This window comes from Patiria miniata, unplaced genomic scaffold (assembly GCF_015706575.1).
Source record: "Patiria miniata isolate m_02_andy unplaced genomic scaffold, ASM1570657v1 HiC_scaffold_7, whole genome shotgun sequence".
In the NCBI taxonomy this organism is placed as follows: domain Eukaryota; kingdom Metazoa; phylum Echinodermata; class Asteroidea; order Valvatida; family Asterinidae; genus Patiria; species Patiria miniata.
This window is the reverse complement of record NW_024037074.1, coordinates 17917635-18061813: the sequence shown is the minus strand read 5'-3', so window position 1 is coordinate 18061813 and position 144179 is coordinate 17917635. Positions and strand designations below refer to the sequence as shown.

At 39.9% G+C, this 144179-nt stretch overlaps 3 protein-coding genes across 3 annotated transcripts; 2 read left to right on the top strand and 1 right to left on the bottom strand.

Annotated features, from left to right (window-relative positions):
• Window positions 1–4764: 4764 nt before the first annotated feature.
• Window positions 4765–10571, bottom strand: LOC119745892. The gene is made up of 2 exons (XM_038222558.1): window positions 10040–10571; window positions 4765–7483 (listed from the first exon to the last, which is right to left on the bottom strand). Exons 1-2 carry the CDS (start codon window positions 10143–10145, stop codon window positions 5346–5348), a joined length of 2244 nt encoding a protein of 747 aa, XP_038078486.1. The 5' UTR covers window positions 10146–10571; the 3' UTR covers window positions 4765–5345.
• Window positions 10572–40393: 29822 nt separating this feature from the next.
• LOC119745013 (urea-proton symporter DUR3-like) lies at window positions 40394–80103 on the top strand. The gene is made up of 12 exons (XM_038221238.1): window positions 40394–40511; window positions 40719–40945; window positions 48443–48565; window positions 52243–52453; window positions 54106–54321; window positions 66172–66297; window positions 69722–69928; window positions 71390–71678; window positions 72579–72741; window positions 76384–76597; window positions 77477–77660; window positions 78716–80103. Exons 1-12 carry the CDS (start codon window positions 40394–40396, stop codon window positions 79077–79079), a joined length of 2442 nt encoding a protein of 813 aa, XP_038077166.1. The 3' UTR covers window positions 79080–80103.
• A 3550-nt stretch (window positions 80104–83653) lies between these two features.
• LOC119745570 (proline-serine-threonine phosphatase-interacting protein 1-like) lies at window positions 83654–122664 on the top strand. The gene is made up of 12 exons (XM_038222022.1): window positions 83654–84095; window positions 92668–92768; window positions 94935–95009; window positions 97853–98057; window positions 104028–104126; window positions 106817–106862; window positions 108013–108092; window positions 109909–110007; window positions 117042–117138; window positions 118394–118549; window positions 120710–120813; window positions 121844–122664. Exons 1-12 carry the CDS (start codon window positions 84069–84071, stop codon window positions 122009–122011), a joined length of 1257 nt encoding a protein of 418 aa, XP_038077950.1. The 5' UTR covers window positions 83654–84068; the 3' UTR covers window positions 122012–122664.
• The last annotated feature ends 21515 nt before the right edge of the window (window positions 122665–144179 follow it).

Here is a 144179-nt window from a genome sequence, read left to right as displayed (position 1 = left end):
GCTCATCAGCCCTTGCCAGCGCCCTGTTTGCAGGGCGGGGGTACGAGCGAAGGTCACTGTACACTCAGAGTGGTCTCAATTGATGGCAGGAGCACTGGGCCAACTTGTACAAAACATCCGCTCTGTCTTAATAATAAAGTTTGGACGATACATCCTTCATTACAAGAGGCCACCTTATGTGCAAGGTGACTTTAAGTGCTTGATTGGCCGATTGGAATTTGGTGTTTGTAGGCACTGGGCGGTGTCAACGTGTTTCAAATAGCAGTTTCTGCTCCTATCTGTCAATTCTCAGCGTGTTATGTTGAGATCTAAAAATGCCTCACCCTACTGTTGCAGATGCAATTTTTTTGTGTGTAAAACAAAAAGACGCAAAGCCGTAAGTGACAGTCACAGAAGGTGAGATTGGATGCAAAAACTAAAGAACTAAATTTTGAGCCCTCTCGTGTGCACCTTAAAATTCTTTGAATGTAATTAGAATGCATGTGCACGTACAGTGCAAAAAGTTTACTGAACACAAATGTCTAACTGTAATTTCACCTATTGTGGTCTGATGGCTGCTTCTAAGTTATAGTACTGTCGTCGGAAAACCTTACAAGGTGATGGATATTTAACTGTTTTTAGTTTGGCCTGACGGTATTCAGTATCCTCCCTGCTTCCTTTCTGGAACCATTTACCATCCAAATTTTCCTCCTCCTTTCAACCATTTTTAAGAGTCCCTGCAATTGTGAAGCACGGACCATAATGTCATTGCCTTCTCACTCAATTTTGCAAGGCGATTCCACCACATGGTTCTTGCTGCAAACCAAAGCAAACCGAACTCAAGCAATTGACTTTGTGATGCTTTAGGAGTACTGTGCTGTTTTATCATTCCCACCAGAACAAAATTCATATATGTTGTACAGGTATTTTCCCTCTGGGCAAAACTTCATGGAGTTGCTTGTGTATACTTACAGAATGAAAATGTTGCAAAGAAAATCTTGAGGTTCATGTACGTGAACATTGTATGTGCTAAGCGGCAATCGACTGAGATCCAGCCCAACAAAGCAATTTTTTTCTGTACATCGCTTGGCATTAAGTCTTGTTTGCTAAGCATATTTTATGTTTTTACTAGCACAAGCAGTTCCATGAAACGAGTCCAAGGTAAGCATTGTTAATAATCAGGCAGAAGAGAATAGTTGCCACGTTCTTTCAGTTACCATTTAAGAACAACGTGCTAAACAAGGTGTGACAAATAAAAGTCTTTCTTGAAATTGTGACCAAGCTGTATTTTTAAAATGACATTTTTAACAATGTGTTTGCTAGTTTCAAGGGTACGTGTAATTTGTTTAGTCATATGCAAGTAGACGTAACATGGTTGTTACTGTTAGGTGGATGTTAAAGCTACATGTATAGTCCATCATTTGCAGCCATCCGAACAAGTAACTGGCGTATTATTGTTGAAAAACATACTTGGTTGAAAGATAGTAAGTGGACTAAACTCTCTGTGAAATTAATCTTTCTGGCAAGACCGTAATCAACGAAAGAAGGCCTTTCCAACGGTGCGTCTTAAGACGCACTGTAGGAAAATTTAAATTAGTAGTTCGTTTTGTTATTCGGCGCAGCTCGCGCAAGCATTGGCACGACGCACAGGCGCGCGCGGTTGCTATAATTCGTCGGATCAGTGCGCGACATCGCGTATAGCTGCAATTCAAAATTCAAAACATGATTCAGCAACTTTTGATTTGAAATTGAGATCCTAGAATGCTGTTTTTGCTCGGAATTTACAGCTGAAGCTGAGCTGAAACTTCATGAGGTTAGTTGTTCAGTATCCTTCATTAGATTTTGAACACTTTTGTTGCTTCAAACGAACAAAATGCACAAAATACAAATGATGGACTATAACTTTAACTGATTGTTATTGATCTATGTAGGGGTCGAGGGAATTACATGAAACTGCCCTGTGTGATGTTGTACTACGTTTCCATGTTTTAATCCATTTCATCCGTATTCTGTTTTTTTTTCTGGGGTAAATAAGAATGCTTTATATGATTTTGTTTTTTTTCCCTCGCCTTAAATAAACATATTCTTTTATTTGAACGTAATCCTAAATTCAGTAATGGGTCTTCTTTTTTTTTAACAAGGGAAGTAATCCTCGGATCTTTTATTTTCTGATTTGGTTTACCTCGATTTCATTATTTTAAGACTATAAATTGTATGCAATGTACCGGTACGCAACTTCAGAGATTAAACCAACGCTAATTGTTTTTGTTTGTTTTTTTAAGTAGGAACATTTGCTGCAATGTTTTTAATTAAAATATAGAGCATCATATAATATATTTGTGAATTAATGTGTTAATTCTTCAGTAAAATTTTTGAAATATTTCTTGGACAATTGCCATTGTAAAATGTCAGTCAAAAAAATGAATGAAAATTGAAATAAACTGAGGCTTCATTTGATTGATTTCATGTCACCGAGTTTAGGCAATGCAATTTGTGAATAGATAATTGTAATGTTCGAAAATACAAATAAAAATACCAGCTACATGTCATACAGAAGGAAAAAACGGAGTCATATATTAAAAATAGCAACACCAACTACATTTTGTACACGTTTTTAATAAAAACAACTACACATTCCAAATAAATACCACCGCGTTCCAAAAAACAACTACATGTACATGTTCCAAAGAACACAATTAAAGAAACGAAAAAAGGTGTACATGTTGTTTTAAAACAAATCTGTTATTAGAGGCAGTGTTCTGACACGGCATAGTGTCTCCAGTATATGTAAATGCGTCTTGAGACACCACTAGAAGCTGTCTCCTCAGTTGGCATCAGTTCTTAAGGCAAATGGAGAAACGCCAAAGTAATTTACAGGGCGAGTCAAAAAAAGCGGAATCTACATTGTAAACCCCAAAAATTATATTTCATATTAAAAAAAATATGTAGCACCAAATATAATAATGACTGGAAAGCCAATTTCATAAGGTACATTTAGATGAAAAAATGACTGAAATTGGTCAGTCCGTTCAAAATTTTTTCACCATTTAAACAGAATGACCCTAAAACCTGTCTCGTCCCCCCCCCAAAAAAAATGCGATTTCAAGAATCGTCGCAATTGTCTTCAAACATCACCAGCGATACAATCTCAGTTCAAACGTTAAAAATATTCAACAGATTCCCTTTGAAGGCCTGTCCTTTAAAAAAAAAGGAGATTTTTATAAATCATATTGTTTGCCTACCCAGGATTGTTAATAAAGATATTATGTACTTCAGTTGGTGACAGTTGTTGAAACAAGTATTCTGTGGCATTTTCTTTGTTGTTCCAAACAGTCAAAACACACAATGAATTTGCTTCTTTCTTTTTTTGGACGAGATAGGTTTTAGGGTCATGGTGTTTAAATGGTGATATTCTTTGAACGGATTGAGCAATTTCAGAAATTGTTTCATTTAAAAGTATCTTATGAAATTGGCTTTCCAGTCATTATTATTTTTGGTGCTACATATCTTTTTAAATATGAAATATATTTTATGGAGCTATATTAAATTACAAGAGCGCTAACTCCTCATTCTTGCGCGCGGAGACGCTTTGAAGCCGCTCTGGGCGCAGACATTTTGAATTTATGTGCGTGTTTGTACAACCTCGTTTCCATGCATGGGCACGAGATCTTGCTGCGCCATGTTGTTTCCCATCATGCCTTGAGACTGACGATGACTAGAGCAGGCTAGTCGAAACGTTGAGACCAAAGACAAGTTCTTTTAGAACTTAAAGCAGGACTGTTCTTATCAGAACAAAAACTACTTAGCGAAAGTTGATAATAAGCAGGACAAGTTCTTTTCAGAACTATATCTTCTAAGCAGTAGTTATTACCACATTGTGTTACCGCAAACCGAAACGATACCGATACTCCACCATGTAAAGCCTCAAATCATATACATAAATCTACAAAAAACATGCTCTTCTAATATACAGCGTCAGCCGATTGCCGTTAGTATTTGATAGCTTAGGGGCCATTCAAAAATTTCATTGTTTTTAAATTTGGGTTTTTTCCCCCAAACCGTTGGGGGGGGGGGGGTCAAGGTAAACAATTGAAAATCCAAAATCACCTTTCATTAAAAAAAGGGGGAAAAACCCAAAAAGCTAGATATTTTGACATGCCTACGCACCAGGCCACCAGCGTTCCTTATGCGCGTTTGTTTTCCAACTTCGTCCCCAATACAGACGGACAGATGATACATACAGACATACAGAATGACATGTAGTACATGTACTGTGTGTACAGTACATGAGTATTTACACGAGGACAAGGGCACAAACAATGCGTCCACGATTGACCGATAGTCCACGATTGAAATTCGTGTACAAAACCAATGAGAGCTGTTGCTAAAAAGTTAGGGGTATAAACAAAGGAATGAGCTAGGGACAAATAGGGGGTCCACGATTGCCGGTGTTTACAAAATGTTGTGCATGCAAGTGCATGCATTATTGATGTACCCTAACGTGGCGCGGCCCTTAACGTGGCGAACTTTGATTTTTCGCATGTAGCGCCTAGCTAGAGCAAACGTTTTAACTGAAATTTCACAGAAAGTGAAATTTCATCAAGTTCTAAACACTCCCGTTCATAAATCACGAGTTTACCTACCTGTTTCAAAATTAGACGAACATTTTATTTCGTCGTGATTTTCCGATTTTATTTCGAAGTGCACAGTAAACCCTTTGAAAATGTCCCCCCAAAAATTGAAAATAATTTTCTGACAAACTTTTAGTTGGGTATGTACAGTAAGTAGAGATAATAATTGTTTATCAGAATTTATCAACTTTACAGAAATTCTTAAATGTTAATTTGGAATTTCCCGTCATTTATTCAAGTGCGCCACGTTTGGGAACACTCAGCCTATTTTTGCCTAATTTCTGGACGCCAAAATTGTTTAACTTCGGACTTTATTCCATGAAACCGAAATCGTTCACAGAGGTTAATAGCAAGCATTAATAAGGTAAAAAGACCATTATTTCACTGAATGAATTTGAAGTTTGTCAACAAAGAAGTTTGGCAACACTGATGTGGAAAGTCGGCGTAAATGTCGAAGTGCGCCACGTTAGAGAACACCACTATACATGTACATGACATTGTATTTGGATTTTTAATACTGCATAACAAATCAGGGTTTTTTAAAATCGAAAATAGGGGTGGGTGGGTGGGTCAAAACAATTTGGAAAAAATTCCAAATTTAAAAACATTGAACATTTTGAATGGCCCCTTTGTTTGCGCCAGCTATATTACTCCGTGACGATGATTGCGTTAGGACTCAAGAGCTTTGCTCTTATAAAAAAAAATGCAGCCAGACAATATTCGTGCGTGTACATGCTATTCGTTAACTATGACACACCATAGTCTCTCCATGAAATGGCCTTCCTCAGGGTTTGGATGAAAGTCAACATATCTCATTGCTTTCTGGTAAAAACTTTTTGGGTGCTTCCAGATATTGTCCCTAGTTCCCGAAAAACAACCCTTCAAACATCTTGGTAAGGAGGGGGGATGTGAGGCGTTAAATAGGGCAGCATACACGTCGCTCAGGGTTGTGTTGGACTTTCGTAGCACCCCTGATTTTATATCCTGCGGCATATTGCCTGTGTAGTGCAGACCGTTCCAATCCTCTGTTGCACCTCTGGCTCTGCAGAATCGTTTTTTTAAGGCGTTAGTGACGAAATCCATGGGCTGTGGAAAGCAAAAGCCTCCATCACTTTGCGGCCCGTGCCCCTGGAGAAATACGGTAATATTCTTGAGGTTGTCATAATTCTCTATGATGTGATGCAGATAGGTATGCGATTCCCGACCCAAGTTGGGCAGTGTCTCCCATTTGCTAACTGCAAAAGGCGGCTGCATGTCTGGTCCTTTGTGGTAAACGTGACTGCGGTTTGCAATCGGCTTCAACCAGTCCAGTTCCTCGTTATAATGCGCAATGACAAACTCGTATTCCAAGGGCTGGTTCAGGAAACGGCCGGTGTTTTTGCGCGAATTCACGAAATTCGGATGTGGATAGGTTTCTTCCGGTATTCCCCTCAGTATTTGGTCCACAATTTCTACGCCTTGCATGAAGGAATGGTCCTGGTTTGCGACCTCATACCGCCAACCACCAAATCGACCACGGGAGTAGATGCTATGCGCCGACAGCCACGGCTGAACAATGTTCAGAATAGATTCTCGTTTCAGGTGAGGGACTGGATAGCCGTGATCTAGACGTCGGTAGTATTTTGAGACTACCATCTCATCAGTGATGAATCCATACGTTATCAACGCTTTCACCGTGGCTGCAACAACGTTCTTCTCTGTCCAGTCTTTCGGATTCGTCGCTTCCTTGGGCTCTGCCGCCTCGCACATAAGTGACCAATAAGCACCTGCCTTGGGCACGTGATCATCCGAATAGTTGGAGAAGACTGTGACACGGTAGAACGGTGAATCGGAGTCGGGGAAATACATCCAGGACTTGTCCGACAGTGTCTTAGGTGGTTGACCCAAAAGCCCGATACCTATGACGTGAGTATGCGAGTATACCAGTCCGGAGACTAGTTCTTTCATTTGACTCAAATAATCATCCTTACAAACCAGCATGTTCACAAATATATCCAAGGGTTCGGTAGATATCAGTTTGTCGTAAGACAGTGCATGTGTCGTATATTCATCTCCTCCTTTCACCAGGAACAATTGCTGCGAATCTAGATCTACTCCTGTCACCCTTGTGCGGAACTGAAACCACTCCTGAGGGAGAAGGTTGGCTACACCTTGCCATATAGCCCCGGTACCATTATATTTGGGGAATCGGAAGAACCGATTTGGTCCCCATCCCGAGTCCTCCACCCTTCTCCCGTTATCATACGCTTGGATCTTTGCTTTCAGCTTGTTGACATCTGGAACGGCAACGCGTTCCCCAACCCATACGGCGTTCATCTGGTTAGTCTCAACGGTCCACACCTTCTTGTTGTACTTACGCATAAATACTTCACACAGACCAATTCCAAAATTGTGCAGTAGCCACTGGTCAAAATTCGCGGGTTTTTCCTTGCTGGGGTTGCTGGTGATCTCCTCGAGGCCCGCAAGGCATTTTTGCTGGTCTACCTTGTCCATCACCTCTATATTGTTTTGCACTGGGTAAGAAATGAATCTCCTTTCACCGTCTGATCCCATCATGAAGGCATATGCGGCCCGGACCCGCTGATTCCATTCAGCTACTGCGCGGTCCAGCGTTTTGTCGAAGTAATCGTAATGAGAGAATACGACATGGCCTCCCATGTCCCAAAGAAAACCCTTCTCGTCTCGTTCTGATGAGGCAAGACCACCTGGTTTGTCTTGTTGCTCTAATATAGTTACCTTGGTGTTTGAGTACTGTTGGCGAAGTTCATGGAGTCGTTGGGCGGCTCCTAGTGCGGTGGGCCCCGAGCCGATGATAACGATATGGAACGCTTTTTCATTGTGACGTTTCGGGGTCTCGATGTTGGAGATCGGGTCTTTGAAGGCGAAAAAAAGAAAAGAAAATGAAAAAAATGTCAGAAAAAAATGTCAGAAATGACTAGGCACTGGAAAATATACTCTAAAGTCACATGACAGCAAAAACAAGCGCAGGGTCACCGAGGAACAACTTGTGGCGAGGAAAGGGTCCACATCAAAAATAAACACGACAAAAATGATTCTTCGTTTCTTGCAAATATCGATACTATCTGGAACGGTGTCTAAGTATACATGTTTAGACGAGAATACACTATACAAAACTACATGTAAATTTTGTAAACTTAGACCCAATATTGCAAAATACCCCAGTAGAGTTTATTTGAATGGTTTGCTCTTTCTTTTATAATGAGTGGAGAATTTTGGCTCTCGTGGGCCTATATGTTCATGCCCCATTCAACCAACGTTCATTACCAGCACGCATGCGCACTTCGTTTTGAAGCAGACGACAGCGTTTTTGTTTACGCTAGCAGACGAATACATCTCGAAAGTAGGTAGAAGGTGAAAATGTATATTTCGGGTCTCTAATAAGCATAATAAAATAAGTAATGACAGTTTCCGATAGGAGGAGAATTACATTTTCGTTATGACTAGCGTTTTGGGCGAAATTAAAATGAAAAAATGACCATAACACGGAGTTTAATGGCTGGATCCGATAACAAAATAAACTGAAATCATCAACGACTTCTACTTAACGAATATCTCAGGCAAAATATACAACAAAAAAACCCAGAAAGGAAGAGTGAAAACAAATAAAGTCATTTTCAATTTTTTTTAATCGAATCCGCCGGAAACATTTTTGCAAATGTATTTCTTCCATCCAATCCACACGGTGTAGCCGTTTCAAATTAAGTATCGATTCTCTATTTTGAGGTAAGACGAGTAATTTATCCACATGCTTAGTTGACGGTGAATTTTTACCCAGTGAGCCACACGACGTTATTTCAACGTTGAATGTTGGATGAAATGACAACAAGACGTCGAAATACAGTAAAACAACGTTATTTGAACGTCACTTTTACGACGTTGTATTTATCCGTTACAGTTTGACGTTGTTTTAACGTCGGATAAGTTGAAATTGCGTCGCCATATTAACAACCTAAATTCAATGTCTATCCGACGTCGGTTTGGTAACGTTTTTCCAACGTACATATTTCGACATTAATCTAACGATGGATAAATATTTAAATTGCTTCGCGATTTTAACAACCTAAATTCACCAACGTCGGTTTGGTAACGTTGTTTTACGTACAGAATTAATCGAAAGTTGAATAAAAGTTGACATTCAGTGCGTCGCGATCAAACATTGCATTGTTCTAAAGCTGCGTAGTCCTCAGGGTCCACGTCAGTCGTGGAATGTTGTATCAATTAACGTATAATTTCACAACTATCAAAGTGCCACATTATGGAAGAGTTGTTTTGAGGAAATAGAAATTGGGATTGTTGTTCACTTGGACATGACAATGATGACATACATGATGGAAGATACTTAAGCCTACCTGGTTACACAGGAAAAAATGTAATTCTATTTCTGTACTGTAGATGTCTAGTTTTCGTGTTATTTTCAGGCAAAAATTGTTCGTCCAAAATGCATGATTGCAGAATTTTTTCTCGAGGTCATGGCCATGTGCAGTCATGCACATTAGACCTATAGGTAAATTATCTTCGATATATCAAAGGAATAGCTAGGCCTATCAAATGAAAAAGAAAGCAGTCCCAGTTTCGATTTCCTCTAAACTTTTCCTCATATATTGCTATTGTAAGAACGACGTGATACGCTAGCTGGGATAAAACTCATGATGACGTCATCGTGACGTCACTTTTCTAGACTTTGGCTATTTAAGTTTCGTTTGGGACATGACTTTGTTTTATGTCAAAAGTGCTGATGTCAGGTGAGATTTGGACTCATATGAAATCTGGTCCCTTTTATGCTGTTATTGGTTGAACCCCCACACTCTCCTAATTATCTTCACTCAGGCGTGCACTGCTCGTAATACTAAAGTCACTTTAAAAAAATTTGTAAAAAGCAAAACGAGATTGTTTTTGACACACGTAAAACCCTTTTTGTTTCCCACCGTAATGTCGTCTGCTGCACTCGCATGTGGTCATGAATCCTAAACATTAGCTTATATAGGCATGCAAATCGAAGCAAGTCACCTGACAAATATTGTTCGGGGACAAAATGTCCCAAATTTTAATCTCAAAAAAATGCTTGAAAAAAACACTCTTCCACTCCATAGAAACAATTAGATTTTTCACATGTTGTTTGTGTATTTATTTGAAGTTGTTTGACGCTTGAATGGTTTCTATTGCAATTTGGTCTTAACTTAAATTGACCGGACTACTACAGACCAGCAGGAATAACACATGCACAAAATCTACGAGATTTGGGATAGAACTAAAAAATATCCAGGGGAAAAAAGAACACAAAAACAAACTAGGCTTTTGAGTCCGCAACTACATGTATGCGGAAAAGCCAATTAATTTGCAAATCAAATCTTAACAAAGAGAGTTCGGCTGAATGCCGAAACAGCTATAAAACTGTGGTAAAGACTTACATTTCGTAGGAGACATGTCTGCTCCATAGCAACAAACGTACACGACAACACTCGCCAGCGTCAACGCCAGGGCTATAGTAATCGATTTCCGAGATTTTGTGGCCATCCTTCCCCTACTTCCCACAACTTATTCCGGAGCAGTGTTCATGCGACAAGAATGAAAGACAGCGCAAGACTCGACTCGATATGTTCGAAAACAGGGAAACAATCCGGGCCAGAAATCCAGTTTTAGCGCGGTCGGATTATGGGGTGTCTTGGAATGTCCCGCTCCTGCCAACAGTAGCACTCGCAGAGACAATGTGTGCAAACACCCCTATCCGCGCATGAATCATTGCGATGCCTTTGTGCTGTGGTATTGCTTTATCGATTTTGTTTCTCCACACAAATTGTGTCGCGGTGTTGTTTTATCCTAGTTTAAATACGCCGTATCGACTGTTTTTTTCTCCACAAACATATTCTTTGAGATTTGGGTACAGGTGGCATCCGATTCGACAACCCATCGTCGATGAGCGAGGCTTTTATGTCAAACTTTACAAGACAATTAAGCGTGCCAACAATAATAATAGGATGCGTTCGATTAGCTTACACGCGTAAATAAAAAATACTACACGAGAGCTTTCGATTAGCCAGCCAGTAATCCTCGTGGGTACCGCGCCACCTCGATGACATTGGGTTTCTTGAGGCTACCCGGGCGTAATGACGTAACCACGATTCAAGTGTGGATAGCAAGATTGAAGATGGCATGAACTTGATTACGAAGTGATCAAGCAAGGGGTGGGGGTGCCGCAGGGGGCACCTTGCCCCCGGGCGTATTTTGTGAAAGATATTTTTTCAGTAACTATTTTCAGAAATGCTTAGAGAGTTCTGACATGAACAAATAGAAAACCTATTGAACTCCAAAACTATAACAATGCGCCGTGAATATCGGCATATATTTTCCAGTAGGTATAATAATGGTCAGTTTTGAAGATTAAGAGCGCCCACATTTGGAATATGGATACCAGCCCCCCTCCCCCTTTTGATTTTACGGAGGCCAAGTGTCCGGAGAGAACATACATTTCGGCGTGGCTGTGCGAGTGCGGTCCCCCGGCCCCCACATCAAAAGCTGGATACGCCACTGAGAACAATGGCGAGATTTATCAAACAAATATATAATTGGATGGACATGTTTTGATAATACAGAGCATATGCTCGGATTTCAGCAATTATTGATCTGGTTACACCGATAAAACTACATGTTCGAGTGAACAGTATGCCAGGTGTGATTACATTTATCATTTAAATCATCATACACAAACAAAACACACTATAGGCCTACTCATTAATTTGGGATTGTGCGAGCTGCAGCAACCGGTACTTTAATTACCATACACTTGTTTCTTCAACTTCTCCAATACACATCATTTTTACTGATAATTTTGCACGATATACATCGAGATATATATCAACATAACAAACTGTAAATTAGACCCATTGCTTTTTGGTGATCGCCAGTTACGAAAAACCACAAACCTTTTTGGAAAAAGTGGAAACGTATGCACTGACCTATGCTGACCACCGCTCTCAGGCTAGCTAAGCAATGATAATGGGAGGTTCTTAAAACAACGTATTTTAAGGTTTACTGTAGCCATTACAATAGCATATAATTAAATAAATTACGTGTGTTGCGTTGCTGCTAGCAGGCGTGAATGACGCGTTTCTCCGCTAGCATCACATACCACTACCTATTCAAAATTCCCGCTCAGACCATCGAACCATACAATCATTAGCATATCAATGATAAATTCGATGTATTCTAATTCGTTCTGGACTCAACCGAATGCATCAAAATTATATTGAGAGTCCTGCCTCAAAACAACCGTTTTCGAGTGTAAACCCCGTGGATGCGCGGGGAAGCTAATCGAACGCGCCGTTATAATACGCAGAATGTACATGTATTACGTAACAGGCACGGGCAGTATAGTGGGCACATAACAACACAATACATTGAAGGTCGTTCGAAGCTCGGAGCCTACCTCAAGTGGTGACTTAGTAGACACCGCAAAAGTCCACACTCATTGAAGGGGTCATAATTTTGAATCTGATAACGTCATTTATATAGACCTTTTTGTTAAGGAATAGGGAATTTTGTTAGCTACATTTCGATATCCCGTTAGCTACCAACGACTGTAAATCATCCAAGATTGACAACGGTTTGTGACAAAAAATGATGCAGTTTGAAAAGTTGATTACGCGAGTACAAATATTAATTGCTAAGCGCAAACACACATGCCCGGAATTGGCCCCTATATCGACCCGGGCATACAAGCAATGTGCGATCGATATTTAGACCGTGGGCCAAACTGGATATCCTTCCATTTTTTTGAAAATCAGACTCAACTCATAGGCCTATGGTTAACTGAAAGTCACATTAAAACTCGTTAGAAAACTAAAAACAATGATTTAAAGGCATTCATGAAGAATTGGCTTAGTTATTAGCCCATAGGAACAAGAAATTTTTGCCGAAAAGATATCTTTCAAATTTCCGAACATGTCTAGGAAAGGGTCAGTCTGGTTCCCGTCCGGTCAACCAGTGTAAAGAAATAGCGGGGCTTAGGAAACACGTTTAATCTAAACTGCGACGTCCATGATGACGGACACGAGAGAGCAAGCCTGCTGGAACTTTTGCCAGGGGGTGCTGGAATTTCTAAAGGACGGACAAAATTAATGCAAACGCGGAGCGCAAAGCCCTTACGGCGTGGCTTAACCCTAAAAGGGCCGGGGGAATCCGCCCCCCCCCCCCTCGACTTTTTCCGCGATAGCCTTTAAAAAATTTTTCGCGACCCGAGCTGTTATGACCTTTTAGCCTCGAGCCTTGCGCATCTTTTGACACCAAAAATATAAAAATCGGACCAGGGGTTGTCGCGCAGCGAAAAATTTTCCGGCGCTACGCGCCGTGAAAACTGAATTTTCCCATATACGTCGTGTACACTGACCACAATTACCATTCGTACATATGAATAATTGATTAGCCATAATTCCAAAACCCTTTGACCTATAGTCATGAAATTTCCTGGGTTTGTTCATGAAGAGTTCTTCTATGCATGTACCGAGTTTCAAAATTTTTCGTCACTCGATGGCCGGGATCTTACGGGGGGCGGACCCCCCCGGCTGAGAGATGGTCAAAATAACCCGGCCCTTTTAGGGTTAAAGGGCCCCTAAAAGGTTTGGAATATGGATGCTCTGTGGTGCAATCTGAGGCGATTCCTGGCCATTTTCATATGACTTTTTAGCAAAAGTTTTTTGAGATTATAAGGACAATTTGTTTCATTTTTTTGTTTAAAATATACTGTTGCTCTTATAACGTTTGTACTGTACTGAAAAGTCGAGAACCCTGTATTTTTTTCTCAATTTTTTTCCATTTAATCCTGGAAAAAGAAAAAAAGAATTGTATCATTATGCATGACATCGCATGTAAATAATATTATTATTGTTGCAAGGCTGCTTTCTACATTTCCTTCGTGTATGCTTTGTTTTATTTTCCGAGCCCTTACGGCGTGGGGTCAGGGGCCCACTTATATTGGGCCCCGGTAAAATTTTGGATTCTGGATGCACTACGTGATGAAATAGGTAGTCGGGCAGCCAGAGGGGTGAGCCATGTTTTGGTGGATATAAAATGTTTTTGTGTATATATATTCTAACCAAGGAGGTCATACTATTAAAGAATTTGCATGATGACATCTTCAGTAAGAGTTGAGCAATTTTTGATATCGATTATTTATTGAGTGATCGGGCACGACTGGATCACTTTTTAGAATTGTTCGAATAAATCTGCTTTGTTTCTATTTTTCTGGACTGTAATTCTCCGCAAGTTTTCTCCTCAATAGTTCAACGTGTAACTTTCAACCAACGTCATCTCTGACCCCAAGTGAAGCATATAACTCTGCCGTCACGATGACGTCATCGGGTATCAAATTACAAGCGATTTTAGTTGAAAAAGTTACCAACTCCTTTCACTTATAACTCTTGAACAAAACAATCAATAATTTTTGTATTTTGTAATCAGATAGATCATTAATAAATTGATTAACTGTTTGGGTGACTGCTCTATGTTCCGACACCCCTATGTTCCGACAACTCAACCCATGTTCCGCCACCCCTATGTTCCGACTACTCAACCTGTGTTCCGACACCCCTATGTTCCGACAATTCAACCTATGTTCCGCCACCCTATGTTCCGACAACTCAACCTATGTTCCACCACCCCTATGTTCCGCCACCCCTATGTTCCGACACCCCTATGTTCCAACTATACTCAACCTGTGTTCCGACACCCCTATTTTCCGACACCCTTATGTTCCGACAACCTGCACATAAGATTGTGGTTAACCATTGGTCAAACAAATTCTTGCGCGAACTTACCCATACTCGACCGAGACCGAATCAGGTTCGCGGGTGTGAATAGTGCGCCCTCTATCGGGACAAAATGCGACATGCATAAAGGTTCGCTCGAACCCCCGGCCCTGCAAACAGGACGCTGGGATACGCAGATGAATTCACGCTCTGATTGGATAGATTTTGCGTGACTTGTGACCTGCAAGCCTCACGGCCACGACTCTGCTCAGTTTTAAACGGCCGTTGAGACTGAGTCATCACTCTTTTATTCCCATTCATAAATGCTTCTTTTTGTTGAAAAGCGTAATAATGTAGGAAAATCTGCAAAACTCATCTGTTTTGTAAATTTTCTATTCTCGTCACTAGCTCAGGCTCCGTTTCGAATTCACGAAGAGTCAAGTTGCATATTATGCGACGCTCAAAATAGGTCCACATGGTCCACCATGAAACAGAAATCACATCCGGTATGGAATGTATGCATTTCTATGAGAAAGTTTTCGGATTGCATTTGCGCGCATTGGCTAAGTGCGGTCTTAAACAACTGCAGCCAGATGTCTTTATACATAGGTCATGATAAATTAACCAGAATGCCACCCCCACTTCCTTCAAAAGATTCTGTGAAGCTCATCTGCGTGTCCCAACACACGCGGGGGGGGGGGGGGGGGGGGGGGGGGTACGAGCGAAGCACAAAGGTTGTACCCTCTGTCGTGAATTACCCTGGTGCGTCTGGCACCAAGACTAGTCACAATGAAGTCGGCGATTCCTTTCAATATGTAAACACCTTTTAATATATAAAATCAAAGATAAATTCCACATATAAAATCAAAAAGTTCTACAATTTGACAAACGATTGAAAAACGCTCTGACGCACAATATGCAACCATGACGTCATACGACCTTGACCTTTCTCACTGGTTTATGATCATTATAACAATCTAATTGAATTACACCCAAGAAGCAACGTGCATTATGGATTTCCAATCTAATTAAAAGGGTCTAATTTTCAGTAATTGGCTAATTTAATTTTGTTAATCTGCAAGATGAGCTTAATGGGATCCTTGAATAATTTGGTGTATTTTTTTAAAGCACATCAAAGCACCATGCCGACCGGACAATGTCTACGGTCCAAACTATTTAATAGACAGCCAAATTAAATTACACTTAAAATAAAAAAGAAACCATCAAAATGTTGCATGGTGTCATTAATGTGATTTCTATTGTTTGGCTTAATGCACGGATGTCCTCGGGCATAAAAAAGGAATTAAGTGAATTGGTGGAGTTAAATTTGAGCTTTGTTCAGTGGTTAAAAATTAAGTCTAAATTTTGAAGACCGACAATGTTGTTGAAATTTACTACTTATTGGTTCCCCCCCCCCCTTTTTAATAGTAATGGAAATAAAAATATTTAATTTAGCTCCATTATGAAGCCGGTGTAGACGGAGATTCTATTGCCTGGCTTGTCTAGGATATTGTGTCTCCCTAGAGAGTTTATCCCAGGATAAACTGTCTCTCTCTACGTTATTCTGTCCACCTTGCACAACGGATATAATGGTGTCCAACGGAGAATATGTCTCACCCCGGGTCGGGTGAGGTCCCCCACGCGCGACTCGCTGGAACTACTTTACTTAAACTTATATAATAGTCCCCCGCTATAGGTTCTTCCGTCCAAAGTGGAGCCAAAAATAAAGAAAAGGAAAGATTAATCACTCCTTTTGGTCACGAGTGTAATAAAAAGAGAAAAACATAAAGATTTGTTCAATATATCACTGGAGTTACGTATACACTAGGGGAAACATTTCCCGGGGGGAATATTCACCGACCCTGGGGGACACGTTTTCCTAGGGAATTCTTTCCCCCGGACCGTTGTGCGGGGGACAGAATTCCCTGCCACACTGGCTAAGAGATGTGGCCATCAAAATAAGGCCAAGTGAAAAAATAAACAGTCCCCGCTCGCATCCTTTTGTTCCCGGCCGCCTTCTTTTAATTCATTTGTGAATATAAAAAAATTATTGTATATTTCTTCGTGACTAAAAAATTGCAGCTACGCAGGAAGGTTATGGTTCTTTTGGACACAAGTTTGTATTAGTAAAAGAGTCAAGAAAATGGAAGAATCATGCAATCCGCCATCTTGGAAAATGCACCATTTTGCGAACGAAAAAAAACATGACAAAAATCATGTTTTCAAAAAGTCCGGGTGAGAAACTATCAAATTAAAGCTTATTTCATCTTTTTTTATTTCCTGTTTAATTTTTAGGGGGTAATCTGACGACCTTTGGGAGAAATGTCCATTCAATGATGATCACCCCTGAAAGTAGTCCTTTTGAAATATTATACATACGTTTCATTCCAAAATAGAGCAACTTTTAGGGCCTAATTTCACCCACAATTTACGGAAATATAAGCTCACTGTCCTGTTCACGGCTTCTATTTTACAAACCCTCAAGTTCATGGTCCACAAAATATTCTAATGGCAGAAAATTTGAGGGCATACAAATCGTGATTTGACCGGCGTCAATTTTGGTCCTAGTTACTGTCCTGCACCCACAGATAACGCTATCACCAGGCTATGACTAATGATAAAACAAAGTATTAATTGTGGTCGGTAAGTTGGCTATAGATGCATCGATGATATCGTGACAACACATTACTTTGTTTAATAAGCTACAGTTACCATCATAATGCAATCACCAAAACAGTCAGAAAACTGATTGCCAGTGTTTTTTCTATTCCATCGTTCTAATTTAATTGTAGGCTATAGCAACGCATTAAATTATTTACAAAATGAAAGTAGCCCTACGTGCCAAATCGGGCATATGAAACAGAAGGCACCAAAAAGGCCAAATATCAACACTCTTCTCCTTGGTCGCACACACATTAATTGTTTTGCACCGTGCACTCAATTCAGTAATAATTCTGATCAAAACGTGTTGCGTGCTTTAATGTGCTACTTTTTAATTACACTCACCGTATTTCAACGCTAGAGAGCGCTGTTCAAAGTTCCCGTGTCGTGTTCGGAGCATCAAGGATAAAGTATTTTAAAAATATTTAATATTTGGATTAACGGTGTCATATGACATTTTGACTCTTAGTAAATCTGAAGGTGTTTTTTTTTTTTTTTTAAACCTTCAAAAATGGACTCTAATACTCTGACGTGACCTGTCATCGTCGCCTATCTTCGCTAGGACATGCGCAGTACACCCAATGAGTCCATTTTTTTTCAAATTCGAGTCCAAATTTTACACTACAACTGCCCCCCAAAAATCTGACCCCTCTCCAAAAAGGGTTCCTGATACCAGACCTTAATTTCGATTATGAATGAAATGTAGTGGAATGTTTGAAATGTTCCTCACGTGTTGGTCCCAACATCCCATAATAAGGCTTTTCTCCCCTTTTTTTTTTAAAGTTTATTGCATGTACTTAACGAGTTTCTTTTGTTTTTCTCTGTAGCACAGGGTTCATATATAATTATGGCTGTCATAACAGTGAAGTACTTTTCTTACGTTTCTTCATTTCTCTCTGTGCACATGATTATACTAATGATACTAAATAAGTAATAGCCCAAAATAGGCAAGGCCGGATCCAGAACACACTGGGGGGGGGGGGGGGGGGGGGGGGGGGGGAGGCAAATGTGTTTTTGTTCCCCAAAAAGTGGGTCCAAATATTTTTCGGCCCAAAGCTAGTATGAAAAAGCAAGGGGAGGGGTGGAAATGTATTGCTTTTGTCGAGTTTTGTGGGTGGTGTACGCAATGGCTGCATTATTTGCGACTTTACTAAAAACAAAAACAAAAGGAATGAAAAGGTGTGTTTTTTTTGGCGTGGAGGATGACACCCGTCCTCCCCTGGATCCACCGTTGAAGATAGGTGAGGCACGAAGCAACCAATCACGACCGAGTACGATTGCACTCAGCGCGTCCCTGCGTCACTGGAAGCCAATCACCTCCGACGATGCATGGCCTATGACGCTGATCATTCCGTTAGCACGGCTCACTAAAGCTCACAGAGTGCTCGGGGATGGTGGAGGACTTGATTTGATCATTCATTCAAGATATCGACGCGTAGGAGCCGGGTCTATTACTGTAAGCTTGACTGGCCAGCACTTCGCACACCGAGAGAAACCTTCGGAGGAGTGTATATCTAAAACCGTACCAACTTGCCGTCTCACAGATTCTTGCTCTAATTCTCGAACGCACACGCGCATGAAAAAAAATCGTTTCGCCGCGAAAAGCGCTTTCTCTAAATTGAACAGATTTTTTCCCCTACACGACCCAGTGCAGCTTTTTGTTTATCTACTGATCTGGTTTCCTTCTTGGGATCTCTCTGGCTCGTGCGACGACGACTGCACTGCCCGAGTCATTATGTGTATGCAATTGGCTTTAAGTGGCAAGGGTTTGCATCTTGAGAGAGAAATCATTCAAGTGTGAGTTTCCCTCGTGGAGAGACTCGTTCTACTTAAGACTTGGCATGTCAACTGACAGCTCGTGACAGGAGTTCGTGTTTCGCTGTCTTGCGCTTAACACCTTCGAGCACCTTTCCGTGATACTGAGGGCCACGGTCGGGAAGAGAATCAATATCCTCGTCAAGTTTCAGTCACAGCGCCTGAACCAAATCCCCACGGACATAACAAAAATGGCAGTCAGTCCACCAACATGAGTGACAGCCAGTCTAGCCCCTTTGACACATAGAGTGAGGATATTACTAATAAGATACCACTACCACTGTCAAAATGTTCGGCCTTGGGGTATTCGTTCTTATTCTGACTGCTCTGCCAGCTGGATACTGCCTCACTACAACACCGGTTACCGATGACTCGATGAGCACCGTGGCGAGCCCGACGATATCGCTCGAGTGCCAGGAGATTCACGACCGCGCCGTCGCGGTCGCTAATCTCACCTCGGAGTCCGAATATTCGTTGTCCAAGCTGACCTTAACTCAAGCTCTAATCATGACCGCTGTGTTTGGAATCTTCTGTATTTCGATGGCTCACGGCTTCAACTGGATCCGGAAACACGTCTACGAAGATCAGGTAGGCCTTACTATTCTCATAAAAATCTTCACTACCAGGGCTAAAGTTTACCAGAGATGGGTAAAGCGTTTATGCGGCATTGTGTTTTGTGTCAATGTGAGGGTTTGTAAATAAAATTTAGAAGTGTAAAGTTGAGAAATTGATTTGTGGCAGTTTACTGAAACTTTTAAGCGATACTTAGATGTTCATTGTCACCTTTTCCAATTCAACTCTTAACGAATGTACTTACTATACACTGCACGGAAGTACATTGTGTTCTTACCCAAAAAGTACATTAATCTATTATCGTTGTTTATTAACTTTTCAATAGTATTTAAATCATTTCTTGTTGAATGTTGATACAAAGTTAGTTCTGCTAAAATGTGTTAAAATTAGTTCAGCATTAATTAATCCTTTTGTCTTTACTTTCTTGTAAAACACTAGAATTCCAATTTTAGTAAAGGTACTCATTTACTTTTTAAATAACGTTGGAATGATACGAACTCGTGTTTTTTGTTTGTTATCGTCCAGCCAGAATCCAAGAACGGTTTAGGGAGTTATATACCTCATGCAATATTTAATTCGAAACACCATCCCCAAGCCCCAGATGAACAAAAAAAGTCAGATTCCCAGAAAGGTTGTATAAATCTTCAATTCAATGCCAGGAAAATCGTGCTTGTCACGCATGCTAATTAAATGAAATTAAAAGCGATATTCGCTCAGCATTGAAATTGTGCACTCAGAGCAATGGAAACCGTCATAAATATTAATCAATTATCAAATTTGTTCAAAGCATTCGGCGGATGTTGATAGGACTCGCACACAAAGGTTCTTGGGTTGAGTACAATCCCTGGAGAGATGCGGTTAATTCAGAGAAGATTTATAGGTCTGATAGACTGAAAACAAAGAGTATCTACCGCTGGCATTTGCGCCATAAGCGTCATCTTGAATGCATGTTGATAGTATTATTTGCATCATGAATACCCTTCATTGTTACCTCTGTCACCGCAATGCATAACGCGTGGCAATTAAATATAGAACGTATGTCGGGAGCGCAAAACGATGTTTTATTTTTGCATCATTTTCGCGGGAAACTATTATACTTATGACCATTTTGAAAATGTTAATCTTGAAAATGTTTAATTGTGCAGATTCTCCTTATCATTGGCCCATTTCTATACGAGTTTCATTTAATTTCCCTCATGCCTCACTTCACCATGGCCAATTGACCACAACAACATCTTTGGACACTGTGACCAAGTTCCTTGCCTTCAGTGCTGTGTTATGCAAGCTGTGTAAAATCCTTCATGTTGTGAAAAGGGCTGCAGTTGGGATTGGAATCATTTGCCTGGCTATCAGTCATCATGGCAAGACCTCAGTTTATTGCTCAAGGGTAAATGATTCCAATCCCCAACCGAATCAGCCCCATTTTTCGCAGCATTCAGGATTTTACGCAGCTTACATAGCACAGCGCTGAAATTGATTAAGGCAAGGAACTTGGTCACAGTGTTCAAAAACGTTGTTGTGATCAATCGACCATTGCGCAGCGGGGCATGAGGAAAACTAAATGAGACCCATAGGAGTTTCTGCACAATTAACCATGTTCAAAATTGACTTCGTGGTTTTGTAGTTATTTCAATAATAGTCAGACAGACACTTTTTTTGAGACACACGGTACAGTATTCGTTATTGACTCGGTTGGTACCGACAAATGTTAAATCGTCAGACATCATGATAGACCTAAAGGCATTGGGCCTCTCAACCTTGACTTACTAATTCGTCTCTTAAATCTCGAGCTAGGTATGTCCTCTCTGGCAGAGGTGTAATCGATGTTTATCTAATTTAAGGCTGGAGGGAGCGGTTGATTCACGGAATAGCCGTACCTTTCCAATCAATCTGCATATAATTACTGATCTGCATTTCTATGTGCGTTGTTACTTCCCAACATGATCTTGAATCATGAATTCACGAAAACCTTCCCTGAATGAAGTTGCTTGCAAACATTTTTTTAATGTTTTGTTATACAGCCACGTGCCTCCCTTTTATTTCAAAATAGTTATTAGTTTTCCATTGATTTGCACGTAGCACAAACATTTCACAATTGAATAGTTACCATGATGTGTGGGGCCTATTATGTGAAAGGTGCATTGAACAATATGCACAACCACTCACTGAACATTTCTTTGCCCTGCAATGTTTTGAATGGATAATTGCAAATGCAATTCTTTCATAGCTGATTGGTAAATAACGTGTTTTTGTTTTCTCGATATAGCATTGAAACTCCTTAAAGAATCTTAAACAACTAAGTTTGTTCTGGTTTTATAAACCCAGACAGGTTGCATCATTATTAAGCCATTACCTAAGTAGCGTATTTATTAACACTAAATAAACGGAACTTGAAAGCGAAGAGCATTGACTTTTAGACAAAATGTTATACTTTTTTACACCAAAATTTATATCATTTTCTCCTGTCATTTTCATGAAGTTTGATCGTGCATTAAATCCAGGTCTAATACACGAAATGTTGAGAAAAGACTTTATTACAAATAGTGTGATGACAGTGGAGCTATTGTACACATTAAAGGACGCAATATAGAAAAACTCAAGGCAAATCGAATTGTACAGCTAGCTTATAGAGCTATATTAAATTACTAGAGCGCTAACTTCGTGTACAAAGTAATGCCTGCTGGGCGCATCCATGGGCATCCATGTGCACAAATCTATGGAGACCTAGAAATTTTGTACGGCCTTTGTACGGTTATTTGCATATCTGCGTTTGTATTCCAAACCGGTGCGTTATTGAAGCCAATACGCCCAAAACCGAAACGCACGATCAGCAAATGAGCGTGTCATTTTGCTCTACGCAAAATGCGCAGTGCCTGCGCGTATTCGCTGCAGATGCCTTTTGCCGTAACGTTTATTTGAACCATAGATATAGAATAAAAGACAAAATACCAATTATGTAAAAAACATTTTTTTCCATTCTTTCCATAGATGCTTCAAACAGTGAAACATTTTACTGTAAGCCAAGTAGCCCACTGTGCAATTGTCTTTCATTTTGTGCAATTTCTGTAATATTTTGACATATTTATAATGCTGAAAAGGTTTAAAATAGAACTAAAAAGGATGAGATACCTGTTCAAGTGGAAAATGCATGGTATTTCGATGAGATTCATTTGTACTCTTGTCATATTATGTGCCGTGTTGTTTGTAAGGATTAGGACATGCATTTCATGCACAATAGGAAAAATTGTAAATCCCTTAACTGTGGTAATGCCATTGGAATGGACCAAAAAGGAGTTGTGTTACATAACTGGCATTTTCTCATCAACCCAATGCGCTGTTTTCACGATTTTATCAGTATTTGAAAGAAAAAGCTCTCAGCTTTAATCTGATATCCAAAAACATAACAATTCACAGCTCACGTTTTTGAAAGAAGGAAAATGTTTTAGGGTTGCAGGGTTTTTTTTTGGTCACCCTGTATATCCATACCAATGTCTTGATCCGGACGGATTGTGCTGAAGAAAATGATGAACTTTTTTGGTTTAATGACTCCAACGAGCATCTGGGGGGGGGGTAGGATTGGGCATCACTGAGGTGTAAACTCAAGAACACTTAACAGCCATACCTCTTCATTGACCCATTATATTTCCTTCTCGCTGAAGCTTTTCCTCTCGTAAAAAAACAGTGCGAGAAATTTGTAATTTGATTAAAGTTTAGAATATTTCCGAATATAGCTGATACGAAAGTATCTCCAAACGGGTACATGGACATCAGGATTTTATTTCCGCGGGAACCGTTTTCGGCAAAGAAATCTCCAATCATTACACTTAGACATATTTTAAAATACGGGGCTTTTTATATTTTAAATCTTGCTGGCTCAAGTGGATGCCCCTGTTGCGTTCAGTCGCATAATTTGTCCACTGTGAGACTAACACAATTAGAAAAGAGAGAAGGATTTGTTTATATCTAACTTTAATTTCATTTTGATCTCATACTCCTTGACCTGTGTTTATAAATATCATGGCATTGCGAGGCCACGAAGGATAATTCCAAGCAAGTCAAGAAATTGGACGGACTTCCATTCCCCCCCCCCCCCCAAAAAAAGAAGCAAACCCGGACAAAAAGAAGATTAACATGGGCCTAATAAACAAGCTTCAGCAAGACCATCTCGTCTTGTCAGGCAACATTAGTTCAATATTTTCACGTCGCTGTAGGGTGTATTCATCCAGGAAATATTTGAACGGAAAGAACAAAACCTGTTCAATTGAAGTCCAGATTCATTTTCTTGTTAATATACCAATCTCCGGATGAGTCTTCAGTTTAGAGGCTAAATGACGTTCCCCTGGTAATGCCATGCACCGCCAAATATCATGGCCCGTACTAAACTGCCGCTTGTTCGCCAGGCGTTAGTGCGAGGGTTTTACTAAAAAAAAAAAAAGGTAGCTTAATGAGAACACAGCGACTGCAGAAAAACTGGAGAATACTGTGTTACATATAGTGCCGGAGATTTTATACACTGAATTCCACTGAATATATTGTCACAGTGAGCACTCAACAAACGCGTTATACGAAGTTCATGACTGAGTTGTGCTGCCTTACATGCATTTTGCGGATTTATTTGCAATATATTGAAGCAGACTATTTTGCCGATGTTGAACCCTGTGGGATCCGTTCCAGTCTTATTAACTTCCGCTAATGACAACAGTTCCCGTCGTGATGATTCCATTAACAATTAAATTAAATGTAATTTATCTCTCTGTGGAGAGAGAATTCTTTGGCCTGAAAGACAGTCGAGGGACTTTGTGAAAGGGTGGTGGATAATTTGTTTTTAAAAACCCAGTTGCTTTTCACAATGAGACAAACAGTGAAACATCATCTTGAATTGTGGGAAGCGATACATGACAACATTATGTCACTTTTGTATAGGCTACTGCCGTCGAAAAGAGGAATAATTTCCAATTGGCGCTGAAACAGAGGGCCCATCAAGTGCTCTCTGTTTTTTTTTAAACAAGGCATATCTGGGCCTTAACAGCTAGAAACATTATTAATTAATAGAGACTGCTGATGGCTTGTCGCCCAGATAGCGATTCACTTCCCTCTTGAAGCTGGCCAGATTCCTGTTAGTGGGTATGTGGGCAGGAGAGTGTTCCATATTCGAGCCGTAGATGGTAAAAAGGACCTTTGATGGCCGACTCGGTTTGATCTTGGTACCTCCACTGCCAGGTTGTGTGGTCGGACAGACTGCCGTAGCCTTGGATCTGGAATATTACTGTTTGGCATCGGCTGGCACAGGAGTTCTGGAGCCTCCTGATAAAAAAATACAATGGAATAGGGTTTGGAGGATTACTACAATGGCTTAGCACTGAGAGCCTCCATTTCAAGGCTAATTTGAAATTAGTCTACAGTATCTGATTTGGGAATTGCGTAATATCACATTGGCCCGCCTTCCTCAATATGATTCAGTCACAGTAATTCAAGCTATAGAGCCCTAGCTATATCTTTAAATATCTGCTTCAAAATTGAAACAAAACAAATCAATTAAAGCAAAGCTGATTCAGGCTTTACGGGCTGGAGCGACCGAATGACCTGACACGTTTAATTTGGGAAACATTTAATTCGTAAAATATACTTATAAGGCTAAATTGTGTTGATGGTGACTCGTTTCGACAGTAATACCGAATTAAATTCTATACAAAGATGGACAAGATTCTTACAGCAAAACAAAAACCAACCGAGAATAATCGAACGTTATGTCTGTTACAGTCGGAAATATATTTAACTAATGTAAGTGCAGAATCGTTTGAATCAAATTAAAGAATCAGCTACGTAAGTTAAATAAACACTATTATTTTAGGTCGAATGGAACGATTGGCCGTGTGTAGGTCTTAATGTGTTTTTTTTTTGGTCTTCTGTTCCGATTCATGCAATGTCTGCCTGATGTTGCCGCGATGTAGTTCACGGACTGGTAATTAATGTCAAAGCAAATCCAAATTGAATTTCCAGGCCGATTTAGGTTATGGCCTTTCTCTGGAAATGTGAACGGCGACTGCTTGGCTGCAGATGTGCCCATTGCGGTAAGAAATTCTATTTATAGACAATGTCGTGAAAACAACAAGTCATATCGGCCACATAACGCCTGACGAACAGTTTTGCTTTGTATTGTAAAAAACAAAAAATTAAATGATCTCGAGCGACCGAACTGACATATATCATAATTGAATATCGAAGCGAAACTGCAGGATGTTGCAGAATGCGATATTAATGATTCCGGTTACATCCCATTAAATGCTGACGAACGGAGCTGTAAAGCTTCAATTATATTAAAATGGAGCTTTTACCACTCGAAATTTCATTTCTCGGAGAACAGAAATATTGAACAGGCCTTGACGGTGCATCATCTGGAAATTACCACGAAAATAATTCAATCCTTACATTGTGTGATGAATGAAGACGCCATTAAGTTGAATGGAATAAACATTCCATTTAGTATAACTGTTTCAATATGCCTTGTCGCGGTTTCATCGATTCGAATGTCATATTTGTTTGATATCAAATTCTTTTATTTGTATTTCTCGCTAATTCCTCTTTGTAACCCGTTGCCAGCCGGGATTGAGGTACGGGTCTTTTTAAACTAAAAGTCGGCATCTTTGGTCGGTGTTTAGATTAGAAATGGTCAGCTAAATATAAACATGGGTCATAGTTTGGGTGGGACCCTCCCAACTGCCATAAGCTACGTTGTTTTAAATTGGGTGATCAGGTACGACCCGATCACCCTTATAAAATGTAAGAATTACTCTTCTTTATTGGATGATTGGGCACAACCCGATCACTGCTTTGAAATGGTACATATTATTCTTTCTTCCTTTGTTTCTCTGGACAATATAGATCTCCACGTTTTTTTTATCTGCAGCACGCATCGTCAATGGATCATGATTATTCAGCTCGTTCGATGTTTATTCATAAGAAGATAACCACGACGTCACACCATTGTTATCCCTCAGTCATGCACGTACATTAAAGCATTTCAAAGAACGGCTTTCGTGGAGCTATCAGAGTGGCCTAGTGGATAGTGGAACGAAGAACAATGGATCGTAAGATCTGTGGTTCGAACCCATGTCCATTTTCATCAAATGTTTTTGTTGGTTTGAATACTAATAAGTTTAATTGAAGGGAAAACACTACGAGAACCTAAGTGTCTTCCATCCACACAGCGTGATAAATATTCATGTTAGGGTGCGTAATGTGATTGGTCAAAATACGATGTATGCTGCAAAACAAAAATACGCTGCCTGTCCAAAGCTGACCAGATACATCATGCCTGTCAGCGCCTTTAATCCATCGGCTGCAGCGGAGTTTCTGTCTGCTACGTGAACGGCTGCCTTCAACATTTCCTTGAACAATAGTCTTCTCCAGATTATCTCCTTCTCTTCTTAAAACATGGCCAAAAATTGGCCACTGAACTTGTAACTTTCAACATATATCGACCCTCATCCCGAGTGGTGCATATTACTCTGACGTCATGATGACGCCATCTGGTATCAAATTGCAAGCGATTTTCTGTCATTTATAATTCCTGAACAAAGTCAAAGATCAAGTTCGTACTTTGTGATCTGTGATGGACCATACATTGATAAACATTTTTGATTATTGAAGTCAAATCGTCTGTCCTTTACTTCCGGGGCTACCGGAAGGTCAACGTTAGGTCTCGAACCAAATCAGCATTCACTTCCCCCTTTTTGACTGATGGCGTCATCAAAAAGTCATCAAACTGGAAATAGCCTGTACGTGTACGTGTACATAAAATGTTTACTGAAATTTATCATACCCTAATATGTGCGATTTCTTTTTCAAAACAAAACAAATGGTTGTATTGGAAAGGCTAAATTTCGTGATCCTTTTTCTGTTCTGACACAATCTTGGAAACGAAATTGCGTGCGGAGACAGCATGCTTTGTTATATGCCAGATGCTACGTGACCGTTTGCAGGTTTCGACGCTTAGCTGACGAAGAATAATAACACCAGAAGTTAAGCGCCATAAATCTCCAACGGGATCATGGTGCCAGCGGTACTCCGGATTCACGGTCGTTGCCAGAGGGCAAAAATATTTATAATTATTTGTTATGTCAAATATTTTAACTTTTACAAGTTAAGTGCTATTGAAATAATTTTAAATTAGATTTTTTATTTATTTATCATTATAATTAAATTATTGTTATTATCATCATTATTTTTTGTTTAAACCTTTGCAGAATAGAGCGGAATAGAATGGTTAGGTCATAATGATTATTTTTTTTCGACGTAGAAGACTCCATGATACCTTTTTTACCCAAATAGAATGAATAAAAATTTAATAAATATTTAATTATGTGACCTACTCCACAAAAAAGGGTATTAAGTCGCCCTGAGCATTATTGTGTAATGGCCCGCTCAACATTGAGAGGGTGAAAATTTTGTCAAAATGTGATTTTCATTTTTTTTTATCATGAATGACATCTTCAAACCTACAGTTTCAGGTTTCATTCGCAGAAATGTTGATTTTGATGAACAAAGTGGAAAAAAACAACCATTTTGTGTGCATCGTTCTGTTGTTCTACAACAAAGCCAGCTATTTCAAAGCTTGTTTTCTCAGTTGTGTAATTTGAACTCCAAGGAAGTAATTAATATGCAAATACATCATATCTCCAGAACGACAGAGACAATGAAGCTCTATTATATACCAAATAAAAGCTCACATTGTAGGCTTTCTAACAATGTATATAACTCAATTTCACTTCTTCTTTTTTTGGACATAATACCCTTTTTTGTGGAGCCGGTCACATATGATTATGGGTATAGAAGTCGATTTCATATAATGTTGTTTGCAATTTCAGAGAAGTCGTCTAAATTCAACAGCCACCAGGCTATATTCCAATTCGATCATAATATTACAGTCACAAATAGGACCTTTGGGGGACACTTTAGCGTCATACGTTATACCTTTGGGGGATATGTGGAATAGGGAAGACGTTTCAATGTCTCCCTTATGCCTCAGCCCCCATTTAGAGGCAAAAATTTAGTGTCGCTAATAGGCTAGATCGATTGCTTTTGGTCCAATTAGTAAAATAACCAAAATTCGTGGCGGTAGGATAATGTCAAATTGGGGTTAGGGGTCATTTAAGTTGGAAAAACATGTACGCAAGTCTCTGATAATGTCTCCCTTGTGCCCTCATATCAGTAAATACATGTACGAATAAAGGTAGATCGGAGGACACCGTTAATGTCATCTCGGCTCTTCACCGCATTCTGCACTTTGTTCACGTCTCCTTTGATCTTCAAGAAAACTCGCCGCCTCGGCAAGTGTTAAAACCCATTGTGAATGCAATTTAAGTGGTTTCCTGCATGTAAGGCGAGCTGACAAATAGAACGCTTCATACCAAATACGCATTAATTGTGCGCACGGTGTTTTGGTGACCTCAAACTGTTCCATTTGGAGGAGGAAAAAAGTGAGAGAAAGGAGTTCCAATTATTGGAGACTGCGGTAAAGTACCTTCAATATTGATTTTATGTGTGATGTGGAAATGTGGAATAAGAAATTGAATCATTTGCTTTTAAGACATAATAAATAAGATGTGTGAATGAATTTTTCTTTTTTATATGTAAACACTTCGGTGTGTTATTTGCTATATTTGGCTCGACGAAATCGTCATCAATGACCTTTCAAATTGATATTACCTTTAACCAATGAATTTTCAGCACACTCAACAAATACTTAAGGACAGAAGGAAAATCGGTCTATGGCAGACGCAAACATCCGGGACTTTTGTTTACCATTGGCTATTCTAGCTCCCAGACGTATTAACTTAAAACTCAATGGTTCTTGGGTCTGGAGTGCTGAATGGTAACTCATAGCAACGACCGATGAAAATGCACTTGCTAATGCAAAATGTTTTCATGTGCTCGGCTGATTATGCCGTATGAGCCACACAGGCGTATAGCTTGACGGGCACAAAATGGCGCGATAATTATCAGAAACCGACGACGTGTATATTCATTTATTCAAAGTAATTATTAATATTTCTGAAGTGAGTACCAATCACCTGTATTATCCTTAATTCCTATATCTTCTGTATCATACTTAAATTATGATGGAAATTTGATAAAATTGAGCAACACGCTTGAAGATGAGATTCTCAGCGTCCATGTCATGTGAACTGACTGGGTTTAACTTGTCATTGTGAACAGGTAACCCGTAATCCCGATAAGTCAGATTTCCTGCCTATCCGGATTACCAATCCATCTTCGGAATGACAAGTTATATCCACGCGTGCTGGGCACTCTTGTGAGTGCTGAAAACATCAGTTGGTTCGGACGACCTTTTTTTTGTACTGTGGCATGATCCTGCGAAATCAAACGGAATGGTGTATAAGGGAGTCAGGTTGGCGTAGCGGTTCTTTCCTCGCCTTCCACCGCTGTGACCCGGGTTCGAATCCCGCCCGGGCCAATACGTGGATTGGGTTTTCAGTCCCTACCTGATTCCGTGGGTTTTTCCTCAGAATATTCCTCTGGGCTTTTCCTCCCACCTCTAAAACTGTAATTTCTTCTCATTGTCTTCTTTCTACAGGTTTCTTCAGGCTTCGGGCTACAGTGCCTATAGGGCACTTTTGAGGGATCCTTGGTTTCATTACCAGAAAGAAATAAAATAAAATAAAATAAGGACAAAACGGGAATAAGGTAATAAAACAAATCATCGGTTGTGATCGCTCAAATTTAATATACTCAAATGTAATATATATTTTATATGTGTAGGGTTGGATTATTGAAGAACAAAATGTGAATCAAAATATTTCACTTTTGAAAAAACTGTTAGCGGGGTGTAACCTTGATGGAACATCCCCCGACATTATCTCAACTATGAAAAAAATCATTATGTTAGCAGTGAAAGGCCAGTTACAATGATTGATAAATTAAACATACCTATTTCAATATCCCCCTATTACTCAGTGGCGATGCTATTTTCATTCGCCCCAGCACTGACGTCAATCAAAAGGGGAGAAAGCAAGACATAACTGACGAGAACGGTCAACATCGCACCTTAGCAAGCATATAACAACACGTTCCTAAGGCAGAACTAACTCAGTTAAGGACTTGAGGAGATGCGTCAAACTGAAAAACAAGTTTGGTATTTAAACGGCCTTTTGAAGAGACTTCAATTTAATACAATGACAGGAATTAAATACAGACAGTTTAACAACCTGCTGCGCGCTGTCGTCCGTGGGCGTGCGCTCTTGCCGTAACATGCAAAAGGTCATGAAATTTGATATATACACAGGAGGAGGGTGTATTAAATAAAAATGGTAATCCGAAAAATAATGGATTAGTATGTGGAAGTAATGAACTTAGCTTTCCATCGATAGGTTGTTTGCATATGTGCAGTCATGGATGACTGAGCACCATTGACTTCAAAGCAAAAGCCAGAAAAAACCTTGTTTTCCAAGTTTGCTTTAAAATAAGTGACTGCAGAGATACAAATGAGGTATCAAGAGGAAGCTAATGAACTACCCTTTTAACTTGGCACCACTTTGACAGTGTTAAAGTTCATAACTCTCACGTACTATATCCTTTATTTTTGGATAACCTTTTTTGTATAGGTCCAGTAAAGTACTCAGCTGATCCGAGCATTCTTGTTTCACATAGAAACGTCTTTGCATTCGGTTATCATGTGCATCGATTTTCAAGCACCTGTACTTCCTCCCACATAAATCGATGATAAAGCCCACTTACGTCAAACCGTGAAACTGGTTCAATCAAATTCTAAACATGAACTGTATGTGAGGTATGTAAAAATGGGTTTCTAAGCATTTAAAGAATGGCATGTAACAAAATGTGACATTATGGACGGAGCTGGATATGGGCGTGGCTTTGCACAGGACTGTGAGGTACCGCAACAACGCGATCCAATTGGGTGACGTGTGAGGCATAATATACAGTGGTTTAATCCAGTAAAGCGATACCAAGCAGAAGAAAGCATTACCACAATCAATCAAGTAAATGCAGGTCGGATCAGTTGCTCGGAGCTGGCGTGTGTCCCCTGGACGGTCTTGAACGTGCACCTGGACCTGGGCAAACAGCTCTCCTGCCTATGAACGGACTTATTGCTGCTGTGCCGTTGCCGTGGTTACCGAGCCATGTTTGAGTCTCGTTGTCGGTGCTGCCGGTTGGACAAAAGACAGTGTGATTGATGGATAAGGGCTAACAAAAGAGATAATTAATTCAACTCGACTTTGTTTTTCCGCTCAGCTTCCGCCCTCAGCCGTGCCATACCACCTGTTCATTTGACAATACATGTATATCTATTCCTCTATCAGACCGTGGGTGCTGCCATCGATCAACAATCTTGCGCCAATTGTGGAACGGCCTGAAGCGACCGTTTCAGAACGGTTGTCAATGCATGTACAATATGAATTTCACCGAGTGTATACGCTCGCAACTAAAAGACCGATCCGAGAACGCTATTACTTCTATAGTAACTGAGGACACGGTTGAGAATCCCAAGTATAAAACAGAGATAGTTGAAGAATACTGCATTTAAAAATCACTCAAGATTAAAATATCAGGTCAACTTTTGCATGCGTTAAACAATCCCTTAAATCCATGCGATGTTCTCAGATGGAGTTCCAAAGTTTTGGATAGTTAGAAATGTATTGCAATAGTATAGTGGAGTATTTTAGTTATTATCCTCATACTGGCCTTTACTTTCACGGCAGTGCCTTATTAAACACCCCCTGTTCATGTCGTGTCCCGAATTCCAAAAATGGTTTGGTTAAATCGGGGAAATTTAATTGAATCATTTGCACACATTGCTTGCCATTTCTAAGAAAACACGCGCCTTTTTTCATTTAGGTAATGATCACTTCTACGAGACTCTTATCTCCCACCGAGAAGAAAAAGATCAATGATCTTAATTAGATTTGCGAAATTTAATCAACGATCACCAGTCCTTCAAAGAAACTAAAATCCACAAATCCAGCCTTTTCAACGGTTGACACAATTTAATTGTTGCAACTGCGCTTTGACAACCCAGAAGATGCTGTGTGAAGTGTTCATCACCATGACAACTGCGCCGGTTGCTAGGGAAGATGTTACCCTCGCGGGCATCCTGCGCTGCCTGTACGTGATCCTCAAAGACTTTGCACTTTGGTTGCAGACGGCGTGCTTGGAAGTCCCCTTGACAGCCGCTCAGAAAGATGTTCTCAGGATACGAAAGCACCCACAAGTGGCTACTTACTGGAGCGTTATTAATACGAGTCTGGTTTCCAGTTTCATGGCCCGTCGCTGCGCGCTCTATTTAATGTTTCCTTACGGACCTCTTGCCATCGGGCTGAATATAACTTACCTGTCTGACCCATTTCAGCTGAGGAATGTTTTCGAAACATTCGGCTGGGAAACACCAGACACATTTTGAGTAACATATTAACCGGCTACTACTAATCGCAAAGCCATCTGAACTTTTGTTCCGTTTTGCCGAATGAGGAACTTCAGCAATTCTACAATACACAATCTCGAACAACAGACTGCGGTAACCACTGACGCGCGTGACTTTGTGTCGCTGTCATAGTCGTTGTTCTTGTTGTCGCAGCTATTATAGACCATGTTACCTGTGTCGTCATACCAACGTGCAGCCGCCAGGTAGCCTAATTTTTTAACCATCTTTTTGCATGTTATTTTGCCCACATTAAACAGTTTATGTCACCACTTTTTACAGCAATCACATTCTATGTATTTCAGAAGAGAACATTGCTGAAAGTTGGCATTGCGTGACCACAACATCTAATTTGTAAACGAGTTAATGTAACATTGGCCTAGGCCTATACACTGCTGATGTTCTTGCTACCTATTTTTGTGCTGTTAGGTGCCGCTACTTACTATGAATACAAATGTGAACAAGGACCATAAAGTTGTTGATTCGTGACGTATGTACACGACCAGAAATTTTAAAATGCGAAGGTCCTGGCTCCCTGCTGTAAAATGGAATACGCGTGGCTATTGATAACCAGCGATGTAACCAACCTCGGTGAGCTGTTTGAGAAAAACTTTGTTTTTGAGAAAAACTTTGTCGACGGTTCGATCATCGTCGACTTGTGTGGTACCACTTAAAGGTGTTTGAATAACAGCCAAATATTTGGGGTACTGTTTTCCAGTGGTTAGGGCCTACGGTGTTCGACTCGTGTGCCGTGGTACGCGGGTTCGAATCCTGACGGGGAACATGCATGCTTGTGCTCTTGAGCAAGGCACTTTACCATTGTTGCTTCGTCCTTCGGACGGTAAAGCCGTAGGTTCCGTGTGTTGTGTAATGCACGTTAAAGAACCCAGTAACACATCGCTTAGAGAAGGTGTTTGCGCGGTGTTTCTGGCACGGTGGCTGCAATATGCGCCGCAGCACCTTGTCAACCCTTATAAACCTTTCATAAACTTTATTTACATGTCTTTAAAAATAGACATAATTACCAGCGCCTTGTTATTATGTAATTGATCGAATTAGCTGTTTCCTGTCGTTCTTTATGATACTGTTACATTCAGTTCTTTCATGATGTTGTTCAAGCCCGTTTTTTTTAATTGAAGTATGGAGTCTTGTTCCTGTTTTACGGTTGTAAATAACGGTGCTGATTCCTTTGGAAAGTTTCTTTAGCCAGCCATTCACACTTATGACGCCATGTTGCGGCTGTACGGCTATTTACAAAAGGGTGTCGATGGCAAAAAACAACGCTGCAGCTGTCTTGGTTTTGGCTGTTTTTAATTTCAGCGTTCTAATTTCGAGTGCTTTGAGCTAGCGCGCTCTGCGGGCGGTGTTAGAAGGTCAATATATTGAAACATTCAAGTTGTATGTGACTATGATACTTTTACGCAGGTGAATACTGTATGGACTGTTGTAGACTTCTTTGATATTAAATGACGCCCCCCCCCCTTCGTCTAGGAGAGAAAACCGACGGCTGAGTAAATACATGATACTGAGGATTGTGTTTCAGGATTGAATTTCGGGTCTTTATTTGACTATTGCGAGTACATCCCATGATCTTATTTCACCCCGTGCAGCAGTGTGTAGGAAAAGTCTTTATTGTTTGTTATTTGTATTGATCGCTGCGGGATTGTATTTCATGTTCAGTGTCAAATTTTTAGACCGTCAATTTACTTTCTCGAGGGGGAATTGTTAGGCATTCAGCACCTGCTTAAACAGTATTGGTACAAAGTTTTCTGCACAATAACACTAAAATAATATTTTTTTTAATCTAACAGACATTTCTTTTAGGAAATTTTGGATTAGGAAAAATCAAGGAAATGTTGGGGACGACCAAAATTATTGGCTTTGTTCCAACTTAGGGCATTATAGGCGGCTAGGCCGATATATTATTTCTTGTATTAGTTTTTTTTTTAATGTGTATCTTTGTCCAGTGATCCATTGTTAATCTACATATATTAAAATGAGAATGGCTGGCGCAGACTTTAAATGATTTTTTTAAACACTGCGGCCAAAATGATAATTTGGTTTTATTTTCTAAAAACAAAATCAATATAAACTTTTAGCCACTTTGAAACTTTCATGCCTTTTGTATAAAAGAAGAAATCACTGCAAAGCCCCTGTTTTCGTTCCTTTAAAAGTGCAGTCTTAAAGAGTGGGTCTGTGTGTACTGAATGATTCATTAATTAGCTTCATGGCGTCATATTAACGCCACTTCGTAGTTTCTGGATTAGTGTTGACACTTTGACTGATTCCACATGACGATTTCTGCCGGTAGCGCGCACAGAGTGTGTTCAGCTTGGCGTATGAAAGCCCACCCCCCGTATAGGTATCGCTTTGTTGGCAGGTGTTTAGTTCACCTGTCTTCTATGAGAGCTGTGTGTGGAGAGCAGTCGGTTCAAATCAATCGCCTGTAATAGGCCTACATCTTGTTTTGCATGGAAACGCAAAAACAGCCTTGTCAGAATTATCAAAAGGGAGGTGTCAATTACATAAGGAAATATTATTGTCAGTGTTCTCGCTCCCGTGTACGATATGGTATCATCATGTCTTCATTCTTAAAGTGTTGACATCTTTGATTCCTTTCAATATCACAGGCGATACTTCCTTTCAATAGAGTTTGGATAATCTTTCAGCTAGGAATGAAATATGTCAAATAGGTAAAGCGAACTTTACAGCATCTACATCATGGAATCTTTATTATTTTATATATCTATATATATAAGAGAGAAGTTTACTCGCCCCCGAGACGATGTTTGCTCCTGAAAGGATCCGAGACCGCGGGCTCCCGCGGCGCCAAAATCGCTCCACGTCCGTGGAAAAATGCGGAGGGTGTCTTCCGCCGGGTCGGACGCTTCGGGTCGTCCTAATTTTCCCGTACGGACCGGCGATCCGTTTCGTCGATTTTTCGTGACTGCGTTTTGCGTAGGAATTTGCCGTCGTGTGCGCTTTCACGTTGACTGCCTGTCCGCCCCCTGTGCTGGCTTTTTCTACGTTTCTAGACTGTGCGAGGTCAGCGAGGTCAACGTAGGGGTTTCGTTTACGTGTTCTACTCGGCCGTTCGGCAAAAGTGTTCACCAAACGTTAGTATGGGGTGACCTTGGTAAAATATTTTTCTCCATGGGTGCGTGGCCACCAAGTGTCCCTTTTCTTTCCTGTGCTTTGCTTGCCGCCCCTGCGCCGATTGCAACGAATACTCAGAAGGACTACACATTAGTATGTCTTGCGCCGTCTGACCATGGTCTGACCAATCGAAAGTCTACACTGCATAGTATTTCCGGGCTATGAAAAACTGTCGATGGCAACGCGTACTGCAGCCTGCTCCATACCCTGCAAACGAGGTTGGGTCTACGGGTGCTCGCTATTTGAAGCGTAAGCATGTGGCGGCGCGTGATAGAGTGCTGTTGCTTCCATTATGTGTTTACAGCTCCATGCTTCCACCACCAAGGCTGAGCGTTGTGAGTTCGCTGCCCGCCACGTATAATTCAGTGTCGTGTTATAATTTCGGGGGCCTGTTTGGGGTCAACAAAGGATCGATGCATTGCTTCAAATAGTCGCAAAAAAATCGACGACAAAGTGTCCGACCCGGCGGAAGCTAGACACCCACATTTTTCCACGGACGTGAAGCCGCGGTCTCGGATCCTTTCAGGAGCAAACATTTCTCGGAGGCCGAGTAAAACTTGCTCTTATATAGATGGTTGCACCAACTTGAATAAAAGTTGAATCGACTTTTTCCTCGCAGACAGTCTCGCAAATTGTAAGAAGTTCAAGTTTACGTTTGTTGAAGAGTCCAATACTGAAACTTAATTATGACCTTCCTCCATGATTCACACCGTTTGTAATTTTATGGTAACACTGAACATTTTCATTTCAAATGCATTATGATTTATTGTCAAAACTGTACAACCAGCCTTCGCCTGTGTACTACAGTAACCTTTTCAATTCGTTTTCCTAATGCGACTGCCTCACAAAAAGCCAATTAAACAGACCAACGGCAACATTAACAGACAGTTGCCATGGTACATAATTATCATGTGCGTAAATCGACGGGGGACAGGGGGAACACCCCCCCCCCACACACACACACACATTTTGATTGTTTGGGCCCCCCCCCCCCACACTTTTTCTTCCCCGAATACAAATATTGTAACCTACAATAATGATTCTATTGCTCAGAATACATGTAGCTGATTCAATTACTCCAAACTCAAAACTTTTCAAAGATGATCTTTTGCTCAAATTGGCTTTAGTCGTCAGAAATTGCCTCAGATCACACCACAGAAATTGCGTTTCTATAACTGCATGTCTCCCCAACTATATCCCCCATTTACATTTAACTCCCCACATTTTCATCCCCAACACTACGCCCTACCCGATCTATGATCGGGTAAATCAGCTTGTATATATATATATTAGTTTCGACAGAATGGTTGTGTCACGCACGTTTATATTTTTGCTCTCACGTTTATTTTATTTTAAGAATTCCGTTCAGACGAAGTGACTTTATATTTTCATTAATATTCTAGCATGCTGATCTTTTTCACTTGTGGGAATTCGATTGCCAGATGACAACCCTGACAAGTCTGAAATATTTGAAGTAAAAAACACAACATATCAAACTATATTTGAACCCTCACAATAATGCCAAATTAAAAAGATAGAAAATCATGATAGGCTACATTCTTTAAATCGGGGAAAGGGGAACTACCACAACATACTGCGGTGCGGAACAAAAAAGGCGAAATGTAAAACAGCACATAATCTACCAAAAAAAATTCCATGAATTATGGCTCTACTTTTGTCGATCTCGACACCGGACCCACCTTAAGGCCAAAAAAAAAGTTTCCGGTTTCTGGTATGGAGCTTTCCCAAAAAGTGGTGCGGCGACGCGGCTTTTTTTTTTTTCTTGTTTTTTTTTTTTTGCTTCAAATGTCGGCTGATGACTGCAAATCATGTGCCCGACTAAACTTAGTGCAAATATATGGGAGTCCAGAGAGGCCACATAAAGCTTATTCTCGATCATAACCCCATATTAAAACACGTTAAAATTGTGCAGCAGCAGGATTCCAGTCAAACCAGTGAGTTTGGCGGTTTTGAGACATCATCTTTCATTGAGAAAAAAAACCTTTTTCATTTTGCCGACGCGCATGGCTATGGCGACGCGCGCGCATACCAGAAACCGGAGACTTTTTTTTTTGGGCCTAACATATACAGGCGTAGAATTGCATCGCGAACATTTGGATGGACAAGTGCGGGTCTGCCGATGACGTCGACTAACAGTGTAAGACAGCGGATAGTGGATCGTGTACGTGCTCCCTCGTGTTAAGTTTGGATTAACGGCAGAGGTCATATAAAAAGGTACAAACACCATTTCTTCAGACCCTAATATGAAACTGTCCATCCCTGGTTGCTTACCACTCCATCCCTGAATTAAGCCTGACACTTAGCCACTTGTGCGTATTACTTTTGTTTGCCGTTGATATTAGATGCAGGTTCTTAAAATGGAGGGGATATTTACCGTCTTCGTTACAGTTATAGGCGTTCGTGTTGTTAAGGCCGGGGCTAGCCCAATCTCCTGAACGATGCCACGGGTGAATCAAATTGAAAACGCAAATAGGAGACTTCCAATGTTTGAACTTGTAAACTTTCCCTGAGGCGTGGGGGCAAATAAGCGTTCGGCAAAAACGTAAATCTTAAGAATCTTTTTTTTTTTGGGGGGGGGGGGGGTTGCAAATGGGGCTTGTTTGCGTTCCATCAGATTGTGGCATTTTTGTTGCTGGCATTTTTATTGCGCAGAGGTCGCGGTGCTTTTTAGTTCAAGCTGTACTTTGCAAAATATTGTGATTTGAATGTAATCATGCTTCACACGATTTTGCAATTTAATAATTTCGAACGAGTTCTATTCACTTGATTGAAAACTCGATCTATTTGATTGAATGAATATCACTCTAAGTCGACCTGTCCCTCGTGTCAGTCGAATGAATGGGATGAGTTTTTAAGCTGTGAAAATAAGAAAGCAATAATAAGAAGAAAGTCCGCGCTTAAATACACACGCCAGACTGTCGAATGTTTGGGATAATTTGAAGTCTATGCGTTAACACAATTATAAAAGTATAACCCCCTTTTCGACCAGCCAGAAATTCATAAACATGCGGAGTTGGATTCGGAGAACATTGACAGACATATCTGTGTCGCGTGGGGACGTTGCTTTCATTAGATTAATCATTTATTAAAAGGAATGTAATTACATGTACGTAAATGAAGTCATCAGGTTATTTTGACTCATTCACAATTAAAATAAATATCTGCCACATACATCATATCTGTCAATTGTTGATACTCTCCGCAGTACAAATTACCCCTTTGGATAAACGGTTTTGCTTAAATCAGATTTTTAAATTGCACCATTAATTATTTGTGGCTATATAGTTAAATGTCAATTAATACGCTGAATTTAAATCTATTTTAATTCATTGGTCACATTATTAAATTATTGAAATTGATTTATGAAGAAGACATTTTTCGTTTTATTGTACCTTCTAACTGTTGCCGAAGAAAAATAGGGATCAAGAAAAACGAGAAGTTACGGGAGTTGACCAAGCATTCAGGACTCGGACTTAATGAACCAATTGCTTCTAATATCGGACTCTTCTGGGATCTCAGGTTTCCCGGCCGGCCACACCTCCTTCCCAGTCCATCCATATAACCCAAGGGCCCAGCACCATGAAAGGGAGGAAACACTGTGACACCCTAAGCTCTAGCCTCCGAGTGACCAGTACCTGCCTTGAACCCTTTACACATATGCTAACCTTGGCCTCGCGGACTGTCTCAACACCAAAGCTAAGCAATGATGCTACTTTTAGTATTTAAGGAATGTAAATTGAATCTCTTACAGAATTCAGTGTAGTCCGGACTCGAGTCCAGATTGCAGTCCACTTTTTGACGGACTCAGACTCGGACTCGAATTGTGGAGACTCAGATTTGGACTCGGACTCGGGCGTAATGACTCGAGGACTCGGCCCGAGTCCGACACGAGTCCAACTAAAAATGACTAATTAAATTCGGCACCCGTTCAGTGTAGAATAAGAAATGAATAAATAGAAATAAAAGTAAAATACCTCCGTATCGTTTTCAAACGATGAGGAATCGTGTCATATAAAACGTTTTTACAATAAGAAATAGTCAGATGTCAGTTTAGCTATATACCTGTTCCTTGCACATTGAGTAATATGGAGTAAGATATATACCTCCCAGACTTGTATAAGGGCATTGCAATGACTCCATGTATACTATTAAATACCACAGCTAATGTGATCACGCCTGATGGTGAAACTATTGTATTCAACATCTCATTTAGGGTCATGCAAGAGGGGGGGGGGACCCACTCTGTCGCCATTCCTGTTTGTAATCGTGCTTGCCTATGCTCTTCGGAAGGCAACAAGCGGTTGAGAGGCAGAGCTTAATGGGTTTACCATCACACCCAGATGCACTGCAAGAGTTCCAGCAGTCACCTCATCGATCTAGATTTTGCTGACGACATCTGCCTGCTTTCCGATGATAGAGAGCAGGCGCAATATCTCCTTTCTAGAGTTGAGCTTATAGGTAGTAAGGCTAGAGTTCAAGTCCTGCAATGGGGAACCCTTCGAAGAAGTCACTGACTTCCGCTACCTAGGTGCATGGGTAAACAACGCAGAACAGGATATCAAAATAAGGAAAGCTCAAGTATGGAAGACACTGAATAACATGAGATGGATCTGGGCATATCTAATCTCTCCCCAATCATCAAAATTCGCTTCTTTGTATCTACAGTTGAGAAGGTACTGCTGTATGGCGGCGAGAGCTGGAGTCTTACATCATCCCTAGAAAAGTCTCTTGATGGATGCTACACGAGAATGCTTAGGGCGGCACTGAACGTGAGCTGGAAAGAGCACATTACCAACATTGTGCTCTACAGCGGGCTCTCAGAAATTACTGACAACATTGCCAACAGACGAATGAGTCTCGCCGGCCACTGCGTTAGACACAAGGAGCTAAAAGTTAGCCAGCTGGTGATCTGGGAACCAAGACATGGTCGCCGCATACGCGCAGGAGAGGACGTCCACCCGCAACACTAATCAACACGCTGTGTATAGTGACAATGCGGCATAAGGGGACCTCTGAGATAGAAGTAAGGCAACGTAAAGAGAAAGTCGGGGAAAGGGTCTTCATGTTTTGCGTGGGGCTTCCAACATTCCTTGGGCCCAGGGCCTCCCCGTCATCTTTACCCGGCCGTGCTTATCAATACACATGAGAACATCTCGACTGCCGATCGGTCGAGATACGGACTCGTGGGTAGATTTGACGACCGGGAGCGAAAAGGTCCGGCGAGTCGTGCTGTGCGCATGAATGGCGTCGTGATGCGTGAAAGAATCGTGCTATATATTAAGAACAAACGAAAACACCTCACCGCGTGACACATCTCTGGTGCACTCCATCACAGCCTAGCGATTCACATTGTGATTGATCGCATTGTTGATCATTTCGAGCGGCATAATGTGTCCTAGTAGCTCACGGCAAGGGAGAAAAACATCTTACGGATTAGCTTAAGGATACTATAACTGTATCTTTCACTTGCAAGATTTTTAATTTAAAAGAAGAAAGGAACAAAACTGCGTTACTATATAATTAACACCATAATGGCTTTAACGTCACACTACTTGTTAAAATAGATAGCAAACGATGTTAATTATTTTTTCAAGTATCCCGAAGTTGATCAAGGGTTTCTTTACTGGTTAACCTCAGACAATCTGGACAGTGGCGGGGGGGGGGGGGTACAGCTTGGGCAACTACCAGCCACAACTCGACAGGCATCCATTTTTAAGGCGTCCATTTTAAATGGACGGTCAAATTAAATACAAATTCTTTCATTCTTGGATATCGCGTCTTTTAAAAGCTTGAAAGTGTTGTTAAATTAATATTTAGAGACTTTTCTATATATAACCATGAAATATGTTCAACACGATAATTGTCACTTTTTTTCGTTGGCAAAAGAAGCTAGTTGCTTGGTAGAAGGACCAGCTACCAGCAAAATGTCCGGAAAATATTTACTTATTTTTTTCCCTTGGGCAGAAAGAAACATGTTGAACAAAATTTCTTTACAAAAGCAAAGGTCTTTGTGAATGACTTTCCGGGGGAGCATCCCAACTCCGCATTAGATGCGAATGGTTAATTCATATCTGAGAAACATTCGCACGATGCCGCGAACGCGTATACTAGGGCCAATCGACTCCGGCGCCGTAAGACGGCAAGATGATATCCTGTAGTTTGATAGAACCGCTCGCTCCATTATCTAAGCAATCAATTTTGTGATTTTCGTCCAGGGTGGAATGAAACATCACTCCTAATTATATTCGATTATGTCGAAGTTCATTTCGTTTTTCTTTTGTCTGCATGTTGCTGATTAAACAGCACCGCTATAAATTTTGGTCTCCAGTAACTACAAGATTTCTTCAAGATTTATATTTTTTTAATGAAGTAATTTTTTTTCAATCAAATGTACCCTGAAACTAGTTATTTTAAAAAAAATGCATTGCCCTTTGTCCCGTCATTGTTTCACTAACGGGAAGTACTTTGTCATTTGTATACATTGGATATTTCTCTAATTCATTTTCATTGAGGAACCTTGCTGCGCAATCACGGTCCATTCATGCGCATAGTTATATGATGTTTAGACAAGTATTTTCATCAAGATCTTGTTCGCATTACAGACATGATGTCACGAACGAGTCGTTGACCAAACCACGTTGACGACGTTCTGACCAAGCAGGTGCTTGTTGCAACATTCATCGATAATTCACGACCCTTCATTTTTTATTATGTGAAAAACCTTCCGTCGATACCCTTTCACGTTAAATCTAGCAATGCATTTTGTTGCTTCCATTGGACGCCTCCAATTATACTCCCACGAGGATGCATTTTGGAGGTATATGACAATTAAGCTTTTTCAGGATTTCACCAACTATTGATTTATTGTTGATCATATACCTTTTAGTAATGCCCTTTGGTAATGCGGCGGCGGAAGGTTTTCAAACTTGGGGGGGGGGGCATCACCAAAAAGGGACACTTGCCTTCCGTCGATGAAATGTTGACACTTTTTTTCACCGGACACTTGGCCTCCGTAAAATCAAATGGTGGGGGAGTGGCAGGGGGGGGGGGGGGGGGGGGGTACCTACTTCCAAAATAGGGAGCGCTCTTCAAAACAGGCCATTATGCAAATTACGCATTATGTGCCCATTTTCAGGGCGCATTGTAAGGGTTTTGGGGCTTGGTTTTCATATTCCTCGTTCATATCAGAAATCTCTGTGCCTTTATGGGAAGTGGTTACTGAAAACAAAGTGTCCGAAATTTTAGGGCCAGTTTTGTTTTTATCTCGAGGGGGCACATTAATGCTCGAGAGGACACATTTATGTCCGCAAAAGGGGCACTTGGGTAAATCTGGGGAGGGGGGAGTGCCCCAGCCCCCCGGTTCCGCCGCCCCTGGTAATGCCTGACCTTCTTGGTTAAAAACTACATTTACCCCTTACCAGATCAATTTTCTAAAGCATACGTCTTGTAACGTTTCTTTGGGCTAAAACATGTAATTATATCACAAACCGGTGAGGTTTCCTCACTGCAAAATGACGTGATTAAATGAAGTAATTGCGCTCTAGGGAAAATCCACGTAAGGAATTTCGCATGACTGCATTCAAGCGGAACTCAGCATTCAATTCAGAATCGTGCTGAAAACAGTTATTAACAGATTTTGTAAATTTCCTCGAAATTACGCTCCAACGTAAAAAAAAACCCAAAAGGGACTTATGTTTTCAAATAACCAAAGCATTAAGTTAAAAATGGCGCCGCCTGGTTATGGGATAACGTGTGACGCTACTATCAGCGGACTCCATCAAATATTAGCTTCACCATCGAACTCCCTAAAAACAAAATGGAATTTGAAGAAAACAGCAATAACGACAATGTTATACATGGTAGACATTCAAAAGTCTCCAGAAAATGTGAGCAATGATTGAGCTTGAATGTTAGACAAAACAATCTAAAAATACGGCGATCGAAGCGCCTTCATGAATAAATCAAGATTATCCGATTAGTTTGAAGACTCAGGCGCAAGATTTGTCTATTGCTCCGCGGCAGGGAGAAAAAAAGAAAGAATAATTCCAGACAAGTACGCACGCTTCAGTCGGGTAACAAATTTAAACGCCAACAAACTTCAATCGTGTTGACAATTCTCAGTGGATTGGGTGCAAACACAATCACTGAAGTATGAAGATATCACCCGTCGTGTAATTCATCAAAATATGTTGTACTGTTTCAACGCATGTCGTGACAGTAATGTTGCGTATGCTCTTCCACTTCACAGGTCTGTTGCTGAATCATTTTCGGTGCCTGCATTTGAGATACGATTTCCTCATCACCCAAGTAGCATGACAGAAGGCTTTTATTAAAAAAGAGAAGTCACTGACATGCCCACGGCTGATTCGTTAGATATCTTCACCCCGTGGGGACTAAAGAGAAAAATCCACAGAGAACATTTAAGCTTCTCTCTCTATACCAAAGATACCTTTACGCGCAGTTCTTGATATAGGCCTATACCGTCCATCTTGATGAGCAATTTCACCAGTCCCAATATTGGTCTTTCTCTTGCGTTCGCCCGGCCAGCTTTGATTGAACTGTCAAAGGTAATGAATTCGGCAATTGTCGACAAACTCCTCCCGTGTGGACTCTTTGAACACCTTTGAGATCTTCTATAGTGGAAAGGTAGCCTATATGTTCGCCACGGAAGATGCACGCGCCGTCGAGATAATAATAATAATAACTGTATTTATATAGCGCTTTTTGCCAGAGGATACAAAGTGCTGGGGGAGAATGCAACCAAAGCCAGGTAAATGGAGATTATGAGACCCATTATGTAGCACCTTTTTGCTAGGTGCTGCGGCGCATAATTGCTGCCACTGCCAGAAACACCGGGGCGAACCCCTTTAGCGACAAGTGTTACTGGGTTCTTTAACGTGCATTACACAACACACGGGACCTACGGCTTTACGTCCCATCCGAAGGACGAAGCAATAATGGTAAAGTGCCTTGCTCAAGAGCACAAGCACCATGTTCCCACGGTCAGGATTCGAACCCGTGTACCACGGCACACGAGACGAATATCGTAACCATTGGACCACAGCGCCCCACTAAGATATACATGATTCGACGTGGAACACTGCGTGTCTGTGTTTTGAGAATTTGACCTACTGAAATCTTAGATCCTGTTCCGTGTGTTGGCTCTTTGAATGTTCAAAATTGCGAGAGAATGGGTGTATAGCCATGAAGATTGTCTTAGTGTACAGTACTGATATGTAAACAAACATTGTAGCACCGGATGATTACAAACAAATCACCATACATTGACGACGTTTTAAGATAGATAACTGAACAAAACGATATCTGGGTTCTGGATGATGCATTTATTATATGCCACACAGTTAGTTTCCACCATTCTACTCACATTTAATTCCCAGATGTATAAGCTAGATAAATACCAGAGATGATGTAAATCCAAGTTTCACATTTCTGAGAATGATTACAAAAGAGTGTTCATAAGCATGAAAACATCGTCTTCAAAGTTCCGAGTGTATAATTCTGTCGTGTAGGCTCAGTGCATCAACAAATAGGGCGCCATTTTACCTAGCAACGACGTCCCATGGGCGGGGCCATTGATCTCCATAATTATACACAGTTTTCTCAAAAAGTATATCCATCTTCTGAGCTGAAATTTCAACGGGTTAGATTTGTTTTTAATAATACCCTGCTCCAGATTTATCGTAGTTTGAATCGGCAAAACACAGTGCCCATTGCAAAACACAGTGCCCATTGCCTGTAAAATTATAAAATAGAACGAGAGCCAATGCGGCAAGAATCTTAGAATACATCAAACCTGTATCGGCCGTGCGAAGAAACTGCTTTGGGAATTGACCCTGGAAAACTAATTACATATTAAACAGCCCTGCCGAAGACTGCATGCGTGAGGCCGACGGTATTATACTCCCACGACCATAATCAGTAAAATTGCTCGAGAGGTTCTCGCCTAATTGACACCAAAACCTTGGTCCGTAGAACTTGCCAGGAACAATTTGTGCCGGTATTGGTGGGTGGGTTGGTGGGGGAACTAATGTAATAAATTGACATCATCCTTTCATTTGGAGCTGAATTCGTAGTCGGGTTTGAATGGCGGTTGGTGAATTTGTTGAACAGGAAACATGTACAATTGATTGAAGTGCCACAGCGCCTTCTTGTAATGTAGATGTGTACGTGGGATGTGATTAAATGAGCTTTTTAGGCTAATAAATAAATAATCAAGTTTGGGGATTCTGCAGCTAGCTGGGAAATTGTTATAGCGGGAAAGGGCGGATCCTGGTTTTGCTGGGGGGATGGGTGGGTTAGTTGTCATTAGGGTTTAGCAGCAATTTTTCCCTGTAATTTTTTTTCCTGGCCCAAGGTGGGCTGTCCCCCCCCCCTTTGGATTCTTCATTGCGAGTTCACTTCGCGACATGCTTTTCCAGTCATGTATGAAAAGATGTGAATAATTTCTGACGTCACTGCCTGAACTATAGTGTGGATCAGCTTAATTCCGTTGGTTAGACCCAGATTTAAAGAAACTCCTCTTTTTGGGGGTTCAAATTACAGGGGAAAAATTTGAAAATCGGGTCCTAAAAAAGTTCAGTGATACATCAAAGACGGGAATGCATGCCATTTTCCCGATGGATCTACGTTTTAATGGCGAAATTCTAGGGCACACTACGACGTTGAATACTTTATTTTGCCATTAATGAGAAAGGCCAAATCTGAATGTGGGTCTCACATATCAAAAGTAACGCTTTGATTCAAGAAAGCTCTTACTTAATGAAGAATCACGTATTTACGCAGGACTGTATCCACATTGACGTAATGCTGACGTCACACGCACCACATTTCACACATGATTAGCACTCCTGCTTGCATTATTAGATACACGACGTTCAGACACCGTCTGCAAAACTTATGCATCTCAATTGTGTACGCCCAAGGCCTACGGCAGTTCATTGTATTAAGAGTATGCAGTTGTTTTGCGCTCTTGTGCTAATAAAATCAAGAGCCGAATCGAAGGTCATACTAAATTTCGGATTTTCATTACTTTACAGCTTGGCGGTTGCTCGTCACTGGATCAGAATACCGAACAATTCATTGACATGTTTGAAAAGCTGCACGCCGTGTTCTTGAAGTACGCCTACATTGAAAATGAGTTTCCAGGGAAACATGATCAATCAGCTGATTCGTTGCCAACGATTTTTTTTTCCTCCGGAGACGCGAAGGTTGCGGAAAAATCTCAAAATCCCATACTATTGATCGCAAATAACGTTTCGTCAGAAGTAACTCTTCTATGTGAATATGAATAAGCCTTTTCGGAGTTCCAACTGCGCGCATTCGTAACCTGTGACAACGCACATTGTTTGTCTCAAATGCCCTTTGACAGTACCCACAATGCACAAACAGCCTTTTTGTAAAGTCAGTGGCGCGATGTTGTCAAAGGCCATTTGAGACAAACAATGCGCGTTGTCACAGGTTATGAATGCGCAGTTGGAACTCCGAAAAGGCTTATTACCTTTCTTCAAAAGTGCGTATTTTTTGATACTTTTAAATGTAAAGTGAGAGTTCATGAACAACTCGGTGAGATTTGAAACCACTGGTTTCTTTTATTTTGAAACGGGATGCACATTCAGGTAAAAGGTTGATTTAAATCCTATCCCTTGTTTAGAACATGTAAGTGATTCAGTAAAAAGATAAAGACTGTAGAAAAAAGGCTCATAACTGGATCGGCAACGACATATTGACACCTGACAAATATAATTCCTTTCAAGGTTTAATTTCCAGTGTAACGTTAATGTCTGCTCTATGTTCCGACACCCCCATGTTCCGACAATCCGCGCATAACATTGTGTTGCTCCCGGTTAGGGTTAGGGTTAGGGATAGGGATAGGAATATGTGCAGTCGTAACATCGGGTTGTCGGAACATAGGTGTGTAACCGTACTGTTCAGGTATGACTATTTAAAGGCATATATGATCATGTGTTTTTCATGCAAGTTCGTTTCCAATAATAACAGCACTCAAGATATGGATCTTGTTCAAAACCTAACAGGTTGAAGTTTCAGCTCAGGGAATATTACACTTTTAGAAAAAACAGTGAAAAACCATGCACATTATTTTAATCACGAAACACAATTTTCGTCGATGTCTATACTTCCAAAGATTTGTCAATTGACTGATCGTTGAAAATCACCTACATTTCTTAATATCTTCTATAAAATGACAGCCAGCCGGACGGAATAGTTTCAGGGAGTGTTTAGTACCAGTGCGATCTTTGATCCAAATAAGCTTTTTTGATAATAATTCGGTAGGTTAATTTAGGGATAAATGCAAATTACCCTATATGATGCCATTAAACATACTGTGACCATTTTATCTGTTCCACAAGGCCAATCTGGACACGGACTTCGATGCAGGTGGTCAGGTGTCCATGGGACTGACAGCCACTACCGTAGTCTCACAGTGGACGTGGGCGGCAACCCTCCTCCAGTCATCAGCGGTAGCCACAACGGTAAGCTGCCCGCCCTTCTCAAATTTGTATCCTTGTGGAGACATTTCTTTGTTCTCGTGTAGTAAAGTGTTCAATTTTGAAAGTGAAGTTTCAAAATGCTCTTATTTAAACCAGAATGAGTTTCCTTGCCTGAAATTTGGAATTAATATCCCTTTTCTAAAACTCTTCCATTTGCGACAAATCAACCCACCTTGGAAATTCCTAGTTTTTGAGTAAAACCCATATATCTATTTCGTGAAAACCTTGTGGAGACCTATTCATCTATAGAAATTGCCCTGTGGAGACCTTTACAATGTTTTGTTCCCTATTGTGTGTGAGTCTCCACAAGGATACGAATTTGTGGTCTGTAATGGCCAATTCGCTCTTTTCACACTCCGCCATTGGGCATGCAGAGCCTCGATCTGGAAAGTTTACACAATAAAAATAGCCGGTTCAGTTATCTATACCGCGACACGGGAATCACTGAACCGGCTATATTCATTGTGTAAAGTTGCCAGATCGAGGCTCTGCATGCCCATGGCGGAAGTGTGAAAAGAGCGAATAGACTTTATTCGCGAAGACAGCGAAGTTTTCTTTTCTTTTTTACCTGCGAGTAGAAATGAAAGCAATGAAATAAAACTTCAGTACAAATTAATGCCAGTCTGCTCTGGTGAATAATTTAAATTTTGGTGAATAATTAAAACATTTCCTAATGTTATAAGCCTCATTTAAAAAAAAAATATTGAAAGCGAGGCTTGGAACGCACTCCAATCAAAATAGCCTGGTACCATCCCATTCAACAATTTACAATTTATCAAATAGATTCAGGGAACACGATCGAAAATGGCTTCCACGGGAATAAAGGTTTAGACCCATTGTTCTTGAGTTAAAACGAATTAGATAAGAAAAAAATCGTATAAAAGCTTTGAAATTGGTAGTCAAGGGCGGATCTAGCTTTCAGGAAACGGGGGAGGGGTTTGAATTTTTTATGTATGAAGGGGAAGTTTCAGTGAGGGCGTGGTCCGGAGCCATGCCCCTAGTCTGGCACTGCGAGGGTATAATGATATACAAGCACAGGTGGCGATTAATTATGCGTCTTGACCTTGAGATTCTGACCATTCAGCGGACGCCCTCTATATCGGGTCTGCGGCAACCGGTTGTATTACAAAAAACATGACATCCAAATTGACCAACCAACAGCTAAGTCCACGTTCCTGATCGAATGACGTCATAGTGTTTAAAGTCCGTTGGATGGCGCGCGGGTTTGCATACAATTTGCGTGTCACCAAACGTTCGACCGTGGCTCGAAAATCTTTAAAGACGAGATGAAGAAGTGTACGTTACAGCAGATAAGAAGAGGATTCGAATGCAGACACCAAAAAAAAAAAAAAAAATGGGAGTGCGAAAAGTTAAACATTCCATTATGTAGACCTACGTATCTCCTCTGACAGTTCATCGATATCGACTCTTGTCAAATAAAATCATTTATGTCTTTACTGGTCATTTATTCACCAAATAAGTAATTTTGAATTACAGCATGACTTGTGGGGTTAAGGAGTCCTTTCATAATTTGTAATATAACTTTTACTGTATTAATAAATTAAAGTTATCACATCTTTTGCTTTAGCTTTTTAATACATAGAATACATACATAATTTAATCCGATTTATGAGATTATTGACCTTTGTTAATTATCAAGTGTCTTTTGTTTACTTTCATCTCGATAGTTAGCAAATATCAGATGGCAATTTTATTCGGTTAAAGACCTGTTGACGTTATGCCTTCTTAACTACCAAAACGTTTTAATTCAAGTAATTATTGTCGTGAGCTTTATTCATAATATTTAAGTTAACCTTTATCTGTCATTCCCTTTGATCTTCTTTTTCCTCGCATACTCATTGCAACCTAATTCATTGTAAATTTACACCTTAAGAACTCAAACCCCCGGGTGATGCTGATTATAATAGCTTTTGTGAGTGGACAGTGGGGCGACGGAGGTGAAAATTTGAATCTGCCAAGCAGAAAATGGCTGCTGTCTTGTTGCTGGCCCAACTATTACTGACGCTTCACATGTCTCCCTGAGCGTCTTGGTTGTACAGGCTTCAGTGAATTTTCCATTGTACTCATGATTTGCATTTCATGGTTATGTAACCACGTACTAAATGGATTCCCGCTTTCTGCTTTGTTCCCTGTAATATGTAAGTGCCATATGCAGCTTGGGTTGTGATGCACTCAATTGAAGGACCATTCATCCATAAATTTAATTAAGTGTTACTTAATTTATTTATAAATGGCGTCCAGGTTTGTCTCAAGTGACTCCATTTTAGGCTCAAGCTGAGTGCTCTGGCTTCTGTGGCTCATAGTTATACAGGGTGTTTCAATAACTTGAAAAGGAAACCCAACTTTGAAGAACCAGTATGGACAGACTAAATGTTTACTGGCTATAAAACTGTTATCATCTGAAAGCGTAATCTCTATGCTTTTCAATGATACCTTGTTTACATTTCCATGGTCATGCATCAGTGAGCGCCACTGTCATAAGATTTTGTTGTAGAATTGCAGTTGGTTCACTTTCATGTCAAACACAATAGGCATGGTGGGCATGAGAATAAGTATTCAAGAAGAAGACACGAGTGCATAAAAAGAAACCAAAATCAAGTCGGGTTGGTTTCAAAACTGGATTTAAAGTTTGTCATGAATTTCTCGTTTTGACCAAGCCACGTTCAAAACAATGTGCCATTTTCCCGAGGATTAAAATTCACCGTGCCCAGTGGGTTTTTATTATGAAAGTGAACCAACTGCATTTTTGCATCCAGTTTTCAAGACAATGATGCTCACTGAGGCATGACTCAGAAAACCTAAACATAGTATCATTGAAAAGCATAGAGATTACGCTTTGAGATGATACCAGTTTTATAGCCAGTAAAATAAACATATCGTCTGTCCAAACATCCTTTAAAGATGGGTTTCCTTTTTTTTTTTAAACACCCTGTGTATACGAAGGTCGTTGTGGCTATACGGGGTATCGCTATATCCTTTTAGATATAGCCGCCGGATTTATTCCATTTGAAAGACAACCCTGACTTTTGTTTTGACAGCAAAATATTCGAGTGCGACCAATTTGACTATAACTCCATCCGATCCGAACGCGTACTGGTTGGTCTACTACATTTGAAATTGGAATCTGGGGCATTGTAGCATGCTTGCTGCGCTGTTTCTCGATGGCAGCCTTGTTTTGTTAATAAATACATAGGAAGCCACTGATATTTAAAACAAATATGCAAAATTGTGAAGCCTGTATGGTGAGAGTATATAGCTAGAAACGCGAAATAATGGAATGTTACATGTGTAGCGTGAATATCCGACTCCATGAAAAATGGACTCATTGGTGGTATTGCGCATGCGTCAGTACGATAATATGCTATTTTTGGGATCATAATTTGAGAGTGACCTGTCACGCTCGAGGGATTAACCAATAACAGGGAAAAGGAGTCGGATTTTCATAGGAGTCGGATTTTCATATGACACCGGCAATATCCCATTTTGTCAATAATGGCTTGACTAGGTTCGTTCCAATGGTTTGTAACTGTGCATGCATAAGGCTTAAGGAGAGATCAACTAAAATAAAGGCTCATCATTTCGAAGTTGACTTAAGACGAATATCATGAAACCTCACAATTGAATCTCTTATTCCGCAGACGGGTATCAGTGGTCCCTTCTGGTACGCCTCAGGTGCCACCATCCCCCTCCTACTTTTCGCTACCCTGTCGGCCCAGATGAAGACACGAGCCCCCGGAGCTAAGACCTTTCTGCAGGTCATCATGGCGAGATTCGGACCAAGGACTCACCTGGTCTACTGCTTCTTTGCTCTACTGACCAATGTTATCGTGACGGCAATGCTCATGCTAGGTGAGGAAACAGGCAGGTTTTTTTACGGACAAGGTCGGTCTGTATTGAGGATAAGGATTTCGATGATCGGAAGATTGCAGTGTTTGTTTCAGTAAAGGCATATTAGGATCATTTGCATTTATTCCAAAGTAACATTTCGAACCATTATCCAAAAGCTTAATTAATTGGCACTAAACACCCCGTGGAATTATTCCGTCTGGCTTGCTGTCATTTTAGAAGAAATCAAGAAATGTAGGTGATTTCCAATTCGGGCGTTTCACAATGCAGTGCGCCACCAAGAGTTTGCCGTGGAGAGTCCATTATTCAAGTTTACGGTCGACAAAACATGGCCCATTTGAACGAGTGTCAGTAGACAACGAGCTAATTTTTGTTATAGATTGGGGCATAGCGTTCAGCCGCCTTACAAAAAAACTCCGTATTGATAAAAGGCAAAGAAAAGGGCAAACAGATACTCGAATCATGCTTACCCGCTGCGAATTTGTCGACCATTTCCCACAATGCACCGGGAAAAATGAACTCTCCGTGGCAAACTCTTGGTGGCGCACTGCATTGCGAAAGGCCCGAATTCGATCTTCGTGATCAAAAGGTTGTGATTATGTATGGTTTTTCACTGATTTCTCAAAAAGTGTCATATCCACTGAGCTGAAACTCAGGATTTGAACATTATTCTTGGGCTTTTGAGCGGTGTTATCATTGGAAACGGACAAAATGTATGAAAGCAAATGATCCTATTAAAGGCAGTTGGCTCGCTGACTAATATTTTTCGTACTGGGCTGTTGTCATTTTAAAGGATACATGAATTTGCATAACGGTATCATGGGAAATAAGGTTCATTTCGATCTCTTGGCATTGTTGTTGGAAAAAGTTCTTCCTCTGTCTGATCCATACAATTGCATGTGATGAAGGCAATTTTTAGTTTTGTGAATGAGTACAAACGATATCATTGGTTATGTATACCGAGTAATATTCAAAGTGGTTCCACCCAACAAACTTTCAATTCAATATGGTTCGTTTCCCTTCAACAACGTAAATTTATAGATATAGTGTACAAGGATTTGAGAGGAAAAAAGTCTTTGACTTGCAAGCCTTGGGAAAAGAATGATAATACTGTGTCTATAATTTCCGTCGATGAAGGGCAAAACCCACCTATTGTATTCACATCTCCGGATCCCATGAATACGAAACATTTCTTCATGTGAATAGTGAAAACCTTCCATTTGAAAGAGACAGTACAACATGTACGCTAATAAGAATATTGTCCAGCGAATTGTCGGTTGATAAATTTCTTTAAAATTTGTATATTTGATATCATATCAATGAGCACATAATTGGAACATAGAATCGAAGAACATTATTCAGACCAGTGATTAAAATGAAATTTGAACAGCGTCAGAATTATAGGAAGGAGCAAGCTTTTGTCCCCTTGACGGACAGATACAAATTGGTATTGACTTTTCTACATTGCCTATGACTTTCAAATTGAAAATCGCATTGAAACCCATGTCATCAGTACTTGCTTGTGAGGATTAAAGTAGGGGGGGGGAATTAAATCCCAATGCATTTCAATGGCTTAACAATGCTTTAATGCTACTTTGTTTACGTTCGTCCATATTTTTTTCCTCTCTATTCGTCTCTGGTGGTCTCGTTTCAAGGCGGTTGCGCCGTGTTAACGGCCCTTGTGGACGGCCTGAGTCTGGAGCTGGCCGCGATGACATTAGCGGCTGTCATCGGAGCCTACACGTTCATCGGCGGGCTGGGCGCCACGTTCTACGTGTCCTACTTCAACACTTCCGTCATGTTCGTGATCCTGCTGATATTTCTCGTCAAGGTTTACCACGATCCAACCGACAGCCCGGACAACCCCCTCGGTAAGACCGACTTCTTTACTTCAGCATATGGACTGATAAATGCGCGCTGATTAGTTCCCCTATATAAGAGACAGTACTGTTCAGCCGTACGTGTTTCTCTATTAAAGAAAGGTGGAAAAACAAAGTATGGGTATATAGTGCGTATGAGGTTCAAACCCAGACAAAAAAGAAGGAAAAATTGGTTTTCGAATGATTTTGGTGGTTTTAAGGCACGTAAGAACAATTACCCTGAAACGTACCTACCGATTATATACGAGAAACTCCCCGCTCAAAGTGAAGATATAGGGATGGTACCAAATACCCTGTGACATTATTCCACCTGGAAAGGTATCATTCGGAAGAAACTAATCATTGATGGTGATTTAAGAAACTGTTCCCGTCTTTTTTACGTTCGTTAGCAACGGCATCCAGTTTTACAAGACCCCAAAAATAATTGTGCAGACGTCTCTTATTTTATCTCCAAAGTATACATGTATAGTACCAACTTAGCTGACACGGTTGTTGTTATGCACTTACTTAAGATTTTGAGCAATTGTGGTGCTTGAAACGATAAAAAGGACAAAAAGCAAATATTCTTTTTACCTTTTTTAAGCACAGGTTTGATTAAACCTGCATCGTCATAGTATTATTATTGTTTGTTCAGTATGTTTGTCTTTTTCATGCGTGCGTTTGCGTTTCGTTTATTCGTTTTTCCATGTTGCTTTGAAAACATTTTCAATAGCGTGAAAATGCGAACTAGAATTTGTTTGATTTTGAAATAGTTATCTTCATCCCTCCAGTCCTATTGGTTTATGCAGCTGCATTAGTCGCAGTGGTGACATAATAATTAAAACAACATTCGCACTGAAGTATAATTTAAGAGTTAGTTTATATACTTTTGCAGCACTGTTTGTCATACACAAATAATTTTTAACACCAAAAATGACAACCAGGAGCGGACGAATTTCTACATTAACGATCCGTGTATACCTAGAACACAAATTATACATGTACATACTCTCTCCCCCCCCCCCCTCCCCAAATAGTGAACATTTACTTACTCCGGCTAATACTATAGGACATGACGACTTAGAATGAAATTCATTCAATCGAATAAGTAGAGTTTCCACCAAATAGTCTGGTCCCCGATTTCAATCTTCGGTTCGGCCGAATTACATGATAGATTTGAGCTAATTTCACACAACATGAGCAAATTATTTACCCATTCTAGGGCTGAGGTATTTGAGTGTTTTCAAGACGCAGGACAACATTGTGGTTTCTGAAGTACATTATCGTTAGTCAACTCATCCATCGCTATCCGCTACATCGTAGCTTCTAGAGAAGAGAATGGACGATACCCTAACCTTTCATTTATCATGATTATAGCTTATGGCTGTAGGTCTGTAGATCATGGTCCGTCCACTTGGCTCGTTCTTAACCGGCTAAGTAGCTCTCTGAATGAGTCTAGTGTCAATGTCCAGCTTGGCTCGCGGACTCACAACCCCTAGGGAAACTAAGAATTAAAAATCCTCTCTCCATCTGGGTAAGTGTTCAGGTACTTGAAAGCTGTTATCTATCAGGCAGATTGTGTGATAATGAATGACCAGTGACAAAAGGAAGTACGCTGGTCTGCACTTGAGCTTGATACTCGCTGATTCGCAAGATAGTGCATGGAGGCACGTATTAGGGTTCACTCGCACTTCCTTATGGAATCCGTGTACTGACAGTTGATGGCGCGTTTGTAGCTGTTCCAAAAGCTCCGTTGGGAGGGACACATCGCTGGGGCCGATTTCACGAAACGCTAAGACGCATCTTAGGAAGGATATCTCGTCTTAACTCGCGACTCTAGGATCGATTTCACCAAACCTAAGACGCGTTCAACACGTCCTAAAGGCCCTGTCACACTGTCTGCGATCTTATATGCGCTCTCAATGCGTCCTTGAAAAATAGCTGGGGCGCAACAACAACTACTACATCGCAGCGACAACTACATAGGTCGCCAGATGGGCGCCAGAGGGTCTTAATGGTCTTCGATGAGCGCCAAGGTCTTTGAACATGCTCAAAACAATCGCAACACCTCTGCGCTCTGGCCAGGGCGCCCTAATGACGCAACTCGGGCGCTGTGCGAGCGTGAATCGTGCGACATTGAAGTGGCATTGAGGCAGCTTAGGCGCAAGGCAGTCGATGTAGTCTCCCCCCCCCCCCCCATGAGAAAGTAACTCGACTGAGATGAACTTGTTGAATAATTTTTGAAACTGGACTGTGTAATGACCGTTTTGTCGTGGTATTTATACAGCGCAAGTGACGTCACATGAGCGTATTTTGGTCGAACAGAGAGCGCGACGCAAGCAACTAGGACGTATCAACAGCGAGCAGAGCGTAGTGCAGGCGCGGTGACAGCGCAGCGGCAGCGACTAGATCGAGTAATTGAGCTTGACAGAGGCGCATAGAGAGCGAGTTGAGCGCATCGTAAGCGCGAGAAGAGCACAGTATGAGCGTAGCTTGAGCTTCTTTGAGGCAGAACATTGTCATTTTCTTGCGCCCTCGCTGCGATTGTTAAATTTATGAAAAGAAATTGGTCGCCGTAAGGTCTCCTATGAGAGCGCATATAATGTGACAGGCCCTTTACTTACTTAGCAACGCGGCTGAACTCGTCTTAGCTGAAGATCGGTCTGAGGGTCGTCGTTAATTAGTATATCGTATGGAAATCATTGCCGTTAAAGACGAGTGTCGGCTTGGAGTAACAGTTTCGAGTAAGAAAACCGCTGTATAAACAGATTTGAAAAGATTTCTGATTATGTGCGTAGTTATTTTTATACAAAGTTTAATTATAGCCTACGCCAACTCTTAGTCAACTTTTTTTGACTCAAAAGTTTGACTCACAAAAAACGAGATGTTGGGTGCCGCACGTGTTCCACTAGTGCATCGCATTCTGCGGACGTGCGATAAACAACATTTGCGTATTGGTGCTGTGTGTACTGTGTGTCACACGCACAACGTGTACCGTACATGGAACTAACACGGCTTGAAATACGTATGCGTATGCCACAAGATGACCGACGTGTACGATGTAAACAACCGTGTTTTTTCGTCTTTACTAGGGAACAGTAAGTCATGAGGTTAGTTACCTTGCAACCAGACCTTTAAAAGAGGATAAGTAAACAACCCAAAACATAAAATTTTCAGGGATTTCAGGCCGTAATATCCCTTTAAATGCGGCAACGCGGCTATGCAGTACATATTATACATTGTGTATTTGACATGGTGTACCAATCAATTATTCTCTGTAAGCTTACATTGTATTTCATGAAAGAAATACAATCAAAATTCAGAATATTATCTGTTTAAACCTATAATTCACAAATAATAAAAGGTTACATTTGTTGAACACTTTATTAAAATGCACTCTATTGTTTTAAATAATAGAAATCATATCAATAAAAAAAGTTCAAATAAGCACATTTCACGTGACTGGCGAATGCAGGTTTAAACGGGTGTATTTTATCAATCTTGTCATGCGTTGCCGAATTGTGGCCACGATTTACCGGCAACGCGACGTTGGCCTTGAGTACACAATGCATTTTTTTTATGATCGTGTATTCACAATCTGCAGGTATGTCATTACTATACCAAAGACACGCACTAGAGGCTCGTTAAAATAAATGCCATAACGTAATTATATTAACAAAGGCTTGCAGAAGTTCGTTATGACGCCATTAAACGGGAATAGGCCCATTATGGTCAAGGGGGATATTTTAAAGAGAATAGTTTAATTATAGCGAAAATAAAAACTCAGTAATATTCATTCTGTTATGGAAGTTAGAGTTCATAATTATTTCGGAGAAATGGCGGACCTTCAATGCCAAAACATCAGGTTTTGCGCATACAAGTTATGATGAGGATTACACGAAAGAGCATCCCACCTGCCTCCGACTTCATATATAATGCGCACTCCTTCATCCTTCCTGAATATCATGGCCCGGTTTTAAGGCGTGTAGGATCAAAGGAGTTTCATGCATCTTGTTCGTTTCCAATAATAGCACCACTCACAATCCAAAGAAGAATGTTCAAAATATTACCCTTTGAAGATTCATCTCAGTGGATATTACACTTTTCGATAAAAGAATGAATAACACGCACAAGCTTTGATCACGAAACCCGATAGCACTCTATTTCCAAAAATCGCTCAATTCTTGATTTGTGCTAAATGACAGCAAGCCAGACGGAATAATTTCACGTGGTATTTAATACCAGTACGATCTTTAATCCAAGGAAAGCTTTTAGATTATAATTTAATAGGTTACTTTGTGGGATAAATGCAAATGATCATATATGTCTTTTAAACTAATGCTGGTACTTGCATTTTAAATGGAAATATCACGAAGGCCGTGACAGAAATGTATTCAAAAGTCAAATTTGTTCCTGCAGACGCTCTGTGTTCTAAGTGCATTTTAATCAAAAACCTCTTCAAAGTGCTTCGTGAAGTCAATTTCACATATCAAATTTTAATTTATTGCGAGGGCTAGCTAAGTGGTTTACTTTTTCCACTTTGATTTTCCTTTGCTTTTCCCCCGCGGTAACACATAATCGAAAAAGAAATATTCTTTTGTACATTATCTGTCAAATGTTAGTTAATGGGTAACATTTTGTAGTTTTGATGTAATACAGTTTGTAAATTTGGAGGTGGCTTTATTTCGTCGTTAAGCCTCGTTCAGTTTTCGAAGTGATTCCCGCTAATGTTGGCGCCAAAGAGCAGACGAATAAGTCATCGTTAGTTATTTTAATACATGTAGATCGTGCAATTTCAGACAAACGCATCATGAAGCCAACCTTCGTTAGTATTGACTCGCGGAAGGCTCCATTCTGGCCTGCCCATCCCCCCCCCCCACACCCCCAAATGATCAAATGTGATGTTATCAAAACACCATATAACTTTTTATTGGTTTAGTTAACTCTCTATAGCTAATGAATGTGCACAAGTGATAAAGACCCGATAGACATCCGTTCTTCTTAATGACGGTTGGAGGATTTCTAAAATCAAATTAGTTGCGAATGTTATCATTCTATTCGATTGTAGTCATCATATCGCCAGCTTAATTTAAAATCCAACTTTCCATATTTTCTGCGTTTTAATGTCAGTTTTTCATTGGAAGCATATTATCGCATTTCTGTTACTTAAAAAAAAAATCCCCCTTAAGCCCCCCCCAAAAAAAGTCTCCGGTTTCTGGTATGCGCGCGCGTCGCCGTAGCCATGCGCGTCGGCAAAATGAAAAAGGTTTTTTTTCAATGGAAGATGATGTCTCAAAACCAGTGATGTAGTGCCTTGATGCTGGGCCTTGGCCTTAAGGCTGCCTTAAGGCTGGATTTTAGGGCCTTGGCCTTGGCCTCGAGGCTTGAGGGCAAAAGCCTTGGCCTTGGCCTTGGCCTTGAGGGTTCAGGGCCTTGCAATTTTGAGTCAAGGCTCTTCAAGGCCCATAGAGTTTTGCATTTTCCAGATAAATCTGTTCGAAATTTTGCTGTTACCATTTTAATCGTATTACATGTACGATGGAGGAGGGAAGCACCATATAGATTTGTGTGTTAGGCACACTTCCACTTTTATAGCATCACATGTTGTTACCATTGTAGTAGATTTGCTGCAACAATATTCCGTACACTTGTGGGGCTAATGAGATGATCACTTTAATTGCATATAACTATGGAATAGATTTGATTGGTTGTATATGTCTCCCTGATAAGTGCTAAAGATTTGCATGTATCTGTTTTAGATAATGCTGATATTTCTGACAATGTTGGGCCAGCAAATAAAAATTTCCCAAATCAGTTTCTTGGATCCCCCTTTTGTTACACTTGGGAGAATTGTGTGTCAATATAGAAGTAAATCATTATTTTGTTTAGTTAAACCATATTGAAGACCTGAACTTATACGTTAATAGATACAGTGCAGTCATAAAACGGTGTAGGCCTATGCGAGCATATTGATTGCAATTAAGAAATGTTGTTCTTCGTAACGAGCAATTCGTGATGATAAGGCCAGATCCAGGGGGGTCAAAAGGGGCCACGCCCCCCCCCCCAAAAAAAAAACGAAACCATTTTTTTTTATGTGACGTCGTAATAAAGGCAGGCAATGAGTACACCACCATCTTTTCCTAAATAAACATCGGTTAAAATGGTCAGAAATTGCCTCAAATCGCACCACAGAGCATCTCGAATCCACAATTTTTTCTGGGCCCTTAAGCGGGCCCCGAAGCCCAAGCCGTAATCTTTTGACCCACTTTTTTTTTTTTTGGGGGGGGGGGGACCAACATTTCTTTGCCCCCCCCCCCAATTGTGTTCTGGATCCGCCCTTGCGTGATGATGTGTCACTCATGTGACTATAATTAGTCACATTAATTAGTTCTATATCAGTGGTCATTTCATAAAACAGGGCCTTGGCCTTGGCCTTGGCCTTGAGGGTTAAGCCTTGGCCTTGGCCTCGAGGCTTGAGGGTCAAAGCCTTGGCCTTGGCCTTGGCCTTGAGGGTCAAAGCCTTGGCCTTGGCCTTGGCCTTGAGGGTCAAAGCCTTTGCTCAAAACCGCCAAACTCACTGGTTTGACTGGAATCCTGCTGCTGCACAATTTTAACGTGTTTTTAGATGGGGTTATGATCGAGAATAAGCTTTATGTGGCCTCTCTGGACTCCCATATATTTTCACTAAGTTTAGTCGGGCACCATTTGCAGTCATCAGCTGACATTTGAAGCAAAAAAGTCAGGTAAAAAAAAAAAAAAAAGCCGCGTCGCCGCACCACTTTTTGGGCAAGCTCCATACAAGAAACCGGAGACTTTTTTTTTGGCCTAATATACTCCCCTAACATTTTGCTCGAATAATATCACAAGAAACGCCTCTTTCCCCCTCGCCTTTGTTTACGCAGATCAGATATAATCATATTTTGCTGGTGTTGTATCCAATCAATTTGCAGCATAGTTATCTGCAGTGTTAGTTAAATAAAATGGTTCCACGTACAGCAAAGTGATAGTCACAAATGGTGTAGATTGACCAAGTACTTGGCTGAAATTCAAGGAATACCAACATGCACAAACCCACGACACCAAATAAACTATTACACTGTTCAATCCAATTATACTCAAGATGAGATATTAGCCATTCTAATTCGCTGGAAAACTCATCAACGGCAAGTCGAGCGTGCCCATTTCCTTATTAAAGACTGTTCGGTTCGCATATTTGTTTGGAATTCCTATAAAGGCGAAGTGCATTTCGTGGATTGTTTGTTTTTTTGTCACCAACAATGCCTCGTATTTATAGGGAACCCAGAGGAGCGGCGTGTACACTGTGGCCAGTTATTGGATTGCCAATTTTGATTAATTTTGCCGGGGGAGTTGGCGCGAAATTACAGCAAATAAAGTTGGCTTCCCTGACGCATCCCAAGAGGGCGGGCGGTTTCCGCGATGGTGTTATTGATGTTCTGATATTTTGCACCTTGATGTGTGCACGTTAACTGCGCACTCGGTCTTCTGCGCATACATAATTTTATCAGTTATCTGTCTTCCGGCTTCCCAAGCACAATTTTGCGCTCGTGTCCACATTTTAAATAACAACTGTCTTTTTTGAATTTGAAATGAAAAAAAAAAAAAAATCGTCCATTGTTTTTCAAACCCACGATTTTACCAGTGAGTTTGGATTATGGTATTTTAACGCGCGTGTTTGTGGAATAAACAAGGATCTCCGCGCAGTGTTATGTCATACAATACGGCAGAAGTCAAAGCACAAAGCCTTTCCTTTTCTCAATGGTTTTTCTTCTTTTTTAATCAGATTCGCTGTTTTAGTACAAATGGGAAAGTTCAGGGTTGCTGTCCGTCAGCAATTGTCAACCGTAATACCCCTAGCCTTTCACCGATTCCCATTGGACTCAATCAAGCAAAACGCTGGATAATTTAAAGCAGTGCAATTATGCGATGACAAAAATAAATGACAACGTCCAGCTATTATTTTTACCTGTCACCGTCACTAATCCGGGTTGGTGGTCAATTCTTGTTTTTCTCAAAGAAATACATAGGTATGAAGGGTGAAGGACGATGTCTCCGCTATTTCCGCGGCGGATAGCATAAGATTCAACTAAATCGTTTCGTATTAAATGCATTGCGATACAATCTTATTTTAATGATTTTGTTTACGAGGATTTTTTTTTATCTGGCGATACTGTTTTCTGATGCGATGACTGCGTAAGGTCAGGTTGGTTTTACGCAGGCGCACATTGCGTGCTGCGTTTTAACGCCTGACCGTCAGATCAACTGGAGTGACTCGGGAAAATATGAGGATGAAATCTTACCACAACTGTAAAGTCAATTCTGCCGGCATATATTCCAATGAATCAGTTCACCAGTCTGCACTCTGCAATAAATTCTTGCATCTCTTATTTGATTCTTGCATTGGGTCGCAATATTGGTATAAAAACAAGGTTGATCTTCAAAACGAAGACTCTTTCGCGTCGTTACTGGGCTTTGTAGATATCATGTAAGAACAACATTCTAATGTTGTTTGAATATTAATAACATTTTTTTGTTGTTAACATACTGATTTAGAAAACTCTCTGTACAGGCTATGATGATTTTTTTAAGTGGCCAAGTGCTCTTATTTATAGCATACAACCCAAATGTACATGAGGACAAACCAAAACATAAATTTTTATTCAACTTTAGGTTGACACGACCGCAGAGATCGTGGTATTTTGTGCATAACATTTACCACTAGGGCGCTTTTTACACACAACGTACGTATGGCAGACGAGGCGTCCTCCATCCACAGTAGTGTGTGTAGGCCTACAACAAATATCACATATCCTACAGTAATGAAATAACAATCGCTTTGTTGTATTGAGCTTATTAAGATGAAATTTGTCACTTAGTCCGTAAGATATGTTCTAAATCATAGCGGTGTAGTTCTTGATTTGAAGTGCTCAGTCGCATGGCGCGCTTTACACCTGATGGCGACCTGATCTATGCGTGAATCCATTTTTCAACGCAAACGATATGCAAGATATGGTACTTGGTGACATTAATTATGGCAAGTTCATTTATACAAACTTTACATGTTATTGTTCAACAACGCAATTATGGTATCTAACCAAAAATTCAGCGGCATTTATTTTTGTTTCAGTAAACATCAACATATCGATTTGATGCATTCTTATCTACTTACTGCCTTCGCAATGAAAGGTTTCAGTTAACCACGCAGTAATTTCCATTTTGATGCTGATGTTTTTCTTTGTAACAATTCACATGAGCTGACCATAAGCTATACCAACGGGGTAACCAAAGTTCTTCAATTAAAATTTCAATCAAAAACGACTGGAAATGTTTGGTATGATAACAAACGGAAACAGCCACTCTTCCATGAACACTGTTTATGGGTGATAAGGCACACAAAAGGCTTGCACTCAGACCGCGCCCTGTTTCGAGTCAGTCGATATTAAAGGTAAACAATGTATAGCACGTCCCCAAACGAATCCGACAAACGTCTTTAGTATTTGAATTCCGCTGGTATCCCTGCGTAAAATTGCAAAGACTCGTCATGGGGAAAACACTGATCCGTATGAGTAAAAATATCTGGATAGCCATAGGCTGTTAGAAGTGAAGTCACCGTCCACCATATTATCTCTCCATAACAATGGAGTTGTAAACCAAATCTATTCTAACTTCACCGCAATCTTTTTATGTATTCATTTTTTAAATAGCAAACATTATTTGTGACAATTGTATGTTTATATTGCATTCTGTGGAGATTACAATTGTTTAACATACTTTAATTCAAATCTGTTTTAAAATGTTATTATAAAATGTACGATGGAATTGGTGATACTAGTTCCCGTACCATATTCGAATTGAGAGATTGTAAACCAGTGCGTAGCTTCAAATGTGTGTACAGCGCGCAATGAGCTATCCAGAATCCTTAACACGGAGATTCAGTGCGAAGACATCTGCAGTGTAAATTGTTACTCCCAATTACGATTCATATGAAAGAACTGCTCCCTCGGGTTCAGTACTTAGCACGATTCGCCGTCAATTTGGGAGGTAATAACTCCCGACAATGGCGCGACTTGAAACCTCTTAGTCTAGTTTCTGTGGTCGAATTGACAGGCGTATACTTTGTAAGAGTCTCGAAATCGGTCCTTGCAGACGTGATCATGGACATTCTCGTTTTTCGCCAATGCTAATAGCATTATAGACAAAGAATTCGAGGTTTACTTTTCATCCTGTGGGTTAATTTTTTTTGAACGAGGTGGCTATTTTAGGATGAAGCCACGATGAATGCAAGTCTGAGTATCATCCGTTGTTCGACGGAGCCGGCAAGATCCGGTCCGCAAAAAACGTCAGATATAATGGCGTGCATGCACATTTTATGCGACCCTGCACGCCAGCCAATCGGAACCGACTTTGGATATTGTGACGTCTTTTTGAGCAGAAAGCCGGCCTAAGCTGTTGATTGCTCAATTTGCTACCATGTTTTTATAACAATAACACAACAATGGGTTACCCGATAGAAGGCGCCCGCTGCATGATCAGAATGTGGAGGTCAAGACGTAGTGCAGTTTTAGATAATATGCACGGATATCATAGACGCTTGCTGTCTATTCCACAGACAAATTAGTCAATTTTCCTGGAAGGTGGCTCCTATCTAAAGAGCCGTGTTTTATCTTTGATTAACAAGTAGCGTTTAATTGACCAATAAATCAAATATATCTCCATAGGTCCTTGTACTTTCCCGGTGCAGTACATCTTTTTATTGGAGCTAAATAATGAAAGGTTTGCGGAAACACCATGTGCGAATAATTTCTCAACAAAGAGAATGGTTCTGAAAAGAACCAGAGGTATAAACTCGACGTTCCGGTCAGTAAGCTCTGACCGTCTTCAGACAGAAGACGAATAGATGACGAATAGATATATGGATTTTACTCAAAAACTAGGAATTTCCAAGGGATGTTGATACGTCGCAAATGGTAGAGTTTTAGAAAAGGGATATTAAGTCCGAATTTTAGCCAAGGAAATTAATTTTGGTTAAAATAAGAGCATTTTGAAACTTTGTACTTTCAAACTCAAAAACTTTAGTACATGAGAACAATGAAATGTCTCCACAAGGATCTAAATTCTACCATGTATACGGTTGTTCACATTGTTTGGTATCTGGGCCATAATCGTTTAGCCTCTCATCGGACAGTTTTCATTCATTCTATTTCACTTTCAAGCATCCCTGTTACTTTCCCTTTACTTTGTTGAGTTCTAGTCTAAGTGTTTTGCGACTATCATTCCATTTTTCTTCCTTATGTACATTGTAAAAACGTTGGGTAAAATACTGCTGGGCAATGTAATTTACCCGACATTGGTATAAACTGACCTCATATTGGGTTGAATTGGGTAAAAACTGTCAAACTATTGAAAAAAATGTGCCCAAGAGTGTAGGCAATTGATAATTCGACCAGCACTGGTCGAATTATCAACCCATTTTGCCCAACTTTTTTTTTTTTACAGTGTACCGCATTTCGGTTCTTCAACGTCATGCCCTTAAGCGTTTTTACATGGTTGTTCGGAACAATATTTTACAATCAGAACATCCGCGAACCAATCATTTCAATACTAGTATTATTCATGTTATCATTGTAAAAATTTATTTAAAGTAATAATAATAATTTGATGTGCAATGCATGAATCTAAATGCCCTTTTCATTGTTCCTTAAAATTGAACTAGGTGGTGGATTATATATTTCCAACTTGCAACTGCCCCGCGGTTACCTCCCAAACGTGAAGGATTGGGAAAGATGAATTTAGAATGATTTCTTTTTTTAAACGATTTAATTTCGACTTTTCTTTTACCGTCTTTAGGATCAGTAGAGCGAGTCTACAATTTGTTGTCCTGTTCCGAAGGGCCCGCCGACAACTGGCAGAAGAGCCACCTGACATTCCTATCACCGCCCAGTATCATGTTCGGCATCGTCAACATTGTGGGTAAGTCCTAACGCCGACCCGCCTCGAGCCTATAATGTCGTAGCCTTTAGTCAATTCCCACGCGCTTACCCGGACACGTGACGCACCCCGGATGCTGACACGTAAAAAGACTAGGACGAGCGGCGTAGCCGCGAGGGCCTTTACCATCTCGTGGAGAACGCTTATGTTTTTCTTTACATTTGTCTACCGATTTTGTAGACATGCATAATGCATTACCCGTTGTGAATTGACCAATGAAAATGAAAATGCAGAATTACTAACGTAAATCATGCAGCCGTCGTCTGGCGCCAGACAGCCATGGCCGCGTACTGTTGCTGGTAACCGCAAACCACTGTTAGATGATTGGTTTATATTGCTTGATTTATATTACTTGAATAAATGAATAAGTGATTAGTTCCGCGAGATAGTAAAGGCCCTCGCGGCTTTGCCGCTCGTGCTAGTCTTTTTACGTGCCAGCATCCAGGGTGCGTTACGTGTCCGGATGGTCTGGGTATAGGCGCGTAGGACTTGACTAAAGGCTAATAATGTCGGGAATTTAAACCCTGAATCGCAAACAAATCCGTACCGTGAGTGGTTTGGTACTCGTCTATACATTACGTGTTCGGCGGCAAATCCTGGATTTTAGGTTTGGATTGCACAACTTGGGAATATATAAAAGTCGGAATATTTGCCGAGGGATATCTTTTGCATGTTGATTGCGAAATCATCAGGAGGAATTGTGTTCTGGTTTCCTGATGTAAAGTTATGTGCTCTCATATGTGAACATGTCAGAGGGAGTCAAAAATGACAGAAAAAAATAATGAGTTCTTTCTTTTGGTAGTGGGTCTGATTGGTATAAACATGCTTTGGTATCACTTGGTGTCATATCCTTGATATGTTTTATGTATTTTATGGACTTGCGTTACTCGAACTCAAAAGGAATGCTCATATGTCTGAGACAACCAATCTCCATTTTGGGGTTCAGGAAGCCTTAATTTTGTTTTTACAATTTAAAATATTTTATATAATTTATATATTAAACTTATATAATATTTGCATTTATTATGCAGATTAATACAGATATTGCAAAAAAATGTTCATTTGAAAGATTGAACTTGTTTCCCTGGCAATTTTACATTTTTATTCAAAGTAAAGCATAGTTACCATAAAAAGTTAACAACACAATACTACTTCCCACTCAGATTCCAGACGTTTGGGCTTTTATTAACTAAATACATACATAAAATTGCCTTTTATTTTACAAACAATTAAAAACTTCATTTGAAGTACCAGAAAAATCAAAATATAAATATTACATCTTGAAATATAACCTTGTTAACAATTCAGAACACAATCTAAAACCGTCTGATAGAATCAAATAACATTTCTAGGAATAAGTCGACATAATTGCGGTGATGGACAGAACCGGAGTTTGTGTGGGGAACACGCCATACAAGTACAAGAAAACGGAGCTTCTGAATCCAACGAGAGTAGAGAGAGAAAAAAGAAGGGTGGCTGATGGGGTGGTGGTGGGTTCAATTTCATCGGCAAAAAATGTTGCCTTTTCGGTCAGTGGAGGAAACTAGAATGACGCGACGCCAAGTTACTGCGTGCTGTCTCCCTGTAGCGTAAAGGCTTTCCACCAATGACCGCCAGCCATTCACGCGTTCAGCGTGTGACGTAGTAGTTAACAACCACATCAGTGATATCAAAAATTATCGAGGTATCTACACGTCCATCAGCCCGATTAAACTCCGCTTAATCATCATGTATTTTTAATAATCTTGACATTAATCGACAGCCTCTTAGAACTTGTCTTTGGGTAACGACTCGGATATGCATCACATTTTGTGTATATTTGTAATGCCAAAAACAAATAGTTTACGTGGTTTTTTTGGTGCAATAAGACTCATATAAAGAATGTTCTCGAAATCTTTGAAAATACACGAGGGCTTCAATTCATCCTAAGCTATCGTCCGCATTGAATTCCACTGGTCTGATTTAAGGCTCGAAGCATCAAATAGAATCCTTCCACTTACGAAAACCGATCAAATCATGCCGATAGCGTTTATCCCTCGTGCCGAGAGCGTGCTTTAGTCGAGGTGAATGTGATATTCGCTACTAGTCTTGTGATGGATTTGCATGTCAAGTAAAGCAATCTTGTACTCGATTGAAGAAAAAAATAATTGAGAGCCATGCAAATTTAATGAATGCCATGCAACTTTAATGAATGCCATTGTAAGAGGCTATATCGTTTTGTAGGACGCAGGGTTTGGGTGAATAAAAACCCATTCCAGAACTAGATTTAAATTTGATTACTTTGGCCGTTGTGTAGGAATAGAACAGCGGAATTGGATTTTTACAACCCGCATACTAATTGGTTGTTTTTGCCTTATTTGCGTTCGATTTACTTGCGACGTTTAGACCATGTCATTCCGCGGAAAAGGTGTAACCGCCCCATGAGATCCTTTTGGCGCCTTGCTGCGATATTAACCATAGAAGTGACTATGCAATGACAGCCGTACTTGAACTCTTATACAATTCACTTACGTCATTTCGGAGAATTTTTGGGTCAGGTAGTTTAATATGAGTAGTACCTGGCATTATAACTTCATTAAGACCCTTTTTAATTCAGAACTACCGTCGTAGATCGATGCTTTCACAGCTCCAATGTCATTCACTCAATCTAAACTTTTGTCGTCATTACAACGACTCTTTAATCTGGGTTTTCATTGATTGATCCGTGTACCAGGCATTATGACTACATTAGGTCTGCCATGATTAGTAGGTCGACAGTGAGCTGGAAAATATGAATGGGAGCAGGCAACGGCGTAAGAGCTTCTATGGTTTCCTTTGTTTCTGCCTTTATTTCTTTCGTGTGTTATTTTACGAATCCATGGAGGCAGCGGCGTAGCTAGAATTCTCACCATGGGGGGGGGGGGGGGGGGGCTTGTTGTTACAGGGGGAGGGGCGCCTAATTTTGTAGCATCCGTCCTGAAAAGGTAGACAGGATTTTTTCCACCAGTCGCCTGGCCTATGTAAAAATAATAAAATGGGGGGGGGGGGGGGGGCTGAGGAAGGGGCGGACGGGGCGGACGGGCTCTCCACCATCTTTCATTCCTTCAAAACGGACACTATCCAACAGTAGGTGGCGCTCTTCATGGTAGCTCTTCGACGTTAAAAATTGATACTCTTTAAAAAAAACCGCTTGTGAATAAAGAACTAGCAAATTTCCAGTGGGGGAGGGGCAGGGGGGGGGGAACTTGGGGCCGACTTTTTTTTTGGTGGGTGTCCACCCTTTGCCAATTCCCCGCATTCGCAAGTGGGCCCGGGATCCCCGACAACCTTGAACCTGTCCTGTGACAGGTGACACTGATTCGAACAAGAGATATAGGATGGAATCAGTTCTGATTCGTATTAATACAATTCAATTTCGTCCTTGCAGGAAATTTCGGCACGGTCTTTGTGGATCAATCGTACTGGCAGAGCAGTGTGGCCGCCAAGCCCCGTCAGGGGATGTGGGGGTTCCTGGTGGGCGGCATGGTGTGGTTCGCCATCCCCTTCACCTTCTCGACAACCATGGGTCTTGCCTACACGGCTCTCAGCACCAGTAAAGGTCAACCTCTCTTGACAGACGATCATGTCAATCAAGGTATAAAGGAGACAAGTTTGGTGTCTCATCCCCCCCACCCCCGCTATTTTGAACTGTGACAAATAAAAAAAATTGGCCTGTTTACCTTCGGGATGAACGATCCGGCTGTGTTCGCTTAAAGAGGTTGTGGAATGCTCGAAGACATTTCCGTCATTCTTCGGGTATATGTAGCCTAAGGTGTGATGAAATAAAAAAGACTATTGTTTCTGTCATAAAATGAGTACAAAAGGTACTTTTGAGAGCTGTTTTTCAAGTCCTGTCATGCCTGTTTCGACCCGAACGTGCAATTTGTGTAAAAGTCGTCATTGCGGGCAGCAAACAAAACACAGTAAATCGTGACGTAATAAACAGGACTCCCGATGCAGAGTAGCATAAACGAGTCCTGTTTATTACGTCACGATTTAGTGTGTTCTGTTTGCTGCCCGCAACGACGACTTTTACACAAATTGCACGTTCGGGTCGAAACAGGAACTAAAAATAGCTCTCAAAAGTACCTTTTGTACTCATTTCATGACAGAAACAATAGTCGTTTTTATTTCATCACACCTTAGGCTACATATACCCAAAAAATGACGGAAATGTTTTCGAGCATTCCACAACCTCTTTAAATTCAGAAACAGTTGTGTTTGTTCGGCAGTACAAATTCCGAACACTTTCAACTGCAACGTGCTTCATTTACGCATTTACAACTTATTTTGATTACATTGTCAACTGCAGCAGGTGCAGGTATTATATCACCACCGCCATGGTCTTGTGTGCCCTTATTTCCTCGAATTCCGAACTGAAAATCGTGCAAGTGAGATATGCACAGGGAATATCGAATGGATTATTTGAATTGTGATTATTTGGAACTATTTCTGAAAACAAGTTCGACTGTCCAGGCAAACATACGCTTCCACAATTTGAATTCCTTCAACGTCTCTTATTAAAAAAAACTTGCTACACCACAAGCTATACTATGCACAGTCCCTGTGTCAGAACGTTTTTCCTGCGAGAAATCGTTGAAATTATAGGCTATAACTGGGTATAATTATAAAGGCTATATTTGGGTACATTATTTGATCAATTTAGCAAATTTACTCCAATAATAAACTATAAAAAAAACCTAATTTTTGAATTCGAGCAACATCATGTAAATTTACACGAATAACCTGGGAGGTTAGTACTTCGGCAGTTCCAACGTTATGAATGGACGTGTCATGTCCGTGACAGAGCCGATTAACCATGATATCTAAGTACATGTAATGATTCAGAGAAATGATCCAAAACTCCTAGTCTTTAATCTCCTTGACCATTACTAGATGATGGATGTATAAGATTTGAAAAAAAAAATGATTTTCAGGTTTATTCACTGCATGAGCTCTTAAAAGCTCTTCCACAGACATTATACGCTTGAATTGACCACTCCAAAAATGGCGTCGTTGAAGCTCAAACATTATGGTCTGATTGGTATTGTTTTAGGATTGGTATCTCCCATTGTCGCTAAGGAGCTGATGGGTTCGACGGGCGGGGTTCTGATGGTCCTACTCATCCTGATGGCCGTGACCTCCACGGGGTCAGCTGAGGTCATTGCCATCACCTCCATCATCGTCTACGACTTGTACCAGATCCACCTGAAGCCCTACCGTAGCTCGGCCGATATCAACAGCTGTCTGCTGTGCGGCAAATCGCGGGGACGGATGGCTAATAAGAGAGATATGTGCTCGTGCTGTAGCATGGGCAACTGCACGTCATGCGTAGCGGATAACAGGTGAGTTTCCGTTTATCTCACCGATCCCCAAATAAAAAAAATCTGGAAAGCCCATCAGCTGTTAGAAGTGAGGTTACTGTCCGCCATATTACCACTCCAAAAACAATAGATTTGTGAAGAAGATATACAATTTAATTGACCTGTACCCATTTTACTCAACAAATTATTACTTTTTGTGAAAAAAAAATGGCAACAAAATATATTTTATATAAAACTTCTGTTTAGATAAACAAGATTCGCATACTTTTATAGAAGACAGTATATTAATCATTCCACTTTTTTGTACTTCTTGAAATGGCCAACGAGTCATCTATGGAGATCAGTGGTTTATCCCCGCATCGCGTTGACAGCTTAGGGCTGTATACGATATACCATTATTTTATGTGTACTCATAGTATATCTTGGTTCTTGGTTGGTTCTTCTCCTAAATACTCCGCGTGGGAGTTTATACAGGAGTTCCAATATTCAACGCCATTTTGTATCCACAGGTGAGTGTTGGCATTGGCAACAGATTTTGCAAACATCGGCACATTTATTGTGTATATACGTCCAGAGCACCTGAGAAATGTATATTTTAGTGAGTCTTGGTAACTGAATATTGACTATTCAGGCTTTGTAATGATTGATTTAGTATATTAAATGCGTTCTCTATTTGTTAAAGTATTTTATAACATTTTTTTTCCTGCACCATGGCCGCTGACTACCTGTTATTAATCGGCCAAAACCTTTGGCTGTGATGTGACAAAAGAAGTGTCGTGACCATGTTCGCGCTTGTGTGCTTTGTTTCAAAGTAACATGGAAAAAATGTTCAGTAGCTAGTGAAAAGCTGACATGATATCGGTGTTATTTACAAACACATTCTCTTCTCTTCCGTCCTCTTTTTTTTTCCTGTATACGCAGGTCCCGAAAGGAATGCAAGCGCGCCCTCAAACCGACCTACAAGTGCAAGACGCACGGCCCCTATCGCACCTATCTGGAATTGCTGAAAGTTAAGCGAGACTGGGCGATACTGTGGGTATCTATCGCCATCATCCCACTGACTTTAGTCTTCAATATCTTACAGGTATGTCCTCCATGATTGTCAGGGGAACATTTTGGGACTTGAAATTTGTGGGAATTTAACACCATAGTGTGTATTTAAATGCGTATATAGGATCATTTGCATTTATCCCAAAAGTAACCTAACGAACTTTCATCAAAAACTTATACTTAGGTTTTGAACAATCCTTTTTGAGCGGTGTCATTATCTAATACGAACAAACTGTATGACAAGCGTGTGATCCTATATGCCGTTAATACCAAACAATTATGAAAGAATCGAGTGCGGATTTAGATAATTTATAAAAGGTTTGTTATGATTCTTCCCCAAACTGTTTATATTTGTACTTTCAGAGGTGAACAGCCTTAAAGTTGGTGTACACGTACTGATTGGGTGTGGCACCTTGAAAACAAGATTTTGAAATTGAATTATTTTCTAGCGTTACATTGGTTATAAGCTTTCCAATGAGACATCGCACGAACAAAAATCGGCCCACGACAAGTAATCAATTAAATAATTTCATCACTTCCGGACTGCAGCGCGCCATTTAAAACCACTTTTTAAAACTGTATAAATCCTGCAAAAACCGTCAAATTTATTTCTTATAGGACATGATATTCCTTTAAATTTCGTCCAGAAAAGAAAATCGAAAGTTTGAAAAAGAACGTACATACCAACTTTAAATTAATGTCAGCTAAGCCAAGACAAATCGAAACAACTGATGACGAACGTTTTGGAAAATTTGGTTACTATTGTTAAAAATATTCAGTTCCCATTCAGAAGAAACAAGCAAATCATTATAAGAAAAAAATTAAACCGGCTGGGAGGAAGAAATAGTGCTATCTCTTAAAATCCCTGTTTTGTTTTTCAAAAAAAAACCTAGAAATGTTTACTATTATGGTCAACTTTTCAAAATGACATGTATATCTTGCCCGTGATGGGTATCAAAGGAAAGCACTTATGCAATTGAAATTGTCTGAAATAGTCTCTTCCAAACATTATCACTATTCGCATTTAAAGCACTCTTAATAAGCGCGGGGACACGACCGATGTGCCGTCAAACCATCCAATATAGCAGTTAAGTATCCAATTTGTATTGCAAAGTTAGTGCATACCTCAAGCGTTTATCCTCAAGAGGGTGTCATTTCTGACGAAGGCACTTCCCAATAATCCCCAGCCACACGAATCTACATGTAGATGGCCTATTTTAAGTGCCACAACTTGCGAGAAAAATTCTGCATTTAGACTTCAACTTGAAGTCTCTCGGACTATTACTGACCGCGGACATCGACAGGAAGAAGGCCATATTTGCAAAGCTTTCAGTTTCGAGGCTGACCCAGATTTTCGCCGGCAGTCCTTTGTTTACCTGATGGCCGGTCGAATTCAATAATTGATATATGCCCCAGCGACGCACGGCAGGTGACTACGTAAGTCCGGCGATTTGACGCGGTAGAACTGTGCTGACCCAGATAAACGCGCGTTTAATGCAGTGTGGTCAAGTAATAAATAATTTCAGTCTAAAGGATTGTATTTTGTTTCATAAACATTAGTTAGAGTCATTTCATTACTAATTTGATATTTTCAACATAAAGGAGACAGTAAATCCAAAGGCACTGTGATCTTACGGCAGTCAGTGGGCATCCTTGTGCATCAAAGTAAATATTCAAGAATAAGACATTGTACTTGTATGATGCTTGATAAGACTCAAATAATTATATGTACATATTCGTTTACTGTAACGTAAGTGGTGTACGTCAGTTTACACGGTAGAGCACATTTGGACGGTAGAGCACATTTGGACGCAGGTATACATTTCGCACTATTTTGTGTGATCCAACCGAAATTTCACAAACGCCCTTCGAATACCGAACGAACTGCACTATCTGCTTTACGTATAATGTTTAGCACAACTTGTGTAAAAAAAAAAATGAATCAACACAAATCGTTTGAGCTTTGTCAAAGCAGATACAATTCAAACGAACTAACGTCAATAAATATAAAATATTACGACATTATTTAAAGGATTTTGCCGACAAGGGAAATCAATGCACTTTTTACGGCTTCGAGATTATTCTGTCACTCTTTGTGAAAGATGAGAAGAAAGATTGACTGGAGTATTGCAATGTATTATTTAATACACAAAAACCTTCCAAAAGTGCTAACTCCTTGTAGATTTTTCATTCATGCATTGCTAGCGGCGTCTTTTTGAATTTTTTTTTTAATTTGGAAAAGGAAAGTATCCAACTGTAAGGTGTTTCAATTAATTGAAATTCCAACCATTATGTCTCTCAACTCTTCTTCCAATCGTGAAAACCTTTCTCGGTATTCCCACTTTGTTTGGGACATTCATCCGTAAATCGCTTTATCGCTCCAGTAGTTTTTGACATTTACCAGGACGATTTTGTTCCATCTGTGACGTCGTCACTCAGACTAATGCACTTAGGCCTACACTCAACTTTAAATTTTATTCCCCTCTATTCAATACAAATAAGGTAAATACAAAGTATCACCTTATTCCGTGGAAATGCGACTTTCTAACCACAAAACCTGGATTTAACACTGTAAAGTGATGTAAACGGAGCATAATGCAGTAGAATTTTTTTAATGAAATAATTCCGTACGTTTGCCATCTGTAAAGCGTCTGTAAGTGAATAGGAAATAATAGTTTAAAAATATATGTATATTTGGGTAGGCCTATTGAATGTCTCCGACTGAAACATAGGTATATTTCAAGTGTCATTTGAACTGCAACAACGCTGGTTTAAAGTTGTACTTAGAAATTTCAAAATCTCTGCTGAAGTGCATGTCATGTTTTAGGCCAAACAAGCACTGTCTAGTCCAAACCGGCACTATCTTGTCCAAACCGGTACTATCTTGTTGGTCAAACCAGTACTGTCTCGTCCAAACAAGCACTGTTTCAATTGATCAGGCACTCTCTCGACCAAACCGATACTGTCTAGTTCAAACCGGCACTGTCATCTCAAACCGGAACTATCTCGTCCAAACCGACACTGTCTCGCCCAAATCGACACTGCATCATACCCAATTGGTACTGTCTCATCCAAACTGGAACTATCTTGTCCATCGACACTGCATCATACTAACTGGTACTGTCTCATCAAAACCAGAACTATGTTGTCCAAACCGACACTGTCTCTCCCAAATCTTCATTGTCTCATCCCAATCGGTACTGTCTCATCTAAACCAGGACGACCTTTTCCAAACCAACACTGTCTTGGTCGAACCGGCACTATCTTTACTGAACCTGCACTGTCTCAACTAAACCGGTTGTGCCTCACCCAAACCGGTTCTGTTTGCACCAAACCGTCAGTGTTTGTGCCAAACCAGTTTGCTTCCGCCAAATTAGCACTGCCTCAGCCAACATTGATACCATTACCGATTACCACCTCGACCAAGCAGTTATGTCTTGTCGGTGTCCAAACCGGTCTCGACCAATGTAAACGGTTCGGTCTCTTCCAAACGGGCACTGTAATATTTACCACAGTAAACTTAAGACATCATACTTTGTTTGTATGTGAGCTTTCCTATGGGAGTCAGGGGACGAGATCCACAAATCTCCCATAGGAAAGCGTATACAAATAAACAAACATGACGTCATTATGTCTTAGGTCAATTGCAAGTGACTATTAATCTTCTGTCTTTCAGGTAACTCTGAGCGGCGTGTACTCCGCCATGGGTGTGTTCATTGGCTCCTCTGTCGTTCCTCTCGTCCTCGGAACCTTTTGGACGCGCCTGACCAGTAAGGCTATGGCCAGCGGCGCCCTCATCGGCATGGTTCTTGGTATCACGGCCTGGTTGGTGTCCGCTTCACTTTTGTATCAGAAGTTTGATATTTCGGCATTCATGACGAATTCAGAAGGTAAAACGCCTAAAAAGTGCAATAATTGTGACAATAGATTTTCAATTTCAGTTTGCAATACAGAAGCTGCTTTTTCTAATTGTTTGTGTGTGCACTACAGCTGATTTTACAATGTTGGTACGGTATAAACACAGGAGGTGCATATTTTTAAACAGAAGTTACCTGTGGAACGCAGTACACAGAGCGATTTAGTTCAATCATTTATTAAACTTAGCAGGAAACACGATGAAGTTACCTTTGCACTGAATCATTTTATTGAGCGTATCGAATGATTGTTTTGAATCGCAATTTCCCTTTCACCAAGATAATGACCAAAGTGTCTGAACAAGGAGAAACGGCCCGCAAAAATGGCACATTGTAACAAACTCCTTTATTACAAGAGAAGGGCAGTCAGGTTGGTGCCGTGGTTCTTTCCGCGCCGCGCGGCAAAATTGCAGTCAGGCAAGATGGTGTCAGTCGGTCACCCCCAACTGTACTTTCTTTGCCAGTGAGGGGGTATACTTGTGAACGGAGCGGATAACCCAGATTCAATTCCTGCCTGCCCAGGTCACATTCCACATGTGGATTTGGATTTCAGCCCCTACTTGGTTCCGTGATTATTCTTACTGGTGTATTCCTCTCACTTCTTAAACTCATCTCGTTGTGTACTTTTTACTGGTTTCTTCAGGCTTGCGAGCCAAAGTGCCCAGGAAGGTTTTGAGGAATCCATGGTTTCATTACCAGAAATAAGTATTAATAACTATAAGAAAAAGGAGCATTATTTTCTTGGTCTATAATACAAAGCTGGGTTAAACTCGAATGCACCTCTGTTTACCTTATTAATCTATTATATGATGTTGGACCTCTAATTGCTATGAATACCGATGACCCTTCCCACAGATAACAATTTTGAGTTGAGCATGCTCATCGGTAACTGCACATCACTTCTATCCGGGGGCCTTATCGCAGTGGGCGTGACCTACCTCACCAAACACCCCCTCTCGCAGCAGGAGAGGAAAGAGATATGGGAGAAGACACGAGATATTGACAACCCACTCTCACCGTGGACGGAGTTATACGTCAAGTAAGTCGGTCTGTGGAGTTGTGAGGGCTGGAAAGGGCGGGTTCACAAAATAGTGGTTTTTTTTTTAATACTGTTCGGCTATTGGGTTGCTGGACGAGTGGTTGGCTCGGATCGAGCTTTCTGACTGGACTTGAGGACAAGTCACTAGACAGTCATGGTTGTCTGTCACCGTCTCCCAACACTTATATGTATCGTGTTTATTATAATTTGCTGGCCTGGACATGTGTAGCGACCTACACGCATATTGGGGCTGAGGATGCACAGACCGTCCCCGCATGTTAGTGCAATATCGCACGCTATGCATGTATACCCTGGGACGGTATTGCTGTATCTGTCCACGCCGCGGTAGGCAGTGCGCGGCGGGCGAACTAAGGCCGTGGCCGTGTCCGAAACGGGCTTCCAGAGCTACGGCTACGTCTATTGTCAGCGCGTCCTCGCGTATTTTTAATGGGCGCGGACCTAGACCTAGCTCTAGACAGTTGATTCGGATGCAGCCTAAGCCCGGCCAATTACCGACTTCGTTTCATGTCTACTTTCTGACTGGCTCACTAATCACCTTTTTTGTTTCATTCAGCTTAAGATAATGGGACCCTTAAACAAATATGACTCCTCATTCTTCATGTTTGTCAACAAGAAAAATATCAGAACTTCAGAAGTGCGCTTATACCAGTGTCAATGTATGAAATCGTTAGTCATGATATGCAAAGACTTTTAAAGGCAAACGGGTAGTCCTAAGGGAAGTGAGGTTGCCAATTGCAGTCGCTTGCAGACTAGTTCCTAGCTCCTGCAACAGCCTCTCTATTAAACTTTATTGACTCTCGTTGCCGGTTTGCAATCCACCTGACTTGGAAGGCTTGATTCCAAAATGTAAACCGGGGAGCTGACCACTCGTAAAACAGAGAATTGTATGTGCACGTCACTTGTCTTTGTTAAAGGCTGCACGCTGTTAGAGCTCTCTGTCAGTGGGCACTGTGACATTTGGACCATTATGAAAAAGGACTTGCGAGACCAAACTAAACATATTTCAAAAAGTGGTCGTTTTATGCTATCAACAGGGAATTCAACATCACGGATATGAAGCTGGTCTACAACCGACCTTCCCTAGAACAAATGCTGCAGGAGTTCAAGCTGGCCAGATACACAACCCTGGCCATCGGCCTGGGAATCACCGTCCTCATGGTGCTGATCTGGCCCGTCATCATGACGGCGCTTTTCACCCTGAACAAGAACCAGTTCCAGCATTGGATCAACCTGACCGACACCTGGGCCTTCACGGCCGCCATATTCATCATCGTCGTGCCTTTGGCCACGGAAGTGACGGATATCGTGCGCCAGTTTAAACAGTTGAGGGCGCGTGTGAGGGTAGCGCCCTCCATCAGCGAGACGCCCGAGTCGCCCGTGGCCGAGGCTCGGGCCTGACATGAGCTTGAAGAGACTCTGCAACCGTACAGAGAGGGAACATGCGTCCCGGAAATGTCGGGTGAATGATTAAAGAATAGAGCCATGATGATTATGATACTTATCGGTCAAGATAAGTAATTACAGGTTGATGAAACAGATGGTGCCCGGACTGTCTTTGCTTGTACGGGTTCGTTTCAGTGGTTTTAAGCAGATCGCTGGTAAATACCAGCAGGTACCAGACGCAGAATCGTGTGATGGAATCAGAAAGGTTGTGGTTGACCGCTAGTGCGGTGCTTATATGTACATGTACTTGTTTCATTACCTTCAACCTCACCGAATGCGACGCTTGCCAGAAAGTTGCGACACATCTCTCAGGCGATTCCTAACATTAACAGCGCCCCATGAGATCGCGGGCACCGATATAGACGAAGCCTACAATTTGTAGCAAACGCTTTTCATTGTCACGTATGGGTAACATCCAGCCAAGATATCTCCCGTCCTCTGAATTGCAATTCATGGGTAAAGGAAAGGGATAAAGAAACCAATGTGCCACGCCCAGTGCCCCACTGAGTACCGATGGATGTAACATCCTGGTATAAAAACTGCACACTTTTGTCGTTGCATTAGCAGCTTTATGCTGGCAGATTTCATAGAGCTAAAGGCTCTGTGACCACAGACATGTGGTCATTCAGCTGGTTTGTTTTTATTCAATTTATTGGTACTCTTAGCCTTTCTTATGCCAAGGATTTACACTATCAAACCACGCTAGATGTGATTTTCTATACGAAAAGGGAAGGGGGATCTGAAATGAATGGTTTTGATCGAAGCGCCCCAAAATCCGGAGCATAGTTGTTTCACTTTAACAGGCGACTGTTTTTATGAAGTATGGAATTTCATCTTCACCCTGGTTGTCTGCACAGCGGTAACGGAATCCTTCTAATGAAGGTATATTCAGTACACTTCAACACTGCACAAGTTTAATTAACCATGATATAGGCTAGTCAATTATAATAACACGGTTACCTCTAAACAAAATGATTTACTGAAGTGGGATCTGAACTCGGAAGTTCCGGAGAACTTGCGAACCAGGCGCTCTGAGTGAGCTATCCATGCTATTCTGGCACTTGTCATTTTTTTCCCGGGGTGCTTATCGAGGATTACGCCCAAATTAACAACGCCAGCAAAACTATAGCAATGCTGCATTGAGATTAAGAATTTACACTCAGATAAGATTTGGCATTTTTAAGACAATTTCAATCAGTGATAGATTTTAGCATATTGTATATATTAAGTTTATTAGTATAACAGAACACTTTTTCAATTGTCTCTTATTATGCAGCAACAAGTTTGCATCATTAAATCTGTTTGCGTTTATCGACCGGTATACGTTAATTGCACTGTTCAAGTTAAGGCTAGGCTAGGGATGACAGGAGGATGATTATTTGGTTCAACGTTTTCAGTTTGGAATTTACACAAATTATTTCAATCATCCAAGTCCCCCTAAGTACGAATTTTTAGAATTGGAATGACAAAAACTGTGTGAATTATGATTAGTGGTTCATCCAAAAGCTGGCGATCACTTTTTTGCCGGCCCGGAGTTCAGAAAGTGTGTGTGCATTTGCGTGAATGTTATGTTCTGTGATGACGCCGGGGGAAAAATAGGACGACATGATTTTTCTGATCAAAACGGTTAGCCGTTGTACAAAAAAATGTCAAAAGAAGCATTGAATAGAACAATGAAAAGTTAATGAAAAATTATCTGTGATGGGTCCCAATTCCCGAAGGTCCCCAATCTGGCGATTCTGTACAAAACACATGGGAGGTCTTCCTAAAAAGTTAGAGGGGGTCCCCGATTGCAGGCTAATACACACGTTTACATGACTTTGTGTGTGTTCACGCACCCTGGCACGGGCCTTTTTGTTGGGAACAATTTTTAAAAAATACTTTGGACTATAATGTGCCTCAAATAATGTTTCCCCCACCCCTCCCCTGGGCTGCCCCACCCAAGAGTGGGGATTGCCACTTTTAAAGTGACAAAATCCCCACCCCTCGGTCAAAATTTATACTGAAGTGACAATCCCCGACCAAGCCCCGACATACATGTGTGGGCGCACGAGTGATTGCCTTTGTAGTACGCCAATGGTAACAATGTAATTTGAGTGACCAAAATCCCCACCCTGGGGCGTGAAAAACGTGACCAAATCCCGACATCGGATCTGGGGAGGGGGGGGGGGTAAGTTTGATAGGCGCATAAGTTGCGGGGATTTTCGAATGTTTGTGAACTTTTGGGGGGGGGGGTGCTTTGCTCTGCGTCCCCTTAAAACGTATTTTGAGACTCGTGTGTGATCCTCAAAACTTAGAACTTTCCATTTTTTTTTGAACGGAGTGATCAGTTGTGTTTTTAAATGTTTTTTTTCTGATTAATATAATTCCTGATCTTGGCCAGACGCATAATAACACAGTAGGCCTAACACTGGATATCCCTCCAAAAGTCCCGGTTTTCAATCCAGAAGTTGCATTTACCACAGTTTATTCATCTTTTGCAAGACACGAAACATTAAATATGTTTTCATGACTTCTTGACAAATAGACCAGTAACGACAAAACCAACGCACATTCGGTTATATCGCATTTCTTCATACATGTTAAAAGTGGCTCTATACCTACGAATATCGTATTGTAATACGCAAAATCAAGGGACGTATAGGTTTTTTATGGAATTCAATTGAACCATTTATTCTGAAATATTGAAATCACCTTTCTTATCGCCTTTAAGGACGAAACTAATTGATTTCAAGAGAATTTTAACTTTTAAACAATCGAAAGGAAGATGACAAATGCTCTAATATAATTTTACAAAGGACTTATATATATATTCTTGAAACTTTTGATTTGTGAATGCGTTCAGATATTATATGTATATGTAAAAATGATCTAGAAAGCATTTTTGAAACAAATAATAAAAATGGTCGTACCCACGAAAGTTGGCACGTGGTACAATTTTTGACCTCGTCTGTTTACTCAGGTTTTTGTATTTGTCTAAATTCTAGGCACCTTTTCAGAGTTGTAACGAGTCACTCTATTTTGTGACTCGAGTAGAGTTGAGTAATTGTAAGGAAGTGACTCGAGTCGAGTCGAGTCGACTCAGTCGAGTCATTAGCTCAACAAGGTCGAGTCGAATCGAGTCGAGTCACAGTGGTGGTCGAGTTCGCACCATCTTCTAATAGGGACACCGTTAAAAGCGAACAATGGACACTATCACTCTTCATCCCTGCAAATTTCCCGACGGACGCAGGATTTTTTCCGACAGGCCGATTTCGCGGTCCCCATTTTGCTCCCATCAGCGTCCCGGTTTAATCGCTTTTAAAATCTCTAGCCCGTTGCAATGGTCCCCAGTCCGCAAGCCCCGGTTCCCCTGTTTACGCCACTGTGTCTTGCACGTCAAAAGATCGATGAGTGAATCAGCTATAATTTTTTTTTTTTACAAAAACAGAAAGAAAAAGAACAGTAAACAAAGTTAAAGGATTAATAAACATGCCAACATAAAGATGCCCCTGACAGATTTGTTCAAACTTTAAAACAAGTAGAAAAGATCAACACTGTAAAAAACATTACTAATCCGCATATTAGCCCTTTTCATTGCATAATTTCGTTACATCAGCTATCCCTATCCCTCATGATATCAGTTGATTTGTTGCATTATAAATTTCACAGACACAAATTTAAAGATTTTGGGGAAAAAACGAACCTCAGAAGGAAACAGGAAAAATATCAATTAACAAATCTTATTAATCTGAATGACCAAACGATGAAGATGTTTACCCATAACCGAAGAAGCCTAAAGAAAAGCATGGCCATACGTACGTCATATGCGCACCGACATTCGCTAATAATGCGTCAACCGTCAAAAGATGTCAAAAACTTAATGTAAGTGCTACATGTTAGTCTTGAATGCACCGAAACGAAATAGAATTCCCCCAAACGAAAACGAACATTAGGAACTAAATCCGGGTGCCTAGAAATTGAAATTGAAATTGAATGCCCCAACAACGAAAAAGAAACCCCAATTTGATCAGATGTGTACAAATCCTGAGAAATTGAATGACAGATAATGAAAGTGATCAGAAAAATTCGGAAATTGGCTGAGAAAACCTATATTCGAGGATCGGGGAGGGGGGGGGGCAATGGGGGCATCCCCCCCCCCCAAAAAAAAGAACCCCCTTTTTTTGTTTAAGTGACGTCGCAATAAAGGCAGGCACTGCGTACACCAACATCTTTTCCTATATAAGAATTGCCTCAGATCACGCCTCAGAACATCTAGAATACCCACGCCGTAATTTTTTTTTGAACCCACATTTTGAGGGACCACAGTCGGACTCGAGTCTAGTCATTACATACTCTTCAATTGTGCAATCTTTCATTGTAATCAAATACAATGCAACCACTCTGCCGCTTAGCTCTCTGCCGCGCCGAACGGTCCTGCGTCTAGCGCCCCCATGCGATGAAATTATTTCATACAACAGTCGTCGGGATTGTGATTGTGTGGATGTGGAAGTTCTGCACGTCTTCGTGTGGTGATCGAATTGGATGGGGATTTGGTACCCGTCTGGCCGGCTGGCTGCGGTCGGGGCTTGGATTTCCGACCGTATGACTTCCGGGTAGTAAAGTCAGCCACGGAAGATCCGGATTTACAAGACTAGAGACAGTAGAGAGTTTTCATTAGAACATTGTGCACTATGAATTTAAAACTTCGATATCGCATTATTCATTTCTAGGCCTACTCATAGTTTCATGATTGGAATACCAACTTTTACACGTGAAAAGGTGTCATTGATTTGGCACTGGTGGTGCGTGCTCAGAGCCTCAGTGCTATACGTGTGCAGATCGACTGTGTACAAGTTACACACTGTACAAAAACAACTAGGCCTAGACCTACATGTACAGTACACTCACGAGTCGCTGAGGTCTGGTGTAATTTGAGAGGACGGAACATCCGAACACGTCACAATGAGCCGCTTTGTGGACAGCTTTTGGGTAAGTTTCATAGGCACATCTGCTATCACTCATTAACTTTACAAAGGTTTATTTAGCCGGTTTGCATTTTTCCAGTTACAAATGACATATGAATGAGTCGACTTTCATATAGCACATGTACCTACATGATGTATACTAGCTCTACTGAGTGGAGCGTTGAATTACGGGTGCCCCTCCATATGGAGGGGCACCCGTAATTCAACGCTCCACTCAGTAGAGCTACATGTATACTAATAGTAGGCCTACACTAGTATAACTAGGGTGGTCGGCACTTTTGGGGTTTTTTGGTCCAAATATTACAAACTTGGTATCATTGGAAAGAGCTTCCAAAAAGAAATCTAATGGTACCAATTATAAGTTTATATCTTAAAGTGTGGTGAAGTTATGGTCCATTAAAGGGGCATGTCCAACCCGAATTATTCTGTCGGCATGGTGCGGGGTGTAATATTAAAAAGAAAAATCCAAATCACCTCAAAATATTTGAGAAAGGTTTGGAAAACATTTTCAAGTTCATTTAGATGAGATCATATTATCCTAAATTTGTATCCTCAGGTCCTCTTTATGGTAGTCCTTTAATAGCTGGTATGTGTAAATTTTCTCGGAGCTGTCATATTTGAGGTTGAACCAGGATGGGAATCCTGAATCCAGGGACCTAAAATAGAAATGCATGGAAACCTTGCATTAACATTCACCCAACTGTGTGTTGAAAGTATTTTACGGCCAAAAAAAAAAAGGGTTTTTAACTTAGCAAAAGTATATCTTTAAAGTATGGAAGTATTTGATGACAGACAACATTTCTTCAATATGTAGGTTCCAGTGGGAATTAACTTTATATTTATTTTGTCCCCTTTTTTGGCCTTATGCAGAGATGTATATTCAAAAATAATTTTTAAAAAACATTGAATCTTGTTCTTCATTATACATTGTACTCAGAACAGTCTGGTTAGACTCTGGACTAAACTTATTCAGGAACTAGAAGCCTAGGGCAAAAAAAGCAAAGACAAAAATAAGCTAAATTTAACATGTTTAATGCAAATTTAGTTCAAGATTGGAAAATATTCAGAAACAGTTGAAATATTACTATATTAATTTTTTTTTAGCAGAATTTGTATTTGTATAATGAAAATTTCCCCAATAAAGCTATCCACCAAAATTTACCCCAGTAATCACAGCATTGAAATATTATTGCTTCATGCAGGCATAAAGCATGGAGGAAGAAATAGGCAGCCATTGTGACACCGCCGCGCGCCATATTTTAATCACCTTGCTGAAGGCACCCCGACAACAAAACCCCCCAGCGTCAAAAAGCGTCATGGGAAACATAACCAAAAAACTAGTCACACAAACTCCTGAAATTCCAACCTTTCAGAAACTACCCCTTTTTTAGTCTTTCATGAACTCCTCATGTGAGATTTTTAATGATTTTTCGGCCCAAAAATCATGACAATCTGTACCTTTATTTCGTCGGAAAAAATCTCCCAAATCAGAAGGCCAAAAAAAATCGAGCGTACCTCTTCTTGGTATGAGTCGAAAGAGATTTTCTTTGGCTTTACTATGATGTCATTTCTATTTTTGTCCAACGAAATCTCGGCACATCTCGCCACAAAACGTGAGTGAATGTCACGAGCTAAAAACAAGATGGCCGCTCCCAGGGCGACTGCGATCACAACTTCCCAGAAATAAACATAATTTTCAACACCAGATTTCACGATTTCGAATATGGCGATCATCCAAAACAAAGATATCATTGGAAAGATCCATCATTTCTCTCTGTAATCATCTCATCAGAGAAACTGTTCCAGTTTCAAGAAAAGGTTAAACTGCGCCAGTTTGAAACACACTTTCGCACGCAAATAGATACAAATGAAGATCGAACCCGTTACGCCGACCTCCCTAGTATAACTATAAGTATAACTTTTAAAGGGAATATTTATATACATCATTTGCTTTTGCTGTAATTTCCAGAAATGGATGGAATTGGGCCTTTTGGAAATATATAGCAAATATAGTTACACTGACTTTTTTGATGTTTTGGGTTCGAAAATGCTATAAAAACCAAGAAAAACAATCGTTTTTCTGTAGTCTGGTTCCCTGACTCCATATTAGAAGAAACAGAGCAGTTTACATACATTGGGGAATTGTAAGGTCAGGGAACCAGTCTAGCTGGCTTGCACCCGTTCATAGGTGTGTAATCGATTGCAAACAAGTGCGATGGTCAATTGGGGCCAGTATTTGAAAAAAAGCCAGTTTTTTTCCAACGCTGGTCGGCCGACCAGCGTTGGAAATTGATACAAATATACCACTTTTCTTGAAAATGACAGTATACCAGGTGCCATGATTTTACAGGATGCTTTACACTGTCATTCACTAACAGTCCAGCAAGGTATTTCAAAATGGTTTGGTAGTTTTATTTTTTGATGTTTGCAAATGTTGTATTTTCCCTTTAATATAAGATATTAAATTTTTATTTCTCTTCATGCGAATGCGTGGCCTAGTGCATACATGTAGCATGCCCGCCTCGCAACCAATGCTGCTTGAGTTAGAGTCCCAAAGAGTTGTCTTCTAATATTGTTTTGAAATTTGTTTCTGTCAACAAAATAAGAATTGTCATCTTTTATTGTTTTAATTTGAATCCTACATTTTAATTGCAGAGCGTTTCATTTACGTTGTCTGATTTTTGGCTCTGGCAGATTTTTTTTCTTTAATTAAAAAAAAAGAAATATTTTACACATAAAATATACAGGGTGATATACAAATGTACATGTACATGTAGGTCTGATTTTCATCTCTTTAAACACAGAGTCACGACAACAATGTTAGCGCAGAACCAGATTTGTCACGGTAACGATTTTGATGTCCCCCCAAAAAACGGTCACTGCTTATGTGCCGTGCCGGTATAAAACTTCAAACAATCGGGGACCGGTTCACAGTAAAATATCCACTGCACCTTCTTCATGATAATTATAAGTTGCAGCTTGCAACTCAGTATTTCTTTTTAAATGGAATAACGAGTTGCAAGCTGCAACTTATTCCTGGAAGTACTAACATGACTGAAGTAGTGGAAATGACTTCCAGAACTGTAATGTTTTTACAAACCTTACACAGAAAGACCAAGTGAAGTTGCTAGAAGACAATTCTCAATTTTTTCTCTTGACCAACTACAGCGCGGCTTTTATTCCGAGAGTGTCTCCGTGCCTCGCGCAATGAAATGAAAGCCGCGCTGTAGTTGGTCAAGAGAATTAAAGCGCCCTCAGTCGACGGCAAATGATGAGAGACGGCCGAGTGCAAGACTCCAATGATCCTGGTGAATGAAATTCTGGTAAATTTCACATTTGGGAAAGATTTCCATATACGAAGTTCACTTCTTTTCCTCTGTATTGACTAACAAGCCCCCAGATAGCAATTTCATGTCATCAAAGTCAATTTGAGCAGTGAGAAAATACAAGCATTTTCTTAGAAAACACTTAGAATTTTTCAGTCCAATCTTATAGGGTTTGTACACAGGGTGTTGAGTGAACTTCGTATATGGAAATCTTTCCCTTGTGAAATGTTGAGGCCAAACATTTTGCGACAGGAGAGTTTGGAGGTTTGAAAAAATTGAGAATTTTCTGCTAAGTACAGAACTTCAATCGGTCTTTCTGTAAGTTTGTAAAAACCTTACAGTTCTGGAAGTACAATGTAAGTGGAAATAATAAATATGTCATTGTATATTATTATCTGTTTGCTCATGTTCTATGTTTTATTTCCAAAGGTGCAGGGTTCAAACCTTGGTGAGAATTTTTTTTCTTAAAATAAATAGAGATTTTCTTACTTTTGTTGTGTAAACCAAATTTTAAACAGGGGGAAAGTCCAACAAGCATTCAGTTGTCAATGCACTCATGAGCACAATATTCGACTTCCATACATACAGATAAAATAATCAATCATAAAATCTCTAGAGGGATATATGTATGTACATTGTATATTGCGATATAAACTCACGTTACAGTAAATCCCGTTATAGTTTGTCCGTACATATCTTTGGTAAAAGTTAAAAACCTCTAAGAAACTACTAAACAAAAAACCTCTTATCACATCAAATACGAAGCTTTCCCTCTGCCTTATTTAACAAATAAAAACTGACAATAACACATTTTGCCTGTGAATCCAAGGTGCTAAAATGACTACAAAAACTATAAGTTTAACCCCCCTGAAAATACCTACATGTACTTGTTTAACTCCCTCAGATTTTGTCAGATTCCCTTATTCTATACTTTATTTGAAAGCCTGTTTAGTGTCCTTTCTAATAAAGCCTAAAATCCCAGTTTTCAATAATTGTTCCAATAGACCGGTTTTGTGAAGTCCGCCATGGTCTATTTCATTTTAGCAAATTCGCTGATTAATTATGTAAGAAAACCGCATCTTGACCTCTAGATTTTGACCAATCAGCGGGCGCTTTCTACATCGGGTCTTCGGTCATTCATCCGTTGTCGTGTCGTAGACGTGGATAAAAAAACCTAGACACAGCAACAAAGGCCGTGTCACGTGCTCTGTATTGCATACGTTACGCGATACGTGCTCGACTGTTGTTGTATTTACACTGCATTCGCATTGACCAATCAAACATTTAGTCCTGATTTGGGAATGTAATGACGTCAGGATTTATTAAAGTCGACTCTGATTGGCTGAGACGCGAGATCGCATAAATCTGCATGCTTTGATATATCAGATGTTATGCAGGAGTCTGGGCTCCGTGGATAACGGATGAAGCTCAGACTAGGTTTTGTGTTGGATGGTCACAAATTGTAATGGAACCATGATGATGTACACGAGGAAGTATATACATGTACATTGTAGTTTAGGATCTTGACCTGAAAAGGAAGATCCACCATTGGACACCACAGTACCATGCAGCTGGCAATGTTGAAAAGCATCAGGAAGGTCTTGGAAAGATCACAGGGTTTTGATTTAAGAGGGGAATAATGGGGTGAGACGATGACAAACCACAACTAAATGAATGTGGAGTCTCAATTAAACCTTTCATTTTAATTTTTTTTAAAATCTATTGGTACAGAAATAGAGCCAATCAATTTAAAACTTTAAACAGGGTGATAAAAAAAACCTATAAAACTGAACCTCATACTTTCACTACCCTGAGACTCAAACCACATAAGTAGGGGCCTACATGTACAACAATGTATGTACCAGTGCATAGAGAATCTTTTTAGGAGAAAAATGAAACCAATGTCGCCTGACTCGGTCCAGTAGTTTTTGTTCTATAGCCTATTTTGTGAAGCAAGGTGGGGGCATTTTTGTCCCGATGAACCCTGCCCAGGAATGTGACTTACATTGTAATTGATGGAGCGATTGATGTACAGTAATAATACCCACATGAAAGAAGCGTACTACACAAAATAGGCTCTGCAGCAAAAACTACTGGAGGACCGCATTGGGATATTTTGGTACCATAATTCTTCTAAAAGGATTCTTCATCAATTGGTATCTGCATTGTAGGTGATTTGAGTCTCAGGGTAGTGGGAGTATGATCTTTTTTTTTTTTTTGGATCACACTGTAGACTCTAATTTTCTAAAAAGATGAACTATTCATAATTATCAACTGGTAGGGATGTGCTGAGTATACCGTATGTATTCAAATATTCGGTCACCCATCGAATATCCGATTATGACATTTGTCCATTTAAAAAAATGTGAGTGGTCTTACGAAGATGATGAAATTACGTCTGTGATGTTATTTTAATCTTATAAGTTTCTAGTAGCTACCCAGAGTGTCTTTTACTAGGAACTGGACCAATTCTATCAAAATCCATCAATCACTGTGCGACTAATACAAAACTGTACATGACATAATGGAATCCACCACTGAGACACTGGTTGACATTCATGGACTTGCTGCGCATGGCTTTTATCACAATAGTAGTACAGGAAGCTAGGCAAAATCAATCGGATACCCTTAGCACTGCTTCAGGCCATTAGGCCCAAGTCCATCATACTCCATCAACATTTAGTCATGCCAGGCCTTCTGCACTGTGACTAGTCAAATTCAGTCAACAGACAAAAACAGGCAAGTTTACAGTCCAAGCAAAGCTGCCATTAGCTGACATTTCAAGTTACATAAACAGTCACAGCCGGTCAATCCTGCTTTACGCCGGCTGGGAGCTCTTCACTGTTGAAAACAGTCACTTGATTGATTTTGACTGAAAGGACAACTTGGCACAGAATGTATGTTTGCATAGGAGGGTTAAAGGGAATGTACATCATTGGCTTTTGCTGTAATTTTCAGAAATGAACTATTTGAGGGGTTAGTTTAATAGATCAAAATACTGTTACACTGACAAGTTTGAAGTTTTGTGTTCGAAAATGCTGGAAAAACCTAGAAAAACAAATATGTTCAAGTAGTCTGGTTCCCTGACTTCACTTAAGATGAAATGAATCAATTTATTGATGCCCGAAAATTGTAAGGTAAGGAAACCAGTCTAGCTGGCCTGCACCCGTTCATGAACATGAAACCAATAGCAAACAAAATTTGGACTGAAAAAAAGGTAAATTTGGAGCAGTAGTTGAAAAATAGTTAGGTTTTTCCAACGGTGGTCGGCCGACCACCGTAGGTAATTTATACAAAATACCACTTTTCTTGAAAATGACTTCACACCAGGTGCCATAATTTTACAGGATGCTTTAGACTTTCATTTAATTAAGGAATTTCGTAACAATTTGGTAGTTTTGTTTTCCAATGTTTGCAAATGTTGTGTATTCCCTTTAAAGCTCAATTGTCAAGATTGACAGGGGTATAGGCCAATTGATGCATTTCCCGACCGGCGCATGTAGTTTAGGCTGGCGCATGGAAAGCTTGATTGATTGGCATTTTTAATATTAAAATATTTGAGTATTCAATCAAACCAAGTTCAACTACATGTAATTACTCAAATAGGGGGCCTTCTAATTTGTTTTCGAAAATGCCCGGCCTAAACAGTCAAATGACTGTTAAAAGGATGTACAAAATAGTTTTAAAAAAACACAAATATGCCTGGCCTTAATTGTGCAGGACAAACAAGTGTTTTGATCGGCAATAAAAGACCCTGTGTTACAATTTATAAATTACAATGTACCGAAACAGTGTCAACATAAAAAAGAACCAAGGTTATGTACTTTACATGTAACAATACTTGTGAATTATTATATTGTAAAATGTGGTGAGAGTTACTCTTCCTGTATACATACAAACATACATAATAGACTGAATATTTTCCTCCTTTTGTTCTAAAAGTGGAAACTATTCAGTGGCATGACTTCCCCTTTGACAATGTTTGAGGTTACAAAAGGAACTTCATGCAGTTTTCGAGACTACGCAAGGATGCCACTACCAACTATGGACAGGACTTGTGTATTTTTTTAGCATTTTTGTGTTGTTTCATTACAAAATTAGATAAAAAATCTACAGGAATGACTTTTATTTGCTCGGTGAAACAGTTGATCATCACGTAGCATTTATTCACCAAATTTACGAACAATTTTATTTTGCTTTGAATACGCTGGCAGTACAAATGTACCAATGGCTGAACAGTTGCCAAGTGTGTGGCATGATCCATCGCTAGCAGTAGTCCTTGCTTGCTATTAATAGTGGTGGGAGAAATTAGAGATTTCAAAATCTGGTGATCCTATTATTTTTTTTAACTGAATAACGGTTTAATATCTGATTTCACCAGAAGTTTCCATTCAGCATGTTCAGCTCACATTCCTGCCAATTAAAAAGTGACGAGTGAGTTGCCACATGCAATGCGTTCCGGATCCAGAGCTGTAATTGTGAAAAAAATAGGTGGAAACTCTCTGATCAGTCGAATTGGCAGGCTGTTCATGAACCAAGAAGACCACTGGCGAGTGCATGCGGTTACAATCAGAAACCATACTTTGGTAGAGCAGTCCTCCTGATTTGAAAATCACAGGCGTGTGGAAAAAGGCACACCTGGATTTTCTAGGCGTGTGATTTATCTAGGCGTGTTATTTTTCTAGGCGAGTGATTCTGAGGTCCAAGCCAGGACTGAACAATCTGGTATTTTTTTGTACATGTACTATTCATTTTGGTTTACAAATTAAAGCCGTTTTCTCTTCACCGACATACTGTTTTTTCCATAAATTATGAAGTATAATTATGCTGTAAATGTATGCTGAGGTGTGCGGTACAGAGGGATTCAGGCGTGCGATTATTCGCACTTCTTGGGCAGCTTTTAGGCGTGTGATGGCGTGGGCGTGTGATCGTACGCCTCAAATCAGAAGGACTGGTAGAGCAAATTGGGAGATGTTCCAGTTGTTTTCTTTAGCCTGTGTCACAAAAAAATGGAAGGCTGATTATATTTTACACGTACATTGTACATGTATGGTTAGCTACGAATATCCCATTTTCAAAATCCAAACCCAATAGTGGAATTCAAACCGAATATTAAAAAATCCGGATATTGAATCCCAACACTGGCTATTACGTAGCACTTTGACAGTGAAAGTGGGGACACTGCTTTTTAAACTTCAGCAAGCATAGTACACCATTAAAGGTTTCTTTCTTTGGCATACACTTGCACAGGACACAGACTTCAACAGCACAAACGGCTATGACGTGCTGCTGAAAAGGATGAAAGATGGCCGGGAAATGTGTAAAGATTACGAAGAGTTCTTGAAACAGAGGTAAGCATAGAGATAGATGTTTTAGTAATGCATGCGGGCTAGTGTTTGACCTATTTTGGCAAGTATAGGCATTTGTGGAAACTTCCTTCAGCCCACAAAATCAGTAGGGCTCAGTCAAACAACTTGAAGGACCCATGACCCATGGGGACATATTTTGAGCAACTTTCTTCTCCTCTTTAACTATTTGACATCCCTTTCTGATGAACTTTTTTATTGAAAAGTGCACTTCTTTAAAACATTTTTTTTAAATCCATGCTTTTGCTGACAAATGAGGGTGCTGTTGCTGTGATGTCATTTCAGGAAGACACTGTTATTAATATGTAGTTTAGAGGTTTTCTGTTCAAATTGTGAACCCAAATTTACTCATGGAAAATGTTTGTGAGAAGACTTTGCTCATCAGCTTGTAACAAATCGCAAAAGAAAAGAAAATGTACAACAGCAAAATATCCTTACTTCTGGCAAATTGTGATGATGAAATAGCTGTAACAGTGAGATTTCTGTCTGAAATGACATCACACTTTTGCTCATGAATATGGAAAATTGGCATTAGTGTAAAAAAAATGCCTTTAAAAATGGCAAAATATTAATTTGAAAAAAAAACAAACGGTTAAATGGGACACAAAAGTGCATTTTCATGGATTGCATTAACATAATAACATTACATGGGCCCTTTAAACTGCAACTTTGTCACCTCTGTCAAAATGCACTCCTAGAAGTTGATCAGTCTTTCCAATTTTATTTTAGATATCAAAATATTTGGAGCAGAGTGTCATATCACGGAAATGGTGTATGTACATGTAATGTGTGGGAAAGAAGTGTTCTGTATTTTCACGCCTGAAGAGGTCATTTGCTTAGTAGTCAGTACAAAGATGCATACATGTAGTAATTTAAAAGGTATAAATTGTACTTGACTTTTTTTTTGGGAGTGTTTAAAAAAAATCAATAAAATAAAATTGAAGTTTGTGATCCCATGCTGGCTGCCTGGCTGCATACATGTATACATTGCATACTGGTTTATGGCTTCTGACTGGCACCCCTTAAACTAAGACATTGACAAAGTGGGGAATTGCCAACATATCTCAGTTGATAGAGCACTGGAATGGCAATGATCTTGATAATGGTGCTCAAGGGGTTACGTGTGCTTGATGTACATCATTATTAATACATCATTATTAATATGGTGGTCACAGGCTCAACCCCCCCCCCCCCAGTCAATTGTTTTGTTCCAAAGTTAAAAAAAAAAAAATGTGAGTTATTCTGGCAAAATGAGACAGAATTGGCAGCTCTGTCAAAATGAGGCTTTTAGGAAAGAGAATAAAATTCTCCTTGCAATACAGGAGCACGTTTTGGCGCTGTGACCGTAAACATGTTTCTGGTTCGCGGCCATTTTGGCGCTTCGGTTACACTGAAATGACGTCATTGTTTCGACCAAAGTTGAACCGAGGTTTCCGGTCGGTTCACTTATGTTTCAAGATGGCGGAAAGGTAAACAAGCTTAGCAGACGACGTTACTTTTTACCATAAATGGGGTTTAAATACATGTAGTGGGTTTTTACCTTCAATTGGTACGAAAGTTGATACAGAATATCAGGCCTACTCTTTTTAGAACTTTAGGGAAACGCTATAAAAAAAAACTCCCACTTTTGCTTTGAATGTTATTGTTAATCATGTCCGGTTGCCACGTGAATTTTGTGTGCAGTCACGTAGGCAGTAACATCACGTCATGAACAATTTTCCGGTCAGTTGTTTTCGCGGTGCACAGGAAATATGTTTCAGGTCACGGCTGTGACGTCAGAAACATGTTCCAGTTCAAGGGCCACCAAAACGTGCTCCTGTTTGTTGCACTTCAATTGGACATTAATTCCATCAATTGACAAGTTATGGCTGTTTAAAGTTGACTTTTATGGACATGTCAAAAAAGTAAAATGCTAAGAAAAAGGCCTTGAATGTTTTTAGTTGTAAAAATGAAAACTCCTGTGTTTTTCCTTAAAAAAAAATTGATTCCACAACTTTTATACTCTTTCTTCAAATTGTGTGCAGTAGTTATATAAAAAAATCTGAAAATTGGAAGGAAAACAAATCCAATTTTTTTTTTTTCATTTTTCTTCACTACTGCTGTTACTTTTATGTCTTTTTCTGTTGTCACTTAATATTTTGTGTGCAACAGGTCCAAAGCAGAGGAATCGTTTGGTAAAACTCTTCTTAAGATCTCCAGGACTTCTGGAGGAAAGGAGGAGATTGGGTAAGCCGTCAACAAACAAATCAGAATATGTTCAAAGGGAAACTTTGTCATCAGCAACAATTCGTCAGCAACACCACGAAGTAACACCCATGTACAGTGTACATGTACTGTACATGTACATACCAGTAAAAACTAGCAATCGGAGAAAACGGCATCTAAAGTTGAACGCCTTCTAAAACAACACTTTGCGTCAAAACGGCAGAGTATTTTCCGTTGGGTTTATCGTTGTGGACACTTGATGTATTGAATTGATTAAATCTGCTGTTTTTTCACCCATTTGTGTATTAAATCAACAAGAAATAAGAGAAAAAAGTGAGTGCTGTTTGTGAAAGCGAAAAAGTTGCGAAACTGTAAATTGTCTTTTTCACGAAGTATATGTTGTATACATTGAAGAGTGTCTTCAAAATTGAGTGCCGTATGCTGTATTGTGTTCAATATTTGTTTAAACTTTTTCTTCATGACTTCTATGATACCGAGCATTTTCCCTGTTTATTTCCTGCACACCGTCCTTGCTCTACAAAGCTACCTTTTCCTATTTGTGTCATGCAATCCTTGGTGCAAGGTCAGAAGGCCAAAGGAGTCCATGATCATCTTTGTTTGGTTAGGTGAAACCCCTAGAACAAGGAAGTAGACATGATTGGACAATTGGAAAGTAGGGTAGATTCCTTGGGACTGTTCATACAGTGAAATCTCCATAAGTCAAACTCTTAACTCAAAACAACTGTTAAAACTATGCTGAAGTCAAATTTTGAACCGGTTCCCTTGAGGTTTGACTTACCGAGATTTCACTGTAGGTAGTACACTTTGTATGAATTGTGTTTTAAACACTTAACGCCAGGAATATTTTTTGTCGAAAAAAGTCTCTTTTTTTTAAAAGACAAGATATATCAGCCAAGAAACATCACAGGCTGACTCACATTAAATCATTGCTATGACGTCACACTATTGTTAAAAGTGTGGATTCGGAACTACGAATCTGTTACGCTGGTCACAAAGTGTGGATTCGGAACGAACCTATTTCGAGTCGGAAAGAAATCATCGTCTGAACTACTTGTATCAATTTGTCAACGGAAGGAGCCGGGACAAATGTTGCAACCTGACGCCACTTTTTTTCTCCATATATCATCTCAATGAAGGGCATTCATTGCAAAAATGATGATAAGATATGAATCTGAGACTGAGAAATATTTCCAATTTTGTTAGGAAATACTTTTTAAAAAAATTCTTGACTCTCCATAGACTTTGTACACAATCGCGGAAGTGGCGGCAGGTTGCAAAATTTTTCCCAAGTCTTTTCATCTCCACTCACTGTTAATGGATACTTCTTTTGATGCAATGGTTTAAGTCGAAGAATACACCAGAAAGTGTGGATTCTTAATTTACGAATTCACTCGGCGCTTCAAACACTTTGACCTTGAGAATCCACACTTTCTTGTGTATTCTCCTTAACCTAATGCCATTAAAAATGAAAAAAAAACACTGTATAAAGTCTTGTAAAACTTGGAGTTTCCTCTCTTTTTTTTTTGTTACTTCCCGGGTTATACCCTGTACATACCTGGGACTATAGCATGGCATCCAGGGGGGTATATTATGTTTCATGCTACATGTATAAGGAAGCTGGTGGAGATGAAATACCAATCCCAGATGGGCTTGGGACTAGCCTTGGTCAAGGCGCTAGTTGTTATTCATTCGGGCGTAGCGCGTTAAACGATATCTTCGCTAGCGCTATGCATGCAGTCATATGTCTATGCATGCAGTGCATTACAAATACAGCGCGAACAGCGACCTCACGCGGCCACTATTTGTATGCAAATCAGTTGGACCCAATCTAGCGCCTTGGTTCAATCGTCCATGTGAGGTTTTGGGGGCGGTGCTCATTATGTTAATAGCCTTAGCTGACCTTAAATGTCATTTTCTTATTGGTCGATCGTTGCGTGGAAACTTGCAGAGTGAAACGTGGCACCGTACATAATCCATACACGTACACGTTGTGTGTCTCTGCACACGGCACCAATGCACAAAAACTGTGGTTCCTGTCACGTCCGCAAAGGCGAATGGCTGCAAATAATTTGATGACGTCCGGATTTACCAAGGTGTGATTGGACACTCCACTTATTAGCCCCGCCTACACTTATCTGTATTCGCATACGAGGTCGTGCGCTAGAAATCCAGCGCAAAATAAGACAAACATAAGCTTTTGTCGACGATTGAACCAAGGCGCTAGATTGGGTCCAACTGATTTGCATAGAAACCGTGGCCGCGTGAGGTTGCTGTTCGCGCTGTAGCACCACATGCATAACACTAGCGAGGATATCGTTTACCGCGCTACGGCCGGGATTAATACAACTAGCGTCTTGACCAAGGCTACATCCAGAGGGATATATTATGTTTCATGCTACATGTATAAGGAAACTGGTGGAGATGAATTAATACCAATCCCAGATGGGCTTGGGACAGACTTATTACATTACTTGTGTAGAAAATATAAATTTCCATAAATACATGGCTCATACAAGTGTACTTTATTAATTTTTTTGATGGCTTCTGACTACATGTAGCACCCCATGAACAAAGGTACTGACATATTGGGAGACCAACAACATATACAAAAATGTAGGGCTGGATAGCGCGGTTGGTAGATTGCTCGTAGTTGTACAGTGTTCTGGCAGACGCAGGTTCAAATCCAGCTCTGACAGTAGTTTCTTTGTTCGAAGTTTAATGGTAATTTACAGGACCAATTGGAAATTTAATTGTTTAGCATTGTTTAGTGAACATGGTGTGTTGTTGGTGGTGTAAATTTAATTGTTGTGACAATTAAGAGACTGTTTTCAACTTCCTCCCAGAACTTTGAAGACAGCCTGGAGCGAGGTGATCACGCAGACCGAGAACTGTGGCCAGTCTCACATTGACATCTCAGTTCGGCTAACAGAAGAAGCGAAGAAGGTGGAAGACTTCCGAGAGACACAGAAGGAAAGACGGCGGAAACATGAAGAGTGCATCAAGAAGCTTATCAATGCCAAGAAAGATCAGCACAACAAAGTCATGCATGTAAGATGTCCATCGAAATCACCGCTAAGCAAAAGAAAGAAAAGGAAAACGCTTAGGCCAAAAAAAAAGTCTCCGGTTTCTGGTATGGAGCTTGCCCAAAAAGTGGTGCAGCGACGCGGCTTTTTTTTTTTTTTAATCTGATTTTTTGCTTCAAATGTCAGCTGATGACTACAAATGGTGTCCGACTAAACTTAGTGCAAATATATGGGAGTCCAGAGAGGCCACATAAAGCTTATTCTCGACCATAACCCAATCTAAAAACACGTTAAAATTGTGCAGCAGCAGGATTCCAGTCAAACCAGTGAGTTTGGCGGTTTGAGACATCATCTTTCATTAAAAAAAAACCTTTTTCATTTTGCCGACATGCATGGCTACAGCGACGCGATGTTTTTAGTGCAAAGCAAAAATTGACAGTTCCAGCTACCAGCATTATGCATGAATGTTTTTGATTGGTAACATGATTTGGATGAGGAAATCTCTCCGGTGCTGAGGAGAGTTCTGTGCTCAGGAGAATTTTGTGCTGAGCTGAGTGGGCTTGGGCGATTCCAAAAAAAATTGGAATTGATTCCGATTCCACACTGGAATCATGATTCCATATTGAATCAAATCAATTTCTATCCATCCAAAGGAAAGAACCCCATTAATTTCACTAATGATTACTATACAGGGTAAGTCAAAAAGAAAGTGACCTAATAAGAAAACAATATTTAAACAAATATATGGCTCCTTCTATTCAATAAAAAATAACAAACAGATAAAGTATGTGTTTATCGACTAGTAACTGTAAAAATCTCATGTAATTTGCATTCTGTATTAACAAGTTAGGTCTACAGGGTGAGTAAAAAAAAAACGCAACCCAAATGTCGGGACTATTGTTTTTATAGTGAAGTTCTGCATGTAGCACTTTCAAAATCTAGGACATGAAAGCCCAATTCATAAGCTTTCTTTCAGTACAAGAATCATTCGAATCACTAATGTACTTTTCATGTTACGGAACTTTTAAACACAACCACCGTTTTATAGTTCTGTCCACGGATCACAAAAAGGTAAAGTGTTCTTTCAGCAAAATGAAAACAAATCACATAGGGATGTGTGTAAATTGTTTTCGTCTTGCTGAAAGAACGCTCACCTTTTTTTGTGATCCGTGAACAGAACTTTAAAACGGTGGTTGTGTTTAAAATTCCGTAACCTGAAAAGTACTTGAGTGATTTGAATGATTCTTGTACTAAAAGAAAGCTTATGAATTAGGCTTTCATATTCTAGATTTTGAAAGTGCTACATGCAGAACGTCACTAAAACAATGGTCCGGACATTTGGGTTTCGCTTTTTTTTACTCACCCTGTATTTTAATACAAACATCACAAAATTCAACTGTCCACCACAATGATCATTTACCGTTCCACTCATTGATGAATACATGTACCCTTTAAATACAATGAAACAGGGATGTTTTCCACCTCCATGATTGAACAAAATTTGCATGGTAAAACAGACAAAAATCACTATCATTATTTCAGAAAAAGAAGACTTTGTTTTTCCCTCATATTCAAAACACAAAATCTGAAAGGAAAAATAAGGATTCAGTCTTGACTCAAATTATAAAAATCCCATTGTTTGTATTTTTATGTCAGTGTGTAATTTCTGGTTCTCACTCAGCTCAGTACTGTAGCTTCAAATGGCATTCCATGGACAGCTGTACAAATGGGTTCTTTTAATAGTAAAATATGCCTCACTTGTTATAGCACAGATCAATATAATTTTTTTTTTTTTTTTCAAATGAGTGGAAGAACATACTCGTTTGATTATACATGTATGCTTCATTTGTGTTTCGAATTTAATTGCTTTTTAAGGGGAAAAAATCATTAATTCAGGTCAATTTCCTTTTGACTAGCCCAGTATACAGTGTCATTCTTGTAAAAATGATAATTTGTCACAACTTTGGACGTGTCGAGTGACCAAAAAAAATGTTTTAAAGTGTCTGGAACCTATTCTTGGGAGAATTGAATTTTTACTACCGGGAATCCATTCCTCAAAAAAAATGGGATCACGATTCCGATTCTAAATTTGGTATGGAATCGTTTCTATTCAATTCAGACCTGAATGCGCCCTAGCCTACCCAGATGCTGCATGAAAATGGCCTCCAGGCCCAATTTCATACATTTACATTTTTTGTAGCTCTGTCAACCATGGAATTACACACTTACAAATGTTCGCCATTCTGTGCTTACAGTGGTAACTAGAGAATTCTGCACTAACCCTGCAAGCACAAAAACCTTACTAAGGATTAACATTGTATGGGCATCTGAAATCTCTTTCTATTCCCTGAAAGAGCTAGATGGAATATTCTGTTATTCTTAGCCGGCCTGAATTCATACATGCACCAGTTCTCAATATTCATCTCCGCTAACTATACATTTGTGTAGCTGTTCATGTTAACGTATTCCATGGGTTAGGCCAAAAAAATTAATAAGTCGGTCTCTGGTCAGCGCGCGCGTTGATTTTAATCATGCGCATCAATCTTTTTTTTTTCCAAAATGTTCCGCGGTAGCTCCAACAGCGCCCTCTATTGCCACACCTCCTCAATTTTTTTTTACCAAAGAGCACCAAGGAATGGGAAATTGCACCAAGGCAAATGATCGAGAGCACCAAGGCAAATTATGGAGGACACCAATGTACATGAGGACACCAAAAAAGCAAAATTGTACCCCACCTTGTCTGTACAATCCAAGCTTGAAGAAAAAAAAAAAAGCCGTGTAGCCGCGTCAATTCCAGAACTTTGGTCTGACCAGAGACCAAATATTTTTTTTGGGGGGGGGCCTTAGCACAGTATTTTGGCTTGTGTCATATGTGTCGATCCTTCCCTAAAAAAAGTAGAAACATTTCAACTTCTGGTTCTGTGTCAAGATGTGGCTTGTTCAACGATATTCACACGATTTCTCAGTTTTGTGACCTGAGCATGTAATTAATTGTCCTTGATACAGACAGTTCTGTCATGGCGCCGCAAACACATCAAAATTGACCTGAAACTGGCTTTAGGACTTTGCTTACAGGATTATGGCACAGACATTGTGTGTAAAAGACACATAAATCATGGTGACAATTGATGATAACACCATGTGTGTACATGTACATATATGTGTTTTGTGGAGATGGCAAATATCTTTCTTTAGACATAATCTGTGACTGTATGTCAAATTCCATGCTTGTATCATCAAATGCACAAATCTTCCAACTAGTTCCCTTATCTGCCCCACACCATTGTGTAAATAGCCATCATAACATCATTTGATGATCTTGTGGTAACCTGGCAACACTCAGACGGACTGGTTGCCGTGATCAAAAGAGGAAGTTTACCAGAGACTTTTGCCTTAATACCAAGAGAACAGGGAACATAAATAAACACAAGGAAGGATTTCACTAAAAGCTAGAGGAAACAATTTTAGGAAACAATTTGTTATCTTAGTAATGATGAATTTTTTAAAAATAGATAAAACTATTCAAATGTTCTCATATTGGATCAATGATCTTATATCTGATGTACTAGAGTGCCGGAAAATGTTGTATCCGGATGTTTTACAATTGATTTGTTCTCAGGGTTAACTTTTTTTCTGTGAACTGACTTCCTTATTTCTAAACCAACAGTCACACAGTCAAAAATTTCTTCCACTTTCTTTGCCATGCATTTGTATACAGACTACATGTAGTAGAAATAAAAGTCAGATCCCATTTGTGCTACACAAAAGAAGTAATTGGCAGGTACACAGCTGGCATATCAATCGCCTCCAGTCAAAGCATGGCTATATCAAATTAACAAGGGAAATCTTAGCTGTTAAAACAATCACTTGATTGATTTTGACTGCTGTGTTGGTGTATATTGTGCCTGAATTTGTCAGGCAGAGCTAGGGAGAGTTTTGCAAGTTAATAATATTAGTTATCCCGCGAGCGCGAGTGGAACACGGAATAATGTAGTGCGTCTGTGTCCCACATACCACGAGGCCGAATGTGGGACACAGACGCACTACATTTTCTGTGTTCCACGAGCGCGAGCGTGATGACGAATTTATCTTCAAGCAAACTTGACGCGCAGTAAAGTTGGACCATCACTTTACACGAACCTTTCAGCGGTTTAGCGCATGCAGCTGGAATGTCGCTCGCATCTTGGAATAGCCCAATACGCAGGGTGCGATATGGACCGTGCAATACAGCCTCATATCACACTGTTGTTGCCATGGATCGACCAATCAGGATCGAGGATACAAGTTTGCTTGAAGATAAAAAGTGAAGATACCCTGGGTAAAGAAATGGAATAAATAAATGTTGCAGCATCAAAACAACTTATGTGTAGCCACAACAGCAGTATATATCATAGCTTACCGGAACAACAAAAATACAATGTATGACTACAGTATTTTTGCCTAAACTTCATCATGCAACATTTCCATCTTTGTTTCAATGCTGAAAAATTATAGAACACAGACTATCGTCTCCCCTACCCGTTATGAAATCAACACCGGTCCACTGTAAGCGAAACCAGGTCTGATCGAACAAGGGTAGGCAAGGCATGCCGTTCTTACTAGTGGTGGGAGAAATCGAAGATTTCAAAATCCGGTTATCCAATTTACCGGAAGCTCCCATTCAGTTCACAGTCATGCCAACAAATAATGACGAGTGAGGTGCCACATGGAATGCCACAACGATTTGGTCTAGTTTGCAGGATTGAATGACCACTAGGCTTTTACAAAAACACTTGAGCTGTAATGTTGGGGAAAAATGGGTGGGAACTCTCTTATCAGATGAATGAGTAGGCTATTCGTGAACCAAGAAGACCGCTAGACTTTGAAGTAAATAAAGGGGTGTTCCAGTGGTTTTCTTTAGCTTGTGTCACCAAAAATTGGAAGGCCCAATTTTCCTAAAGTTGTTTTCGAATGTCCGGTATCCAAAATCTAAACTAAATAGTGAAATTCAAACGGAATGTTTAAAAATTTGGATTGTAATCCCACCCCCGGTTCACACTGAACACCTGCATACATGTACACTGGTCTGCTCATACACTGGTCGGCTGTAGTTTTTTATTTTTCTACCCAGGTATAGAACCTCTTAAAGGGAAAATACAGCATTTGCAAACATCAAAAAACGAAATGATCAAATGATCACGAAATACCTTACAGAATTGTTAGGGACTGACAGTCTAAAGCATCCTTAAAATCGTGGCTCCTGGTGGGCTGACATTTTCAAGAAAAACTGTATTTTTCCAACTCTGGTCGGCTGACCAGCATTGGAGAAAACTCAGCTTTTTTCCAAAAATTGTTCTTAATTTTTCATATTTAGTTATTCTGACTTTTCTTTGCAATTGATCACACACCTGTGAAGGGGTACAAGCCTGCTAGACTGATTCTCTGACCTTACAATTCCCCAAAGTGTATTAATTGCTTCGTTTCATCTTAAGTGGGGTCAGGGAACCAGACTACAAGAACATGATAGGTTTTCTTGGTTTTTCCAGCATCTACAAGCCCAAAACATAAAACAAGTTAGTTTAACAATATTTTATATAACATACTAATCCTCCAAATCCATTTATTTCTGAAAATCGCAGCAAAAGCAAATGTTGTACATTCCCTTTAACCCTAGTCCTGACCAGCGTTGGATTTGACCTCTTGTAGAGCACTATATGGACACAGTAGAAGTATGTACCGGTAGAAGCCATGTTGGACTAGGCTAGTGTGAAAGGGCTATACCGTAAAATCTCTGCGTAATTAAGACCTGGGTCTAACACGGATATTTTGGATACTGGTAATAGGGCCTTTGGTAACAACACTGCCCTGCCCCCCATACAATTATGTGTAATATTATCTGCTATAATTTATCTCAAACTTCAAAAATAAACTTCAAATCTTGGTACAGTTGGAACATCAAACAATGTATTTTTCCAGACGTGACAAAGAGCAAATTGTTTGTCCTTACCTTTTGCAGAGCAAGCGAAGTTATGACAGTAAATGCAGGGAGTTGGACATAGCGGAAGATACCTACATGAAAGGACGACTGGTCGCACCACCGAAGGACATAGAAAAGGTCCGTCATTAGTTTCCAATTTTACTAGAAAATTTTCCACAAAAAACCCACAGGAATGTCTATTTCTGGAAATGGGAACCAGTATGTTATAAATGTACATGTATGTGTTGCGGTGCATGATTTTAAGGTTTTGCAAAAGTTGTTGACGTGGTGGAGGCTGAAGATATAATACTCAATTCTAAAAAAAAAATGCTTCATTGCTTTTTTTTTACTTTGAAAATATTGTCACATTGTTGTTTCAAGAACACTTATTAGTTAAAAAAAAAAGTTGTGAACAAAAAGATTTGCCTTCTTTTTGCTCTGTAGCTGATGTGTATTTGTTAAAGTACGGGGAAAAAAGCCTGTTAATTTTTTTATGAACAGCATTGATTAAAAAGCCCATTTCCGTCCACATTTTTGACTCCGTTTTCATAATACACATTTAGTATGCATGCATTAATTGTCCAAGCATTGTGCATGCCTTACATAAATTAGCCATGTTATTATAAGTACATTTTAAAACAAGGAAATGCGTCAAGAATCAAAAATGAGTTTTAGTTTCAGATGTATACTTTTTCCGACTGACAAGCAGTGTACTTTGAATGGAAAGTGACACTTTGATTGTTCAAAGTTCATATATGTCATCTGGCTACTGAGACTGTGCAGTACATTAAAGGGAAAATACAACATTTGCAAACATCAAAAAATAAAACTACCAACTCATTTTGAAATACCTTGCTGGACTGTTAGTGAATGACAGTGTAAAGCATCCTGTAAAATCATGGCACCTGGTATACTGTCATTTTCAAGAAAAGTGCTATTTTTGTATCAATTTCCAACGCTGATCGGCCAATCAGCATTGGAAAAAACTGGCTTTTTTTTCAAATACTGGCCCCAATTGACCATCGCACTTGTTTGCAATCGATTACAAACCTATGAACGGGTACGAGCCAGCTAGACTGGTTCCCTGACCTTACAATTCCCCAATGTATGTAAACTGCTCTGTTTCTTCTTATATGGAGTCAGGGAACCAGACTACAGGAAAATGATCGTTTTTCTTGGTTTTTATAGCATTTTCGAACCCAAAACCTCAAAAAAGTCAGTGTAACTATATTTGCTATATATTTCCAACCCCCCAATTCCATCCATTTCTGAAAATTACAGCAAAAGCAAATGATGTATATTCCCTTTAAAAAGGTTCACATGCATTGACATGTAGGCTCTCCATCCGTTCGTAGTGGTTATAATGTTACATATTGTGACTACTTGTGATTTCCTTCTTTAGTGTACCATCTAGTGTAATGTTACATTTGGACCATTCCAGCATTATGAAAGGAAGTGTAATGTCCGTGACAAAGCCTATTATAATTCATGATATCTGTTAAAGGGAATATACATCATTTGCTTTTGCTGTAATTTTCAGAAATGGATGGAATTGGGGGGTTGGAAATATATAGCAAATATAGTTACACTGACTTTTTTGAGGTTTTGGGTTCGAAAATGCTATAAAAACCAAGAAAACCAATCATTTTCCTGTAGTCTGGTTCCCTGACTCCATATAAGAAGAAACAGAGCAGTTTACATACATTGGGGAATTGTAAGGTCAGGGAACCAGTCTAGCTGGCTTGTACCCGTTCATAGGTGTGTAATCGATTGCAAACAAGTGCGATGGTCAATTGGGGCCAGTATTTGAAAAAAAGCTAGTTTTTTCCAACGCTGATCGGCCGATCAGTGTTGGAAATTGATACAAAAATATCACTTTTCTTGAAAATGACAGTATACCAGGTGCCATGATTTTACAGGATGCTTTACACTGTCATTCACTAACAGTCCAGGGAGGTAATTCAAAATGATTTGGTAGTTTTATTTTTTGATGTTTGCAAATGTTGTATTTTCCCTTTAAATTAATGGTTCAGAGAAATGATCCAAAACTCCTAGTCTGTAATCTCCTTGGCCATCAAGATGATGGATGTATTAGATTTGAAAAATACATTTTCAGGTTTATTCACTGAGCTCTTAAAGGTAATATACAAAATGAACACACACAAAAACAGAACTACCAAATTATTATGAAATGCCTTACTTGACTTGACTTTACGTGAATAATAGTCTCAGGCATCGTGACACCTGGTGTGCTGTCATTTTCAAGAAGAAGTGGAATTTTTTGTATCAATTTCCAACAACGGTTGGCCAGCTGTGGTTGGAAAAAAAAATGACTTTTAAAAAAAAATAAGTAGTTTTTCATGCGGCCTTTTTGAAAAAATGAAGGAGGCGGGCGCTTTTTTTCCTTCCTAAGATAGCGGATTTTCCAAGATGGCGGATGGATTCTTCAATTTTCTCAATAATTTTGCTGATAGAAAATTGTGTCCGACAGAGCTATTTATAACCCTTTCTACATACATGTAGCTACAATTTAGTTGGAAACAAATAGAAACTCACAAAATATGTGCAAAATATATTGCAAAAGTCAAAAAAAGGGGCAGCTGGGAAAAACGGAGGTGGTGAGATGAGGAACTGGATTATATTTTTACTTGGCCGTACGTAAAGCTGGAATTGCCACACATGTACATGTGTGAAATGACATCTGCTTTGATATAACATGTAAGCAACCTGAAATAGTTTCCTTTTCCAGAATTAATGATGAAATATTGTCATTTTTCACTTTTTTCCAATAATTCAGAAATTTGGCATTTTCTTTTTTTTTTCTTCAGATGTCAGCAAAGAAGGATAGAGCTAAACAAGCAGTCGTACATTCTGGTAAGACTTGAAAACTGAGTGAATCTTTAGAGAGATTTTTCCCATCCAATGTAAATCATATGATACCTACATGCTCCCGCAAAGTTGACAAAGTTTGGGGTGTTTTTGTTTTGTTATTTGGTCATTTTCGAATTCATAAAAAGCTAGGAATTTTATAACATTGTCCGGGTTTTGTTGGAACAGGTCTCTGTTGCCCCTCCTTGAACTGAAATTTGTATTTCAAATAAAACACTATGGAGTTTAATATAGAAATCTCAAGTGTGCCCAACTCTACCCCAAAAAAAAATCCTTCGTCCATGCAAAATATACTACCAATCTGATTAGAGGCAAGGACAATCTTGTACAACTCAAATATAAAGTTAAGCTGCAGAAGAATTTTGTTTAAAGAAAATGGCATTTAAAAATCCTGCTGTCATATGAGAACTAATAAACAGTCAACCAGTAAAATAGGTTTTAGAGATGTTTGACAGAACAAAAACAATGGGGAAAGGTAGCACAGGACTTAAATATTGAGGTTCACCTGAAAACACAAAATCGGCCACCCTTTCAATTTTTGGCTGCGGGATAGCAGCTCAACAAATCACTGTGGCTCTTTGTTAGTCCGTTAGTTAGTTAGTTAGTTAGTTAGTTAGGTAGTTAGGTAGTTAGTTAGTTAGTTAGTTAGTTATCTAGTTAGTTAGTTAGTTATTTAGTTAGTTACTTGTAGTTAGTTCACATTGTCTATTGCTCCTACACATTTTGACCGATTTCAACCAAACTTTGTCAAACGTATCAGTAGCCCAGCCCCAACGTGTCACATGACCAAACTGGGGTCAAAGGTCATCATGGGGTCACTCGGGTCAAAAACCTGATTTTTGTTCACTCAAAACACTACTCCTTCCAGAAATAACTTGGCACAATCACGTGACTCATGCATGAACACGAATTCATTGGCCTGCAGCTTCCGAGATCCGATCGAGCTTGTTGGCTTTTCCCCACTGTACTACCAAATGGTTAGTTCCCGACGTATGCTCATTTTGTTGTGGCAGGTCACATTTGAAACTGAAAGGTACATGTATGCACACAGACTCTGGTATTTGGAATATTGCTGCTATGTACTCCATGTATTATTTTTATCTTCCATTTGTACTTGCAATCTTTTGGTTTGTAGACTCACAGTATCAGAGAGATGTAACAACGTTAGAACAGACGCGACAGCAGTGGGAAGAACAGATGGCACAACTCTGTGTGGTAAGTCAGAACCCTACATTTTCAAGACTGACGGTGTTGTAGTCGAGTCCGTCACAAGTCCTTCACAATGGAATGCCTTTGTCACAGGTTACTTGAATTGTCATTTGAAGTGGGGCTGGAGGACTTGTGATGGACTTGTGAGGACTTGCAGCGACTTGTGATGGACTACAACACTGAAGACTGAAGGTGGAAAGAGGCACAGAAATGTCAAGTTGTCGACCCTTTCAGAACAACACCAACTCACAAAAGAGGGTTAAGAGTACATGGGGCTACCACAAACTAGTACTTATTTTCAGGTTTTCAGGAAAAAATGACAAGACATACATGTACCTAACAAAAATATGTACTGATAAATACTGTGAAAACTTGGGGGAAGGAGGGGGGCGGCGCCGGCGGCCCCCTTCCACCCCCCCCCCCCCCCCCCCCCGGGTCTGCTACTGTTTAAAGTAGTGTAACTCTGAGTTGTAATAACTGGAGTCAATGACTCGACTCGAGTCCGGTCACTTCCAGCAAATGACTCAACTTGACTCGAGTCCCTCAGCACAAGACATGACTTGAGTCCCAAAAATAAAAGCAAAACTGTGAGAAAAGTAATTGCAATGACTTAACGAGTCCCTGATAGTATGTGAGTCACTCAACTCCAGTCCCTGCGAGCAAATGACTCGACTCGAGTCCCTCATCACAAGACTCGACTCGACTCGACTCCAGCGTAAGACTCGAGTTCCAAAAATAAAAGCAAAACTTTGTGATAAGGAGTTGCAATGACTTACAGTGCAAATTTTATGTTCACGTCACTTTGCGAATACAGTGCAGTACAGCAGCCGCTTGTCATGTACAAACCATACAATGTGTCTCAGACTCCCACCTCATTGTTCTTGAATGCACAAAATACAAGATTTTAACACATTTTCCAATCTGTTGTTTCATCATTGGCTTTGGGCGATTTCTTTTAAAGCTCTTGGATTCAAACGCCGGCTAAGGTTATGCCCTCCTTTTGAAATTAAATATACATGTAGTGTTCAGATATTCGTGACTCAAATTGACTAGAGCTAAATATTTGACTCGACTCGACTCGACTCGACCTTCTTGACCTAATGACTCAACTTGACTCGAGTGACTTCTTTAAAATGACTGGATTTGACTCAGGTCACTTCTTTAAAATGACTCGACTCGACTCTATGTAGTTACAACGCTTGTGTAGCTGCAGCAAGTGTTAGCATGTCCATTCCATGAAATGTGCTCAATATCGTGGCTCTGCTTACCAAGAAATCCCATGCTCAAGAAAGCACTTGCATGAAATTGGGCCTATTACATCCCACAATGCCATGAACTTGCAAATACTTTTTCTGCAACCAAATATAGTCAATGACATAGTGCACATGCGTCAGTTGGTGACGGAATGGTTCTCAGAGTTAACTTCCCTTTTGTAAAAAAAAAAATCCTGCAGAGCCGCAAATGAGAAGAAGAGGGTGAAATGAATTTCATCTTCGATCATGAGGACTTGATTAAACAAAATTCAGGGAAGAAAATTCATTTTTGGGGGAAAAAATGAAAATGTAAAATTCCTTCGACGAATCAAACCTCGAACCCGCAGCATTCAGACCAGCGATGTAACGCTGCACGCTATAACGAAACCACGCTGACCGCCATGGAATATAAGCTATAAGAACGTATTCCCAATGAGGTGACATATCCAGTTGTCCCCTTGATATGTTTCACCCATGCGTATTACGGTCAATGACTTTACCAAGATGCAAAATAAAAATTGCTTGGATTTATCGAGTGCATCATTGTGTTTTGGGGTTTGTGGCTACAGGTCTTCCAGCAGCTGGAAATGGAACGAGTTCGCTTCTTACGGAACGCGATGTGGGTCTTTGCCAACATTATATCCCTACAGTGCTGCAGTGACGATGTGGTAAGCATCAGTGTCTGTCAAGGAACTTGTTACAAGACAATTGAATTCATCTGTGATAGGGTCTATCCTTTCATGTATGCATGTTTTCAGTCCATATTGTGTTCATTACGCAGTTAATCCCACAGTTAAGAAAAAATATTATTATATCGTGTCTTGGATACAGTAATTTCTTTGGTCTAGCACAGCCGCGTGGTGGCTGAATGTGGAATTTCTTGTGCATTTTTTACCTGACATGGCGATGGTCAGTACCAACAATGTCACCGTAGCTATCTGAACATATCACCAAAAGTGTTACAGGTGCAGTAGCCAGCGGCACATACAAAGATGAAAACATCTCAGAACGAATGACTGTATGCATGATTCAGGGATTAACACAAATCTACAACTTAGACTACATTGTCAGCATGAAAGCTTGATAACTACTTTACTTAGGAACTTCAAATTTGATTTGTAGGGTGCTCTTGGTAGTCTTATCAAGCCTATTGCTTTTGGAGCCGGCAGGTCAAAGGTCAAGGTCACTATTGCTAAAACAATAGAAGTCTACTTCACTCTACTTACCTGTAGAGCAACACTACTTATGCATATTCCCCCTACCGGCAGGTATTTTCGCTAAGAGTTATATACAATAGCGCCCTCTGGCGCCCTACCCATAACACCCCGCGGCATGCGTGCCTCGTGAGCGTCCTCTTTTCTCTTAGCGGCAGGTCGGGTAGGACGTGCGTGAAATGGCTCGCTGTTTGCCTCGTCATTTACTACCCTTTTTTGCGTTTAAGAGAAGTATTTAATAATAGAGTTAATAAAACAACAGTTTGTAGAGTTTTCATCATCTTCTTGGTTGTATTTATTTGATTATTTTGCAGCGTTTGGGGAGGGCCGATCTGTCATTAACCGTTAGGGATAGCTCTCCCACGGGACGGACCGAGTTCTCGGGGGACTCTGCCGTTAACGCTCCGACGTTACCGCGGCAGCAGTCTCTCGTCCGGCACCCTCAGCCACAGTCGGCTGGGGGAGTTGGCAGTTCCGCCGATCAGTTAAGGGGACCTCGGTCGCCTTCTCCGGTCGACTCGGGCGGAACACCCAAACTAAAGGCACACTCCGGCAAGGTTCCCCTAAAACATATCTCCTGTGCCGGAGCAAAGCCTAAGAAGGGCCGTCAGGGCAAGCGTGGCTCGGCAACGAGCGCCGCTTTGGCACCTAGCCCTCCCCCGATCACGGGGCAGCCCGAGGGGACTAGCCGTCACACTTCGGTGGGCTCTAGTCACCCGTGCCCTCCCGACACAGTGCCGAACACCACTGGTTGTCGGGATGGGCTATTGCATGGGCTACCGGTCCGTTCAGTGCTCGCTCAGCCCACGGGGCCTGAGGCGCTGTCGGCCGGGTGCATTGTGAGCGATACGGAGCCGGTCGCCCCGGGGGATCCCGGGCCGACGGCCCCCGTGCCATCTCGCTCAGAGGGACTACTCTCATCATCGGGATTTTTCCGTTGTTCGGGGTTCCCGGTGTCCCAGGTGTTTTCCGATTTTTCCTCGGACACACCTCGGGTCGTTCTTCTAAGAAGAAGGATAAGAAGAAGAAGGCTGCACGTCGATCGCGCCGTTCTTCTTCGGGGTGTGACGACTCCTCTGACCGGTCCCGCCGGGGCAAACGCTCCCGGGGGGAGGATGCGGTTTCTAGAGCAGATTTTCTGCAGGCTTTTCAGTCGATTTCCGATACGAACTATCGGCTATGTCGGCTATGTCGGCAGGCCGCCGGGCGGGCCCTATTGGGGGCCCCCTCCAGCGGTGGGCTACGGCCCACAACCGTCGGTCGTTGGGCCCACAACCATCGGTCGTTGGGCCCACATCGCAGTATTCAGTCACCCGCGGTCACGCTTGGGTGGCCCGGGAACAGAGGGACATACCGCACACAATTAGTCGTGCTGCGGCGTCCCCGCATGCGGTGAGGGCTTCACAGTCGTCGTTCGTTGGCCACGGTTGGGTGGCCCAGGCACAACCGGACGGGATATACCACATATGGTTGACCGTACACCGGAGGCCCGGCCTGCAGCGAGTGTCTCGCATGCATCGGCCGTGAGCACAACGAGGTACATGTACATGTACAAAAATGGAAGAAACACATGTCCGTACATGTACATGTTCATGTATACCACACATGGTGGCGCGCTATACCGGAAGCCCGGCCTACGGCGAACGGGACTTCTCATTCGCCAGCCGTGACAACGGGACCTACCGCACACAGTTAGCCGTGCGCCAGGATCCCCGCTTGTGTTTAGTCTTCACCATCTGCATAATATTATGTACGATGTATGTCTATTATCTCCGAGGGTGTTGCCCAGCCACCACCGCGTGGTTCTGTACAACTAGCCCCTCCAGACGGCTCTCAGTCATCGGGGTCATTTTGGCCTTCGCATTCGGCTGATTCATCCGATGATGACGAAGAATCAGACCAGTTACAATGGCTGTCAATCGCGGAAACGAAATTCCGTTTGCTGCAGAGGACATTACACGGATACTTAAATTACCCTCCGCCGATGAGCCCCCTCCGCCCGATCACAAAATTTTCAAATCAAGCGCAGGACGGGCTCCACATCTAACAATGACAAGGTGTTCCCCACACCTCCGTTGGATCAAATGTGAAACACATCGACAACGGACAAAGTGGTGTCCATTTCTCAGGCGGGAACGGCTTATTTATTTATTTATTTATTTTTTCTAATCCGGGCGAGTTTATTGCACCGGTCCCACCGCGGCATACGCTACCGTGATGAGGACTCGGTTTTTCGGCCCACTCATTACAAGCCTTACTATGTTCTCGGCTTTATTATCGGTCATATACGTTTTATACACGTACATGTATTGCCAGGCGGGCACGTTAATGAAACGTCCGTCTTAGTTCAGTTGCGAGCCGTGAACTCTGTAGCACTCTACATTAATCACGGTTGGGTGACTCAAGGACAATGGGACACGCCGCGCAGTGCTTACCCGTGCGGCGGTGTTTCTTGCTGTACTGAGATCGCTACATTTTTCATGCACATTGTACATGTGTGCATTACTTGTGTATGTACATTGTACACTGTCCATTGTCTCCGAGGGAGTTGTTCAACAAGATTGTGCCTGTATTCAAACTGCCTGCTGCTCTTCAAGCAATAATGTGATCATTACCGTTTTCCGTTAGCGAAATTCGGTATTTTTTTGTCACATCTTCCCTCTTCAATGCAGCTAAGCACAAGCTGCCAGCAGTAGAGGGACCCCATTATTCAAGCGGCTCTTCATAAATGATACTCGCAGAAGCTTGAATACACTTTGCAGTACATGTAGAATAATCAAGTGGGCTCGGCGATACGCGTTCAGCCTCCCTCTTTACCCTCATGAAGTACCATAGGTTTAATGTTTTTATCTTGACTCGACAGTCTTAGCGGACGTGTTGACTGCTATTTTCTTTATCAATTTCACAGTCTGCACTCAGTACTCTATAATTTTACACGAGTGCAGACCCTAGCAATCTTGGCCCGCCGGGGTAACATGATTGATGAACTGTTTCTCCCGTCAAAGGGCGCCCGCCAAAGATTCAAGTCCCACTTTTTAAGTTTTTAACGGACAAAGATCTTTTCTTTTGCGGTGGATATCGATGTCTACATCCATATTGGTCGATGTCGACTACATGTGGGCCAGCGCAGGTGAAGAACAAACAGTTGTTTGTTTTCTCAACTGCATACCTCTGGAAGTTTGCCCAGATGATTTTGTGTGGGCCGTGCTAGCAACATTTTCTGTACGCCATGCCACATAGGATAATGTAACAACGATTTCGGTTCGGCTTCAGTTGTTTTGATGATTTCCATAAGTGGCCTACCTGACTCATGACGACCTCTACCCATCTGTCTCGTAGGAGCTCGTCAGAGAGACTTTGAGGCTGACATCAATACCATCGGGCCAGCACAGTGTTGGGCCCGTCTTGTATTTCCCTTGAAAAGATGTTGATGAGATTTAGTCGACTGTCTAACACATCAGCATGGGGAATGAGCCCTGGCCTGAAGGGTACACAACTGACAACTCATTTTCAGGCCAGAGCACTGAGAATTTCACGGTTTTCAAACCAAGATTCTCGCTGCAACTTCATGGTGGCTCCATCCAGCCTTTTTTCCGCTTCACTCCTGGCCTCTGCTCAGATAGTAAAGGCGATATGACTGCGCCGTGGAAACAAAAATTGGTGGCATTCACCTATTTGCTTGTATCGGCCCAGTCCTCACTGCATTCAGTGCAGGCCATGACCTGACTTGTGCAGTACCTCCTGTGGTTCGGCGTTGCCAACCTCACAAGGGTGGGCCTCTAACAGATTGCAGCCTAACTCATTAACTGTCATGGCGAACATGTTACCCTGCCAGTTAACTGCCCACCACACGCATCTAGTGGTGGATTGGTGAGGCCCTGTGTGAGCATCATTCAAGTTCCATTAACATACTTGAGATGCTGGCAGTCTCGGAGAAACTGCGATGTAACTTCTATATTCGATGTTGTAGTTTACAGTTGTAGCCTGCACACCTGTGTACACTCACTTGAGAAATACCCCGTTGGGGTTTTTTCCTCCTAGCTTCTTGCTTTCGACGGTCCTCCTCCCAAGCAAGGACAACTAACCACATGTCAATCTGACTTGTTTCATGAACTAGTTACAGATTGCCAGGCTAATGCCTGAGGGTTCCTGACCCTTATACATGGCACGCGAATACGATGGTGATGAAGACGGACAGGCTACTTATATACACCTTCCTGTCGTCTTTCTTTTATCCCTCGGGTACTTAATCAAATGGAGCAGAAGGATGACAAGGTCCTCTTCTTAACTCTATGTTGACCCCATTGATTGGTTTCCAGGGTTATAACCATTCCCTTGGTGCACCAGTTGGAGGTACAAATGTTCTTCCGAGCAGAACAATATTCGGTTCCAGCACAGCTTGGGTTTCCTTCACCCAGCTCCGCAGGAATTTCTCCTGATGTACTGGATGCTGTAATGCTCTCCTGTTCACATCAGACCTTTCTCAAACAAGCTATGGCTTTTACAGCCTGCACTTGAGGGACTTCTAACATGACAGTAGATTACTTAATGTTAGTCAGTTGAACGTCCGTGTCAGTTAACTTAAGGGGATGTTTTAACACCCCTGAATTGCAGGACCTCTTCAACACCTTCTTATCCAAAGGTGTTATAGAGATCTTTAGAGCTCTGTGAACCAGTGAACAATTTCACATCTGTTTCATTGGTTTTCTACGGTTGCCTTTTTTTCTTCTTCTTTTTTTTAAGCAGTTGTTACTTCTTGGTATACATGTAGTGAAGAACTGTTTTCTGTATAATTGAGACGGACCACATCTGATGGGAACCGAGTGTGCCCATCCGATTCCTACGGGAGGATTTTTGTTTTTTAACTAAGAATGTCGGAGTCCTCTTTACCTCCGGACATCTTTGTTCTAGGCATCAAATCATTGTCCACTCCAGATGGAAAATGTTGGTGCCACTCATGACTTTGGCGTCTGATCCCTAAGGAAGGTTTTTTGAGCTAAGACGGTCGGAGTCCTCTTTGCCTCCGGATGTCTTTGTTCTGGGCATCAAATGATTCTTGTCCGTTTCAGACAGCGACTTTTTGTGCTGATCATGACTTGATGTCTGCTCCCTAAGGAGGGATTTATACTAAGGACTGTCAGAGCCCTCTGGGCCTCCGGACGTCTTTGTTTTCGGGCATCAAATCATTCTTGTCCAGACGCAGAATTTTTGGTGCCAATCATGACCTTAACGTCGTACATTAGCTGCACTGGGACGCTTTGAATCGGTCACTTGCAGTTACAAATGTATTTGTCACGACAACCCTGCCATACCAACAGGCTTCTCGCGACACGTATTTGTCATGACAACCCTGCCATACAAGCAGGCTTCTCGTGACATGTTTTTTGTCATGACGACCCTGCCATACAGGCAGGCCTTTCATGACATGTATTTTATCATGGTGACCCCACCATACCTGCAGGCTTTCATGACAAGATTGCCTGAAGGTTGGCTACGGTCATCCATAAAACCACGGACGTATCAACGGCAGAATCCGTGTGATTGGTCCGCATGCACAAAATAAAAGGCAGAGCATGGGAGAACAGTGTTGAGGGCGACTGACTGAGCCCCACCATGTTCTCAAGACATTTTCAGACTGGGGACCTCCCCAGCATTGGTGTCTCCTAACTCTGATTCTTTATTGAGCTCTGTACATGTACATGTGCATATTATAGTGTCTATATGTACCATGTCATGATGTTTTGCCTTTCATGATAATTTTTATTTTGTGTGCCCCACCGAACTCTTATGTATAGGTATCGGTGGGCTGTAATTCATTACGTGTGATTCCCAAAATCGGGGATCACATCTCTGTTGGCATGTTGAGGCTACCATTATGACTAATGTCTTTATCATGCCGACCTTTTTGGGCTGCCTTGTCCACCCACATGTGGAACGACGGGCCCATCCAGGGTTTACGCGTATTGTTACGTGCCCCTGTGAAAGCACAATAGCATCTCGCATGGCCCACCTCCTTGACGGTGCTAGTCTATGCATAAGTAGTGTTGCTCTACAGGTAAGTAGAGTGAAGTAGACTCCCCCCCCACAGAAGTGTGGTTGGGGTCTACGAACGAATACTTACCTGTAGAGCATCCCTCCCCCCTACCCCACTCTTCTCGATGCCTTGGGTACTTTGTTGTATTCCGACTTAGCGCTCGAGAAAAGAGGACGCTCACGAGGCACGCATGCCGCGGGGTGTTATGGGTAGGGCGCCAGAGGGCGCTATTGTATATAACTCTTAGCGAAAATACCTGCCGGTAGGGGGAATATGCATAAGTAGTGTTGCTCTACAGGTAAGTATTCGTTCGTAGACCCCAACCACACTTCTGTGGGGGGGGGGAATTTACCATTTTGGTTTGAGACACTGACAAGTTTCCGTACTAACTGACTTTATAAAAAATGCCAGGGGGATCGCGTAAGTCTCACATGCTTTTTTATTTTCCGGCCAGAATTCCGAGGACATGAGGAAAGCCCTATCAGATTGTAATGAGGACAGAGACATTCAGCTCTTTGTTTCGCAGAAAAACACAGGAAGCAGCAGACCAGGTAATGTCTCACATTTTTAGCTCCGTCTTAAAGCGATCCTGGCATTGGCAGCACAGTACCCGATTTGCTGATCTCACAACTTCTCTTACCCTTGATAAGTTACCTGTGATCGCCCAACCACCGCAAACTTCGTAAATCTTCTAAACATAAATAGTTGAACTCTTATTGGAAATCAACCCTGCTTCATTTCTACTCAGAATTTTCCTGCATTTGCAAAAACCCCTTCATGTTCACAATTCATGTAAACGAAAAAGTAAATGTTTTGAAATTGATATAACCTTTCAGCATCTGTGTAATGATATTGATTCCAATTGTTCAAAAATAAGGCTGTTATTAGCATTCTAAATACTAATTTACTCCATAGAATTACAATCAGATTCTTCTCATTTGCCTCGCAAAAATAAATCTAATTCCAGCTCTAGTTCCAAATCATCTTTCAAGAAATTTAAAAGTAATATACAACAATTTCAAACATGAAAAAGCAAAACTACCAAATTATTATGAAATACCTTACGTGACTGTGAGTGAATAATAATCTCAAGCATCTTATGAAATCTGGCACCATGGTGTGCTGTCATTTTCATGAAAATTTGATTTTTAAAATTAATTTCCAATAATTGTCCCAGCCGACCATTGTTGAAAAAAAACTGACTTTTTTCAAATACTGCTCCCAATTTACCAAATTTAGTTAGTCCACATTTTGTTTGCAATCGCTTTACACATCCGAGAACGGATGCAAGCCAGTTAGTCTGGTTTCCTGACCTGACAATTCCCTGACGTCTATAAATTGCTCCAGTTCGTCTGAAGTAGGGTCAGGGAACGAAACTACAAGAACAGAATTGTTTCCATGGTTTTTCCAGTATCCATGAACACCAAACTTTGAACAAGTCAGTGTAACAACATGTGCTGTACAATACTGACCCCCAAATCAATCCATTTCTGAAAATAATAGCAAAAGCAAATGTTGTATATTACCTTTAAGCCCGGTTCATACTCGGCGCGGAAGTGAACGCGAATGCGAATTTGTGTCGTCAGGGCATGTTTTCGCGATGCGAATTCGCACAAGTTGAACACATTTCAACTCCGGCAAATTTCGCAGCGAAATCTCCCCTGACGTCAAATTCACTTCGCATTCGCGTGGAGTATGAACCAGGCTTTTAGGGAAATTCTAGCTGCACACCACCAACAGTATATGCATTATAACCAACTCAACAAAGCATATCCTGATTTCCATTTTTTTTTTCCCCATCTTCAGCGCCTATCGTTTACGAGTGCTATTACAAAGACAACGTCATTAACAAACCTGGAATCTCCAACGGTCGAAATCGGCAGACCCTGCCGCCCATACCTGGCAAGATAGATCAAAGCCGGGCCCTACCATCACCCCCACCAATGTCTCCACCTAAAAATGGTAAGTGTGACGTGAGTTCACCGATCCAAACTCAAAAACTAATCCGTTTCGGCCATTCACTGTTGTCATTTGTGACCTGCTCCCACAAAACCCAGACAAAGTTGGCAAATGCTGGTTGTTTTTTTTGGTTGTAGGTTAAAGGTTCTTTTCAAATCCCTGAGGTTTTCAGCGTCAGAATGTTATGATTTTCCTAGGTACCATCACCCTGTCACCCACCCTGTCACCCACCCTGAAACGTATTAAGGGAATAAATGTGTGCTCCGGAGGTTTTTATCACTCTGTTTAATACCACTTAGAGTCTGGGTGCTGATAATTACCCGAGCCGGAGGCGAGGGTAATTATCAGCACCCAGACTCTAAGTGGTATTAAACAGAGTGATAAATACCGACGGAGTACATATTTATTCCCATTCATAAATACCTTTTCGGTAAAAAAAAATCATATAATTCGTTCAAAACATCCCGATTTTGTTCAACAAATTCACTTTATGCTTTTTGAAACATCCCTCTTGCAAAATAATGGAGTGTTCAGCTGGCGAGTAAGATGTAAACAACCCTTTTATGGAGATTGACGCGCGCGTAACATGTTCTGCGCGATGTCACGCAGAACGCACCTGGCGCGTTGCGTTTTGAATTTAGAACTATAAAATTCTAACTCCCTGGTAGTGTTGCGCATGCCTACGTGAGGATTGTGAATGTTCAACCAATGAAACGATAAGAGGCACTGGATTTTTAGGAGTCCACATTTTATTGTGACACTGGAAAAGTGTTTAAGACCAGCTAGCCATGTCTTTATCATCCGTTTAATACCGGCCACGTGACGGGCTCTCGACCAATAGGAATGGCTAAACTGTCTGAGGTATTTATGAATAAGTGATAAAAGCCTGACAACCCAATTATAAGATAAACATGCATATTTAAAGAGGTTGTGGAATGCTCGAAGACATTTCCGTCATTTTTCGTGTATATGTAGCCTAAGGTGTGATGAAATAAAAACGACTATTGTTTCTGTCATGAAATGAGTACAAAAGGTACTTTTGAGAGCTGTTTTCCAGGTCCAGTTTCGACCCGAACGTGCAACTGTGTAAAAGTCGTCGTTGCGGGCAGCAAACAAAACACAGTAAATCGTGACGTAATAAACAGGACTCGTGTATGTTACTGTGCATGGTAACCATAGCCGCGCACGTTCATAACGTACAGCAGGGAGCCAGGATCCAGACGTTTTGCAATGACATTTTGACCAGCGTTCAACTAGAGACGTTCGCACTTTTCTATTAGTGCGCAGGCGTAAGGTACGTCACAAATCAACCACTAGTCGACTAATGGTCCTTGCCCGAACTTGCGCTATTATTCGAATGTACAGCCTTCTTGTTTGCCACAACTACATGTAGATCTTCCAGGCAGCATTGTTCACCAAGCCCCCCAATCCTGGCTAAGGCATTCCGTTGTTCTTGTTCATCCAAGTTTTACTTGTGACAAGATTTGTGAATTGACTCGGGATTTAAAAACTGCAGACATCTTACCTCTTGACCATTGAGCTTTGCCAGTGTCGTTTACTTGTGGGAATCTGATACATCAGGTAGGATGGGACACCGTATTATCGCGGTACTTATCACGTTTCTCGTTCGGAATAGAGATTGCCCACTAACTTTCCCGAATTGTCCTGTCTTTTATGTGGTATAACTCTTCCTTTTCAAATTAATATAAACAAATCTGACGGTGGTTTATTCCGTGTGCGATGCCTGTGAAAAAAGACATGCTCGGAGTGTGCTAACGGAGGTGGACTCCCTATTATCGCGGTAGGCGGGAAGTGGTTTATATAATATTATTCCCCTGAATAAAGTCTGATATTTCCCCTGTAACGTTCAAGTTGATTAAAGACTTTATGCCTGCAGGATGATTTCTCAAGACCATGCCCCCTCCCACAAAAGGAGAACAAAAATCACTGAGACAAGTCTACTGATTGGCGATTGGGGGCGCCATTCACTTTACAGGGTGTGCCGTTTTATTTTTTTGGACGCGCTGTCCTTATTTTGATCCCTTCTATGCCAATATTTCTTAAATTCACTGTTATGTGTAACTTTTCTAATATGCAAAAACCTAACAATGTCAGTTTGACGAAGAGCTTTAACTAAGAATCTTTTTTAACGTTGTTTTCCAGATGGGATTTATTCTTCAATGTCCGAGTATTCGACGGGGGTCATTGGAGAATCCAGTGCCAAACAATCCAACAAGTACATGGCCAAGTTTGAATATGATGCACAGGTAAACATTTTAACTCTGTACTGTTGTTTTTTAAAACCCTTTTGCTCCTTTGGGTCTGTACAGCAGTCAGAAATACTCCTTGCTTTCTTCATGTGACTTGAAGAAAGTGGAGGATACCCTCAACCCCGCCCCCTCTCTGATTTGTAGTCAAGTCACCACAAGTCATAACAAGTCATCGCAAGTCATCACAAGTCATCACAAGTCATCGCAAGTCATCACAAGTCATCGCAAGTCATCACAAGTCATCACAAGTCATCACTAGTCATCACAAGTCATCACAAGTCATCACAAGTCAATGAAGACTTTTAAGAATGCAACTTATATGCAAAGAGAAAGTCTGTAACAAGCACATTTCATTTTTGTCGTTCATCCACCATTCCCTGTGTGATTTGACACAGACGTTTGTGATTTCACTCATGATTGCCTTACGACTGACTTATGATTGACTTGCAATTGACTTGAAATTGACTTGTGATTGACTTGCAATACTTGTGATTAACTGGTGATTGACTTGTGATTGTTTTTTTTGTTGATTATCTTATGATTGACTTTTGATTGACTCGCTATTGACTTGTGATTGACTTGTAATTTAGCTGTGATTGGCTTGCGATTGACTTGTGATTGACTCACGATTGACTTGCGATTGACTCAGGATTGACTTGTGTGATTGACTTGCGATTGACTCATTGACTTGCGATTGACTCACGATTGGCTTGCGATTGGCTCATGATTGACTTGTGTGATTGACTTGCGATTGACTCGGGTTGAATCATTTACAAATCTGACCCTTCTAAAAAAAAGAACAATGAAAAAATGGGAAATAAAATAATATATTGGACACAGAATCATTTTAAGAATATTGGTGAACAAAATCATAAATATTCACACATATGAAGAAATATTCCTATTTGTATCCTATTTTCACAAACACCTTACTTCTTCCTCCTTAGGGCTTTGTAAGGATAGCTCATCATTGTAAAGATATTTCATCATTGTTTCATTCTGTTCCCCCCCCCCCCCCTTACACCAGGGGCCACAGGAACTGACCATAAAAACAGGGGACATCCTGACCATTCTGGACAAGGCCGACCAAACGTGGTGGTATGCGGACTTCAACGGCAAGCGAGGCCACGTCCCAGCAGACTACCTGGGTCCCTACACAGACACGGGAGAGGAAGGCCACACCACATTCCTCTGACGTTCCGACACTAGGTCAGAAAATTTGGGTCAATAGAAACACACTTGTCTACAAGCCCCACCCACCTTTGGTTTCTACACATCACCTGACCAACAAGTTGTGATCTGATTGGTCACTGTGCTCTGTTTGATTGACAGGCAGGAAGGGTCAATTTCATGGAGCTGCTATGCACAGAAATGTGCTAAGCACAAAAGAAATTTGCTTAGCAGCAACAGGTTACCAGCCAAAGTATCATTCAGTGAATATTGCTTGTGACTGGTTCACGATTTCTGCTTAGCATGCTCCATGAAATTAGCCAACAGAGTTATGCGATTTGTTTCTCCATTTTTGGCAGGGGCTGTCAATGTCTTCCGCGATTAATTTTTTGTATAGACTTTATAACTAAAAAATAACTTGGTTCTGAAGACACCATTCTTAATTCATAAACATGACTGCAATGCCAGGGTTATTTATCCCAAAAGTAATCTACCGAATTATAAAAAATCCTACTTGAATTAAAGATCAGACTGATACCAAACAACCCTTGAAATTAATCCATCTGGCTTAAAGGGAATATACAATATTTGCAAACATCGAAAAATAAAACTACCAAGTTTTTACGAAATACCTTACTAGGATGTTGGTAAATGACAGTCTAAAGCATCCTGTAAAATTATGGCACCTGGTGTGAAGTCATTTTCAAGAAAATTGTATTTTTGTATACATTTCCAACGGTGGTCGGCCGACCACCGTTGGAAAAACCTAACTATTTTTCAACTACTGCTCCAACTTTACACTTTTATCAGTCCAAATTTTGTTTGCTATTGGTTACATGTTCATGAACGGGTGGCCAGTTAGACTGGTTCCATTACCTTACAATTTTCAGGCATCTGTTAATTGATCCATTTCATCTTTAGTGGAGTCAGGGAACCAGACGACTTGAACATTTTTGTTTTTCTTGGTTTTTCCAGTATTTTCGAACACAAAACTTCAAACATGTCAGTGTAACAATATTTGATCTGTTATACTAACCCCTCAAAATAGTTCATTTCTGAAAATTACTGCAAAAGCCAATGATGTACATTCCCTTTAATGTCATTTAGAAAAAATCAAGAAATGTATGTGATTTCCAATGATTTTTGTGATAGCACTCTTTATCCCAAAAATCAGTCGATTGATCAATCAACAGACAGATTTGTGGAATGAAAAGTGCTGTTGACGAAAATGTGTTTCATGACCTTAAGGTTGTGCATGTTTTTTTTTTAACTGTTTTCTCGATATGTGTAATAACTGCTGAGCTGAAAGTTCAACAGGTTAGATTTTGGACATTCTTCTTGGATTTTGAGTGGTGTTATTGTTGGAAACGAACGAAATGCATGAAAAGTAAAACGATCCTACATGTATATGCCCATTTAAGTGCAAAAAAATGATAACTGCGAAGCAGTAATTTCAGTATATTATTGTGCACATTCACTGATCAAAAGTCCTTCACATTCACAAGAATAGATATACTAACTGTAAAAAAAAAATCACAATTGTCCCTGCGACTCTTGTAAATTTATGTGCTATTTTTAACCAAGACATGTTAAAACCATTAAGATTTTTTAGAAAGTATTGTTCTCTCGAAGAATTTCCAGAAAATGATAAGAGCAATATTTTTCTACCTTTTTTACATTTTGTATTTTTTTCCTGTACATATTTAGCTGTTATATGCTGTATATTGTAGAACTGAATTTGTAACAGAAATTTCATATTGTTAACAGAAATTTATAAAAGTGCACAGTACTCAATTGTTTTCCCCTTGTAAATTCCACCGGGAATATGATTTACATAAATAACCTTGGACCCTTTTTTAAACAAATTGATGGTCGTAAGGATTCGCAACTGAAGGACTGGTTCCTTGTCTTAAATGCCTTTGAATCCATGAAATTACTCTGTAGGTATCTGTGCTATGCAAAGCCACTGTCTTATCGCCTGAAATGGCTGTGGCTAACAGTAAACATTCCTAAATATGTTATTTAGGTTTTAAGAAATGTTTACGGCATTGCACTTTAAAAAAAACGCATGTGGTTTTATTTGGTATGTTTATATCATTTTGCATTTGCCGTTTTTATGGGAAACAATGGGATAATATTTCTATTTTCTCCCCAGGTTGGGAGACTTTTACTTGTAGCTTTCCAAAAGATCATAGCTATTTTTGAGTTGTATTTTTCTTGTCTTTGAAAAAAAAAATTAAGAGAAATCCAAAGTCGATAAATCATTGATGGATATAAAACTTATTACAATTGTTGCATTCAATCAAGAGGCTTCTCTCATAAACAGTTAGCTACGTACGGTGCTTGTAATTGGTTGACGTCATTTTCTTCTTTTGATTGCACTTTCAATAGACCTCATGCGTTAAGGCGGAGCAAGAGGGCAGTGGTGTTTGTATCGTTCGGATAGGCATGAATAAGCCATTTGTGCATTAGTTGTCACTAAACAAACCACAGAACACCCTCCGAGGTAACTGCAGTGCAAAAGGTCTATAGACATCGATGGCAAGGTGTACATGTGGAGAAGAATGCACAACCATTGTCAAAAAAAATAATGTTGATCATAGATGTTATGCTCCGTATCATCTCTGATCGACTAGTCCAAACCACGCCCACGACGCCATTAAAAGGCAGTTGAGCATCGAACATGGTTGCTAGTCTCACGAAGCTCCTTATTTAGGAGTGAAAACGCAACTACTAAAAATCGTGAGTAACATCTACACGTTTTTGGATTGGAAAAAAAAAGAATCTCATAATTCTTGTTTTAACAACAGTCCAGATGAACTTATTTAAAGAATTTAAAAATGAGCTGTCAAAATACCTTGTAATATCCTACTTGATTGTAATAAAAGGATCAAGAATTTTGTGAAATCACTGCTCCTGGTATGCTGTCATTTTTTTGTAAAAAAAAAAAGGAATAACCGTCTTTTCCTCGCGATGAAATTCGACGGAATTTCCCATTTAATACCATTTCTGCCCTTAAAGCATCTTTCTAGCAACTTTCCATCAATTTCATTTTTGGCCAAAATTTAAAAAAGTGTAAGTTAGCCTTACATTTTTAGTCAAAATTGGCCAAAATTAACTTTTCTCCAAAAGAGGCAGAAATTCATCTGGATGCAAGAGGAACATCAATCAATACTCTTTCACGCACAATTGTGGGGATTTGGGCAAAAATCATCCTTTTTTTGAGAATAAAAACAGTTTTTCGTACAATTTTACCTGAAATTTTCCACGGAATTTCCCCTTTAATAGCATATCTGTCCAGAAATCGATTTGGAATGCGTTCTAGGGCCCTTGAGGCATCTTTCTAGCAACTTTCAAGCAATTTCATTTTTTGGTCAAAATTGAAAAAAAATCAAGGGGTTAGCCTTACATTTGTAGTCAAAATTGGCCAAAAATTGACTTTTCTCAAAAAGAGGCAGATATTCATCTGGATGCAAGAGGAACATCAATCAATACTCTATCACGCACAATTGTGGGGATTTGGGCGAAAATCATCCTTTTTTTGATAATAAAAACAATAGTTTTTTGTGCAATTTTACCTTAAATTTTCGACGGAATTTCCCCTTTTATAGCATGTCCTTCCAGAAATCGATTTGGAATGCGTTCTAGGGCCCTTTAGGCATCTTTCTAGCAATTTTCAAGCAATTTCATTTTTTTGGCCAAAATTGAAAAAAATGCAAGGGGTTAGCCTTACATTTTTAGTCAAAATCTGCCAAAAATTGACTTTTCTCAAAACGATGCAGAAATTCATCAGGATGCAAGAGGAACATCAATTAATACTCTATCACGCACAATTGTGGGGATTTGGGCAAAAATCATCCTTTTTTGGAGAATAAAAACAATAGTTTTTTGTGCCATTTTACCTTAAATTATCGACGGAATTACCCCTTTAATAGCATGTCTGTCCAGAAATCGATTTGGAATGCGATCTAGGGCCCTTTAGGCATCTTTCTAGCAATTTTCAAGCAATTTCAGTTTTTGGCCAAAATTGAAAAAAATGCAAGGGGTTTGCCTTACATTTTTCGTCAAAATCTGCCAAAAATTGACTTTTCTCAGAACATGGCAGAAATTCATCTGGATGCAAGAGGAACATCAATCAATACTCTATCACGCACAATTGTGGGGATTTGGGCAAAAATCATCCTCTTTTGGAGAATAAAAACAATAGTTTTTTGTGCAATTTTACCTTAAATTTTCGACGGAATTTCCCCTTTGATAGCATGTCCTTCCCGAAATCGATTTGGAATGCGTTCTAGGGCCCTTGAGGCATCTTTCTAGCAATTTTCAAGCAATTTCATTTTTTGGGCCAAAATTGAAAAAAATGCAAGGGGTTAGCCTTACATTTTTATTCAAAATCGGCCAAAAATTGACTTTTCTCAAAACATGGCAGAAATTCATCTGGATGCAAGAGGAACATTAATCAATACTCTATCACGCACAATTGTGGGGATTTGGGCGAAAATCATCCTCTTTTGGAGAATAAAAACAATAGTTTTTTGTGCAATTTTACCTTAAATTTTCGACGGAATTTCCCCTTTGATAGCATGTCCTTCCAGAAATCGATTTGGAATGCGTTCTAGGGCCCTTGAGGCATCTTTCTAGCAATTTTCAAGCAATTTCATTTTTTTGGCCAAAATTGAAAAAAATGCAAGGGGTTAGCCTTACATTTTTAGTCAAAATCGGCCAAAAATTGACTTTTCTCAAAACATGGCAGAAATTCATCTGGATGCAAGAGGAACATTAATCAATACTCTATCACGCACAATTGTGGAGATTTGGGCAAAAATCATCCTTTTTTGGAGAATAAAAACAATAGTTTTTTGTGCAATTTAACCTTAAATTGTCGACGGAATTTCCCCTTTTATAGCATATCTGTCCAGAAATCAATTTGGATTGCGTTCTAGGGCCCTTTAGGCATCTTTCTAGCAACTTTCAAGCAATTTCATTTTTTGGTCAAAATAGAAAAAAAAATGCAAGGGGTTAGCCTTACATTTTTAGTCAAAATTGGCCAAAAATTGACTTTTCTCAAAAAGAGGCAGCAATTCATCTGGATGCAAGAGGAACATCAATCAATACTCTATCACGCACAATTGTGGGGATTTGGGCAAAAATCATCCTCTTTTGGAGAATAAAAACAATAGTTTTTTGTGCAATTTTACCTTAAATTTTCGACGGAATTTCCCCTTTTATAGCATATCTGTCCAGAAATCGATTTGGAATGCGTTCTAGGGCCCTTTAGGCATCTTTCTAGCAATTTTCAAGCAATTTCTTTTTCTTGGCCAAAATTGAAAAAAATGCAAGGGGTTAGCCTTACATTTTTAGTCAAAATTGGCCAAAAATTGACTTTTCTCCAAACGATGCAGAAATTCATCTGGATGCAAGAGGAACATCAATCGATACTCTATCACGCACAATTGTGGGGATTTGGGCAAAAATCATCCTTTTTTGGAGAATAAAAACAATAGTTTTTTGTGCAATTTTACCTTAAATTATCGACGGAATTACCCCTTTAATAGGATGTCTGTCCAGAAATCGATTTGGAATGCGTTCTAGGGCCCTTTAGGCATCTTTTTAGCAACTTTCAAGCAATTTCAGTTTTCTGCCAAAATTGAAAAAAATGCAAGGGGTTTGCCTTACATTTTTAGTCAAAATCTGCCAAAAATTGACTTTTCTCAAAACATGGCAGAAATTCATCTGGATGCAAGAGGAACATCAATCAATACTCTATCACGCACAATTGTGGGGATTTGGGCAAAAATCATCCTTTTTTGGAGAATAAAAACAACAGTTTTTGTGCAATTTTACCTTAAATTTTCGACGGAATTTCCCCTTTGATAGCATGTCCTTCCAGAAATCGATTTGGAATGCGTTCTAGGGCCCTTGAGGCATCTTTCTAGCAATTTTCAAGCAATTTCATTTTTTGGGCCAAAATTGAAAAAAATGCAAGGGGTTTGCCTTACATTTTTAGTCAAAATCTGCCAAAAATTGACTTTTCTCAAAACATGGCAGAAATTCATCTGGATGCAAGAGGAACATTAATCAATACTCTATCACGCACAATTGTGGAGATTTGGGCAAAAATCATCCTTTTTTGGAGAATAAAAACAATAGTTTTTTGTGCAATTTTACCTTAAATTTTCGACGGAATTTCCCCTTTTATAGCATATCTGTCCAGAATTCGATTTGGAATGCGTTCTAGGGCCCTTTAGGCATCTTTCTAGCAACTTTCAAGCAATTTCATTTTTTGGTCAAAATTGAAAAAAAAAATGCAATGGGTTAGCCTTACATTTTTAGTCAAAATTGGCCAAAAATTGACTTTTCTCAAAACGATGCAGAAATTCATCTGGATGCAAGAGGAACATCAATCAATACTCTATCACGCACAATTGTGGAGATTTGGGCAAAAATCATCCTTTTCTGGAGAATAAAAACAATAGTTTTTTGTACAATTTTACCTTAAATTGTCCACGGAATTTCCCCTTTAATAGCATATCTGTCCAGAAATCGATTTGGAATGCGTTCCAGGGCCCTTTAGGCATCTTTCTAGCAATTTTCAAGCAATTTCATTTTTTTGGCCAAAATTGAAAAAAATGCAAGGGGTTAGCCTTACATTTTTAGTCAAAATCGGCCGAAAATTGACTTTTCTCAAAACATGGCAGAAATTCATCTGGATGCAAGAGGAACATTAATCAATACTCTATCACGCACAATTGTGGAGATTTGGGCAAAAATCATCCTTTTTTGGAGAATAAAAACAATAGTTTTTTGTGCAATTTTACCTTAAATTATCGACGGAATTACCCCTTTAATAGGATGTCTGTCCAGAAATCGATTTGGAATGCGTTCTAGGGCCCTTTAGGCATCTTTTTAGCAACTTTCAAGCAATTTCAGTTTTCTGCCAAAATTGAAAAAAATGCAAGGGGTTTGCCTTACATTTTTAGTCAAAATCTGCCAAAAATTGACTTTTCTCAAAACATGGCAGAAATTCATCTGGATGCAAGAGGAACATCAATCAATACTCTATCACGCACAATTGTGGGGATTTGGGCAAAAATCATCCTTTTTTGGAGAATAAAAACAACAGTTTTTGTGCAATTTTACCTTAAATTTTCGACGGAATTTCCCCTTTGATAGCATGTCCTTCCAGAAATCGATTTGGAATGCGTTCTGGGGCCCTTTAGGCATCTTTCTAGCAATTTTCAAGTAATTTCATTTTTTTGGCCAAAATTGAAAAAAATGCAAGGGGTTTGCCTTACATTTTTAGTCAAAATCTGCCAAAAATTGACTTTTCTCAAAACATGGCAGAAATTCATCTGGATGCAAGAGGAACATTAATCAATACTCTATCACGCACAATTGTGGAGATTTGGGCAAAAATCATCCTTTTTTGGAGAATAAAAACAATAGTTTTTTGTGCAATTTTACCTTAAATTTTCGACGGAATTTCCCCTTTTATAGCATATCTGTCCAGAATTCGATTTGGAATGCGTTCTAGGGCCCTTTAGGCATCTTTCTAGCAACTTTCAAGCAATTTCATTTTTTGGTCAAAATTGAAAAAAAAAATGCAATGGGTTAGCCTTACATTTTTAGTCAAAATTGGCCAAAAATTGACTTTTCTCAAAACGATGCAGAAATTCATCTGGATGCAAGAGGAACATCAATCAATACTCTATCACGCACAATTGTGGAGATTTGGGCAAAAATCATCCTTTTCTGGAGAATAAAAACAATAGTTTTTTGTACAATTTTACCTTAAATTGTCCACGGAATTTCCCCTTTAATAGCATATCTGTCCAGATTTCAATTTGGAATGCGTTCCAGGGCCCTTTAGGCATCTTTCTAGCAATTTTCAAGCAATTTCATTTTTTTGGCCAAAATTGAAAAAAATGCAAGGGGTTAGCCTTACATTTTTAGTCAAAATCGGCCGAAAATTGACTTTTCTCAAAACATGGCAGAAATTCATCTGGATGCAAGAGGAACATTAATCAATACTCTATCACGCACAACTGTGGAGATTTGGGCAAAAATCATCCTTTTTTGGAGAATAAAAACAATAGTTTTTTGTGCAATTTTACCTTAAATTTTCGACGGTATTTCCCCTTTGATAGCATGTTCTTCCAGAAATCGATTTGGAATGCGTTCTGGGGCCCTTTAGGCATCTTTCTAGCAATTTTCAAGCAATTTCATTTTTTTGGCCAAAATTGAAAAAAATGCAAGGGGTTAGCCTTACATTTTTCGTCAAAATTGGCCAAAAATTGACTTTTCTCAAAACGATGCAGAAATTCATCTGGATGCAAGAGGAACATCAATCAATACTCTAGCACGCACAATTGTGGAGATTTGGGCAAAAATCATCCTTTTCTGGAGAATAAAAACAATAGTTTTTTGTACAATTTTACCTTAAACTGTCCACGGAATTTCCCCTTTAATAGCATATCTGTCCAGAAATCGATTTGGAATGCGTTCCAAGGCCCTTTAGGCATCTTTCTAGCAATTTTCAAGCAATTTCATTTTTTTGGCCAAAATTGAAAAAAAATGCAAGGGGTTAGCCTTACATTTTTAGTCAAAATCGGCCGAAAATTGACTTTTCTCAAAACATGGCAGAAATTCATCTGGATGCAAGAGGAACATTAATCAATACTCTATCACGCACAATTGTGGAGATTTGGGCAAAAATCATCCTTTTTTGGAGAATAAAAACAATAGTTTTTTGTGCAATTTTTCCTTAAATTGTCGACGGAATTTCCCCTTTGATAGCATGTCCTTCCAGAAATCGATTTGGAATGCGTTCTAGGGCCCTTTAGGCATCTTTCGAGCAACTTTCAAGCAATTTCAGTTTTTGGCCAAAATTGAAAAAAATGCAAGGGGTTAGCCTTACATTTTTAGTCAAAATCGGCCGAAAATTGACTTTTCTCAAAACATGGCAGAAATTCATCTGGATGCAAGAGGAACATTAATCAATACTCTATCACGCACAATTGTGGAGATTTGGGCAAAAATCATCTTTTTTTGGAGAATAAAAACAATAGTTTTTTGTGCAATTTTTCCTTAAATTGTCGACGGAATTTCCCCTTTGATAGCATGTTCTTCCAGAAATCGATTTGGAATGCGTTCTAGGGCCCTTTAGGCATCTTTCTAGCAATTTTCAAGCAACTTCATTTTTTGGGCCAAAATTGAAAAAAAATGCAAGGGGTTAGCCTTACATTTTTAGTCAAAATCGGCCAAAAATTGACTTTTCTCAAAACATTGCAGAAATTCATCTGGATGCAAGAGGAACATCAATCAATACTCTATCACGCACAATTGTGGGGATTTGGGCAAAAATCATCTTTTTTGGAGAATAAAAACAATAGTTTTTTGTGCAATTTTACCTTAAATTTTCGACGGTATTTCCCCTTTGATAGCATGTTCTTCCAGAAATCGATTTGGAATGCGTTCTGGGGCCCTTTAGGCATCTTTCTAGCAATTTTCAAGTAATTTCATTTTTTTGGCCAAAATTGAAAAAAATGCAAGGGGTTAGCCTTACATTTTTCGTCAAAATTGGCCAAAAATTGACTTTTCTCAAAACGATGCAGAAATTCATCTGGATGCAAGAGGAACATCAATCAATACTCTATCACGCACAATTGTGGAGATTTGGGCAAAAATCATCCTTTTCTGGAGAATAAAAACAATAGTTTTTTGTACAATTTTACCTTAAATTGTCCACGGAATTTCCCCTTTAATAGCATATCTGTCCAGAAATCGATTTGGAATGCGTTCCAAGGCCCTTTAGGCATCTTTCTAGCAATTTTCAAGCAATTTCATTTTTTTGGCCAAAATTGAAAAAAAATGCAAGGGGTTAGCCTTACATTTTTAGTCAAAATCGGCCGAAAATTGACTTTTCTCAAAACATGGCAGAAATTCATCTGGATGCAAGAGGAACATTAATCAATACTCTATCACGCACAATTGTGGAGATTTGGGCAAAAATCATCCTTTTTTGGAGAATAAAAACAATAGTTTTTTGTGCAATTTTTCCTTAAATTGTCGACGGAATTTCGCCTTTGATAGCATGTCCTTCCAGAAATCGATTTGGAATGCGTTCTAGGGCCCTTTAGGCATCTTTCTAGCAACTTTCAAGCAATTTCAGTTTTTGGCCAAAATTGAAAAAAATGCAAGGGGTTAGCCTTACATTTTTAGTCAAAATCGGCCGAAAATTGACTTTTCTCAAAACATGGCAGAAATTCATCTGGATGCAAGAGGAACATTAATCAATACTCTATCACGCACAATTGTGGAGATTTGGGCAAAAATCATCTTTTTTTGGAGAATAAAAACAATAGTTTTTTGTGCAATTTTTCCTTAAATTGTCGACGGAATTTCCCCTTTGATAGCATGTCCTTCCAGAAATCGATTTGGAATGCGTTCTAGGGCCCTTTAGGCATCTTTCTAGCAATTTTCAAGCAACTTCATTTTTTGGGCCAAAATTGAAAAAAAATGCAAGGGGTTAGCCTTACATTTTTAGTCAAAATCGGCCAAAAATTGACTTTTCTCAAAACATTGCAGAAATTCATCTGGATGCAAGAGGAACATCAATCAATACTCTATCACGCACAATTGTGGGGATTTGGGCAAAAATCATCTTTTTTGGAGAATAAAAACAATAGTTTTTTGTGCAATTTTACCTTAAATTTTCGACGGTATTTCCCCTTTGATAGCATGTTCTTCCAGAAATCGATTTGGAATGCGTTCTGGGGCCCTTTAGGCATCTTTCTAGCAATTTTCAAGTAATTTCATTTTTTTGGCCAAAATTGAAAAAAATGCAAGGGGTTAGCCTTACATTTTTCGTCAAAATTGGCCAAAAATTGACTTTTCTCAAAACGATGCAGAAATTCATCTGGATGCAAGAGGAACATCAATCAATACTCTATCACGCACAATTGTGGAGATTTGGGCAAAAATCATCCTTTTCTGGAGAATAAAAACAATAGTTTTTTGTACAATTTTACCTTAAATTGTCCACGGAATTTCCCCTTTAATAGCATATCTGTCCAGAAATCGATTTGGAATGCGTTCCAAGGCCCTTTAGGCATCTTTCTAGCAATTTTCAAGCAATTTCATTTTTTTGGCCAAAATTGAAAAAAAATGCAAGGGGTTAGCCTTACATTTATAGTCAAAATCGGCCGAAAATTGACTTTTCTCAAAACATGGCAGAAATTCATCTGGATGCAAGAGGAACATTAATCAATACTCTATCACGCACAATTGTGGAGATTTGGGCAAAAATCATCCTTTTTTGGAGAATAAAAACAATAGTTTTTTGTGCAATTTTTCCTTAAATTGTCGACGGAATTTCCCCTTTGATAGCATGTCCTTCCAGAAATCGATTTGGAATGCGTTCTAGGGCCCTTTAGGCATCTTTCTAGCAACTTTCAAGCAATTTCAGTTTTTGGCCAAAATTGAAAAAAATGCAAGGGGTTAGCCTTACATTTTTAGTCAAAATCGGCCAAAAATTGACTTTTCTCAAAACATTGCAGAAATTCATCTGGATGCAAGAGGAACATCAATCAATACTCTATCACGCACAATTGTGGGGATTTGGGCAAAAATCATCTTTTTTGGAGAATAAAAACAATAGTTTTTTGTGCAATTTTACCTTAAATTTTCGACGGTATTTCCCCTTTGATAGCATGTTCTTCCAGAAATCGATTTGGAATGCGTTCTGGGGCCCTGTAGGCATCTTTCTAGCAATTTTCAAGCAATTTCATTTTTTTGGCCAAAATTGAAAAAAATGCAAGGGGTTAGCCTTACATTTTTAGTCAAAATTGGCCAAAAATTGACTTTTCTCAAAACGATGCAGAAATTCATCTGGATGCAAGAGGAACATCAATTAATACTCTATCACGCACAATTGTGGGGATTTGGGCAAAAATCATCCTTTTCTGGAGAATAAAAACAATAGTTTTTTGTGCAATTTTACCTTAAATTATCGACGGAATTTCCCCTTTAATAGCGTATCTGTCCAGAAATCGATTTGGAATGCGTTCTGGGGCCCTTAAGGCATCTTTCTAGCAACTTTCAATCAATTTCAGTTTTTGGCCAAAATTTGAAAAAAATGGAAGGGGTTTGCCTTACATTTTTAGTCAAAATTGGCCAAAAATTGACTTTTCTCAAAACATGGCAGAAATTCATCTGGATGCAAGAGGAACATTAATCAATACTCTATCACGCACAATTGTGGAGATTTGGGCAAAAATCATCTTTTTTTGGAGAATAAAAACAATAGTTTTTTGTGCAATTTTTCCTTAAATTGTCGACGGAATTTCCCCTTTAATAGCGTATCTGTCCAGAAATCGATTTGGAATGCGTTCTGGGGCCCTTAAGGCATCTTTCTAGCAACTTTCAATCAATTTCATTTTTTTGGCCAAAATTGAAAAAAATGCAAGGGGTTAGCCTTACATTTTTAGTCAAAATCGGCCGAAAATTGACTTTTCTCAAAACATGGCAGAAATTCATCTGGATGCAAGAGGAACATTAATCAATACTCTATCACGCACAACTGTGGAGATTTGGGCAAAAATCATCCTTTTTTGGAGAATAAAAACAATAGTTTTTTGTGCAATTTTACCTTAAATTTTCGACGGTATTTCCCCTTTGATAGCATGTTCTTCCAGAAATCGATTTGGAATGCGTTCTGGGGCCCTTTAGGCATCTTTCTAGCAATTTTCAAGCAATTTCATTTTTTTGGCCAAAATTGAAAAAAATGCAAGGGGTTAGCCTTACATTTTTCGTCAAAATTGGCCAAAAATTGACTTTTCTCAAAACGATGCAGAAATTCATCTGGATGCAAGAGGAACATCAATCAATACTCTAGCACGCACAATTGTGGAGATTTGGGCAAAAATCATCCTTTTCTGGAGAATAAAAACAATAGTTTTTTGTACAATTTTACCTTAAATTGTCCACGGAATTTCCCCTTTAATAGCATATCTGTCCAGAAATCGATTTGGAATGCGTTCCAAGGCCCTTTAGGCATCTTTCTAGCAATTTTCAAGCAATTTCATTTTTTTGGCCAAAATTGAAAAAAAATGCAAGGGGTTAGCCTTACATTTTTAGTCAAAATCGGCCGAAAATTGACTTTTCTCAAAACATGGCAGAAATTCATCTGGATGCAAGAGGAACATTAATCAATACTCTATCACGCACAATTGTGGAGATTTGGGCAAAAATCATCCTTTTTTGGAGAATAAAAACAATAGTTTTTTGTGCAATTTTTCCTTAAATTGTCGACGGAATTTCCCCTTTGATAGCATGTCCTTCCAGAAATCGATTTGGAATGCGTTCTAGGGCCCTTTAGGCATCTTTCGAGCAACTTTCAAGCAATTTCAGTTTTTGGCCAAAATTGAAAAAAATGCAAGGGGTTAGCCTTACATTTTTAGTCAAAATCGGCCGAAAATTGACTTTTCTCAAAACATGGCAGAAATTCATCTGGATGCAAGAGGAACATTAATCAATACTCTATCACGCACAATTGTGGAGATTTGGGCAAAAATCATCTTTTTTTGGAGAATAAAAACAATAGTTTTTTGTGCAATTTTTCCTTAAATTGTCGACGGAATTTCCCCTTTGATAGCATGTTCTTCCAGAAATCGATTTGGAATGCGTTCTAGGGCCCTTTAGGCATCTTTCTAGCAATTTTCAAGCAACTTCATTTTTGGGCCAAAATTGAAAAAAAATGCAAGGGGTTAGCCTTACATTTTTAGTCAAAATCGGCCAAAAATTGACTTTTCTCAAAACATTGCAGAAATTCATCTGGATGCAAGAGGAACATCAATCAATACTCTATCACGCACAATTGTGGGGATTTGGGCAAAAATCATCTTTTTTGGAGAATAAAAACAATAGTTTTTTGTGCAATTTTACCTTAAATTTTCGACGGTATTTCCCCTTTGATAGCATGTTCTTCCAGAAATCGATTTGGAATGCGTTCTGGGGCCCTTTAGGCATCTTTCTAGCAATTTTCAAGTAATTTCATTTTTTTGGCCAAAATTGAAAAAAATGCAAGGGGTTAGCCTTACATTTTTCGTCAAAATTGGCCAAAAATTGACTTTTCTCAAAACGATGCAGAAATTCATCTGGATGCAAGAGGAACATCAATCAATACTCTATCACGCACAATTGTGGAGATTTGGGCAAAAATCATCCTTTTCTGGAGAATAAAAACAATAGTTTTTTGTACAATTTTACCTTAAATTGTCCACGGAATTTCCCCTTTAATAGCATATCTGTCCAGAAATCGATTTGGAATGCGTTCCAAGGCCCTTTAGGCATCTTTCTAGCAATTTTCAAGCAATTTCATTTTTTTGGCCAAAATTGAAAAAAATGCAAGGGGTTAGCCTTACATTTTTAGTCAAAATCGGCCGAAAATTGACTTTTCTCAAAACATGGCAGAAATTCATCTGGATGCAAGAGGAACATTAATCAATACTCTATCACGCACAATTGTGGAGATTTGGGCAAAAATCATCCTTTTTTGGAGAATAAAAACAATAGTTTTTTGTGCAATTTTTCCTTAAATTGTCGACGGAATTTCCCCTTTGATAGCATGTCCTTCCAGAAATCGATTTGGAATGCGTTCTAGGGCCCTTTAGGCATCTTTCTAGCAACTTTCAAGCAATTTCAGTTTTTGGCCAAAATTGAAAAAAATGCAAGGGGTTAGCCTTACATTTTTAGTCAAAATCGGCCGAAAATTGACTTTTCTCAAAACATGGCAGAAATTCATCTGGATGCAAGAGGAACATTAATCAATACTCTATCACGCACAATTGTGGAGATTTGGGCAAAAATCATCTTTTTTTGGAGAATAAAAACAATAGTTTTTTGTGCAATTTTTCCTTAAATTGTCGACGGAATTTCCCCTTTGATAGCATGTCCTTCCAGAAATCGATTTGGAATGCGTTCTAGGGCCCTTTAGGCATCTTTCTAGCAATTTTCAAGCAACTTCATTTTTTGGGCCAAAATTGAAAAAAAATGCAAGGGGTTAGCCTTACATTTTTAGTCAAAATCGGCCAAAAATTGACTTTTCTCAAAACATTGCAGAAATTCATCTGGATGCAAGAGGAACATCAATCAATACTCTATCACGCACAATTGTGGGGATTTGGGCAAAAATCATCTTTTTTGGAGAATAAAAACAATAGTTTTTTGTGCAATTTTACCTTAAATTTTCGACGGTATTTCCCCTTTGATAGCATGTTCTTCCAGAAATCGATTTGGAATGCGTTCTGGGGCCCTTTAGGCATCTTTCTAGCAATTTTCAAGTAATTTCATTTTTTTGGCCAAAATTGAAAAAAATGCAAGGGGTTAGCCTTACATTTTTCGTCAAAATTGGCCAAAAATTGACTTTTCTCAAAACGATGCAGAAATTCATCTGGATGCAAGAGGAACATCAATCAATACTCTATCACGCACAATTGTGGAGATTTGGGCAAAAATCATCCTTTTCTGGAGAATAAAAACAATAGTTTTTTGTACAATTTTACCTTAAATTGTCCACGGAATTTCCCCTTTAATAGCATATCTGTCCAGAAATCGATTTGGAATGCGTTCCAAGGCCCTTTAGGCATCTTTCTAGCAATTTTCAAGCAATTTCATTTTTTTGGCCAAAATTGAAAAAAATGCAAGGGGTTAGCCTTACATTTTTAGTCAAAATCGGCCGAAAATTGACTTTTCTCAAAACATGGCAGAAATTCATCTGGATGCAAGAGGAACATTAATCAATACTCTATCACGCACAATTGTGGAGATTTGGGCAAAAATCATCCTTTTTTGGAGAATAAAAACAATAGTTTTTTGTGCAATTTTTCCTTAAATTGTCGACGGAATTTCCCCTTTGATAGCATGTCCTTCCAGAAATCGATTTGGAATGCGTTCTAGGGCCCTTTAGGCATCTTTCTAGCAACTTTCAAGCAATTTCAGTTTTTGGCCAAAATTGAAAAAAATGCAAGGGGTTAGCCTTACATTTTTAGTCAAAATCGGCCAAAAATTGACTTTTCTCAAAACATTGCAGAAATTCATCTGGATGCAAGAGGAACATCAATCAATACTCTATCACGCACAATTGTGGGGATTTGGGCAAAAATCATCTTTTTTGGAGAATAAAAACAATAGTTTTTTGTGCAATTTTACCTTAAATTTTCGACGGTATTTCCCCTTTGATAGCATGTTCTTCCAGAAATCGATTTGGAATGCGTTCTGGGGCCCTGTAGGCATCTTTCTAGCAATTTTCAAGCAATTTCATTTTTTTGGCCAAAATTGAAAAAAATGCAAGGGGTTAGCCTTACATTTTTAGTCAAAATTGGCCAAAAATTGACTTTTCTCAAAACGATGCAGAAATTCATCTGGATGCAAGAGGAACATCAATTAATACTCTATCACGCACAATTGTGGGGATTTGGGCAAAAATCATCCTTTTCTGGAGAATAAAAACAATAGTTTTTTGTGCAATTTTACCTTAAATTATCGACGGAATTTCCCCTTTAATAGCGTATCTGTCCAGAAATCGATTTGGAATGCGTTCTGGGGCCCTTAAGGCATCTTTCTAGCAACTTTCAATCAATTTCAGTTTTTGGCCAAAATTTGAAAAAAATGGAAGGGGTTTGCCTTACATTTTTAGTCAAAATTGGCCAAAAATTGACTTTTCTCAAAAAGAGGCAGAAATTCATCTGGATGCAAGAGGAACATCAATCAATACTCTAACACGAACAATTTTGAAGATTTTGGCAAAAAACAACCATTTTTGGAAAAAAAAACTAATTTTACAGCAATTTTACCTTAAATTCTCGACGGAATTTTCCCGTCAATAGCATATCTGTTCCGAAATCGATTGGGAATGCATTCTTGGGCCCTTAAGGCAACTTTCAAGCAATTTCATTTTTGGCCAAAATTTAAAAAAGTGCAAGGGGTTAGCCTTTTCTCAAAACGAGGCAGAAATTCATCTGGATGCAAGAGGAACATCACTCAATACTCCAACACCCATAATATTGAAGATTTGGGCAAAAATCATCCATTTTTGGAGAAAAAACAAAAGTTTTTTGAGCGATTTTACCTTAAAGTTTCGACAGAATTTTCTCTTGAATAACAAATCGGTCCAGAAATCGATTTGGAATGCGTTCTAGTGCCAGGTATTTCTAGCAATTTTCAAGCAATTTTATTTTTTTCCAAAATTGAAAACAAAATGCAAGGGGTTAGCCATACATTTTCAGTGAAAATTTGCCCAAAATGGACTGTTCTCAAAACAAGGCAGAAATTCATCTGGATGCAAGTGGAACATCACTCAATTCTCCAAATGCACAATATTGAAGATTTGGGCAAAAATCACCCATTTTTGGAGAAAGAATTTTATTTTTTGAACGATTTTACCGAATGTCAAATCACCAGATGTAATTTTAGTTCGATACATGAGGTATTTCGAGAGTTATTGTCTGGTAAACGAGTAACATTTTTTTACTGATTTTACTGCAGATTTTGTCAAAATATCTTTAAAAGCTTACCTGTCCAGCAATCAAATTTGAATCTGTTTTAGGGTCCTTCAGGCATCTTTCCAGCAAATTTGAAGCATTTCATTTTTCGGCCAAAATTGAAAAAAAAAAAACCCCAAAACCAGGTATTAATTAGCTTCTCTTGGCCAAAAAAATTACTTTTCTCCGAACTATGCAGATTTTTTTTTAATTGTTAGTGGAGCATCAATCAACATTGAAACACCAAATATGTTAAAGATATTGGCAAATGTCATCAATTTTCGGAGAAAACAATGAAATTTTGACTGATATTAGTGCAAACTTTTGTCAAAATATCCTTTTGAAAGCTTATCTGTCCAGAAATCAAATTGGAATGCCTCCTAGGGTCCTTCAGGAATCTTTCCAGCAATTTGAAGCAATTTCATTTTTTGGCCAAAATTTAAAAAGAACACCAAAGCATTGCTTTTTTTTAATGAAATTTGGTCAAAAAAGAAGACTTTTTTCCACACTATGCAGACATTCTTTTAGTGGGAAAAGAATCATCAATCAACGAATTAAAATTTTGTTGAAATGTTTTGTAGTGATTGGTCTTGATGCGTAACATCAGGAGATTGAATTTGGTGAAAAATCGTCAAAAAATTAAACCAATTAAAACAATATAGTGTTTTAAACGCGAAAAATACAATCCGAGAGAAGGTCAAATTTCATAGAACAAAAGCAACTCATTCCACTTGCAAAGGAGGAAATAAGGAAGAAATAACTGTTTTACTGAATTGGAAATTCGTTTGTTTCACTTTAATGCAAGGATATTTACCCGCAAACGTTTGTCGGTCAAAAAAAGAGCCTGCTAAACAAAATAGTGGGCTCGAACGGAAACAAGCATGCCTAAGGCCAAAAAAAAAATTAAGTCGGTCTCTGGTCAGCGCGCGCGTCGATTTTAATCATGCGCGTCAATCTTTTTTTTCCCAAAATGTTCCGCGGTAGCTCCAACAGCGCCTTCTATTGCCGCCCCTCCTCAATTTTTTTTTACCAAAGAGCACTAAGGAATGGGAAATTGCACCAAGGCAAATGATCGAGAGCACCAAGGCAAATTATGGAGGACACCAATGTACATGAGGACACCAAAAAAAGCAAAATAGTACCCCACCTTGTCTGTACAATCCAAGCTTGAAGAAAAAAAAAAGCAAAAAAAAAAAAAAAAAAAGCCGCGTCCCCGCGTCAATTCCGGAACTTTGGTCTGACCAGAGACCTAATATTTTTTTTTTTGGGCCAAACAGTCAACTCATTTTTTTTTCAATAGAGGGCGCGCCACATAAATAGTGGTCCCAATTACTGACAAAGCATCAACACGGATGCCTCACTATTGAACAAACAAAAAAACCTGTTCAGTGGCGTAAATCTGTACCGGCGAGTGGTGGGGAGGGGATGGGGATGACCAAAATCCAAAAATTGCCCGGCTATGGAATTTCGAAAAGCTGGGAGTGGGGGGGGGGGGGGGGGGGTCTGGACACTGCTTTACACTAAGGGACGCTCTTCAGGATATAGATGTACAGTGTTTATCCAAAAAAAACCGGAATGCCAGACGTAGAACGTGTAACCAACACAGATAATATAGGTATGGTTTGAAAGAAACGCCTTTCAAGTTTAAAATGAGACATTGGACCTCAAAATCTGATAATTTTGACCAAGTATTCAATTTTAGGCAATGGGACAAAGGTAGCCTAACTGCCTCTGAGTAGATATTTGCCTGGCCTACACACAAATTGTGTTTAGCGAGTAAACACAATTCTAAACACTTTCTTGCTATCAGTTTGTAAACATGTTTACATGCTAAACATTTAGCATGAGATGATAGCAAGGAAGTGTTTAAAATTGTGTTTACTCGCTAAACATATTTTTGTTGTCTAGGCAAATATCCACACAGAGGCAATAAGGCTGCATTTGTCCAATGCCTAAAATTGAAAACTTTGTCCCCATGTCAATTTGACCGGTCTTGGAAAATTACTCATAACTATGTAAAAAAGTTATCAGATTTGGACGTTTGATGTCTAATTTAAAGTGGAAAGGCGTATCTTCAAAACCATACATTTTGGTGTTGTTTAGACATTCTACGTCTGGCATTCAGGCCCGGATTAAGTGTTTCGTAGGCCCTAGGCACCAGTGTTCCGAAGAATGGAGAAGGAAGGGGAAAGGAAGAGGGAATAAAATCAAAGTGGAGAATGTAAATAATAAACACCGCTGCTCAAAACTCTGCGAAGCTAAAATCAGGTTCTGCAACCCATGGCAAAAGATTGTACATTCTGTCATGTCGGCACAATCTGCCGCGCGAAGTCGCTTCATATACGGGGGTTGACAGCTACAGCTGTGCAAAACACAAGCACAAGCTCGCTCGTACAGTTACGAATTGAGCTGATTCTTATTGGTGATGACTCAAAATGACGAGAGCATATTTTGATAGAGAGTCAAGCTACAATTTTGATATTTGCGCCACAGAGCATCTGCAATCCAAAACGCCTTGGAGGGTTTTGCGCTCGCATATAAAACATTTCACTATATAGGATTTAAAGACCCCCCCCCCCCATGCAGTCTGGGATCAGGGTACAGGCCTGAAAAAGGTATGCGTAAAGTTACTGAGCATGTTCATGCAGTTTTGCGATAATGAAATAAAAACATTATAGGTGGATTGAATTTTGTATTTTTTCGAGCAATTTTAAAAATTAATTTCGAACGTTTACACTACCAGCTCTCAGTATAACAAATTAATCATTCTTGCCATTGTCCTCCGATAGAAAAGAAAGAAAATAAAACAAAAAGTTATGTGGCGATGGCCAAGTCTTCAGGAGTCGGACTTATGACCCTAACTCAATGAGCCCCTTACCGACTTCCATATAGAACTCTTCTGGGACTCGGTACCCGGCCCACCACACCTCCTTCCCTGTCCATCCATGTAACTCGAAAGTCAGGCACCATAAAGGGAGGGAACGAGGTGGCACCCTAAGCCTTGCTGCCGAGTCAGCAAAAGAACCCCGTACCTATACGCAGATGCCAACCTGGACTTCGCAGACAGTCCCAACTTGTGAGTCAGCTTACCGACCGACCGAACTAACTGCTGTTGGTATATGACGACGGGAAATTAATACTTTTAAATGACAGAACCGCGGGCATCGAAAACCAAAAAATGACACCAAGCGGTTTCGAACCCCTAACCCTGGGTCCGCTGTCAGACAGCCTAACAACTAGGCTGTTTCAGTTGGTGCTTTTCTCTTTGCGTTTAAAACATAATCCTTATTTCCGCAGTGGGAGAGTTACTTTGTGTTTCATAGCTGCACGAAAGATGTATCAGCATCCCGTGCTATACACATAATGCTGTTACGTAACTCTTTTCTACAATCATTCTTATGTACCGAGCAGTTGACTATTCAGAGTCACTACGAGCAATTATCTTACCGAGCTCGTCCTTATTCTGTCTCATTGTTTCGCGTCGCGCGTCTTTCGGCCGGCACTGACATATCGGGCTGATTGAGTGAAATTCTAGCAAGTTTCCCCTACCTTTTTTTATTTATATCAAACTACTGACCCGTTTAGAAACATTTACGAGGGAACTTTGTTTGTCTGATTCTAATTCAGCTCCCTTAGCTAGCTTGGGAAAATTCATCTTTTCTTGTACTTACGCTAAGTCTAGCGAATGATGCCATTATAATACAATGTCACATTAACGTCAGCCGGTGGCATGATCAGAATCGTGACCACGCGAGTGCAATGACAGCCAGTGGGGGGCAGTGGAGTAAATCTGTGGCGGCGAGTGGGGGTGGGGTGGGGTGGGGGATGGCGGATGACCAAAGTCCGGCCGTTGACATTCGAAAAGCTTCTCAAAGTGGGGGTGGTACATACATGCGTATCATGATCAGTACTAATTATGTGAGTGCGAAGCCCAAACGGCGTGGGGTTCGGGGCCCGCTTAAGGGCCCCTGAAAAACTTGGATTATAGGCGCCCTGTGGTGCGATCTGAGGCAATTTCTGACAACTGCCAAAGTTTTAGCACAAGATCATCATTTAAACGTCTTTTTCGAGTTTGGAGTATTTAAATTTATTTATTTATATATTTATTTATTTATTTCTGATCTTTTACCAGGGTAGCCCGTTCACAAAATAATGTGGTCTTCCACGGGGCCCTGAGCATATAATTTAAAAATTAATAAAAACAAAAACTAACAATTTAAAGGATTAAAAGTGTATAAAATTATCAAAACAGATAGGAAATAAGATCATATAAAACTATAACCGTTAAATTATAATCATTAAATAAAAGAGACATGAACGGGTTTAACATAAACAATATAAATGTGTATATGAAAACGACGATAGACAAAAGTGCAGATTAAGAAGTTTAATTTAAGAATAAAATCACAAAATAAGTCCTACATGCAAATATAAACGAAAACGAAGTTAAAAAAAACTATTGTGAATAATATAAACAGTAAAAATAAGTACATGCATCCCTAACATGCTAAAAACAAAAACAAAACAAGCAAGCAAGCAAGCCAACAAACAGACAAACAAGCACCCAACAATCCTAACAACCCAACAAACAAACAAACACCCGCCCCCCAGAAAAAAAAAGAAGACAATAAAATTGAGTACACATTAACATGA

Coding starts and splice junctions, on each gene's coding strand:
- LOC119745013 (XM_038221238.1), top strand. CDS start 40,394: ATGCACTGCAAGAGTTCCAGCAGTCACCTCATCGATCTAGATTTTGCT. Junction 71,679..72,578: donor TCATGCGTAGCGGATAACAG/GTGAGTTTCCGT, acceptor CTGTATACGCAG/GTCCCGAAAGGAATGCAAGC. Junction 76,598..77,476: donor ATTCATGACGAATTCAGAAG/GTAAAACGCCTA, acceptor CCCTTCCCACAG/ATAACAATTTTGAGTTGAGC.
- LOC119745570 (XM_038222022.1), top strand. CDS start 84,069: ATGAGCCGCTTTGTGGACAGCTTTTGG. Junction 84,096..92,667: donor GCTTTGTGGACAGCTTTTGG/GTAAGTTTCATA, acceptor ACACTTGCACAG/GACACAGACTTCAACAGCAC. Junction 92,769..94,934: donor GAAGAGTTCTTGAAACAGAG/GTAAGCATAGAG, acceptor TGTGTGCAACAG/GTCCAAAGCAGAGGAATCGT.
- LOC119745892 (XM_038222558.1), bottom strand. CDS start 10,145: ATGGCCACAAAATCTCGGAAATCGATTACTATAGCCCTGGCGTTGACG. Junction 7,484..10,039: donor AGACATGTCTCCTACGAAAT/GTAAGTCTTTAC, acceptor TCGCCTTCAAAG/ACCCGATCTCCAACATCGAG.